The sequence below is a fragment of the Falco cherrug genome, chromosome 6 (genome assembly GCF_023634085.1).
Source record: "Falco cherrug isolate bFalChe1 chromosome 6, bFalChe1.pri, whole genome shotgun sequence".
Lineage (NCBI taxonomy): Eukaryota > Metazoa > Chordata > Aves > Falconiformes > Falconidae > Falco > Falco cherrug.
Window position 1 is genome coordinate 22029029 of NC_073702.1, and position 127713 is coordinate 22156741.

Sequence of the window (127713 nt, forward strand, 5' to 3'; positions counted from 1 at the left end):
GCCTGGTCAGGACCCCTGGGATTACAGCTGTGCTTGTAAAGTAAATGTTGCTGGGCAACTTCTTTGCTATTAAATCCTAGAATCTTAGAACAGCACAGGTTGGAAATGAAATTGAAAGATGATCTGTTTCAACCTTTTGTGGAAAGGAAGCCTAGGTGATGTTGTCTACCAACCTGTCCAATCACATCTTGAAAACCTACAGTGATGGGATCTCTACCACATCACTGGGGAGGTTGTTCCAGTGACTGATTGTTCTCATTGTAAAAAATTTCTTTCTTATATTGGGATAGAACCTTTCCCACTGCAATTTATACCCATTGCCCCTTTGCATTCTCCATGCAGTTCCCCATGAAGAGAGAGTCTCTGTCTTCTTTGTAGGCATCCTTTAAATACTGGAATACTCTGATGAGGTCCCCACCTGAGCTTTCTTTTCTTAAGTGAGAAGAGATCTAACTCCTTCAGTCTCTCTTCATTGGGAGTTTCTCTAGGCCTTTGATCATCTTCATGGCGCTCCTTTGGACCCTTGCCCATCTGTCCCAATCTTTCTTGAACTGTGGGGACCAGAACTTGACACAGTGTTCCAGATGTGGCCTGACAAGCACTGAGTAGAGTGAGGTGATCCCTTAGACTTAAAACAAAAAGGTCACATGCAGGTCACCTATTGAGGGTAGTCTCTGGCCTGTGCCAACTCTATGGCATGCCAAATTGACCAGGACAGTACTAGCTGGGCCAGGCCAAAAACTATGCCATGGAGCATTGCAACAATTTAGCAGTAAAAGCAAATCAGCTTAAGTGCCTTCTTGAACACTAATTTGCTAGTATAGACACAGCCTGCTATTCTAAGTGGTGGGATTGTACTATAGATTCTAATGGAAGTGTTCCTGGTTTACCAGCATTTAGGATAGTTGGGGAGAATCACCTCTCATTGAGAAGGCACCTGACATCCCCGCAAGTTGTGCTGCAAAACAGGTTCTTTGTCTTCAGCACTCACAATTACCACACCAGGTGATGCACGTGGAGGCTGCAGTAACTGGAGGCACAGGAAGGAAAGCACTAAGACTTAAAAATTCTTATGCAGCTGATTATCCCTGCCCTTCTTGCAACCTTCCTCTTTCTCAATACTTCTGTATTCGTTCTCAGCACCCTCTGTCCTGCAACTTCTCAGCCTTACCCTTGGGAAGATCAAACTGCTCACTCACATTCCTCTGACTGTACATTTAGGGTAAAGGAAAAAAACTCTGAGGACATGCCTCAGTTCTGACTATTTGTCGTTTCCCAGTTTTCTGTAGCTATACATATATATACACACACACACAAACTGTTTATGAGTTGTGATTTCTATTTTGATGTTCACTGCAACTCCAATGGCCTTTCTTTTGTTAGAAAGCCTGCACTTAGTAAACAGCACGTGTAAGAACAGTTGTTTGGGAAATTTCTACTCCTCATGGGTCTTGTCATCCTTCTTCACGGATGATGAACCCTGGTGATACTGGCTAAGCTAGATCACTGCAGCCTCTTTGGGGGCTGGAGGGAAAAATCCAAGGTATTTAACACTTCCAAGCAGTTGATGCTTGTGCTATTGCATTTAGAAGTCAGCTTGTCAGCTATGATGAAAGGGGTTCCTTTAAGAAAATACATGAAGGAAACAAAAGAAAATTCTTGTTACAGATTGGTTTTGTGTCATAGCTTACACATACTGACGGTCTGCAAGGAATATTTCCCCTGAACACTGAAGTTGCACCAGAGTAATAGTGTATAGGACTGGAAGACTTCTCCTGCATCAAATCTGTTCCTCATTTACCATATATAATTATAACTGTGATAAAATGATAAACTGCCCAAGATGCAGCTAACTCATATTCCTTTCACTATTCTATTAGAGCTCCCCAGAGCCACAGGCCTGTGGTGACAAGACTCCTTCTAATTCCAGCCTAAACATATTTATAGCTCCTTTACACCTCTTTGTTCCTATATCAATATTGTCTAAACACAAACACTTTTTCTCTTTTACCTTTCTCTCATAAAATATTTTTTCATCCCTTTTACCATCCCAGAATCCTTGAATCATTTTTATTAAAGTGCCTTATACTAATAATACTTATTTATCTCTCCTACAAAAAAGCATCACCCAATAATGCCCATGATCAAATTTATTTTTTTCTCAGCTACATCACAGTGATGGCTCCTAGTCATCCTGCTATTAATGAATGCACCTCCTTCCTATTCTGTTTTCAAGTGGCATGAAACAGATATGAGCCCCTATTGTTTAGGACTCATCTGGGCTAAGATTAGTTTAAAAGCTAGCAAAAGAAAATCTCTTTGATAAATTTACCTATTACTGAAACAGCATTATGTAGCAATTTCAGTAGCTATGGCTGCATGATTTCATGTTTGAAAATTATTTGTTTATACTTACACTCAAATTTACCAGATTTCAAACTTTCATAATGGCATTTTCTGCTTCTGCTTTCTGCCTGAGGCATTTTTGTGTGACATGGGTGAAAACAATTCAGCAATTTTTAAGTACAGTGAGCAAAATAAATACTCTGTTGCCATTATTTAAACATTTTAGAATAAATTTAATACATTTGGTTTACAATAAACCCTTGATATTTAACAGGAAAAGTCTTGAAACAATAAAGGATCAACAGCTCTCTGTAGAAATCCCACATCTATGTGTAAACTAAGACAAATTATTTTTAAATCCAGATATTCCCAAGTTTTCTTGGTACCAGATGTGTATCTATAACAAAGGAAAATAAAATAAGGAATAATCCATTAAAAATTCTCTGTGGTTATGTTTATAGGATAAAACAGGAACTTCATTTCATTCAGTTGAATTAAGTAACCAAAATACCAACAGAGAGGCAAAGAAGTGCTTTGAGTCTGTCCTAGAGGAAGGCAGTATAAAGACCAGCGGTCAGATTTACCTTCCTTAGGGCAGTCTACTGTTGTGTTCTGCACTGTTTGGAGCTTCCAAATACCCAGTAATCACCTATTTGTCTTCTCTTTCACTGAATCAGAATAAATCTTAGAAGAGGAATATTAGAGCCCATAAACTTTCCTGGCTATGCATGGGCTTTGGAGACAACAGTGACTGACCCACAGAGAACACTTCAGACCATGACTTTACTAGTACACAAGATATGTCAAGCAACAACTTTTGAGAGACACCTGTCTAGACAGAACAGCTTTCATCCACTTTACTATATCATCCTCCAGTATAAGACAGCTGACTGCAAGTTGTCTAGTGAGAGTGGTCCATGGCCCATGTTAACCCTGAACCATGCTAAGGAATCATTTGAGAAAGCAATAGCTGAAAAGCATGCCAGGAGCTGATTTGGCAACCCATATGAAGTTCCAGCATGGAGAAAAGTTCCTTGGCATTATCACGTTTACTAGTCAACATAGCAAAAGGATCACAGTGTGTCACAGTCTACAACTTTTACACCTTTCAGCAGGATTCAGCTTTGGTTAGATGGGCATGTTTTCTACATGATCTGAGAGAAGAATTTATTATCTCAGAAAGTATATAACTGTAAGTACCCATGGTCAATTCCCAGCGAGATATATGGCATAGAAGATTGCACCTAAGTCTGTCTCCAGAAAGAGCTAAGTTCAACTACAATGTCAGTAATGTGGGCCTGAACCTCCAATAGGTCCAAGTTCCTTGTTCTGTCTCTCATTTCTGAAGCTGTGTTTGATGTTACCTGGTCTTTGAATAAATACAGGAATAACCCTGTGAGCAGAGAAAAGAAGCCACATCATCCATCCAACAGAAATTCCCTGCCTTACAAAGTCATACTTTTGTATGTCCTTACTATCCAACAAATCTTGTTACCACCTTTGCACGGCAGTGCAGAAAGTGCAATTCCATGGAAAGACTGTAATGTAGTTTATCCAGAAAAGGCCATTATCCTCATGGTTCAAACGCTGTCATGGGGAACTGGGAAGGAACACACAAGCTGAGAAGGGAATGAGATTGGTTTGGAAGAACTTCAAAAGAAAGTGGTAACTACAGATATATTTCATGAGGTACCAGATACTACTGGTGTGAGTTGGGACACACTGAAAATTCAGCATGAACCATATTACTATAGACTCCCTCAGAAAAAAAACCACTTGTTTCTACATCTTCACTGGGTTTATAGGTAGGATAGGCTGCTCAGTCAACCTGGATGTCTCTGGGATATCATGTAGCATCAAATTCCAGTTCTTTTACACTTTCTTTTATACATTTTTTCATCACAGTTTGATACCATAACTTTTGGCTGGAGAAAGAAAGGAAACAAATGAAAATAAGTGATTCTTTTTTTCTTAAGTCCAATTACCAGCCTCACAAATAAATTCACATGCTTTAAAACTCCTTTCCCAAAACAGGTCTTCTATAAGCACAGAGAAGGATAGGAAACAAAATAATTTCCTCCACTTACTTATTCTGTTTTTCTGTGTAGTTTTTCTAATGTGCAAACCATTCAAGTGAAATAGTTACTTGGATTAAACTGAGCTGAAAAAGCATTAGTGACTGCCTAAAGCAACATAAATAAAAGAAGAAAGTAATGGTTTTTTATTCAGCATTTGACTTTTGTTCTTGTTTTCTTTTCTATTGTTGAACCACACTTCTCAACAAAAAAGACACTGAATGTTTGCATGTAACTTACATAATTTCACCTGGGGACTGTAAGCTTTAGTTCTCAAAAATCTACTCCAAACACAGTCAAAACCACAAACAAATAGATCAGCCACTTATAAGCACTAGGAACTTTTCAATTTTGAATTCTGTTGTAAAGGAAATACAAATTTCAGCATACAGACAAAAAGTCAGCACCCTTGTAAATAAGTCTTCAAGACACCCATATCCTCAAAGAATGTGCACAAGACTGCAGTAATAAGAGAGAAGCAACATAAGGAGATTCAGGTGCAAGAGCAATATGTGACGAGGCAGCAGTAGGCTTTTAAGAGGAGGGACTTCTCAGCTAATTTTTTACATTGCCTATACACATAGATCACCTGTAGTGCTCATGAAACAGAGAGATTTACAGCTATTTTACAGGTCACTCATCTGAAAATATGGTAGTGATTATCTGTCACCACTTGCAAAGCAACAAACAGACCACTTCATACAGTCTGAGTTTCATTTTCAACAGTGTAACCTTGAGCATGCCCTAGACCTGTGTAAACAGACATTCTGTTAAGTATTATAATTCTTATTTAAATGAAGTGAAAAAGTAATAATCCACATATTGCAAAGTTAGTGATCTCATTGCCCCATTGTATCACATGCATTTGTTTATCCACATGAAGCAGCTTCTTATCTTTTTTCCAAGCCCAAGGCAAACAAATTTAATGTTTAATTAGAAACCTCAATTTCTAAACTTATTGATGTTGTTGCCTTACAGTGATGTCTCTGCTCATTGACAAATACCCAAACAGCACAACTTTTAAACACTTGTATCTACTGATGTGGGAGAAGTTAGTATTAATATCACTGATTTCCTCTTCTCATGCAGACTTCTCTATTTCAATGTCATTTGAAGAACCATTCAGCAGCCATGGGTTAATGGTTTAACCCAATAAACCAGCCACTAGTGTTTTAGTCCTGTGAATACATATGCAAGTGGATGATGACAACTTTAATGGAAGTTTTGCCTACATAAACATTTCCTTCTAATGGGAGAGGGGGAACAAGAACTATTCAGAATTTATATTTGGATCCTGTGGTTCATAACCCTTTTAAAGGAATGGGCCTCATTGCGCTTTTATGTACTACTTTGATTAACCTTCTATCGCTTCATAGAATTTGAGGCTTCAGGGATCTTCAGATCATCTAGGCTGATTTCCTGGATATCACAGACCATTTATTTTCACCCAGCAACCCTTTTATTAGTACAAAAAACACCCCTCCTCAACTCCCTTATGTTAAAGCATTTCACTCTGCAGAAGCTGGGACTGTCACATAGCACAAGCAGAGAAGCGGAGCAGCTCAGGGTACAGCAGCACTTCTGGGCCGCAAAATAGCAGAGAACTAAATAGACAATATACACCTCAATAATCCTGCAGGTGCTTTCTGCTTCAGGTTGCCAAGGAGAAAAAAAGGAGGAACTCTGCAGCCCTGTGAATCTAAATGGCAAGAATATTTCTTTCCAACTCTGGCACTGACAGTTGCTCAGGCTGTGTTTTTCAAAACACAAACGATTATTTTATTCCCCAGACAGGTGATGCAGTCCACCTCAGGGCACTGCCTTATACTGTCTTGGTCACCTCAGAGGTGAGAGAGGAAGATAAAATAAAACGTATAAAAAAAAATACCTGCTTGATTGTGCCTAGAGAAGAACCTTCCCCCAAACCCTGGAAAAAATATTAGAAATGGTATTTTCTAATCCATTTTGTCCTAATTCTGAGCTGCACTTCTTTGGGCAATATGTTCTCAGAGGGTAAATTAAAGCTCTTTGCCTTTTTTTTTTAAAACTATCCACATTTGTTTATATTTCTCTGAACCATGGTGATTCCATCATCTCCCCAGTGTTCAATTACCTGCACTGCAGGTAAAATTTGTCCTATCTTAGGGCTGATTTTATCAAACATTTTCTTTGAGTCATTGAATCCTGTTTTGACTTTTTTTAGGAATGTTAGAAAGTTTCCACCCATCAGATTCACTTATGCGTGAAACAATCTTTCAGCCTGCTTTTCAATAAGCTCAATAGGTTGAGCACCTTAAACCTCACATGGTTTTGCAATTCATAGATCATTTTGAGTGTCTTCCTTCAAGCTGTCTTCATACATCTCCCTTAAATTACAGAAGCAGATGAAGTGGATTATTATTTCAACCTAACAGTGGTGCAGCCAGAGGCAAGCTCATGACCTTATTTCTACTCTTTACCTATACAAGGATCATATTAGCTCTTCTAGCCCCCAGCATTACACTGTGGAGGACATGAGGATCCGGTTATTCCTGGTATCTAGGAGCCCTGTTTTCCAAGACATACATTCTCCTTCAGACTGTTTGCATTTCTTACCTAAATTAACTTACTTTTCAGCATTAAAGTGCATTTTGTTGGCAGCTGACCACTTACCTTGGTAACTAATATCCCTGTATGAGAATATGCAGTCCTCATTGCTTATTCTTCAGTCAGTAGTCACATCATGGCTGGATTTGCCTGGTAAATTGCTTCAACATCATAAAGAAAAATAAATACTGAAATGTTAGTCCAAGGAGGGACTTATGTTACTTGCAACAAATAAAGAGTAAATTTATAGATTTGCAGTAATAAGCCTTTAATTCAGCTGATAGAGTTCCTGTTATTTCTCTAAGTCATTTTTTTTAATTAGCATGACATTGGATACCATATTATATCACACAGGTTTCCATATAAATAAACCTAATCCATCCAAAACCAGTTCTTACTATGGGGTTATATTTTTAGACATTAAAATTCTTCACTAAGTTCTAAATCCCAATATTTTTTCTGAGGAATTGTGTCCAAAAACTGGTCCACTTTAATTTCTTTAACTCTAAAAATCACAGTCACAGCCTTCCATTTTTTTCAAAGTTCCATTATTATTTAAATTAATGTTTTAATTAATTAGCTAAAGAAATCTCCTTAAATTGTTATTTTAATAATCTTACATACAATATCTATCCCCATTGTTGCTTTTATAAACTTTTAATATCTATTCTACTGATTATGAGATGCTTCTTTTTAACTCATTTTAATACAAAACATTTCAAATATTTTAAACTTCCCTACTTTTTTTGTATCACTACTAATTATTTTATTATCTGCCACCAGCTGAAGATACAGTTTTAAAAATATTTACTCCTAAGATGTATCTAAATCTAAATAGCTGGTATTCAAGGATCACCTTCTTCAAACTCAAGAATAGTCCATCCCAAAAAACAGGAAATCAAGCAAAGGCAGCAGGAGGTCTTCATGGGATATAGAGATGCTGTCTGATTATGCAGGGTTGGTGTTAGGAAAGCCAACATCCACCTGGACAAACAAACTGGAGAAACATAAGTCCATGGGGCCAAAAGTTGCATCCACAAGGTGATTGGGCATAGTTGACAAAGATCCAAGCATCAGCTTGTCCCCAAGTTGACAAAAGTGGAAATCATGTTTGCATAGGTTAATAGCCTTCTAAAACAAGGTGATTAGCTTGGTGGAGAAGGGGAGAGGAGTGGATGTTGTTTACCTTGATTTTAGCAAGGCTTTCGACAGTCTCCCATAATATCGTCACAGACAAGCTGACAGTATGGGTTAGATAAGTGAACAGTGAGGTGTATTGAAAACTGGCTGAACAGCTGGGCTGAATGAGTTGTGATCAGTGGCACAAAGTCCTGCTGGAGGCCGGTAACTAGTGGTGTACACCAGGGATCAGAAGTGACTGGATCCAATACTGCTTCACATCTAACCTGAATTCTGGGATAGAACATACCTTCAGTAAGTTAGCAGATGATACAAAACTGGAAGGACCAGCTGATACGCCCTACAGTTGTGCTGTCATTCAGAAGGACCTAGACAGGTTTAAGAACTGGCCAGAGCACTAAGTTCAACAAAGGGCGGTGAAAAGCCCTGCGCTTGGGGATAAACAACCCCATGCACCAGTACGTATCAGGGCCAACTGGCTGGAAAGCAGCTCTGCAGAAATGGACTTTGGGGTCTTGGCAGCAAGCAGACCATAAGCCAGCAATGCACCCTTGCAGTAAAGAAGGCCAAGAACATCCTAGGCTCCATCAAAAGTGTGCTGCTAGCACACAATTGAGATGATCCTTCCTCTCAACTCATCACTGGTGAAGCCGCATCTGCATTGTCCAGTGCTGGACTGCCCAGCACAAGAAAGGTATGGACATGCTGGACCAAGTCTAGCACAGAGTCATGAAGACAATTAAGTGATTGGAGGATATCTGATATATAAGGAGCCTCTGACATAAAAGGAGAAGCTGAGAGCTGGGACCGTCCAGAGAAAGCTCAGGGGGGACCTTATCATTGTGTTTAAATACCTGATCGGAGAGGAAGAAGACTCTTCTCAATAGTGTCCACTGGCAGAAGGAGAGGCAATGGGCACAAACTGAAACACCTGAGATTACATCTAAGCACAACAAAACACCCTTTTTTCTGTGAGGGTAGTAAAACACCAGAACAGGTTGCCCAAGGAGGTTGTAGAGTCTTGTTTCTTGCTTGTGTTCAAAACCCAGATAGGGATGGCCCTGGATAACCTGCTCTGGCCTTGCCTGAACAGGGGACTTGGTGTAGATGATCTCCAGAAGTCCCTTCCAGCCTCAGCCATTCTGTGCTTCTGTGGTTCCATAAACATGTTGTACTGTTTTAGTAGTCTTCAGTCTATCAGACTTCAATATTTCATTGAGTCTTTCAGCTTCTTTTTTTAGACAATGAGAATAATAATATATAACTTGCCTAAATTACTATCATCTGCTTTATTTTTTGCAGAAGCTGAGCCATTCATGCAGGCTGACTGAATACTGCCGGCAGCAGGGTGCAACATCCAAGCCTGAGGTAATGGGAAAAATATTTTCTTAGAAGTCCACAGGATACTGTTAGGGATTTTTTCAAGAAAGTTAGACTGATAAGAAGGCTGGAGGAAGAGATCTGACAAGAAAGAACAAAATGAGTAGGAGACAAGTTTTCAAGCTTTCTATTTAATCAGGGTTGCCCATCATATTTGAATTTCTCCATGTCTAAAATTTACCTCGTTCCAGTTTCATACTCTCTTAAGGCAGTGATTTCAAGCTTGGAATATACTGATGCCTTTTGATGCCTTCACTTTGAAGTTTGGCTCTGACCTCAGTGCATCCTGACGTACCTTCACCTGCAGTTGCATTACAGTGATTTTAAAATGACTGGCAAACACGGACGTATTTAACTTCTAGGCATTTCTATTTTCAAAGCTGGATTAGAGGTTAATTCATGCTGCACCCAGCATCTCAACACCCTCGACTGAAATGCAAAGAGGATACCCTCACACTAAGCTTTAGGATAAGCATGTATGGGGCGCAGGCACCCATACATGGTTACCAACCATGGTTGTGAGGAGTGGCCGGGGCTGCCCCAGGCCGGGCACAGCTGGTTCCCACTGGTTCCCGCCAGCTCCAGCCACCCCTGTAGGGCACGGCCGGTCCATGGCCTTGTGAGACCCCCTTGGTGGGGCCTCAGGGAGAGCCTGTGTAAGAAAGGGTAAAAACTGCTGCACAGGCATGGAGGAATGAGGCAAAAAAGTCAGAGAAACAACCCTGCAAGCTGGGCACAAGAGGAGAAGGAGGGGAGGAGGTGCTCCAGGAACCAGCACAGGTATTCCCAAAAGGACTGCAGCCATGGAGGACTCATGCAGGAACAGAGGAAATTGGTGAGAAGGATGGAAACCAAAACTCCAGACCACAACTCCCCCTGCACCACCCCATTCCATCATGGAGGGGCAGAGTGTACCCGCTGCAGTAACAAGGCAGAGGAGAGGTGTCTGTTGAGCCTGGGGAAGGTGGATGTGTGTGTTTTTCCCTAGCTATTTAGATGATTCTTTCTTGGTTTTGTTGTTATTTCCTAATATCTGATTTAGTAATTAAATATTTCTATTAATTGTCAAGCTGAGCTCGTCTTTCCCACAACAGTAGTCGGAAAATGATCTCCCTGTCGTTACCTCAACCCATGAATTTTCTCACTTTTGTTTTTCCCATTTCCAAGCTTGTCCCATTGAAGGGAGGGACAGCTTCTCCAAGTTACATACCTTAATTTATGTGTATATTTTATCTATAAACATTGGCTCCTTTTCTTTCCAAATACAGTTTTCTAAGGATCAGTTTTCTACTTTCAGCTAAGTAGATAATCATAGGCTATAAAGAAAGGGCAGGAAATCAGGAACAAGAAATTTTCTGCTTGTCACTTACTACTGTAGCGCTTAGGGTTTAAGGAGTGGGGCTGGATGACTTGGAGGCAAAGCCTTGCCTTCAGCCATGACCTTCCCATTATCTCTTTGAACTGCAGGCGTGGAGTGAGTTCGGAAGTTCTTACTGGAGACTGCCTGTGGGTCTGGGCTTAAAGCTGACCTTTAGTTTGAGTGCAAGAATTAGTGCATGTTGAAGGCTCAGTAATGCTCAAGAACTTTCTGAAGAGATTAATTTATTAAAGTACTGTCTATGTGAATGGAAAAGTTAGCCTCCTTTGTTTTGCAGTACATTTATAGGGAAGTCACAGTTGTTATAGTTCTTCGCTTGTGTTTTGTTGGCTTCTGGAAGAAGTATAATAATCTAGTCCCTAATTTTACACAGTGTTCCTAAGGGACAGAAATATTACTTCAAAACCAGGGAGGTCTCAAAGGTCCCAAGACTTATTGTCTTCAAAAATATTAAGACTCCTTGCACAGAAACACCTCTTTCAAGGCTTATTGACAGCTGCTGATTCAGAAACACATTCAATAAAACAGCTAGTCAACTCAAGAAAGTGGCAATAACAAATAATGAACACTCCATTAGGAATGAGAACATCTGGTCATCTTAAGATATAGAGTAAAAATTACAGCACTTAAGGCCAAGTTCCCATTGTCTTCTGAATATTTTATAATAAACATCCAAATTTACTCAGCTTTTTCTGTAATTAATGTCAAAGAAAGTATTTCACAGGGCTTTGTAACAAGACAAAAACACAAAAGCAGGAAAGTGCATTAGGAGTGTTAATATATAACTGAAATAATGACTATAAACTACAAGTGCTACAAGCTTAAATGAGAATAAATATTTGACAATCAGACCTGCCCAACTTTCTTAGGAAAGCTAAAAATCAGACATATGTTCTTTATCCAAAAGGTTCCTATAAAAACAGTACATTCTACCACAAAACTAACACTGTACCTAGGATGTTGCTAAGAGCAGACAAAATGAACTGTGAAATATCGTCATATATTTAAAAGCATTGTGAAAATACTATGCAGTTCTGTATTGGTTCTATGAGATATAATGACTTGGTTTACCTGTTTAATTTGATGGAGGGGAGGCGGGGTGTAATATAAGGAAATTTTTTGTCTTGATAGTTACTCCCTGTCGTGGCAAATAGCATGCACATGTTCTGTGCCTCATGCCATCATATCTGTTTAGGCTGAGCAGACTGTACGTACATTTTTTAATATGCCTACCTGTGTAAAACTAGCATATACAAGATAAGTAAAGTAAATTCTACTGTTCTTGTCTAAACTTGATCAAAAGATTAAAAGCAGATGATCTGTGGTGAAATTAAGCCCAGATATGATCCACAACACATATTACACCTGTGTACTAGCATACTGTATTTCTCATTTGAGTAAATTAGCCTTCATTTAGCTCTGTGTTATGCTGCCAGACTGCTTCCAAGCAGTTTGTTTTATGTCTACTTAGTCCGGCATACCATAGAAACTAAATATGAGTGCAGACTTTAAAACCACAGAATTGGGAAAGGAACTGTAAGAGCATGTTGTCATGGCAGAGAGAATTTGTTTCTATTACTTGATCAGCCACGAATGAACAAATGCAAGTGGACAACCAGAAAAAGGAGGAGCGGCATTCTGTGAGTTCATGACTGAAAGAGAAGGCACATTTAGGAAAAGACACTCTGAGAGGCTCCGACCATATGCCAGAGATTATTTCTAGGTGTTGGGTATAATAAGCAATTTGTACAGGCAGTTTATTTCCTGTGTCTGGACCTACACATCATTTGTGCCATCATCAAAATTAAAGAGTAGTTGTCCTATAAACCCTTTGGCAGTCCCATTTTGTGGCTGTACTACAGATTGACTGCCAAAAGATTTGTTTGATGACAAATACCCACACAGCAGGCAAGGTGAGCTTTGGCATCAGGCAGTCAGGTAGCTGCATCGCCAAACTGAAGTGCTGTGAAGATCAACCAGAGACTACAGAGTATGACAATGAGACCAAGGAAAGGGAAAGTTATGGAATCCACTTGGACCACCAGAGGCACAACAGTCCTCCATAGGGAGACTTAATCACAGCAGAGTTATATGCCAAAAACTTGGGGCTTGGAAATTTTAAACAAATATGCCTGATTCAGAAGCCATGGGGCAAGAATGTATACATTAGTGTATATAGATACAGGGATACATAGGAGCAAAAATATTTCTGAAATTAAAACCCCAGGAAAGTCAGTGCTCTGTGGATATGCCTGGCAATCACGTGATTTTGGTACAATGGCATGAGGAGCCAATGAAGTCCACACAGTCCACGCAAAGACAGTTACCGACCTGTGCCTCCACTTAGATGTGCACGTCTATGGGGCCAGATGGGATCCAGCTGGGGGTACTGAGGAAGCTGATGGACGAGCTCACCAAGCCACTCTCCATTATTTATCAACCATCCTGATGATCTGGGGAGGTCCCAAAAGACTGGAGGTTAGCCAACGTGACACCCTTCTACAAGGGCAGAAAGGAGCATCCGGGAAACTGCAGACCTGTCAGTCTGACCTTGGTGCCAGGAAAGGTTATGGAGGAGATCATCCTGAGTGCCATCATAAGGCACATGCAGGACAGCTGGGGGATCAGGCCCAGAGAGGATGGGTTCATGAAAGGCAGGTCCTGCTTGACTAACCTGATCTCATTCTACGACAAGACAACTCACCTAGTGGATGAGGGAAAGGCTGTGGATGTTACCTACCCAGGCTTCAGTAAAGCCTTTGACGCCACTTCCCACAGCATTCTCCTGGAGAAACTGGCTGCTCATGGCTTGTATGGGTGTGCTCTACCTTGGGTTAAAAGTTGGCTGCATGGCTGAGCCCAACGGGTGGTAGTAAATGGAGTTACATCCAGCCAGTGACCGGTCACAGCTGGTGTTCAACAGGGCTCTTTAGTGGGGCCAGTTCTGTTTAGTATCTTTATCAATGGTCTGGACAAGGGGATTGAGCGCACCCTCACTGAGTTTGCAGGTGACACCAAGCTGGGTGGGAGTGTTGATCTGCTTGAGGGTAGGAAGGCTGTGCAGAGGGACCTGGACAGGCTGGACTGATGGGCCAAGGCCAATTGCATGAGGTTCAACAAGGAGAAGAGCATCCAGGTCCTACACTGGGGTCACAACAACCCCAACACAATGCTACTGGTTTGGGGAAGAGTGGCTGTAAAGCTGCCTGGTGGGAAAGGACCTGAGGGTGCTCGCCGATGGCTGGCTGAACATGAGCCAGCAGTGTGCCCAGGTGTCCAATAATGTCAACAGCGTCCTGGCTTGTACCAGAAACAGCGTGGCCAGCAGGACAAGGAAAGAGATCGTTCCCCTGTACTAGGCACTGGTGAGGCTGCAGCTCACATCCTGTGTTCAGTTTTGGGGCCCTCACTGCAAGGTGGATGTTGAGGTTCTGGAGCATGTCCAGAGAAGGGCAACAAAGCGGGTAAAGGTTGTAGAGAACAAGTCTTATGAGGAGTAGCTGATGGAACTGGGGTTGTTTATCCCAGAGAAAAGGAGACTTGGGGGATCTTACTGCTCTTTACAACTACCTGGAAGGAGGATGTATGTTGCGGGGGGAGTAGGGGGTGGGGGTGGGGGGGTAGGTATTTTCTCCCAGATTACTATTGACAGGACAAGAGGAAATGGCTTCAAGTTGCACCAGAGAAGGTTTAGATTTGATACTAGGAAAATTGTCTCCACTGAAAGGGTGGTCAAGCATTGGAAGAGGTTGCCTGGTGAGGTGGTGTAATCACCATCCCTGGAAGAGTTTAAAAAATGCATTAGTGTGGTGCTTAGGGACATGGTTTAGTGGTGGACTTGATAGTCCTGGGTTAACAGTTGGACTGGATGATCTCAAAAGTCTTTTCCAACCTAAATGATTCTATGATTCTAAATACTGAGGAACACAGGCAGAATTTAGCTGTGATGAGAGATCACAGCCCTAAGAGAGAGGAAAGCACAGGACTGGGAGTTTAGCTTGACATGACTGATTAGAGTCAGTATAGAAAATGATGCAGAAGTCATACTCATTCCTCTATTATCTTCTCTCAAAAATTCTTTCAAGTTTTCCTTTGTCACAATGGCTACACGAACCTAGACCACACAGAACCTATTTGTGCGTAAAGCTAACCAGGATTCTCTCATTGTCTTCTGCTTATCCATCTTTTCCTGTCTCTTTGCTGACTCCAAATAGTCAATTCCACAGGGTAAGGTTAACTATGCTGTGTCAAATTTTCACATAGTGTCTGCTCCATGCATTTGGTTCTTCTATATTACAATCTAAATGTATTACAATACAAAACTATCCTTCCTTTTTATAGTTTAGCATGCAAAGATTTTCTTCTGTAAAGAGATTCACAGGAGGTAGAGATTGATAAGTTTTATTGCCAACATATGACCATATTTCTTATACCTCTACAAATTAAAAATTTGCATTTGATATTGTTATAATTAAACTCTGGTTTACCAACACCTAAGATTTGGTAGTGGTAGATTTATGCAGTAAATTTATGTGGTAGATTTTACTGTGGCTTTGTAGTTCAATCCAACCCCTGTGATAACAATTGAGATGGAACCAGGCTGCCTGTAGCTTTATTTTACCTGTTCTAATTAGCTCCAGGGCTATTCTCTTCTGAGCAATCAACAGAGATGCAGAATACCTACCAAATCAGTTTAAAAAAATAAAGTCCAGCAATTATTCCCTTAACCATATCAATACAACCAACAAAAATGTATAATCCAGGAAAGAACAGAGGAGTTAGCTTTTTTAAAAAAGCAGGTGTTCTGTCGCACTAAACAAGTATTTCCAAAGCGGTAATATTGTATTCATATCTGAACTGAGCCTTGGAAGAGTGTTCACATGCTTTCTTTAACTTCATTTTAGACATCTTTAATGAGAAGAAGAATTCAAATAATTATAATTATCCTTTAGGAGTAAAAAAGTCTGTGTGTAACTTACAGTAAATTCCATTAAACGTTTTAAATGTGTTATTACCTACATGATTCAAAGACTGAAAAGAAAAAAAGGGGAAAAGCCAGTTTTATTTTTACCACATTTATATACTATCACTAGCTGTAACCGAAGGCTTTTTTATAATATAGGATATTCTTTTAATTTGTCCTTCAGCCAGGACATTCAAGAAAATATACATAGTTTTATGTACTTATTTTTATAGCTGTGATAGCAATGCATGTCATGACTGTTGTCACTTCAGTGTTTCAAACATTCCTACATCCTTAGCAACAAGAAGATACTGAAATGGTGTTGTTTTGTCCAGTAGAATAGTGTCACACATTTGTTAATTCCTGATCACTGAATTTCTAATTAATGTACACAGAATGTTTGAGGTTGGAAGGGGCCTTAGGAGGTCACCTAATGTCTAAGCAGAATCACCCAGAGCCAATTGCCCAGGGCCATGTCCAGATGACTTTTGCATATTTGCAAGGTAGAAGACTCCACAACCTCTCCGGGCAACCTGTGCCAGTGCTCAGTCCAAACGTTAAGTACAGGTTTCTTCAATGATTTTTGATACATATGCGTGCCTAATGTATATGTAACAAATCTGTACTCAAAAGACCTATAGGAGATATTATTCAAGAGATCCAAAACTCTCAAAGGTAGTGGGGGACCTTCACATGGCGTTCCTCTCATCTAGCCTTAGACACTGACTTCTACACTACTGTCGAGGATGCAAATCACCTTCTTCCAGTCTTTCTCCAAAGAAGAAGTGATGATCAACTCAATCTGAAGCCTGAAGCTCAGACCTCTACACTTGAGGTGATAGTCCCCTGAAGTAACCACTATAGTCAAAGTAAAGAAATTAGCATTTTTAAATGTGCAAGCCATTTGGCAGCTTTAAAAGCAATGCAAAGAGTTTATGAAATAGCACATCACAACAAAATAATGTTTGTAATATGACTAGTTATTAATCAAAAACATCACTGTGTTGAGTCTGGCTGAGCCCCACAGCAGCCCTCACAGTGCTGTGCTTTGCATCGGTAGCTGGAAAGGGGGTGATAACACACCAGTGTTCTGGCTGCTGCCCAGCAGCGCTCGCACAGCACCAGGGCTGTCTCTCCGGCATTTCATCCCCCTCACCGGTGGGCTGGGGGTGGGCAAGATCTTGGGAGGGGACATAGCCAGGACAGCTGATCCCAACTGACCAACGAGATAGTCCATACCATAGGATGTCTTCTCAGATATAAAAGCTAAGAGAAAGGACGAGGAAGTGGGAGCATTTGTTATTTACTATGTTTGTCTTCTGAAGCAACCACTATGCGTACTGAAGCCCTGCTTCCCGGGAAGTGGCCAAGCATCAAGTGCTGATGGGAAGTAGAGAATAACACCTTTTGCTCTCCTTTGCTTCTGCATATGTGATCTTGCTATTGCTTCTTTAAACTGCCTTTATTTTGACCCACAAGGCTTTTTCATCTTATTTTCTTTGCTCCCCTCCCCTGACCCATTCTGCTGAGTAGGGGAGTGATAGAGCAGCTTGGTGAGCACCTGGCATCCAGCCAAGGTCAACCCACCACAGCCACTAGTAATTAAATGGAATACATACAGAAGATCTACAAATTTTTTCTTAAAATATGTTGATTTGCTCAATTAGAATTGTTGACATCACTGACCCTAAAAAAAAAAGCAGTGTTTTCTTTCCTACAGTTAGTGCCAAACAAATGTAAACACCTTTCTTCTATCCATCCTTTCCTCATCTTTCACTGTTTCTGATTGTCTTCTACTGTTTTTGTTTTTCTTAAAGAGATCCCTTGAAGCTTCTTTCGGTATCTTTCTGCTACATGTTATTCAATGACCTCTCTTTCTTCCCCCCACCCCCCTCCTTCCAACTCATTATGCCATGCTGTTTCTACTCCCCAGTCTCTAGATTCAACATTATGGAATTATTGCATAGTGTTACATATGGTACATGATGATGCCTGAACTTATTTGATGGGCACTAGGAAAATAAGTTATTTGTAATAGAAAACAATGTATGAAAAATGAAGCCTTGGTCAGATAATAAAAATATACTTTTAAAAACTAGGGCAGACCTTCCACCAGAGTAAATGACCATAACTCCATTGTCTTTAATTTACTGATGTACCCTTGAGCAACTGCTTATTGCCTTCTGCTTTGGAAGTAAATATGTTGTGGTGATTTGCTTAAGCCAATAGCCTGTAAACAGCTTTTCAGTGGTGGAGAGAATGAATTGGATAGAGAACCACTGCCCCTTTACCCTTACAGTGAGCAAAGCTTTTCTGCCTTGCAAATAGCATCTTGAATAACATCAGCCTTGCTAGGTTTATATGAGTGGGATGACACACATCACTCTAAGGTAATGAAAGGGAACATCAGCAGGCAGCTTAAATGGAAATGTATTTACTTCAGCACTATTCATATATTCACACCAGCTGAGGATCTGGCTCCTGAAGCTCACTTTCAGTCCAAGAAAGCAAGTGCCTCATCAAAGAGAAACAAACTGCTCACAGTTGGTGCCATTCAAGATGCAGTTTGCAAAAGCAGAGGTACTTTGGAAATACTAGAAAAAAAGGAAAGGACAGTGGTTTCATGTCCAGTTCACTGAAATATCTTCACAGATTCAAGTGAATCACCAAAGAACTGTAATATTTATTGTCAGTTCATAAACTACAGAGGAAGCAAATATCTGAATAGTTACTGATCATTATGTTTTAAAATCAGTAACTCTTCTATTAACATTTGAATAGTGTCATAAAAACTGTGGAGAGTGGTTTGTGGATGAGAGATATTCCTGTTTTCATAATTCAAGAAACTCCCACTTTCAGGCAGGCAGATCACCTACTCAAGTAAATGTATAAATCCAAAAGAGGCAGATCCTGTTAAGATGGATGTAGTTCAACAGAGCAGAAAATATGCTTTGTTACAGAAAAATAATTCTCTAGCAAGGTATATGAACAACTAATGTTGTAGGATTTCCATGTATTTCTTTATCAGAAATTTATTTAATTTACAAGCTAGGGCCAGAAAATGCTTACAGAAGTAATGTTGTTCAATTGCATCCTGTTCAAGTTATGCTGGTTTTTATTTTTCAGGATGAGTGGATTACTTTTGCCTCCTTTGCTGTGCACAGTTAAGCATCATAGGCCTAATTCATGCTACAAAGGAGACTTAGAGACAGGTTAGATTTTGAAAAGATGACACTGAACAGGGGGTGACTAGTCAGCAGTACTACCTAACAGCAGTTTTGCTGGCTCAAAAAGCAGCTATGTTTAAGAAACAGCCTACCTCTATACTACCTCTGCACACCATGTACATATGGAAGAGGGAAACAGGCAGAACAGGAAAGAAGTCCAGCTGTGGTAAGTCCACATTTCAGCAATCCTCTCCGTCTGCTTGTAGGCCAGCACTGTAGCAGTCAGTGAAGGGCTGCAATATGTGCTGCTGTGACCTGTGCCAGGAAACACTTCTGAACAGCAGAAATTGAGCAAACCACTGAGGCAGGTGGCCCAGTGCTTGTAGCAGTCTGCAGTGGACCTGTGTTTGGTGACACTAAGAAACTTACATTTGCTTGCATCTCTTCGCCTTCTATGGCATCTGTGTATAAGAATTTGACTTCTACCCAGTTCCTTGGAAAACAGCCCCATCTCTCCTTTTTTATTTAAGGGAAAGAAAAGTGAAATGAAGGATGCTAGATTAACACAGCAAAAGACAAAGGTAGAGAGCTCATAGAAAGCAACTGAAAATGTGAGAGGGCAGCATGCTAAGACCAGCATACGTTTACTTAGAGAACTTGGCTGTGCATCCCTCTTGTCAGAGATCTGCCCCTTATTTCTGGAAAAAGCTCCTCTGCCCCCCAGAGAATTTCTAACCCACAATAAAGATCACAGAGCTTAAAATATGCCCCTGTTCAAGGAAATAATATTTCACTTTTTCTAAGGTAAATTAACACTCAACTTGGCAATCTTTTTTTTCTAAATCACCATTTCTCAAATGAGGGGCTGGAGGGATTAAAAGGGGAGTAAATTTTTTCCCAAACTGGGGAGACTAATAATTGGTCTGTGTAAAAACAGCACAAGCTACAACTTTTCTGCACAACTGTGTTTCTGGCATCCTTCCAGCCATTGGTAAGCCCAGCTATAGGCATGAGCAATCCAAGAAATTGCTCAAAGGCCCATGTTTCTGGGCTCCTGAGCTTGACCTGTTGCCCTCCTCCTCCATCATACCACATGCTGTCTTCAGCAAACAATTTTGTTCAACCTGCTTCCCACTGGGTCTGCTTTCATACAACTCCAGGCAAACTTGTATTATGCTAGCCTGGAGGCAAGCAGTTTCTGCAGAGCACATGGAAGCAATTTCTATTTGAGGAAGCAGGTTGGAGTTCCAAAGTCTTCCCTAGTTTGAGCCTATGCCAGGGTCTGCTTGTGCATTGGAGTGGGGATTCAAACAGCAGACTTAAAAGAAGTGGAACAAGCAGGAGCTAGGGGAGTGAACAGTCTTATGGGACTGGTTGTAGGAAACTGAGATTGACTAGTAGTTTTTTTGGAAGCTCATCTTGGGCTCAGACTCTGCATCTTACCTTGAGCCTAAGTTTTATGTGTCACTTTTATCATTATGTTCTCTGCACTGAACTCACCAGTTTGGATACACTTCCAAAAGCCATCTGTAGACTGTATAGATGGTCAACATGCTTTCAGCATGGCCAGGATCTGTTCTTTATCAGCTGTAAAAAGTGGAAATAAAAGTGATTAAATAGCATGCACTTAGCTCTGCAGCCAAAATAATACACCACTGCCTGTCCGTAACCCATACATTCACACTTTAAGGTACCAACACAAACATAAAAAATGAAAACTTTCCATTTCCTTTTTGCCTTGCATTCAAAGGATAAAAATCTAGACAGAATCATTCATCTTCTGTATAACCTAAGCATTAATTGGAGTGAGACTAATTAGTTGCCTACCTTTGATGAGAAATGAGATATCCTCCTCCTCTCTTTTTTAAAGTGAAAGATTTACTGCTCAGTTTTAATGGTATTTTAAATGTTGCCTTCTCTTTTAATCTGCTTTACTAATTTAATACAGATACCTTTGCAGCAGAAAAGCTCTCTGCAAACTGGTTCTGATACATAAGGTAAAGCTAGATCATTTTTTAATAAATTGTAGGAGTCAACAGTAAGCTGAATATGATGCTCTGCTGCTGAGCCCAATTAATAAATCTTGACTAAAATGTCAACAGTTGATGGAAACCCTGATAAATTATATTATAATTAGTATCTCTAACTATAAAATCTCCATTCCAATCTCTCTTAAAAACAAACTAATACATATTGCAGTTTGGTGTGCTGACCCAGTAAAGCCATGCTGATCACCACACAGTAATGAATATATGTATAATTAATAGTTTCAGTGGCTTAAAACAGCTGTAGTATATGTAAACTCTGTATTAATGGCAAAAAGCTTTTCTAGAAAAAAAATATTAAGTTCTGCTGAATGTGAGAAAAAAATCTACTCTTTCCAGCATCTGAGATTTGATGAATGATACTCACTATTCTCACTGTCAGTGGTATTGGCAGGATTAGCATAGCCACCATGTGTTGAAAGTATAAAACACTCATTATGGAAGTATTCTTCTTTACTAGAAGCTGATTTAAATGAGAAAACTGAACCTTCAGGAAACTTCTGTGCCAAGGAAATAAGTATACAACTGTTCTCCCTCATATCTTGCTGGATTTGGGAGGTTCTAACATAACTAGAAGTCTGCTGGTACATCTATTTTATCAGTTAATAGCATGAAAAAATCATGAAAAAATGCCTAGTGAAAACTTCACAGACTACCTCAAGTCTCCTGAGGCTTATGCAGAATGATTCTAATCTTTCATAGCAAGATTCAGTAAACTGCAGCAGTTCCATGCATTTCTAGCGCACTATGATTTAACTTAGAAATCAAAATGGAGCATCATTATTTTGGGTAACAATGTGATAGACATAACTATATCAGCAAATGTTTACCACGATTCAAATACATCCCCAGGACCTTAGCCTGACTGCTGAATTTCTGTTGAGGAATTCTCTTTCTCTTAATAATACATGCAAAGGTCATCAGTCCTGTGGGGAAAAAGTTTCCTTGCATACCTTTATATTTACAAGCCACAAAAATAATAGCCTTTCTCAGTCTGTGTTATTATCTTGCTATTATAAGTTTAGGTTTTGTATAAAAATGAGATTTTCCTTACACATAATTTTATTTAATTGGAAACTTTCATAATGTTACATATGGGATGAAAATAGTGCACATTAAGAAAGACTTTTGAAATAAAAAATTCTTTATGATGTATAATTGGACCCTTGTGCATATAATACATTATTAAGGATTAACAATAATGATTCTTTGCGTGGCAGTTTTGTCTGTAATACCCACACTGTAATTTCTGAAATACACTGCCTAGTATATATTACTACTTAGGGAAATATTGCAATGCTAACTTGCTCAGGGAGTGTGATTGCAATGGAAATGTATGGGTCTGTGTTAGCTCCGGATCTGGGCCTAGACTGTTTTCACAATGTTGATGTATCAGCTAATTCATAATTAATGATCCAGATGCTCCTGAACCACCCTAAAATATTTGTGAAGGTTTTGCAATATAGTAATCCAGTAAAGGTCCAAGTTAGTATCCTAAGTTATTTCAGAAGCGAAATTAATTTTTAAGTCCCTGTATGCAGCAACATGACAAAACATAAATGGAGATAAAACTGGGCAGTAGGAGTGCTTTAATTCTGGTACTGTTACTAGCTTTGGCTGTGTTTGTTCCCACAAGTAAATCACTTAATTTTCTGTGTCCCATTTCCCCTTCTCCAAATCAAAGATGATAAAACATACCACGTACAATTTCCAGGAAACTTCCAATTTGCTCCTGCCTTACACACTCAGTAGCCAGGCCAGTATTTTGGCATATGGAGATCACATGACAGAGAGAATTCATAAATCTTCCATCTACCAGACTGGAAGTCTACAGTAAGAAGCACATATTGTTTTGCCCGGGTAGTATTTTGCAGCTAGAACATACCACCATGCTGAGACTGCAAGAAAAAACTCTCCTGCCAACCACTCTGACCATCTCCTGTCATAGGTTCCCTCCTCCCCCTTCCTCTGTGTAACTCAAATCCCCTGCCTGCATTCTTCATTAAATGCCTTTCCTAACGGGAAAAAGCTGGCACTGAGGGCAGGCAAAGGGAAGCCAGGGGCAGCGGTTCCCCTAACTGCAAAGACTGCTCATGCTAAGGGGAGCTGAACACGCTGGTACCCACATCCTGGTTCTCCTATCAGTCTTTCTTGCTTTTCCTCCTCGTTTTCTTTCTTCCTGACAACAATTCAGTAAAAGGCACATCCAACTTCAAACATTTGTTTCTAAAATACAAAAAAAAATTCAAATATTGAAAGAGGAAATGGAGGGAGGATAAGCTTTGTGTGTAGGTGGAAAACTGTATGGAAAACAGCTCATCGATTGCTGAGGAAAAAAGCTTTGCATGAGTAGCTATTTACTTGAAAAGAAAAAAAAATATATCCCTACAGTGTGAGCCTAACTCAAATTCATCACAAACCAAATACATTTAAAATGCAAGTTACACTAAGGTCCAAAAAAATCCCAGATCATGAGATGATTAGTCGAGATAATTACACTTAATAGTTTTGGTTGTTGCTTTGATATAGAAAAGATCCACTAATGTCAAGCACTTGCCATCTTGCTGAAATCAAAGATGTAAGTAAAACCCTCAAGTAATAAATTACATGCTTTTCCTAAAATCTAAAGCAGTGATTGTTACATCTGTATATTTCCACCCACATGCTCTCTTTTACAAAGTATTAATGCCAATGCAAGTGCATACAAACTTATGTTTACCCCTTCGTAACTCACTTCTTTTTCCCAAGAAAAAATGCACACACAGCTCTGCACGGCGGTCCAGTAAAGTAACTTGCTTAGAAGCTGTTGAAATATTACCCCTTTAAGTGACTACTGAATGACAGAGATCCAGATTGTGGTCCTCGCATCCACGCTGAATCCTGCCCTGCTCTTTTGGGAGTCCAGCTAAGGTGCAACTTGTGAGAGGTGAGTCAGAGCTAGATTTACGGCTTAACTGACATGCATTCATTTTAAGGACAAATAAATTCTCATAAGTATCAGACAGTCTCAGAGCTCATCAAGTGCTTTTTAAATGTTAGCTGGGAGACTGACTAAAGCAAACCAGAGGGCTGTGGTCAAGCAGACAGATTCAGAGAAAAAGTTACACCTGAGTGGGCCTGCTAATACAAGAGAAGCTTAAAGCATTAGACACAAGAAGAAACCTAGTTTGAAAAGACTGAGACTGGTAACAGAAATCAAGCAACTTCAATTAGACTTGCCCTCAAGGAGATGTCTGAAGCTGCAATATGGGTACAAATTGCATTGCATTGAGAAAATACAGAAGCTGTCTCTTTCAGAACCACAAAATCTACTTTGAACAGACAATAGGCCTACTAGCATATCAAGTGGAACAAATTAAAACTGTCAACATCACAGCAACTGTTTTAAATTGGTAACTTAGCATGACCCTAAAGCAGAATAGAAATTAGATATTCTGATAAAGTTCAGAAAAGTGAAGGCAGAGATCGGCAGCCTGCCCTAGCAAACGACAAAGTTGTAACATGCAGAGCCCTTCTACAAAGTGTTGGCTCATCCACACAAAATACAGCTTTAGAAACTTTTATAGGTTGTGCAATAATCTCCAACAGAATAATCACCCAAGGGAAAGAAGTCATCAGCAGTAAGTAATCATCAGATGAGTGATTTATCACTAGTCTTCTAAACAATTGGTCATGCTGATTATGAAAACTTCAGCTAATATTTTAAAAATGTTATGGAATAAATATATAATCTCTACTGTATTGTGACACATAACCAGTAAGAGTGTAAAGGGTCTAGCAGCATTCACCACTGCGGTCTTCCTAGTGCTGTCATTTGATTAAAAAAAAAATGTATGTGTGCATATATATGTAAATATGTTTGTAAGCACCTACCTGTTCCTTACATACTTTTTCAAATTCAACTGAAAAATTGACAAATCAGATAACTAGATTAGAAAATGCTTACTCCCAAAATATTCTCTATATGCACAGCAACCTGTCATAAACAACAAAATATAAGATACCACAAGAATTTAGGAAAGCAGCATGGTACCTAACCTTTAGGCACCCTGATACAGAACAGCTAGACCCACAAAAAATTGTATACCAAGCACAGAGCAGCCTCAAGGGAAGTCGTGAATAGGGTTTGCAATGAGTTAGTGCCCCAGCACTACCAGGTGGTACAGTCTTCCATTTGGGATTTGCAGTTTGGAAACTTCTTAAACCCTTTTCCCTCTACCCTCAAAATAAATCAACCAACCAACAAAACAACATGAGAAAAAGCCCCACAACCACCGCTCAACTGAAGAAAAAAAAAAGAGAGCAGGAATCACTGCTTTCTTTCAAGGTACTGTTTTTTGTAGTAGGAAGTATCTAAAACAAAGACTCATCTCTCTACAAATACTAGCTCAGGACACAGGAGGAAGAGGCGGGCTCAGGCAGACTGACCCTGTCCCAGGAACTCTCTGGCTCTATCACAGCTGAGGTGCTACCAGGTAACTTTAATGTTCTATACTAGTTATTTATCAAATGTATAATAATGAGGATTAGAAGCTGGGTGAGGTTTTGTGGATCACAGTTTTGGTGTTAGGTGTTTCCATTCAGCCTAAATCCCCCATCAGATGCTGTGGCCTTTTTCTAATCTTGGAATGAACAGCTTTAGGATGGCCTATGAAAGCTGCCTCATTCATTCAAAGTCAAGGAAAACAAAGCATGGGACTGCAGCTTGTTTAATGCAGGCCAGATAAATGTAATAATGTGGTATTATGCTGAACTGATGTGCTTGACTGGTTGCTTGCTGGCTGGCCCACAATGTGCTGGAACTGCAGTCTGTGACCTTTCAGGGGTGAAAGTTGCTCCACGGCAATGACATTTACCCAGGCTTAGGGAGTTTCTGTCTCCTAATACAGTGACTGCTTTATGAGAGCTCCTAGTATATTCCACAGGAAAAAAAAATATGAGAGGAGGACAGTGTAAAAAAAGACTTCAGCAGCCTAGGTTACCTGGATAAGGAAAGGAGAATGTAAGAAATCTAGACATGTAGGCTGACTATTATCCCCAGGGAGTGGCAGCTCACCAAAATCCCATTAATTTTACAGCTGTGGCTTAAACTGTGTGGTTTTATTGCAGAGATGAGCAGTGCTTTCCCCTGCTAGGTCTGTCCCAGTTTCACATGATTCAAGTGCTACCTCTGAACTTCTGTTTGTTGGTGTCCCCGGCTGCAGATGTTTCTTCCTGTTCTTTCACTAGATTAATTTCTGTTAGTTTGTCTGTAACAATCATCTGCAGATGATAAAACCTGAAGACCCTGAAATATAGTGAGAAGACTGCAAAATATGCAAGGCTTTGACCAAAAGCCCCTGCAATATAATAGATAATACTTATCACTAAAAAGCAGGCAGCAGAGCAGGCAGGCAGCTTTAACATGCACTAATATCATCACACTGTGAAAACTGTAGAGAGGATGCCATTGCACTGACAGATAATTTTGTCAATAACATTGCTTTTCAGTTACCATTTTTTTTACCCAGCTAAATAGTCTTTTGATACCATTAAAAGCATTTTCTTGGATCTAGGATTTACAATTAAAGCAAAATTAGTGTCCGTGCTATTATGATAAAATAGAATGTAAAACAGAAACAAATGCAAATCAAGGGGAAGCTTTCCTTAGCTTGTCCCTTGCATTCAAGATGACTTACAGTATTTTACTGAAATAAAAGGGCCAGCAGCAGCGGAAAGGTTATTCAGGATAGGGTAATTTTCTAGCAGGGCAGAAAAAAGGTAGCAGTTCCTATGTTGTCTTCAATCCTATGGCCGGAGTAGGGAAGAAAAGGAAAAAAAAGAAAATGAAAAAAAAAAAAAGCCTGGCAGGGACTCAGCATGCCACTGGCATTACATGGCTGCCACAACAGCCATTCAGGACCACTCACAGCAGCACTTAGAATATTGTAACTTATGTCACTGGTCTGGTCTGATACACAGCTGGCCCAGGGTCATGGTAATGGCATCCAAAGTAATTTACAGCATCTGTGCCACCTCCCCAAGTTACACTGTGTGCCTTGCAGCTGCAGCGAAGAATTCGGTTCATTAACTTTATAGTCATTTAACTTATGCTTGCATTAGGACTGCTGCCTGATGGCATCCTACTCCTCTATCTGCTCCTAGGTTGCCATGACAAACTAGAAATCTTGACGCAATGAGAAGTTAGTAAATCACATGATTTCCATGAGAATTTAGGGGATAGTAGCTCTGCTTCCAACATCTTACCAGATAATCATTTTCATGGCCACTTCACAGTGGCAACAGTTATGACTTCTGCGTACTACCTCATTAACATTTCTAGGATTCAGTGCTCAGCAAAGATGCTGCCTTTCTTTGATCCGTGAACACTGCAGCACTGCACAGAGGCTACACATAGCCAAATGTTCATTAACCTGTGTTTAGGCACCTACGTATATGACCTGTTTTTTGTCATTCTTGGGAAACTTTAACACATCTCTTTGGCATCATGAGTGTTTCTACTCATATTCTGATGAGAAATCAGTTCCTCTTTCATCTCTTTCTCTTTTTGCCCTTAAGCTAAAAGAACATTTCTTTCATGAAGTTGTAAATGATCATTTTAGATGTTGGTAAGTTGTTTTGTATTTTATTTTTTTTACCTGTGAATGTGAGTTAAACTGGTTGATTTATTCATCTTTTTAATGAGCACATACAGCACTAAGTATCTTCTAGACCTTAGTTCCCCCCACAAACAGTAAATACTGAAGATCTGCCTTAATCTGAGTTCAATTCAATTAATCTTCATTTTATGAAAGGATGTCTAGAATATTTTTTTGTTATTCAAAAAGTATGAAAAATAAGGGCTTGTGTTTCTCTTGTCAAAAGCAGAGATATTATGTGACAATTATGTTAATAAGCATACAAAATTTGCTTTAGAGTAGCACAAGCAAAAGCTGCAACAATGAAAAGGACAGCACTTTGTTGGATAAAGAAGCTTATTTATGAGTTTATGGCTAAAGATAACAGTTCTGTCATGAGACTTTTACATCGCGTTATGGTATGTAGCAGTAAGTAGGCTATTATATGAATACGATCAAGAAGGCTTCTTGCACAGATAAACACATTGCCTGGAAATCGGACTCCTGGATGAAGGAAAACTTTGGGTCTGGTTTAAGCAGGTTGTTTTCTGATAAATCTTGATCTTCACACCATTTTAATTAAAAAGCGAAGGTAAAATTCATCTCACTGTGTTCATACATAATTAACTCACACAAATGCCTTCAGGTTTATAATAAAATTATAACCTAGGGATGCTAACCTCACATCCAGTGGGGCTTCATGTGGCCCATCAGAAAAAACAATCTAACATACAGCTTTTTTCGGTATCCTCTTTTCAGGCAGTTCAACAGCAACCAAGGAGTAGGGGTTAAGTCTAATAAATTGATTTTCTTCTGTCATGTCATGAGGTAAGGATCACAAGGAAAATGGTGATTAGAAGCAGGTTGTATCCTTCCTTCAAGGCAAGAGGCTCCATAGCAGGTAGTTCTCTAACCTGCTGCTGCAGCAGCAGCCCACTCCTGGATCCTTTTCTTCAGGTGCACCTGGGGAGGCCACACTTGTAAATGATATGATTAGAGAGGACAAAACAAGCCCAGTTCTCCTGAGAAGTGTTAAATGCACTTGACCTTTGCTTTTTTCCCTGAAGGGTAAATTCTTCTATTTGCTGCTTCTCATTTTTCTAACCTCTTCTAGTTCTCAAGCTTTTCTGCACCACTGCCAGATTAGAAATGCATTCTAACATTTTAAATTAAAACTGAGATACTCACATCAGCCTAGGACATTGAATCTAAATTATGAGGTGGTGCAGTAGAAATTGCAGCCATAGGCAACATTACATCTTATGGATGGACCTGGGGCTTTTTGTACAACTGCTAGCACCAATCAGACATGATTTTTAGCAGAAATTTGAATGTTATTGTAATAAAAATAATGAACACATATTTCTACTGTGATTGTTGGACAGCTTTTTTTTATCTGTCCTGTATCAGAAACACCACTCGAAAGATAAACCATTCTACTACTGAAATGCAAAATGATTTAATGAGACACACTACTGTAAACTCCCTTTTATTCTCATCAGCCTTTTTCATTATCAAGGGAGTACAATATCAAATTAGTTTAACTTTTGACTTGCAAGAGAACACAAAGAGCTCACAAATTAAGATTCTCCTGCAAGAATATATTAGTGTCAGGATTAAATATGAAAGACCAGTTGATTGATAAGCAGAATTAGCATGGGTGAATAAAGTCCTTGGGGGCCAAACCTTCCCAGTGCCCAACAACATGTCACTTAGTATGACCCCATTTATTTCAATAATATGACAAGCCTGTAACTCAAAATTTCAGCCTGGTGACATGCAAGGAATTGCACTCAACTCAAGATCATTAATGATCCCCGTCTCTGAATGCAAACACAGCTGTATCTTGTCATATATCTTTTACACCAGGAAAAGCTTCATCTCTCCTCCCCAGTAAGGGAAGAGAGATCTCACAGAAACATCTAGCTGAACTTCCCCTTTTGGTTACTTCTCATTGATATTGAGTTGTACACCCTTCGTCATGACAATCATTTATTCTTTTGTTCAAGACCTTGTCCCTAAATCCATGAGCCAAAGAAAGAATTACAGTTTCACTTAATATCACAAGATTATATGGAATTGCTGCAATTGCTTTATAGATTTTTAAGGCAGGAAGAAAATAATTCACCAGCCTGAACAAAAATCCCACAAACCAAGTTAACCAGCAATTATTAAATAACTTCTGATTGAACTAATGTGTAACTATTCAGAAAGACCCTGTCTTAATTGCTATTGAAGGCTGTACCTCATATGTTAATTGATTTTCACTATTGAAAATTAGCTACTTGCTTCCAGTTTGATTTCTGTTAGCCTCTAGAAGCATTATTTCTGCCTTTTATTTTCACATACTGCTTTTTTCACATGCTTTCATGAATGCTGCATCATACAAGACACAGAATCATCTGTTTGTTTCTAGAGGTGTATGTGCTGTAGCCCCTGTGAAGAAGTTTCCCCTCTAGGGAAGGATACTCCAGAGATAAATTGAGATTTTATGGTGGATCTGTCACTGTGTAGATGTGATCAACTTCTTTCATTCTTTTTTTCTTTAATTTCTTCTTCAAATTTTAACAGGTAGGACAAAGTAGAAAACATCTATTTTTATCCAGTTGTGCTCTCAGTTTCCTACACTTCCACTTGCTAATTTCACTCCAGCTCACAACTTCACTTTTTTTCAAGTCTCACTTGCCCATGGTATTTCTGTCATGATGTCTCTTATGCCTGAAGTACACTACCTTTGCTCTGCTCTCCTGTCCTCATCATTTTTGCTTTCTGGGAAGAGTTTAAACAGTGGTCTGTTAAATCTTTTCCACTAAAAAAACAAGATAGCTAAAATGTTGCCATTCTGGTTTAAACAGGAAAATTGTAGCAGTTGTTATCAAGCTTCTCAAATGTGTTTCATACTGTATAATAGTTTATGCACTCAATCAAATCCTTATTAAAAAAGCAATCTGGGATTAGCCACCAAAATAAAATTTTAAAAAAGAAAATAAGAGCTACATGAAGTAGCTTCTATTTGTCTTCCAAATTAGGTGTAGGTTCATCATTGAAGCATTTATTATTATTCAGGAAAATAAAGAAATCTAACAAGGCAGGGCTTAAAAATCAGAAATAACAGTTAAAATGCATGGATTTGTTTTCTGCAAATGCAGTGCCACAGTTCTTCACACAATAGCTCATGGCCACAATGGCAAGGTAATGAAAACAAAATACTTGTACAGGTGAGAAAAATATATGCTAGATTCTTGGGGGTTGTTTTGCACCATGCCAGAAGAGCAAGAGAGTCATAAACATTACGATTATGGCTACAATGTGTCACTGGAGCTGGGAACAGAGAACCAGGGAAACATCAGTGAAACTGGCAGGCCGTGGTATCCCTTATTATTTTTTCTATTAAAGACTTTGGCTTTGTAAAACCAAAGCAGAAAGCTGTATGCAGCTTGATAGATGAAATCACTGCAGAGAGAATACTGATAGCTGTGCAGTTCCTGCTGTGGCCTATTTGAGATCCATCCTACTGCCAGTCAACCACAAAAGAGCATTTAATCAGGTTGTGTAGCCCAAACATAAACTTCCTTTTGTCAGTATTACTGTTATTAGTATTTGGACAGCTGGTAAGAAGAAGAAACTCCCCAAATGAAAGAATTCCCTACTAGCATCCCCTCAGAAGAGAGTGTCCCACTTTTCCTCATAAGTAACTAAATCAGATCACTCTATGTTAGGTCCAGTGCTGTACAGACATCCTGAGAAGAAGCCAGAAAGTTTCAAACCACGAATTTATCAAGTTTGTCTTGAGGATCTGGTCACACACTTTCATGTATTTATTTAGAATCACATAGCTGAGTTCCTTAGTTAGCTTGCTAGTTTCTACACATAGAAGATCAGAGCTTTGCAGGGATATATCTGCCATAACTAAAAGAACAACTGTTACATTCCTCTGACTAGCTTGAACCTTCTTGTGCAGCACAGTCACACATCTCTGCTTCTGATGCCATTGTCTTCTGCCACCTAACACTTTCAGCAAACAAATTCTGACACTCCCACTGCAAATATCCCCATATAGCCAACATACCCACTATCAATCTCAGCTTGCAAGCTTCATTGAATGTTTAATTTCTTTCTTTCTTCCCTGCATATTCTGGCTGGTGTTACTGCCAAGTCTTGCTTTAGGATCTTGGAGTTGGTACTTTTCCATATTGCTCTGGCTTGTGGTCTGACATGGTCTTCCCCGGTTACAACACCATCTTCCCCTCAGTTTTGCACCATTGTCTCTCTTCCCATCACTCTATCCTACTGCTTAGATCTTTTGATTTTCCTGAATTTCAGCCTTGTTCCCCCACTCACCTGCCATGCTTTTCTTCCTTAGAAGCTGCCACCAGTAATAATTTTGGCTAATCAACAACATTTCATAAAATGTACTAATCTAAGATACACGAAAATGTCCATGATCTCAGGCTCTGGAGAGAAATAAATGTTATCCCGTCCATGCTTTTGTTCTTACTGCTTTTGTGCCTTCCTAATCAGTTGTATTCTGTTTCACTGTTTCCTCTTCCATACCCGTATCTGGGTACTCATCTCAGCCTGACTGCCCATCCCCTTCACTGCAGTCTTCTTGCCCGCTAACTCGTGCTCCCCCTTGTAGTTCGAAAAACTCCTCTCTTCCTGCTATTGTTTGTTTTCACAGCCAGGCCAGTATCCCCACTATTAGATGCTCTCTGAAGCAGTGTTGTTCACTTGTGCTATCAGCTGTCCCCCAGCATCTCCATGGCCCTCCTTTCCCCCTCTGCCCCAGGCTCCCTGCAGTCTCAGGCTTGCCAAAACCATCTACCCTTACCTGCTCTGCACCAGCAGCAGCCAGATCCTTCTTCCTACCCTGCCGGAATCCTGCAAGGAAGCAGGAGGTAGAAAAGAGATGTGCTTTGCTACAGTATGTAGTTAGGAGGAAAGCAGGCGCTACCTCTGGCATCCCCAGAGGATGGGCCTCAGGAGGGTCCCAGAGAAAGGGCAAGTTGCTGTCAGCTGGCGCTTGACTTGTGCACACAGAATCATGAGAGACTTTTACCTCTAGGAAATCTCTAGTCACATTCAAACTACAATTTACCAACTTGGCCGAATTTAGACAGGTTTTTCAAGAAGACACCAAGAGTCAGTTTTCTTCTGCAGATCCGCTTTCCTGCTTCTCTCCATTAATCTGTTGTTAATAGCTGATTTATATCACTTAAAGAACCACTGTCAAAGGTATTAGCAAAAGTGGTTTTAATATGATGTTGTTAAAGTGTGACTTAACAAAGTTTGATAGCCCTATGTTACTGTACAGCACAATCTTTTGAACAATGATTCGAAACTATCAAGGCACAAAACAAAGTTACCAAGTCAAATCAAAGTTACCAAAATCAAAGTTACCAAGGTACAAGTCAAAATTACCATCCTACAAGGTTATGCAAAATATCAGTCACTTGCCAAAGATTTGCCGTTTTTAAAAGGTCTCTCTGTCTCAAGGAGTAATCTTGAGAGGCATCCCAGCTCAAGGGGAATCACCATCATGTAGCCATGCTGCCTAGCAGGGAGCTTAGGCTCTCATAATTATGGAATAAAGTTGTTGACTTGTACTCCAATTACATGCGATTAAAAAGATATGCAGGAGACTTCTTGTACCCACAACTTTCTTTGTTCCTTGATAAATGTCTTGGAAAAGCTGCCCATTATTCATGCATTAATTGCATGATCAGTCTTCCAAGCTCATATGTGTTTATGCTCCCGGTGTCACTCTGCTGCTTTGTGGGCCTTCAGAGAACAGATTGAAACTGAAGTATTTCTTGGGTTAGGTTAACGGGTTAGGCCTTTACCTGCTGTGGAGCCTGTACCAAACTACCACTAGTTTGTTTAAGGGGTCAAGTGCATCCATCATACTCCACCCCGTGATTACAGTCAATCCACTTCATCAACTCATGCAGTGGTAGTAGTTACCTCTTGCTTCTATGTCATAAATATGTGGTGTATTGCAGACCAGTGGTAAAAGTACAATTATTTGATAATTTTTTTAGTTTAAATGTCACAATTAATGCTGGTTATATTCTGTTTCAATTATAGAATCAGTTGATTGTATGCATTTTACATGGTGGATTGACATAATTTGTTTCATCTTTTGCCAAACTTCGATGTACAGAATGTTTATATGTAGTAAACATAATAAGGTTAGAACTAACACAGCTATAATTGGATGCAGCACCAAATTCAAAATTCCAGTTGCTGTTGGTGACCATCCAAAAACAGTTTCTGATCAGTGATGTGTCCATCATTCTTCACTCTTTTTAGGGCATGTTGTGTCTTCTCTGCATCATGATAGATGGTAATGAGGGTTCTTTGCTCAGTGTTCCAAATTCATTTTAGCAATTGACTCAGATCATCTTGTTGCAACAGTTTTCTTACCAAAGAAATTAATTCCAATAGGGGTATGCAATAAGTCTTGATACAGTGTATAGTTAGATTGTAGCAATTGGTGGGTTGTGACAGGAGCTGAATAGTTAAAGTTGCATCCTATAATCTCGCTAAAATTACTGATACTTGAGTGATTATGTCTCCACAGTGATGTTGTCTGTAAATACAGAATCACAAAGCATTCTTACACAAACACATCCATTTCCAATATATACAAGTACATTTTCAGGGGTTTCATCAGGATGTATTTCAAAATGACAAACATTTTGTTCAGTGTCAATACAAATATCATGGGCCTTAATGGTATTATTTTCATAAATAAATCCTTGCTGGTCCCATACAACACATGCATCAACATCAATAATTTGCCATGTGTTCCCATTTTTTTGGGGCCCATACTCTATGTTCTAATGGATAGAGGTCAGTTCCACTGTGATTTAATCCTGGTGTAATGGTTGGGTATATGGTGTATAATGAAGTCTTGCTTATTGTGTAAACAAAAGCTGCGGCTTTACTGTCGGTGGGGTCATAAGTGAAATTAATTAGATGCCACCAAGATTGGAGATCCTCTTCGAATTGAGTCACATTATCTCAAATTACCTTTTGAATCTCAGTGGGAAAGGTGCCCTCTTCTCTTTCCCTTATAACTGTTGTTACAGTAGATTGCAAACACAACCGAGAAACATGTATGGTACAGAATGTACTACAGTTACCATATTGATTAACGTACATAAGAGGTGAGGGTTTCCACACCTTGGATTGAGCTTTTTGGCATGTGAGCTGGATTTGATTTATGCTGGTGATGATTACTCCTGTGAGAAGGATAAGCAATCCTTTGATGGTTAACCTGATCTCCTGGGGAGGTGTGCTGGTATCATTCACAGTGTTGTTCCTGGAAAGGGAATACAGTACAAGTCTTGGCAGGGTTTTTTTGGACGTGTTACCCCTTAGTGGCTCAACTTGTTTAATTGCTGGGACTAAAGAGAAAAGTCCCTTTTGCCACTTGGAATATCTCTGTTCTGTCTCTTTAACGTCAATATACAAGATCATTGAAAGAATAAAGATGAATATAAGCAAGCTGCCAATCCTGAAATGCCTGTGAATTATCTGTAATTAAAGCCTGAGGCTTCAGTAGGGGACTTGGGAGCACAGTTACTGCAAAGTCATTGGCCCATGGCTTTTTTAATTAAAGCCTGTCAGGTCCAAAGAGACTGTACTCGGATGGAAGGGGAATTACTAGCTGTGTTCTTCAGAATGGAACAGTCATATCAGTTCACGTTTTGGCATGGGATGGACATGAGGCCTGACCAGAGCCCATCAGAAAAGACCATACAGAGCTCTCAAGGTGATGAAAATTATGTTTCTGAGTTTCTTCGGTACTATGAGATAAGGCTATGGTTCTTAAAAGGGAAATCATGATTAATTAAATGGACTACAACACAGGTGACTTGGTGATGCAGGAGACAGAGAAGTCTGCCAGAGATACTCTCTGATTTGCAGTGGGACACTTCAGGCAACCACAAAAAGATGGGATGTGGACTTGCCTCAGAGGAGTAATCCTGAAAAGAATAAGATCCATAGGAACATAGCTGTCTGAAACCAGTAAAAGGAGAGCTGTGACAGTAAAAGATGATTGTGTTTAAAGGGAACACAAAAGCAAGCTTAAGACCTCATGACAAAGTGAAACAGGTCCGCGTGTCACACTTGGAGAAAAAAATGTAGATCCACGGCAGCCTGGAAGCCCACTGACCAGCCATAAATACCAAACAGCCTGGAACAGCAGGCAGTATGCACTACGGAGAAAGGTCTCATGAAGGCCCAACCTGTTCCTGAAAGGTCAGAACATAACCTTTAACAGCAAAAGCTGCCACAGGTGTTTACTGTACATGACCTGGAGGTCTGTCCAAAAGCCAACAAGAGAATTGGGAAGTTTAAGCTCTAAGCCTGTAAAGTGCTGTCTACATTACAGAGGCGTTCAAGTACTAACGTGCCAGTTAATTACACACTATTTTTTCCCCCCAGTTACCCAGAAATTAGTGGGAAGACAGTCAGTGGTGGATTCTGATAAAAAGGCATCACGAATGTGAAAGGATCAACATCCAGAAGTGCTGGGTTCAGGCACCCACAGTACAGAGACACACAGGCTGCTGAACCAAACATTTCATTTTCATTGGGATAGGGTTGCTTGCTGAAAGTGCTTACAATAACAGCAGGACATGTAGGCTCAATTATTTACTTACTAACGGGGCACTAAATGTTGATGCTATCACATACACATTTCACATGGCTACTGGTGCTTGAACACTTTAGTTATATCCTCTGCTAGTAAATGAACCAGTGCTTAGGCATCAGCACTGAACGTAATTAGGTAGTACTTTTATTTGTTCAGACTGACCTTAGCAAAGTTTTGGTGCAGGCCAGCTCACCCACGCTTGAACACCTGATCTGAAGTTAGGGTGGGTAAGTACTGTGGCCAGTGGGTAATTCAGATGACATTACACTTTGTGGTGGATGCTAGAAGAGGTTGATGTAATGTGTACAGGGTGCTGGCCCAGGCACTAGGTACTCAAGCCTGGTACTTTATTATTTACTGGTACAGATTCTGCCATTAAAGCAGTATCAAAAGACAGCAGGCTGAATGACAGAGGAACACAGATCATCGCAAGAAACCACAAAGTCTAGAGTGTAACAGAGCTAAACATAAAGATAACTGGGAGCTGGTTAAAGACAACCAGATGGGTTCAAGCCCAGGAGCAGGAGGATTCAGAGCTTTGGCCATTTGCTGAGCTGCCTTAGGCACGCTGGAAGAAGTTTGGCATGTGAGAAGCACAGAATCATGCTTCTCCAGCCAGAGGGTATGCCTGGCCAGCACAGCAGAGAAATTGCACAAAGCATGTCTTGCAGACTTAGCAAAAGGGCACTGACGATGAATGGCTTACAGCATCTATTGATTGAGATGTTGCCACAGAACTATGGCACTGAGAAGAAAAGGCAGAAACAAGCCTCTCACTAACAGCAGCATCACAACTAATCAAAAGCTGGGATAAAGACTTAGGTATTTTAAAGATTAGAAGGCCCAACACAATGTAAAGGCCAATTATGAGAGGCAACCATGAATTAGGACCAAGTGGCTGCTGGAAGTCAGTAAATGCTTGCACAGAGATTTCAGAATAACATGGGTATCGAAGAAGGCAGCAAAGGCTTCAAAATGCAAGAGTTCAGTGGAGGAAGCCAGCCAGTAAAAATGCAGCAAAAATTCCAGCTATTATGAAGCATCTCTGTAAACAGCTTTTTCAGCTAAAGAGTTAATTAGAGAAACATGCAGAATTCATCACACCTAACTTCAAACACCAGCCATCCAGATATGTCCCACCCAACCTGGTTACACTAAGCTCCCTGTACAGTCAGTGGAAAGAATAGACATGATTCATCTCACTTATTTGAGACACCTGCTTTAGAATGACATAACTTGTACCCTACTAGTACTTGTTTCTCTCCATTTTCTAAGAAGGGAGTTTCAGTGATTAGCTCAGATGGAGACATCTGCATGTGGCCTCATAACTCCCAGCCAGGGAGCCATCTTATGTTTTACCTCCCATTAAGCACCACACAGGAGGTTGATTGCCATTTTCATATGTGGAAGGCATTTTTTCCCAGACAGCAAAAGTGGCACACGACTATGTGGGGTTCTTTTTCACAGACTATCTTGCAATCAGAAGGGCTGGCTTTGGGGCTGATTTACAATTGTTGGATTGGCTTTTAGTGCACTTCTTCATTCAAAATGGTCCAGTGAAGGTGTACTAAGTCAGCAGACTAAAATTTTGATCATCGTTTTTACCATGATTTAAAATGGTAAAGAGCCACGGCTGGCTCTGTCTGTAACAGGCGTTGTAGCTTTTTTCCATATGCCTCTTTTCTACATGCTGTGTGCACCAGCGTCATCAGATGGGTAACGGCTTCCCACAGAGGCCTTTGGCAGGGTGGAGGGCAGATTCTCTCTTGGGGACACTGGTGCCCGGCGAAATCTGTGTGGGACAGCTCTGCTGGATACTTTAGAATACCACAGGAAAGGCTTCAGCTGCAGCTATTAACCATATTAATTCTAACTGCTGTAGGGTGTCTAAGTCTATTTTTCCTATCAGACTCTCAGATGTACAATATTAATGTAACATAGGAGCAACAATAGCAGAAAATGAAGTTACATTAACTTAAAAAACGAGACAAGTTTTTTACAAGTTAACAGTCCTTTAATGCACCCACAAAAAGTTCAAATGCTCGTAAAGGAAATGATGTGAGGTCAAGTGTGCTATTTTTAAAATATAACAGTCTGATAAACCTTGAGCTAATACCCAAGGACAAAGCTGGTACTAAGATACTGCACATTCCAATGAGGAATTAAATATTAATATAGAAAGCTACCGATAGTTTCTTACAGGTCCTGACATCACTGAATCTTGCAGTGGCAGTGCTCACAGCCAGACCCTGCGCTCTTTGCTCTCAGACCTCCTGTTAATTTCAAATGGAATCATCCCCCTCTAAAGAGTGAACAAAAACTGTAGGGCACAAGCTTTGCAGTACTAGAAACAGTGTTTTGAAAACCTATGGAAGCTGGTGAGTCAGAGAGGTTTGCCTTTATAGCTCAAATTCATATCTACCTTCATAAATGTAGTTGGGCTGCTGGGGTTTTATATCCTAAGGAGAAACTTGACGTAACGTGAGTCTTGCAATATTTTACAAGGCATGCTTAACCTCTTAATGTGTGTCATGCAAAGATTAAGAGATACGTTATTGCTTGCAAAATCACCTGCTATTTCCGGGAAACAGTCATTTGCTGGACCTGTCCTTGTCACTGGCATAAGTATAATGCTTTTAATAATCTTCCATTCCCGAAGTGATGTGTTTGCATCAAAATGATGGATATGCTATAACTGGCAGAATTTTTAAAGATCTGCTCATTTCTATCTTGTTCTTCTGGTGCCATCTAGAGGTTTTATTCTTATTTCTCTAAAACAGGAAATAAAGTGCTTTATTATATTTCAAAAGTTTCCTTTAAAAACTGGCTGTGCGTTAACGTCACTTAGGGTGCTATTATCACTGAACCTCTGTCTTCATACAAGAGCAGATTAATGAAGTGTGCACAAGCTTTTGAGCTGTGGGATGCAAGTGAACCTTACGGGCTGGGGAAAGATTTACACTAGAGGCAAATACTATCATTAAAAAACCATAGCTTTTCCTAATAAAAAGCACCTGTAAATTGGCCTTAGGAGGAATTTTCATAGAACTTGCTTTCAAGAAAATAAACAGTAACATATCAAAGCTGATTCAAAGGAAGCAGGTGCTTGGTGAAAAGGAAACCTTGCTAGCCTTGTAGCAGAATGCCAGCATGGCAGACACAGTCACGCCTTTGGCACATCAGCGCAACTAGCTGACATCTTGTCTGCCTCCTGTGACAAGACAACAGTGCTCCATTTCATGCTAGCACTGCCTAGGAAAAGCACAACATGAAACTCAGACAACACAAAACTCATCAGCGTGGCAGAAAATCCTTCTAATAGAAACATTTCTGTTAAAGGTAACAAATAGCTAATTCACTGTAATGGGCCCCTGGATTTGTAAAAATAACAGGCTAGATTCACACCCTGTATAAATGAGTCCATCTCCCTTGACATTAGTGTGAGTAGGCTTGTTTGGCATCAGACCTTCTCCAGCAAATCTTACTTTCTTCTCTCCCTCCTTCAAAATGTTTATTAATTAAACTAATGCTGACACTAAGCCTCTGAAGGGTGTGTGGAAATGCTAATGTGCCTCATCATGTATTCCATCTGACTCAATTACCAGAGCATCCTATTTGTCCCTCTAATATCCATCCAATGGTATTGCCCCTCTGGGCAACTAGATGCACGTTCACTCTGAAAAGATAGTCCCTTCTAAACAGAATTGACCCAATTAATTTTCTAGCACTGATAACAATATTTTTAAATGTGTACAGAAGAATCAAAGGTACATTGAATATTGAAAAATGTGGAACAGTTTATAGGAAGTCCTTTAGCCTTTTGAATACCATGTTCTTGTGAATGATAATTTCTGTACTTTAGCATAGGATTAACTGTCATAATAAATTATTTCTGTTTGCCCGGAAGGAAGGAAGTGGAGCTTGCTTAAATAAGAAGGTCAGCTAAAGGTACAATCAAGATGAGACTAACCTTGTCTCCTGTGCCCAAGGATACCTCTGAAAAGCTGCCATAACATGCAATAATTTGATAGCGTCAGCTAAAATTAACCTGTGTACTGTAGAAGGAGATAAGAATAATATTAAATTCTCGCTGATGCTCACTTTGTATGCTACGGAGACTGGCTCTGACGTTTTGTGAGCTTGCCATAGTAAGATTTTGAAAACCTTAAAGGCCTTTAATAAGAAATTAGAATAGAAAAGAAGAATGTGAGTTATTTTATTGAGAGATTTGCTGAAGTTCTTGTGATGACAGGTTTATATAAAAATATTTTTTTTCTTATTTTGATAGCTATTTGGAGGATAAATCCTTTCTTTGCTTTGTTTTCTAAAATTTCCTACTTAAACTTTCTCACAGCAATATCATGTTCCTGAGTCTTTAACCCTCTTGGACACTTGCACTCAAAGACCAGACACAGAATGTGGTTCCACAGCCACAATAGTTTTTCACACAAAAGAAGCATTTTTCATCACTGTCCAATGTAATTCCTGGCTGTTTATATTGTACTTAGATATAAACCCACTGTTTGTTGGCTCTAAGTACACAAATCTTTCAACAAGCTGTTTATTTAAAATCCAAGCATCTTTTAATGAAGTGTGATTAAAGACCATTTCCTTTCCAGAGCTAGCTTGTTCGGTTTTTATCGTGACTACTCACAGATATCAATGACTTGCAAGTCTTGCAGTCTTTCTTACTTGAGGAATTTGAAACTACAATAAATCCATCCTCACCATTATCTGTTCAAAAGATCATGTTCTTAGCCTACAGTAGCACAACTTCAATCCCTCCTTCAATACTGAAAACTGAGGTAAGGTACAAGAAAAGGAGGAAAACCTCTCAAATCTGGCATTTAACTTGCTCATCTGAGAGGTAGGATGCCTAGGTCTAGTCTCTTTTTCAGTCTGTTTGCCTAGTTAGACAAGGTTTAAAAGGATAAATAGAAGCAGCACTTCCAAATACAGGGAAGACTGGGGGTTAGTGCACTACCCTTGGTGGTCAGAGATACAGGTTCAGAACCCCATGAACAGAGAGAAGGAGAAGGAGAATGCCACTCTCCCATCTCCCAGATGAGTGCTCCAACCTACGGTATCTGACAGCTTCTAAACTAATTCCTCTGCTTTTCATCTGTCTCAAGAATAAAACATTTTTTGAATCAAGTGGAGTATTAACAAATACATTTGCCAGACAAAACAATGGAAGGTCTATGTCACTTAGATGAGGGGGAAAAAAAGTGGAAAAAAGCTCTGAGATAAAATTTATTTTGGTACTGCTCATTTTCCTGTTTTTTTCAGTTTGTCTTGGGGGTGTGGGTGATGGAGAGAGAGAGAGAGAGACTTAAGCTCAAAGGGTGACAGAAAGACTCAGAACTGCCTTTCAGCCATGACCCCAAACACAAGTTACAGTCCTAATACTCGTGCCAAACACTTCCATCCTTCTCCAGTGAACGTTTTGCAGAGTGACATTCCTCCAGGCCACCCCTCATCCAAGTTCCCCTGTCTCCCACAATGCTCCCTTTTTCTCGCATTTGTCCTAGAGACTGGGAGAAGTCACAGGACAGGAGGGCTGCATCTGGGACATCTGTATCAGCAGTATTAGTTACCATTAGAAAAACTCTTTGCTAGAAGCTGCTTAGAAAATTGCAAAGGTTCATCAAGGTACATAAATGAACTTTTATTGAACAGGGAACGTGATCTGAAAAAGCCAGTGCTGCAAACGCTCAATCATGTATTGTATGACATAAGTGAGTAATCTCACTGAAGTCCAATCTATTTGAACGTTTCATGATAAGCATATATTGAAACCTTTGCCTAGCAGAACATCACCCATGGATGAGTCCTGTTATTCATTTTGAATAGAGGAGAATCAAAGACAATTGTCTTAACTGAATTGTATACATGTCTTTTGATACCAGTTTAAGCTTGCATCTTGACCTGTATTTTGAAGAGTAAAGTTAACGTCACAAGTGCCACCCAGTGACTGTGATTAACCATAATTTGCATTTTGTATTGAAAGTCGATAGTCTGCATGCTACCAGCTGTGAAATTGTACAATAAGCAATAATTAAACAATTTAAAGAGTAAACAGAACTAGTTAGGTGTGATTTGGAGCAGTGAGTAGCAAAGGTGACTTTTAAAGTTTTATTAGCACAAAGCAAGAAAAACAAAATACAACCATGTGACCTACGCTTCTATAAGTAAACAGTGAACATTTGCAAAGATAAAGTCAAACTATAAAACAACAGTATCACTACTAAATATAGACTATCCACTAGACCTACAGCATCAGAGGCTTCAAAGTCAAAGGGACTGTGTGTGGAACAAAGGAGGAACCATCTCTGAATATGTATCTAACTGCAGTTCAATATTTTTGCTGGTGGGACATTTGTTCTCAGAGGGTTTTGGGGTTGTGGGTTTTTTTGGTTTGTTTGTTGGTTGGTTTTTGTTAGTGGTTGGGGTTTTTTTTGCAGAGGGTTGGAGAGGGTAGAAATAGAAGTTTGATGTGCAACTTGCCATTGCATATGAGAACTTCTGGCAGGCATTTGGCTTTTTGCTATCTGCAAGTCCCACCCCATTACATGTATTCAAAATGAGATTGTTGCAGACATGTAATGGGGTGGGACTTGCAGATAGCAAAAAGCCAAAAGCACCATAGCACAGCTACGTCCCTAAAGCAAACTCCTAAAAGCTCAGTTTTATTTTGGACATGCCATATAGTTATGTGTGGGAGTACCCCAACTACATCTCACGTGTTCTATTTTGTTTGTCAAATGTAGTGTCAAGCTTTATTTTGCTGTGCCCTCAGGTTTGAGGACGTCCTCCGATGGTGGTATTGGCCTGGGTTTAGCAAGCTGGCCAGGCTTAATTTCAGGCATTTTTTCACCATGTCTGTACACACTTACAGTGACATCCACTGTTTCCCCACCATACTTGTTCTTGACATGGATGCTGTATTTGCCTGAGTCTTCTGAGGACACTCCCTTGATTGTTAAACTGGCATATTTCCCTTGTTCCAGTGAAAACGCATAGTGCTCGTTATATTCAAAGGCCTTGTCATTCTTGAACCAAACCACTTCGGGGTCAGGATTTCCGAATACAGTACAGGTCAGATTCAATGTCTGAGGGAGGAAAAAAAAGTAATTTTGAGGATCAGTCAGATTTGTTTAACCAGCGTATACTCAACATTGCTTTCAGGCACTTCTTATTCCTAGTTAATTAAAGTAAGACAGGCATCATATTATTGAGGACTGAAAAATAGGGTTCCTAGGTTTTTTCCTTTGATTCAGTCTTTCCACCATCTTACTAGTGACTTCAATGCAGTAATAGCCTCAGGGTAACAGTGTATGAAGATCGTAAGTTGGACTGTCATTACAGTCCTGCCTGCAGGAGATTCCTGACAACCCATTAGTCTGACATGAGGTTCAGGCAATGATAGATTTAAAAACAACCTTGAAGTTTCCCTGTACACAGCAGGGAGTAGAAGTGAGCAAATCTTTTCTGACCAAGGCCTCCTGAGGTTATTGCTTGAGATGATAACAAAAAAAAAAAAAATACCCCAACAAAAATCACTTAAAAATAGAGTACATAACATGAATCATTGGACACTGATTCCAGGTGCTGCTGACTAGTAAAATGGAAATATTTCACAAAGAATAAATAATACATAAATGTTGTAAAAGTGTTACATGCATGTATAGTATATTCAGAGAATAGCTGAAATGACCTCAGTAAGCCATCCTGGCAGTTCAAGTGTTTTCCAAGGACTGAAATGAGATTGAAGAAGACCATAAAATTTTCATGGTTGTTCTTCCTAATTTTTTATATAGTTACTGCTGAACTCCATTTTGACCACTCTATGTATATGTATGTTAACTTTATGTATTTAGGTACAGTGATGACAGGATAAATGAAATAATCATGTGAGAAGTTACATTGATTAGTGTCTACTTTGTCCACCTTTGCTAGAAACTCATTCTGCCAAATAATCTGCCGTAGTAAATTAAAAGTCACCTTAAGAATTTCACATATGCACCATTGTGTTAGGGAAAAAAAAAGAAAGAAAATAAACCAATGAACAACCCAAAAGTGATAGTTTCTACCAGAATGCTTCCTTGTACTCCCTCCCTTCCATATTTCCCTTCTGGTTTTACCAAATCCTGACCCCAGAGGGAGCAGAGAAAGTCCACTTGTGTGCACATGTATGTGTTTTTATATAATATTTTTCTTGAATGATGATGACTGAATAGGTGTGATATAACTCAGACAAAAAAAAAAAAAAAAAGCAGGAAGAAATTTTAAGTGATTGAAAGTGCCATATGTTCACAAATATAAGCAGTCTTGCATACCGCATACTCCAAAGTCAGAGGGGAATACTGAAGAAAGATTTACATGCCCAGTGTACAAGCTAGTGACAACCTAAGTGTGTGAGTACTCTTAAAGATGTGGTATCATGTAGGCTGTAAAGTTAACTAATAACCTATAGGAACCAGGCTTACTACAAAATAGTTAAAGGAGTAATGATACAAATATGAAAATAAAATTTGGGGAAATGTCTAATAACATGGCTTTAAATCTTACTGTCCTTTCTGTAACTCAGGCAACATTTCATGACTATTGCCCTCAAAAGTTACCTCATTCAAGAGCAATTAATAATTAATTCACAATAATTAATCAAGTCTTAATAAGTTAATATTAAAAACTTACCAGAGAACAGATATATTCCACAGTCATTTTAGATCATTTTGACCTGTTCTAATTTCTTAAATTATAGATGTGACCTAAAATCATTTATACTCTTTTAAGAAGCTCTAGTAAACTTTGTCCTGTGTCCATGTATTTGTGTAGTTATACCATTCCACAGCATGAGAAAAACTCTCTGCTCTTTTTTATTTTTTAATAGTTACTTCTGACACCTGTACTTACATAACCCTTGTGTGGTACCCGTTTATATTTATTTTAAAGGTGATTTTGAAGTTTCACCTTTTTGTGATCCATTTTGTTTTGCCTGATTTCAGGAACCAGAGAGTTTCTCTTCACATGTTCAGTTATGTAATCCTCACATGATTAGGTCTCCTTTGAAACGTTTTACTTCTGGAAATGCACTACACAGCATTTCCTTAATTTAAGGTTGTCATTTTTAGGGTATGATTGCATGAGGAAACTGCAGCTTTCTGTTCATGCAGTCAGGTGACTTAATCGAGCTGTTTCCTTACAGTTAGACTGATTTAAGGTGTTGGTCATAGAGTGGCTTACACCTAACCTCCTAAAAGACTAGCTTTCCTGCTGTCAGGTGCCTCTGTCTATCACAATAAGAAGCACCTCATGTGAACACCCATTAGAGACAAAGGAAAGAATGGACCAAGAGGAAAATCATCTCTGTCTGGTCCAGAGTTGAGAAGCTTTCAGCATCCACTGCAAGGAACATATGCTCCCCCATCTTTTTAAAGAAATTACTGCTCCTAGCTATCCAGAAAATACCCAAGTACATAGAAAGTTGGAAGAGTTGTGTGCAACGTCTTACTCTGGTGATAAGAAAATCAGTTTCCACACAGAGCCATACAGCTGTAGTCTCTGAAGATGCACTTCATACAAGAGATGTAAACAGCCTGATCAACATGCTCTTGATAGCCAGAAGATGGTAAGTCACATTGGCTCATGAGCTGATCTGCTATAGTCAGGCAAAATGGAAGTCCGTCTAGCTCTTTTAGAGGTCAAAAGCAACTGCTTAAGAAAGTATACAAAAATACAGAGGATGAATCTTATGTGTGTATCTTATTCCCAGTATACCTTCTGGCTTTCCACAATTTGGTGGCTTTTAAACTGGTTATGAGCACAAGTTGTATCAAGAACGTTGTATTTAATGGTCCCTGCTGGGCTTCCTTTCATGATATTGCCTATTTTATTTTTTGGACACAAATCTATTTTTGCCTGAGTTAGTAAGGCACAAATTAATTATGAACCACTTGAAGAAATACTTCCTTTTGATACTTTAAGGCCTGTAATGACCATGTAATTAGGCATTCCCTAGTTCTTGTGCTGTAAAGTACTGGATAATAATTTCCAACTATTGCACCTCTGAACGGTGCACAATACTGCAGATTTCTTTTTTATTTTACCCTGTTCTCTTTCAGTAATTTTTCTTCCCAGACTGAAGACCTAGTTTCTCCCCATAGAGAAGGGCAGGGCACTCAATAGAAGATTTACTCCAGGAGAAACAGACGAGAACTTTGTGTCTTTGTAGGAAGAATTAAAAGTTTGCCTTTCCTGGACTGAAGATTTGGGTGTCCGTAGTCTGGAACTCGCCCTCAGGATGGAAAGACTGATTTACACTACTTCCTTGCACCATTAAGGATTAACAGCAGCTCAGACTAAAAGTCTTCTCCCTCTGTCTTAGTATCCAGAGAGTCTGGCCTGAGTTTGCATGAGATCCTACTCCATCATGACAAAAATCCCAGTGAAGAACAAGCAGTCAGTCAGAATCATGAAATTTCATCTCCCCTAGTCAAGTTGACCTAGGAAGGGACTTTAAAAAGATTTGCCAATTTTGATTTTGTACCTGGGTGTTTAGTTATTACTGATCTAAATTTTTTTAAAAAAGTGTATTCACTGGCCTTCCGTCTCCCGTAATTATATACTGTAATGGGGCCATCTGCCAATATATAGAAGAAGGGGGAGTTCAGCCCCTTGGCACAGACAGGTTCTTTACGCTCCTTTACTCTTACCAGCCATAACAGTCTATGTCTGACATGCTGGAGAATGGGACCTAACTTTTCCTTCTGTTATGCTGGCACTCAGAGGGTCACTACTTTCTTCTGCCTCTTCCATTTATTTCTTCTAGAGGGCAGAAGTGGACTCTCCCCTTGAACTGCTCTGCTCAGTACACAGAGCTGAAATCCATCCCAGATTTGAGTATGCAGTAGACTAAGAGCCTCTACACAGCCAGCACAAGACCAATGCCTTGAGGTTGGCCTTGCTTGCCAAAGATCTGAATCGGGTAACTGTGCCTCCTTTGACTGTATAATCAGGTTATGGTACCTGTGTTTACTGAGAATTTGCATGTGTCTCAATTAAGTTACTACAATTAGGTGGTTTAAATTAACCTCCTTCTGCTCTTAGCTTCTACGAAATCATCTGCATTCCTTCCCCGTTTGCCATCAAAGCAAACCTCCCACCAGTCAGCATGACTTGTTGACAAAAACTGTCCTTACCTTCCCATCCATTATAGTAACGACATCAGGCAAACCACCAATGACTTTGCCACGATCTAGGAGTTAAAGAAAAATATGTGGACCATGTTAAGTTTAGACCTCAAAATTACTCATTTCTTAATGTTTTTATAACTTGGTACCATGTTAGTCACAACTTTTATTTGGATTTATCCTTTAAAAAGCCTGCAGTCCCTGGTTAATTAAATGTAAAATAATACAATTTTTGTGATATTTTGTGTTATTTCTTTTTAATGTATTGTATGGTCCCCTCAGACTTTTTAGCAGAGATTGTGCTGTTATAGCATTCTAAACCGATACACTAAGCTACTACTGAGCTTGACAGTTTGTGCTTTAGGCACAAAGCAAAGCAAGGATGATGCTTTTAGCATCTTGGTGGTATCTAAAATCTAAGAAAAATTTGTTCTGCCACTCTTTGTGGGCAGAAGCATTTTGTCATTACCAGGGTATTGATACCAAAGTACCAGTATTCCTACAGCCCCTAACAGTAACAAGCTTCCCCACTGTCTGTGTCTCAGCAGGCACTACCTAACAGACATTAGCAGGTAATTTTTTACTTATAGGTAGATCCCAATATTCAATATAATCAGTAGCTTTCAGAGTCAGCACCTCCTTGTACGACACCCAGAAACTCACATCTTGCAAAACCTCTACAGACACAAGAAGATACAGTGGAGGCTTACAAAATGTGTAAAACTTTTAGTGAGTTTCCATTGGAATTAAAAATAAATAAATCCACAAATTACTATTATTATTGCTGTATTATGTGCTGACAGGGGATTTGTGCAGCCACAGAACTCTGAAAGCTATGAGAGCATATCATGATGGATGCCTTAAAAAGAACAAAAGACTACATTGTAGAACACCTTTGATAAAATGTAAAATAAACTTACTCTTCTCAGCAAAAGCAGCTGCCCTAAAATTGTTGAGGAAGAGAGGAAAAGAAATATATAATGTTATTAATTAAATTATTAATAAAATATTTGTTTCTGTAAGTAAAATCACTGTTATTACAGCATTAAAATGCAAAAGATGTAGCACTTACTTGAGTCGCTGGAATTCTGCATATGCATCATCAAAAGCTGTAATAAAACAATTGAAAGAGTTATTGTCCATGAACATAACTTGCACTTGGGACTTAGTATAAATATTTAAAAATATACCCATGTTAAAGTGCTCTTAAAACCCAGGGTTACACAGTAGCAAAATGGGAAACCAAACCCCTGAAAGCCAATGCTACTGGTGGTGAAAACAGATATAATACTAAAAAAATTATAACAGTTATGCAACTGAACTACAACTGGTTCTGACCAAAGGCTTTCTTTTTTTACTACCATTCCTCTGATAATTTCCAGTAAATTCTGTTTAATCCATGAAAATTCCCCATGTACGTATGGTCTTAGAAATATACCTTGTCCTGACAGATCAAGTGTGCGTTTGTAGGATTCCTTGTCACCAAAGATTTCAAAGGTGTAATTTCCCTTATCCTTTTCAGTGGGTTCACGTATCTGCAGCCAGGCAACATCCTCTCCACCTCCAATCTTCATCTTTTCACCAGAAGAAATCTTAGAATCCCTAGAAAAAAATGAACAGAAATGAGTTTGAACATTCTTTTGATGTATATTCTCCATAGGAGATCACCTATAAAAAATTACAAAGGGTAACAAGGTATTTCTAAACTACAGATAAATTGCAACTAATGGGAGCAATTTCCCAGAAGATTCTTGTCTTCCTAGTAGGGGTATGAAACACTTTGGAAACATTAGCTTGAGCTTTCATTCCAAAGATTAATTTCTTCACCCTCTTCTCATTCTTCTCTCCACATACACAATTTGTATTTATATCTGTATGCACATAGATGTCTGTACTGAAAATGGTGCATGACTTGATAGAGTTCTGTACACTTCATACACACTAGCATAGAATATATTAGAATAGTAAACTAGAAGCAAATAACCTTTCCTGATGAGGAAAAAATATCTTTACCTTTCATTAACTTCAAAAGCCAATCTAGAAAACAATAAAAGATTTGAAAAGGATTTATTACTCTTGTATCAAGTCACAATACACCTTTTTTTAAAAAAAAAGAACAAGACAAGAAGTCTTTACAAGACGTAAATTTACGAGAAGTAAATTTCCTAACTGCAGATAATCTATAAACAGATCTTTAAAAAACAGAGTATTATATCATCTTATCATCACTTCCTAAGCTAAGAGTATGAGAAATGCCCTACTGATTCAGATCAGGAGTTCTTCTGGTCCATATTAGGTCATGAAGAGTGGAAATAGAAGAAGCTATTTAGTGAGAGTATGCAATCTAGAACACTTTCAGTGATTTGAAGAAAAGTTTCTTTTTTCATTCATTAACTAAAGAAATATTTCTTTTCATCCTTCCTCCCCAAGAATTTTTAGCTGGAATTTTTCATAGATTAAGTCAGCATTAGCTTCTTTTTGATCAGTTATTTTATTTGCCCAGATAAGGCTGATTTGGCATCGCACCTAGAGAATTATTTGATGGGGAAAAGGAATTTTTAATATTTCCCTTTCTGTAAGACAACTACATTGAGTTCAGCGTACCACATTAGATACCTGGAAACTACTATATATGAGAAAATACTACATATAATATTCCCAGCTGTGCCATGAGTGGATGATGCATGCTGCTTTAGGGCTGGTGTTATGTTCCCTGCTATGCAGTATAGTCGATAATTCAAAGCTAGCTAGAAATTTACATGGTATATTTCATGATGTGCAGACAGTGGTAAAAAAAATATGGGTTGTCTAGCCTTTCATTTTTTCCAAGAAAAAAATTGCTAGAACCCCATTTAAAAGAGCAGGAAGGTTTGAGGAGGTTGAGGAAGGTTGGTTGCTTTGTTAGTTTGTTTTAGTCTTTGTTTTAGCTTTTAACTCTGGCTTATAGTCATTGAATTCATGGAAGAATTGAAATTTTATTTGTTCAAAATTTGTGTTCAATGATCCTCAAGACAATCAATGTATAAGACATTACAAAATCTGAAATATTAGGAGGGTGCAAGGTGTCCATATGTAAATATAAATATGCACACATTATATTAGCCATGTAGCATTCTCTACTTTTGTATTTTTATGAACTGGGTGGTGAAATGGACTAAGTCACTTCTAAAACTCAAGTAGATATGGTGAAAGGCAGAAGCAAAACCTATTTTTCTTTTCTTTTCCATCATATTAGTATCACATTTACTGAAAGAAAGAATAGAACTCACTGAATACAAAGCCTGACTTACAAGTGCAGCTGCACACCCTTGCAGAAGTATTCTCCACCTCTCTGAATCTGATAATCACAGAGATTTTTGTTCCTGTCTTCACAGAAATCAAAGGCTGGACAGCATTGCAAAACTAAGACAATATGCCGACAAACCAGCCTCTTCCTGTCCAAGTCAAACCAGTTCACTGGGTGTCATCTTTGTAGTCCATCAAGGAACATGCAAGTTGAAACCACTTGAAGAGTTTTAAAATCCTTCCAAACCTTACCTGTGGTTTCAAACCTGAGGGCCTGACACAGCAAAGCATTTGAACACATATTTAACTGTAAATACACAGATGAATAAAGCGTCTCCAAAGTCAAAGATTAATATAACACTGAGGGTGGAAAACTATTGGGAACTTTAAAGTTAATTTCTGGTCATATTCTTAGCTCTGAGGGCTAAGTATTCTCAAAGTATTCTGTGCCTCTTCAAATATCTTTTCAAAGATGAGGAACCAGATTAAAATAATCTGGGTTACTTACGACTGTAACAGTTTGGAAAAAAAATCCTTTCTTAATACTGGCTTTTATTAAACTGTGAGAGCAGATCCTTGGTATTCACATAGTATTGGCATTTAAGGAAAATGGCAGCCCTGAACAGAAAACTATTTTGCTGTCTCTGAACCAACCAGAAAATATACTGGAAGAGAAACAGTCTTGTTATGAATAAGAGGCCGGAATACTGTAGGTTCTTTTTTCCTGGCTGTTACAGCTCTCCTGATAGGTGTTGGACAAGTTCTTTAGTATTTCCTTTCCTGTATGTACTATCTATGTGAAAAGATAGATGTGCTGGAAAAAGAAATTCATTAAAGTGGTCCAGTTACTAAATGAATACCACAGAATAGTAAATCATAAAGGTGGCCTTTCTTCTGAAATAAAATGGAAAAAATATTCTTAGCTACCTGTGAGACCAGTTGACTTTCATTTCTTCATTGTAGTACTTCAAGAAACACTGGAGCCTTATTCCTTCCTCAGTGCAAAGGATCTTCAGTGGAGAGGCTGACTTACCTATGTAAAATAAAACATATGTCGGTCAAACAGGGTAGTGGGATGAACAGTAAACTGTCAAATGGACTACTTGTACTGTCAGGACAAAAAAAAACCCTTAAGATTTAGGTCATGACTCTCAACTACTATGAAAAGACAATTGTTCATGCCTCTCAAAGGAGACCTGCTGATTTATATCAGGTGAAAGTTCAGTGTGAGTTTATGGGTTTATTGTCATATGCAAGCATCATGGCTAGCAAGATCCATTGTGAAATAATAAGCTAGTCATGTAACTGCCATGAAATAGCAGTGTCATGATTCTAATTGCACAAAAATTTTATTCTTGTGCAACACCTCTTCTTTCAGTTGAAATGACTCCCAGCTTCTCACTGGGAGCAGGATCAGAATTTTGTTTTCTCTGTACCAAGGTTCACTTACTAAAAGGAAGTAGGAAGAAAATTATTGCTACCACACTGCCACAGTATCTAAACCAAACAAGCCAGGTGAAATAATGTTTTTTCCCCTTTTAATAGTGTCAATTAGCAAGGTCAACTGCCTATTCAGAAACTTAATAACATGTCCATAATAATATAAGCATCATGAGCCTCAGAGATTTCGCACTTACAATAAAAATTGTCTGCCTCAGGCTCAGATTACTTTAACATAAAAAACCTACATGAAAATTAAAGACAGCATTTACTTACCACTGATTCTGCTCAATGCCAGAATTATATCATCATACACTGAAGAGAAAAAAAATAAAATTGCACCATCAAAATTCAGTCAGAATATAGCTTTGTTATGTTCAGTTTAATTAAAGCAATATGGGAAATCTTCACATCCTTAGGCAAAGAAAACCATTAAAATTGCAACAGGTGTATGGGACAAATTGGAGACTGTGTACAGCATATGAATTTTGTGCTGTGTCACTCATTATCTCCACTGTGTGTGGAGTCAGATGCCTGCTGTTAAATCTTTGTCTATATCCCTCAGGCCAGAAAAAATAAAAGGTCTTTAAAACTGGACAGTTCACATTCAAAGGAGAGTGCAGGGGAAAGAGAAATTATCACATTCTAGGTGAAAACAGTTTTCACCTGCTCCCTGTAGGACAGCCTTTGAGAAACGTAAACCCCTTCAACAGCAAGTGAAAGAAACCAGGTATCATATCAAGCTTTTGAAATATCACAGAGCTGATGGGTTTGCAGAAGGGAAGAACCCTGGAGACCAGGGCAGGAGAGCAGGGAACTCCCATAGCAGAAGAATCCTATTCAGTATCATTGTGTAAGACAAAAAGAGAGAGAAAAAAAAGAAGCACCATAACCTGAAGAATGCATAGTTAAGACTAAAGAATGTGTATTCAAGGCTGAAGAAATTTTATGGATAGGGAAGGCAATGAAATGCATGAAGTTCAGAAAATACTACTCATATATTTTGGTCTGTATTGATCTGTATCTGCACATTTTTTTTGTCTCTGTTAAAATAAATTGTGATTCAATTCTGTAACCTGCAAACTGTAATGTGCTTCTACTGGCATGTTGACATAAGAACATGAATTGCATACTATATATAAATTACATTACAGGTATCTGGGAAAGTAGAGTTATTTTACCTATACTGCCTAAATGAGATAATTTTCTGAAAGAATAACGGGCAGAAATTATGCAGAGGAGAAATGCCTAAGAGGCTATCAAGTGATGATACAGCTTTCTGAGGTAAACCACAGTTTAAGAGCTCAGTCCGATATTCATCTTTTTCTCTTTATTTCAGGTACTTCCCCATACTGCTGGAAGAAAAAAAATTCAGATCTTTGGCAAAACTGAGTTAATTTTTGACATGTCTTCATCCCCCTATTATGACCCAGCAAAAAATATTCTTTATTGGAGTCAAATGTCTACATACAGGTAGGATGAATCCAGATTTACTTTGGCCTACTTGGTGGGACCCAAGCAAGGACACCCAGGGAAGCTCTTTATAGAAAGTTGAGTAAAGGTCATTTATGTTGGCAAGAGATCAGTTTTTGCTATAGACTCAGAAGTTAACATTTTTTTAACTGAACAAATTTAAATACATGTATGATTACGGTAGCTCATTGTGATATCTGATAACATATGAAACCTTATTTAAATGCCTAGCGTTGGTGAATTTTAGACTAGGTTCTTTTACCCTTATTTGCATTTATTTTCATTTGAATGCAAATACACACTGAGCTTGAACTGACCTGCCCCATACAATACGCAATCTTCCCTGTTCATGCTAAACTTCTTTGTTTATCCTTCATGTTTCAAGGCTAACTCCAGCACTTAGGAGACCCATTGTCTGGTTTAACACCACAGTTCTTGTGGCTTTGTTAGCTGCCATTTTCAAAGCCTCCTGGACCCACAGATACTGTGAATTCTCTAAATAGACATTTCACTGTACATTGCCAGCACAGCACACTCTCGCCATACCTGAAGTATAGTCTCTGGAAGCTTGAAAGGACCCCTGATCATAAGATGAAAAGCTACTGCACCTGTTGTTTATTGCAGTGGTCAGGATATCCCTTACCTGAAAATCCATACACTAAGGGAATTATATCTGTGTATATATCAAAGGGCAGGAAGTGAGGAGGATGTGTTAGTGTGGGACCCGAGCATGACATAAATGGTGTGGAATAAGGAGCAGAGATTGTGCTGGTTTTGGCTGGGATAGAGTTAATTTTCTTCATAGCAGCTTGTATGGTGCTATGTTTTAGATTTGTGACTAAAACTGTGTTGATAACACAGGGATGTTTTAGCTGTTGTTGACCAGTACCTGCACAGAGTCAAGGCCTTTTATTTCTGTTCTTCAGAGACTGCCCCACCAGCGAGCAGCCTGGGGGTACGCAAGAAGCTGGGAGATGACACAGCTGGGACAGATGACCCCAACTGACCAAAAGGATATCCCATACCATATCATGTCATGCTCGGCAATAAAAAGCTGGGGAAGAAGGAGGAAGGGGGGATGTTCAGAGTTATGACACATATAACAGTGACTCAGGTCTTCCTGAGTCACTGTTATATGTGATGGAGCCCTGTCTCCTGGAGATGGCTGAACACCTGCCTGATGGTGGGAAACAGTGAATTAATTCCTTATTTTGCTTTGCCTGCATGCACAGCTTTTGTTTTATCCGCTAAACTGTCTATCTCAACCAAGGATTTTTCTCACTTTTCCCCTTCCAGTTCTCTCCCCCATCCCACCGAGGAGAGGTGAGCTAGTGGCTGTGTGGGCTGAGCTTCCTAATGCAAGTTAACCCACAAAACAGCTTTATGATTTTACCATCAAAAAAACTCTCAGTCCCCATTGGCAGTTCCACACCAACATATTCAGCACCTTGGTGCTTTAGAGGCTTTTGTAGATACTAAAGCTTGACAAATTTGAGAGAGAGCAAGCACTCTACAAATGATCTCACATAAAAGAGGATGTCTGATTAGCAACTGACTTCAATTCTTGCCTGTCAGAGTGCTAGAGATTAATCATTACAATGCCCAGTATCAAGCTTTCTAACCTGGTGATCTGCAGTTCAGGCCTCTATAACATAAGCAGAGAACTGAAATGCAAAGAACCCAAAAAATGTTTGCTAACATGCCATTTGCAAGGATAGATCTTTGACACCTCTTAGGAACATGTGGACATCATTACTTCAAAATAGTAAACTGAATGTTACCTTTTCCTGATAATTCAAGAGTTGATACATCATGACCTCTATCATCTGATAGTGTTGCCTTATAAACTCCTTCATCGTTGCGAGACAGCTACAAGGAAAACACAAGGTGTTTACTGACATACTTGATACTAGTACAACTTTTGCTCTGCATGATTCCCTAAATCAAACAACATATGTTGTACTGCATTCTGGTTAAATAATCTTAGAATCACAAAATCGTAGAATCATTTAGGTTGGAAAAGACCTTTGAGATCAAGTTCAGCCATTAACACAGGACTGCAAAGGCCAGCATTAAACCATGTAACTAGGCACTGTATCTATGCATTTTTTTAAACTCTTCTAGGGATGGTGATTCCACCACCTCCCTGGGCAGCATCTTCCAATGCTTGACTGCCCTTTCAGTGAAATTTTTGTCCTAATATAAAAACTAAACCTCCCCTGGCTTAACTTGTGGAGCCATTTCTTCCTGTCCTGTCACTAGTTATCTGGGAAAAAAAGACCTACACCAACCTGCCTACATCCTCCTTTCAGGCAGCTGTAGACAGCAAATATTCCACCGTGAGCATCCTCCTCTCCAGACTAAACAACCCCAGTTCCCTCAACTGCTCCTTATAAGACTTGTTCTCCAGACCTTTCACCAGCTTCATTGCCCTCATCTGGACACGCTTCAGCACATCAACATCCCTCCCGAAGTGAGGAGCCCAAAACTGAACACAGGATGTGAGGTGCAGCCTCACCAGTGCCTAGTACAGGGGGACAACCAACTTCCCTAGTCTTGCAGACCACACTGTTTCTGGTACAAGCCATGATGCTGTTGGCCTTCTTGGCCACCTGGGCACACTGCTGGCCCACATTCAGTCATCTGTCGACCAGCGCCCCCAGGTCCTTTAACACCAGCAGCTTTCCAGCCACTGTTGCCCAAACCAGTAGCGTTGCCTGAGGTTGTTGTGACCCAAGTGCAGGACCTGACACTTCTCCCTTGACCCATCAGTCCAGCCTGTCCAGATCCCTCTGTACAGCCTTCCTACCCTCAAGCAGATCAACGCTCCCACCCAGCTTGGTGTCACCTGCAAACTCAGTGAGGGTGCGCTCGATCCCCTTGTCCAGACCATTGATAAAGATATTAAACAGAACTGGCCCCAATACAGAGTCCAGGGGAACACCAGCTGTGTCCGGCCACCAACTGGATTTAACTCCAGTCAACACCACTCGTAGGCTCAGCCATGCAGCCAGTTTTTTACCCAGTGAACAATACAACTGTCCAGCCATGAACAGCCAGTTTCTCCAGGAGAATGCTGTGGGAAGTGGTATCAAAGGCTTTACTGAAGCCTGGGTAGGTAACATCCACAGCCTTTCCCTCATCCACTAGGTGAGTCGTCTTGTCGTAGAATGAGATCAGGTTAGTCAAGCAGGACCTGCCTTTTATGAACCCATGCTGGCTGGGCATGATCCCCCAGCTGTCCTGCATGTGCTTTACGATGGCACTCAGGATGATCTCCTCCATAACCCTTCCCCGCACCAAGGTCAGGCTGACAGGTCTGCAGTTCCCTGGATGCTCCTTCCTGCCCTTGTAGATGGGCGTTCACGCTGGCTGACCTCCAGTCTTCTGGGGCCTCCCCAGTTTGACAGGGCTGTTGATAAATGATAGAGCGTGGCTTGGCAAGTTCCTCTGCCAGCTTCCTCAGTGCCCCCAGCTGGATCCCATCTGGCCCCATAGGCTTGTGCACATCTAAGTGGAGCAGCAGGTCAGTATATATTTCTGCCTGGACTGTGGGGACTGCATTCTGCTCCTCATCCCTGTCTTCCAGCTCAGGAGGCTGAGTACCCAGGGGGAAGCTGGTCTTGTTATTAAAGACTGAGGCAAAGAAAGCATTGAGTACCTCAGCCTTTTCTTCATCCTTTGTGGCAATGTTCCCAGCTGCATCCAGTAAAGGATGCAGATTACCCTTGGCTCTATTTTTGTTTCTAATGTATTTTTAAAAACATTTTTTGTTCTCTTTCATGGCAGAGGCCAGTCTGAGTTCTAGCTGGGCTTTTGCCTTTCCAATCTTTGCCCTGCATAAACTAGCAACATCCTCATAGCCCTCCAGAGTTGCCTGCCCCTTCTTCCAAAGGTGCTAAACTCTACTTTTTCCCCTGAGTTCCAGCCAAAGCTCTCCGTTCGGTCAGGCCAGCCTGCTTGCCCCCCACTGGCTCATCTTTCAGCACATGGGGACAGCCTGCTCTGTGCTTTTAATACTTTCCCGAAGAATGCCCAGCCTTCCTGGCCCCCTTGGTCCTTCTGAACTATTCCTCAAAGGACTCTGCCAACCAGGCTTTTAAACAGACCAAAGTCAGCCCTCTGGAAGTCCAAGATAGCAGTTCTGCTGACCCCTCTCCTTCCTTCTTCGAGAATTGAACGCTGTCATCTCATGATCGCTATGCCCAAGGCATCCTCTGACCACCACATCGCCCCCCAGTCCTTCCCTGTTTGTAAACAGCAGGTCCAGCGGGGCATCTCCCCTGGCTGGCTCACTGACCAGCTGTGTCAGCAAGCTGTCTTCCACACACTGCAGGAACCTCCTAGATTGTTTCCTCTCTTGTGTTATATTTCCAGCAGACATCTGGTGGGTTGAAGTCCCCCATGAGAACAAGGTCTAATGATCATGAGACTTCTCCCAGCTTCTTGTAGAATATTTCGTCTGCCTCTTCATCTTGGTTGGGTGGTCTAGTAACAGACCCCCACCACGATATCTGCCTCGTTGGCCCTCCCCCTGATTCTTACCCAGGGAAGGACCTCATTTTACCAGAGATGAGATGGAAACTATGAATGGCTTGTGCATGCTTTTTTGTGGAGCTGTGGTTAGTTCTTAAGCCTAATACATGTTCTGATTTCAGTTCAATTGCCTTGAGAAACCATGGGTTTTTTCTTGTTCCAAAAAGACAAACAGGATTGATCCTGGTCAATAGGAATTAGAAGTAATACAGTAAGATGTAACAGACAGTAACTTCAACCCACACAAACTTTAAAAATGCAATTTTTCTTCAATAAAAACAAGTACTTTTTTGAAGCAACCTATGTAAAGCATAACAACAGATCTGTATCCTTTAACTGTCCGAATATCAATTCAGTAGCTTTCATTCAAGCAGCAACTGTAATCAAATTATATCTATGCTAAGTAAATAGTTAATTCATTACCCTTGGAGAGCTTTCATTCTAAAATCTAACATAGTAACACTGCATTAAAGGCAGTAGGGGTTTTTGGTTTGGGTGGTATTATTTTAATTTACTTTAAAACCTGAAGGAAATATATAAATAATTATATACAGATTGGAGGTTATTTAATTGAGTCTTAGACTTATACAAGTCCAGAAGCAAGAAAATCATAGCTGAAGCATCATATAATTGAATGACAAGTAACAAGAACAATTCAAGAAAAGCAGAAACAACCCTCCATGAAAGTCTACTCAAGAAAAATGAAGCCACTAGAAAATCAGTATGCTCTTGCAAGTGAAATGAAAGATAGACATCAGAAGAATATAAAACCAATAAATAAAATAAATAAATAAATAAAATGAAATGTGCATTATGCTGAAAGCAGAAAAACTCAATCCAGGGAGGTTTTGGCACTTGACGAAGGCAGCTGCTATGCAAGCTAAGGCTTCAGACACAAGTTAGGTTATCCTGTTTGCATAAATATAAATCTTAGGAAGCCATATACCTCAAGCCTATTTATTTTAGGCAATAAAACTGAAACACTGTCAGAAACGAGGTGCTTGAACAAATTGAAAAATTAAGGAGCAATAAGAAAGAACGAGATAGAGTTCACCTAAGGACGCTGAAGCAACTTAGGCATAAACTGTCTGAGCTGATAACAAAAATAGGTACTCTTTTGCTAGCATTAGTTACTCACCAGCTAATAGAAGGGTAGAAAATATGGTCTTTTAAAAAATGTTTCACAGAAATCATGATAGCTGGTTTAGTGCTCGGCCTGGCCAATCTAGCATGTCAAGCAGAATCTGTCATTTTTTATCAGTAAGTGATACCGTACCCTGGGAATACTGAGGTGACATTCTCCCTTCTGCAGATCAGGCATCTCATCAACGTCAATCCCAGAACCATCCTTATACCACTTGAAAACAGTCTCCTTCTTTGTGTTCGCAACCTGTGCAACAGAAAAGGCACATAAGCCTGGTTACATCCTGAAGAAAGGTATAGTACAGTAGGTAGTCACTCAGGTACTTCCAACATAAGAAGTCATTCTTTTTATAACACATGTCAAATAAAGCTAAGTAAAAAACCAATTTCAACCAAGTGCTACTAAGCAAATCTTAGTCCTACAGTATTTATTAGCAGCACAGAACTGGTCAGAAGTAAGCAGCTTCAGGGCCTTGGCAAATCTTAAAGGTGGTCCTGTTAATCTCTTCCCCTAAAGGTTTTGCACCCCTGCTATGTGGTTGTAGTTTGTCTAGAGATATCTGTGAGAAGTATCTTTGAAATTAGAGCTGCTGAAGTCCCCTTTATCTTTTTGCTTGCCATGTCACTCCAGAGAGCTGTAACACAGAACTTAGGCCCTATCTTAGAGTCTTCAGCCAATTTGCAGATTTATCCCAGCTACCTAAGCAATGTATTTCAGGGCTGAACTGCAAAGAGCAACTGAAATTACTATTCTGACTTCAAAATTGCAAGCTGCACTAGAAATCTTTTTTTTCTACTAGGTTGCATCCTATGGGAAATACAGACTTGAGGAATCTTACAAATTGCAGTGTCTCCCAATACAAAGGGGCTTAACAACAGCATGCAAATGCAGAGAAGTTGCTTGAAAGCCAGAATTCGACTGTAGTAGCAGCAGCTCATCTAAGTAATGTGTATATAGACTACAGCTATGCCATAAGCAGTGCTCTAATTTTGAAATATAAATTGTGTATTGGTGACACTTAAAATATCGCTGGATGAATGACCTCAAACTGAATTCAAAGAAGCTAAAAGCCCAGCTCTTTTTATAAATCCTGTTTTATTTTTCTCATTTTCAGAAACATGATGGTTTATTGACATCACTATCCCCATACCTTTCTGAAAATCACAAAAATGCAATGGTATTTCTGTGCATAGGCTGAATTCCCGGTCAGCATGGCTTTGGTAGAAAGACAGAGCTAGCAAGACATTTCTCATTCCCCAGGCAGTTCCTTTTAAAAGCCTCCTTAAAAAAAGAACTGAACAAATGGATAGAGGGCAGCCCAGAAGTTAATACAGATCGGCAGCAGTTTTCAAGTGACTTGCTTGGAGGAAAACATGCACCAGTTTCTGCCCCTTTCACATTACAGAAGTCATTCCATAAATGAACAGCTCTAGGAAAGCTCTCTATAGGGGTGACTAGACAAATAGGTGGGCCTCCTATACTGATTCCTGGACATCTCTATAAAACCTGCTCAAATTAATCACATATATGGCTGCTTAATAACCATTGTGGTTGCTATGGATCTCTGACGGAGTATTTAAGACCAGAACCTCGCTCAAAGCAATGCCTTGCTTGACAAAAGTGAGCAGCATTTTACATTTACCAGTAACTATAAAGTGACTGTTCCTGTAGTCATATGACATGAGTAGCAATTTTATTTGAACAAAGACTGAAGGAACAAGCCTTTAATGCTTTTCCACAATTTTTCATCGGACTGTTAGCACTCAATCTGACAATAAATAGGCTGAGTTTCAGACACATGCTATTTGCAGTGCTGAAGTTATTTCATGTTGAAATTTACTGTAAAAAGTTATCTTTTTTGCTATTTAGCCACACACACCAAAAACTTGCTTTTAACAGACGTGGTACAAATAAGGGTCAAAGTTATGCAAGAGCAGATAACTTCTGAATGTTCTGAAATTTAGAAGTACTTGAAGAAAAATTATAGTAGATGCTGGCATATGAAGAAAAATAAAAACACAATAAAAAGCAAACACCATCAATTTATCATTCAGACGGACAAACGTCCCACTGGCAGGCAGCGTCTACAGTACCAAGAGCAAGATCATCAGTCCCAGGTATTTCAGAAGTAAATAGTGAGTCAATCAAGTCAGTCAGGTCCAATCACATAGGAAATAAGTACATGAGGTAACATGTATTACTTTAATATACTGTTTTATAACACTATCCATATTTATTCATTATTACTGTTATGGATCTGGATCATAGAGTCAGTCATCTGCCTTACACAGGTTTTGAGTTGGCCTGGTTTCCTAACTCCCCTATTTCATGCCATGTCCTTTGAGAAACTCAAGACAAAAAGCCCTCACTTACAGGTACTTCCTTTACATTATCCCAGGCTCTTTCAAAAGGGAAAAACACTCATGACAATTCTTTTTTCACAGGACCACTAAACAGAGCCTAGAAGAGACCTGGGCCAAGTGCTGTGATATGGCCTGGAGAGATTGTTCCTCAGATGTTTTTATTAGCAGAGAAATAGCCCAGGGCAGCCACATTACTAACTTGAATGTCAGGTATCTGAAGTTTGTAGGACAAATCCAGGCTTTATGGTGCAAGCTCTTCCTATGAACAAATATCAGTTAAACAGGCATAAACAGTACCATGTGAACTTAATGGCCAGTCACATACTAACAGTAACAAACATTATAAAGTCAATAGCATAGTTAAAATGATGAGTGTGCAAACAGCCCACATCCTAGATTTCATTTACATAAAATGTTCTGACCTTATGAACAAAAAGTACACTGGTGAAAAGCATCTAATCAGACACTCAGCCTTCCATAGTTTCACTGGTATAAACAGGCTTGACAGTCAATGGAAAGAAGGATAATTTCAGATTAATTTGTAGAGAATTAACACTAGTATAACTGGTTCAGCAACATTTAATTCCCCATGTGAATGAAAGGATAAGCAGGGTTCATGCCTGAGGCCAATACATGTGGAGATTATAAAGTACTCCAGCTATGCAGCTCAGCACTAGCAAAGGTACCGTGTTAGCTAATGCGTGTTGAGCCCAAAAATGGGGGCACACAGAATGGCAGCTTCACCACCCAGGTCAGTTCTGCTGGGAATAAGTTGAGGTTAAAGGTCTTCTAATTAGTGAGTAGAAAAAAAAGAAGGAAAAAAATCCCACAGACGTGCGTGGAAATTGTTCATAATGAATGATTCAAGTTAGTCTAATTAAAAGCCAAAAACTTATTCAAAAGAAGTGGAGAAATGTAATACAAAAGAGTCCATGTTACAGGAAAAGCAACAAAGAGCTTGATGCTTGTTGAATTCAATTGACTTAGTTATTCAGACCTCTAATTAGTCACTCTAAAAGAGCAATAAAAATGAAAATATATCAGTTTAGAATGGCATATAAAGATGTTATTAGCAGAAGTTACTCTCAATTCCAGGCACATTAGCATTAGTTAAGATTCAAAAGTCATTACCCAAATATAATAAAAATCATGTTTTATACCTTTAATTCTAGAAGCTTTTGTTGCATGTTTAGTTACAGCTGATTAAATAGCAGATGATTTGGTAGAGGAACCTCCAAATCAGAAAACAGTGAGGAAAGAGTTTGAACTCTGGTTTTGTGGCTATTTTTTGAGAAAGGAAGAAGGACCATTTTGTTTAAACGATTTGTATGGCTTGCAATTATTGTAAAAAATTAGATCACCTACACATTTAGAAATATGCTGCATTTTTTTTGTTTTGTCTTGTTTTAATGAATACAGCTGGAGGAGTAGTAAGTCAGAAATTTTAATTTAAAATATTTCTAAATATTAAGAAAAGTTTTAATATGAAGCTTTTAATTTTTAAAATATCAAAATCTTTCCTCATGTTTTCCTACGTCAATTTTTAATCAACATATTCTAACAAATTATTTCAAGTATATATCCTCACCTTACAAGCAAGTAAAACTTCACATTCCTCTGTAACTTCCCAATACAAAAACTCTGAGAAGTGAGGACCTGAGAAACAAAGTTGTCTTGAAGCATATGTTTAAAGCAATTAAGAGTATCAGAGAGATCCAGTGAAAGAAAGAAAAAGGATGACAATTATAACATCCTCTGACATACATAGCAAGTTACTGTGGTTACTCATGTCAGTAAATTTATATATTTTAGTGTCTGCAGGATTAGGGCCCATAATTGCAATATCCAGACCCAGGAGGTGGCAAAGTCCCAAACTTTCACTGAAAATATTGAGAACTGAAAGATCTGGAAAGTTTGTGCTCAAAGTGATAAAATTTCTTTCCTAAAGCTATGGGGGAAAAAAATAACCCACCCTCCCAAATAGAAATAATACATTGCTTATGTAAAGAATGTTATTTAGTTCTAAGCTATTTAGAATAAACCTAAAAACCATGTGCTAACCAAGTGAAAATTACAAACTAGACCTCAAATGCATTTTTTGAAGGATTTCAGAGTGATAGAATTCTGAATTAGGTATCCATTAGTAATTCTTACTTTCAACTGCAAACAATATTGATAACAAGTGTACTTGTTACACAGACTGTAATTGTATAGCAACTATGCAAGAAATATACATCTAGTTCCTGGAATTTTGCCTTGACAAAAACCCCAGGATCGGGTTTTTAATCTTCCTTGTCTGACACTATGCTGTCTACTCTTCTGTCAATTACATTCAAGGGACAACTTATATGCTTAAAATTTACTGTGCTGAAATGTTTTGTTGGATCAGAGCCTACAACAGGCATACTTCTCATGAACATTGAGCAAGGACAATCACTCATAAGGACTCCCACTTTATTTTTCTACTTAGCAAAAATTCTGTCACAACTTGCATGTATCACATGGCAATACTGGAAAATAAGATCCACCAAGGGTTTAGTGTATTCTCACACTGTGCAATATACTCATCTTCTAAAGAAATCAGTGGAAGTTACAAGCACTTAGTATTCACTAGCGATGCATTATTAGCTGCAAACCGGGCCTAAAGTCACCAATCAACTCTGTCTTACCTTGCTTTCTGAGAAATTCCTTTCGCTGGAGCTCAGACTCAGCCAATACTGCCTTGAATGCTAAATTTTAGGAGAGGTGAATGAAAAATGAGTTAGTCAGAAAATTACTCAAAAGAATAATTGGAGTTCATTTCTTCATCCAAATCAAAGTTTCAATGTTTCAGTGAACCTACCATCTCCAATGAGAACTAACGAAGACTGGTTCTTGGCCTTTCCATCTTGAATCTGTACTGTATAGGTACCTTCATTGTCAATTGTAAATCTGTCCATCACCATTTCTATAATGCCATTTGAACGGTCACAATTCATTTTATGCCTCTGAAATAAACAAATGATAACTTTACTGTAGTATAGGGTAAATTACTTATGATTCTTTATCAAATTAATAATTTTTATATCCTTGCCTCCACACAATCTTTTTCACGTCTTTTAAATTGTAAACTATGGAAAAGGGCTGTGCTTGTATTTACTGTTGTATAAGAAGATCCCAGTGGTGACAGAAACCTCTGTGTGCAGCTGCACTTGGAATCCACAAGTCATCATAATACAGGTGGTTTGGATTTAAAAATAATAGTTTATGGCACTATGCATGTTTGAAGAAAAGCCTACAGAGCCAGCCTTTAGCTGCATTGCAGCTTCCAGCTCAACAAGGGGTTTTTCTGGGCTGAAGCACTACTCCTAGCAGAGTCCAGAAACAGCTGGAGGTATTATGTTTGTAGACACAAACGTGGATCTCCAAATAAACCTATCAAGACAAATCCAAAAAGTCATGACTACTAAATACCTCTGAGACATATGTGGTAGCTCAATACCGGATATTATTTTCTCACTAAAAAAAATTTATTTAGGAAGGGTATAATGATTTGCTTATCTAATGCTAGCTATTTTCAAAGAACGCTAACGTGGAAGACTGTGACAACAGTAATTTATGCAAAACCAACAGAGATTCTAGGAACTAAAAGATCAACCAAATCCAGCAAAAAAGAATTAGAATTCTGTCAAAACATCTGGTTACCTATTAAAGTGCTTGCAGAATACTCAAAATACCAAATATTGGCTTGAATTCAAAGTTAAATGTTTTTCACTTTGTGTCATTTTTATGTTTGCTTTCTATTAAATATTCCTGAAATATAAATTATTGTCAGGCATCATCAAGGGAATAGAAAATTGCAAGCAAATATTGGACAACACTTGCAAAATGTGTTTTGAATTTGCAGGTACTACTTTAGATACAACCACTTTTTACTAAGTAATATCCTCTTTCTTTCAGTGAGTAACAACCATGAGGTTGATGTGGCCCACTAACATTGATGCTGTTTGAATCTCAACTAACACGTTCCCAAAGCAAAGTACAAATAATCCACAGAAGTTATTGGTCGATACTTTTAAGTAACCAATGGGGCCAAGGATATTATATGTAAAATGTTCTGTTAATGGTGGGACAGAAAAGTAAATGTCACCATCTAGAAGGAGTTCTATGCAGTAAATTTTTATAGAATCCATTAATGTTAAAAGGAGACATGATGCCTTATAGACAAAATGTTTTGATTAACCTTTTTACTGGACTCCAAAAGTAGAAAAAGGTACCTAAAGCCACACATAAAATTTAGGAAAACAAGAAAGAAGGAAGAGGGGGGGAAAGCTAGTAAAAATGCTACTTATTAAATTCTCCGGGACCACTTTCTTACATGGAAGAACTTTCAGAACTGAACCAAAATTAATAGGATTAACCCCACAGGTATATCTGCTTCAGCTTTGAGGGACACCCCCTGGCCAGCCTCAAGAACAGATTCACTGTTCTATGGACAGCAAGCCCGAAGAACAGTGTAGACACAGTCAAGATTGTTAGCATTCATTACTGGCACTTTCAAATGTACAAACAGTGCTAGTTCAAATTTTAATGGGGTAACTGAACGATGAAGAAAGAGAAAAGACAATATAATTAACAAAGCAGTAGCCAACAGATTAGGATAACAATTTAGTAAATAAATGACTTAGAAGAGACTGAGGTATAATATTTATATAAAATAACAGGGGGAAATGCTCATATAATCTGGATGTGCACTTTCCCATATATGGTTCACAGAAAGACAGAATGTCAAGGAATAGATCAAGATTTAATTAGTCAGGAAATTAAGTAGAAAAACTACTTATGTAAGAGTTCATCTGTAAAGGTGGAGGAGATAGGCAAGGTAGGTTAAAAAGACAAGTTATAAACCTCACCAGACTATCAAAAGGTGCAAATTCAAATTGCTGCTTACAGTCTTTTGCCCACAGAGGTCAAGGACAACACTTACATTCATTTCATGAGTTCTCAGGGAGAATGTTATATTGAGATTTGCCAGAAGCAGAAAACGAAGAGCAAGATGTATGTTTTAATCTGATCCTTTATCACACTTCTAGAATTTTATTTCTTGCTTTTGGGTAAATGAAAAAAATATCAGAATATTAAAATGAAAGCTGCTTAAATAGGGTCCAGTTCATTCCATTCTCAGATTTTTTTGAAATCTTACCAAAACTGTTCCCTGTTAGGACCTAGAAGGAAAGATTTATCACTTCAGCCAATGTCAAGAATCAGACTACAATTCACCAGTATAATGGTCTATTGAACATGTTCAGTGACTGTAGCCTAGTCTCCAGGCGGGTTTTAGAGTGTAATTAGGCTTCTAACTATTGCCATTATGCAGCAAGATGAAGTTCAATGATTTTATGGGCACCATAAATACTAGGCTTTTATGTGACTTTCCACAAAAATATCATCAGTCTCCAAATGTAAATGTCACCTGTGGGTTACTAATTAAAGAGGTGAAATAATGCAGCTCCACTTCAAGACTGTCTCTGATGTCAATGATTCCCAAACATATGCGAACTAAAAATAGCTTGTTCTGTTACACTTACATTACCAAGACAGAATATTGTCATTTCAGTAGACCTTAGTCACTAACATTCAGGTGCTATAGCTTACTACTTCTTAATGTAAGAAAAACAGAGAAGTATTTCACTCAGAAACACTTTTTCTTCCACCTATCAATATGTAATTAAAGTAAATGCTCTTTGCTTTTCTCTGGTATAAAAATGCTGATAAGTTTCTCTGGCCAAACCAGGCTTTGCATCCTCAGGAATAAACTGAACTTTTCAAACAGCTGCACTGGAAATGGTTTCCTCACAGGAAAAGGTATTTCCAGTTCTGTGCTTTGTGGCCAGTAAATGAACCATACCCCAGCCCTGCAAGGGCATGACCTGGCTTTCTTCTTAGCCCAGTCTGACCACTTCTCTATATCCCTTTCTATAGAAGATCTTCCTAGAGCTATGAAAATGCAGGAAGCTGGTGTCCTGACCTTTCATCTCCATGTAGCCATTCAACGCACATTTAGTATCAATGCCAAATTAAAAAAAAAAAAAAAAAAAAAGAAAGAAAGAAAATGACACCATCTAAAAGTTTATACCTATGACCATTGTTGCATTCTCACATGCCTCCCACATTATATGCAGAATTAGTAGCAGTAGCCTCAGAGGTTCTCCGAGAACAACATGTCTTGCTGGTTTGGAGTCCAAAATTGTACTTGAGGCAGCTTTTTTATCTTGAGCTATTTTCTTAAAATATTTGTGCACTACTTTTAATCAGATGTGTTTAATAATGATCTGTGTCTCACTTCTCCTTCTCTTTGGCTGTTGGTCATCTAGCTACCCCAAATTAATACAGACTTCTGAGGGTTAAACTTTGCTCTCTTTTTTTGGTATGAATAGGCTCACTCTGCAGCAGAAAATCTATACTGTAAGAAAGATTAGAGATTGGCATTCCTTTCAGGTGTTATCATACCTTAATGACATGGTTTTAAGAAGCTATACGATCCAGGGAACTACAGGCCTGTCAGCCTGACCTCACTGTCAGAAGAGGTTATGGAGGAGATCATCCTGAGTGCCATCGTAAGGCACATGCAGGACAGCTGGGGGATCATGCCCAGCCAGCATGGGTACATGAAGGCAGGTCCTGCTTGACTAACCTGATCTCATTCTACGACAAGACGACTCACCTAGTGGATGAGGGAAAGGCTGTGGATGTTACCTACCCAGGCTTCAGTAAAGCCTTTGATACCACTTCCCACAGCATTCTCCTGGAGAAACTGGCTGCTCATGGCTGGACAGTTGTATTGTTCACTGGGTAAAAAACTGGCTGCATGGCTGAGCCTACGAGTGGTGTTGACTGGAGTTAAATCCAGTTGGTGGCCGGACACAGCTGGTGTTCCCCTGGACTCTGTATTGGGGCCAGTTCTGTTTAATATCTTTATCAATGGTCTGGACAAGGGGATCGAGCGCACCCTCACTGAGTTTGCAGGTGACACCAAGCTGGGTGGGAGCGTTGATCTGCTTGAGGGTAGGAAGGCTGTACAGAGGGATCTGGACAGGCTGGACTGATGGGTCAAGGGAGAAGTGTCAGGTCCTGCACTTGGGTCACAACAACCTCAGGCAACGCTACTGGTTTGGGCAACAGTGGCTGGAAAGCTGCTGGTGTTAAAGGACCTGGGGGCGCTGGTCGACAGATGACTGAATGTGGGCCAGCAGTGTGCCCAGGTGGCCAAGAAGGCCAACAGCATCATGGCTTGTACCAGAAACAGTGTGGTCAGCAAGACTAAGGAAGTGATTGTCCCCCTGTACTAGGCACTGGTGAGGCTGCAACTTGAATCCTGTGTTCAGTTTTGGGCCTCTCACTACAAGAAAGACATTGAGATGCTGGGGCATGTCCAAAGAAGAGCAACAACGCTGATGAAGGTTTTAGAGAACAAGTCTTAGAGGAGTGAACTGTAGTTGTTCAGCCTGGAGAAAAGGGAGGCCTGGGGGAGAATTTATCTATCTCTACAACTGAAAGGAGGTTGTAGCAAGATAGGTGTCAGTCTCTTCTCCCAAGTAACAAGTGATAGGACAATAGGAAATGGCTCCACATGTGTCAGGGGAGATTTAGGCTGGATTTTAGGAAAAATTTCTTCACTGGAAGGGTTGTCAAGCATTGGAACAGGCTGCTTAGGAAAGCAGTTGAGTCACTACCTCTAGAAGTATTTAGAAGACATATAGATGTAGTGCTTAGGGACATGGTTTAATGGTGGACTAGGCAGTGCTAGGTTAATAATTAGACTTGATGATCTTAAAGGTCTTCTCCAACCTAAAAGATTCTATGGTTCTATGATAGAAATAGGATACTTATTAATGCATAAGGTTTATTAAGTAAAATCCCATATATATATATATAGTACTCAATATGTACTTACATCACTGTTTTCAACTTCTTTATCATTAATAACAAATCTGTAGGTAGAATTTGGTGATAAGCTTTCAGCCTGAATCCAGAAACGAACTTCTCCTTTCTCAAGAATCTCGTAAGCTAATTCTGATTTCAGAGGTATTGCTGCAGAGAGAAAAGCAATCAGAAGCCAATAATGCATGAATCATTCTGAGGAAAAAGACTATTGTAGTAAAATATTACTATCTCCCTATTATTTACGGGATGCTAGATATAGAATAAATTTTATGCAGGGAAAAGATGTCTAATGCAGTCTTTGGCTGATGTAAAAATTAATTTCTCAAAAGGGGAAAATAATTTACAGCTTAGAGTTTGCATATTTTATAAGGAATTGGCTAGTAGCAACCCATAATCTGTTGTCAAAGTTAAATTCAAAAGACTTGTAGGCAATGAGGATTTCATTCAATGCAAACTAATGGTCTTTGAAAGAGTAATGGAAATGGAAATATAAGGACCAAGTTCTTTGAAAAAAGAAGCTCCCGTTGCCTGAGGAAGAACCTTTTTGGAACTCCAGTCATTAGTATGCAATTATATTTCTTCTAGAAGTGTCAAATAGACTCATATATTTAACTTACTTGGATTCTTTATTTCATTGCTTAATGCCATCAAACGTTCAAGCTCTGAAATTAAGAAATATATTCACGTTTTAATTTATTCTGAAAAATACAGTCAGAAAATGAGCATCAAAGAAGGTACATATCAGCATCAACAGATAATCTCCTTAAGTCTTTCATGTGAAATACCCAATTCTTCAGAAAATTATGACTAAAATATGAGATTTAAGAAACTTAAAATTCTGATATATGGGTTTAACAAGTGTTCCTATTTCACGCATTTTCATGCACGCTCTCTTGTGCAAAAGAACCTAAACAAGGGATGAAACCTATTTGAAATTCTCTATGGGATTTAAATGAAAGGTGGGAGACAATAACTTCTAAGTCGTGTATGAGGTTCCTTTATCTGCTGACTTCCTTTCTGATACTGTACCTGAAAAGCTTGGTTTACTGTGGCAGGAAACAAGATTGAGTGCAGGTTAGTTTAGAAAAGGTACAGAAAGTTTATTTAATGCACTAAATCCTCATGAAGGCTGCGTGAGTGTCTAGAAATCACTTTCTTAGATTTTCATACTAACCCTATTTATCATATTCATTACCAATAAAGATTTGTAAGATGAACATTACTGCCAATTTCAAACTTACAGGTAATGTAAAGACCAAAGGAAATTAGCAAGGATTTATGACATGGTCAAGGATTTAGCAAAATTACAGGAGAATTTATAGCATTTGAGGAAGTAAATGGGTAGTGAAATAATGGTTTCCAGTGCAAAGATGGACAAGTTGATACTTGTGCAGGGATCCAGTACAAAGTATAACTCCGAGTGACAGATAATATAGCCAGGGAAGACATGAGCTAAGTGTGGGCTGGGAACCCACACCTTAACCTTCAGTGCACTTTTACAAATGAAACCTCAAAGGCAGGGCTGACGGTGACAAGACTTACAGACAGGTTTCAGAATGATGCTTCAAAACTAAGTCAAAGAGAAGTTGTTATGATAAACGCATATCTGTCTTTTCCTACAGTATTCACTGAAAAACTTACAATATTAAAAGTTTAGCTTCCCTAGAAGAAGCAGATATTGGTAATGGCTAAGTGTCCACATAAATGTTATATGTCATATTTTTTGTCACTGCACACGGATTTCTTCTCAACACCTACTTTGAATGAAAGGTTTGACATGGTTCACACTGTGACAAAAGTCCTGCCTACTATCACACACACTTAGTTTCACCTTCTCCCCTTAAATCACTTTGAAAGAAGGTAACTAGAGGGATTCTCATGCTTAAGGAACTGGACATAGCAATTAAAGCCTGTAGACTGGGAAAGCACCAAAATAATTTTTGTGTTATTGAAAAATAGAAATGTCCCCCCACTTTGCCTTTCACCTCACCACCTCGCGATGGTAAACCGAAGTCAGACTGCAGCAAATTCATTGCAACTGCAACTCCAATAAAACAAAATACTTACAATGAAATAAAGCAAAACTAATCTAAATTTAAACCAAAGGATAATTTAAGCCAATGTATTCAGATATTGTTAAAACAACATTCTTTTTCTCACATACTTCTCAATAATTCTCTGTATCTCAGCTATATGAAACTGTATCTAGAACCTCAAGGTCTGTCTCTATATTAGGCTCCTTGGTAAGCAGAGATCCGATGGTAACTTTGCAGTTAATAGAGAACCAATTATTCTAAGATGTGAAAAGCTATAAAGTCAAATCACAGCAAAAGTGACATACTAGAGAAAGAGTTTCACAAAACAGTGAAACAAGCAACATTTTCAGAGGTTTAACTGAAAGTGTAACAGATATTTACAAACAGCATTATAGTCTCAGCATAAAGAAAACAATTCTAATTGGGCATATTATTTATCTTTTTTAAAAAAATAAAACACTGCCTTAAGTTATCCCAATTTTCATTATTGTGATAATCAGAAAAACTAATAATCAATCAAAGCCTGTTGTGTGGTCTTTTTTATTTTTCCTTAATGCATAGGAAAAAAATGTTCTTTTTTATTTCTTGGACAATTTTAGTGCAGTTGAGGTGATAAAATGAAGAAAGACTTGAGACACTAAGAACCTTACCTTCCTCGTCCATAACAAAGCTGGATGAAACCCCATCTGTGTCACTAACTGAGATAGAGTAAGTTCCCAAGTCGGATTTATCAGGATTTTTGAAGTACAGCTTAGAACTAAAATCACCAATAAAGAAGGATATAATTAAAGGGGGTTCTCATGTTATTGAGATTTTTAAACACAACTTCTAATAATATTATAGACTGGTATGACTTACTGATTTCCTTCTGTTTCAATCTTAAATTTATCAGAATCATCAATCTCCTCATATGATTTACCCCATGCAAAATGAGATGCGTCTGTAGCTTCTTTGCACTCAAAAGCCAGGTAAATATTACCCTCATCATCTACACCCGAAAAGATTTCTTTTGTTCCTGCAAAACAGGAATCAACTCAAATGTCAAGGCTGCATTTTTCTTTTGAGCTGCAATTCAGAGATTACTAAACCCATGCAAATTATGTCCATCTTCACTAACAGATACCGATTTTACTTGCAGATCTTGAAGCGTATGTCACATGCTGACTCAGCATTGCATACTAGCAAGATTCTTACTCTACACAAAAAAAAGGAATACTGAAAAAGATAAATACTTATTGAGAAACACATCCATAAAATTAAACTGAATATGAGAAAATGTGAAATTTAAGGAAATTAATTTTTATCACTCTTGAACTTTTAACATATGTGTTGTCATGCTTCTCACTTACAGCAAGTAACACCTTTGTTCATGAGAATAAAAATTTAAAAACAAGATTTTTTTCTTTAAGTTTTAAGGCTGAGAGCTTCTTAACTCTTGAAAGCACACTTAACTGCACTGCAATATCAAATCAGATTGATTAAATTCCCTTCTAAGTATTCCAGTATTTTACAAGCAGAGGAGACAAAACAGTTCATTACCTGGCCGTGCCTCAACAAGCACTGGTTCAGATATCTCAGATGACTTGCCTACCCCAGCATCATTCACTGCACGAACTTTGAAAACATAGGTATGACCCTCATGTAAATCAGTGACCTTGAAAAAGATAAAGACCAAAGCCAATTTAAACAACAATCTAAACTCTTTTGTTTACCATGAAGATGTTAGCATAAGCCCATGTTCAAATACACATCTTTGTTATACTCAACCAGCTGTTTCTAGAACTCAGTTTTGAATTAACACTTACTAATGAAAATGTTACCTTATAATAACGCGTGGAAGTAGGTTTCTCATTTGCAGTGATCCAGTCTTCTGTATCTACTTCCTTATAGTCCACTAAATACCCAGTAATAGGGCTTTTGCCTTCATACACAGGAGCTTTCCACAGAAGAACCAGTGATGAGTTTCTAACTTCACAAATTGTGAGACCATAGGCAGGACCTAAAATATTTCAAATATTGTAAGTTCATTTCAATATAATAAAATTTTGCAAACTGGCCCTTTAGAGGCCAAAATAATTTTGATTTGCCTGTGTTTGCTTTCAAAAGTCTTGTAATTTTCAAAAAACCTGGTATATGTGGTGTTTAGGTTGTTTTTCCTTCATGGCTCTATACAGCAATGCCTGCTTTACGCAGTGAGTGACATTAGTATTCTGAAGCACACATTCTTAGCTAGATCTTAGTAACTCCATTTTAAGGGAAAGCTATTCATGTGCAAAATCCATGCAGTTTAAAATTTTCCAACAAGTAACAGAGGTTATTATTACTTAATTCGCCAGCCCCACATCAAAGTTGATTTGCTGAGCCTGACTCAGGTTTATAATTTAGGATCAGGATTTTTATTTTTTGTTGGTATACATCAACCCTGATCCTTCAGACTAATCCAAAACCCACTGGTACCAGTGGACTTTGGATAGGGCTTCTCATTCCCTGACAGAAGAATTTTTCATTGTGAGGTGGATGATGATAACCAAGAAGAACTTCTTATAATGATGTGTGTTAGGAGGACTATTTACACCAAAAACATCCTGATATTCTATGAATAAGTGAGAGTACATACCTTTGGAGCTATCAGATTATGTTGTCCTGACTATACTTTCCTTCTCTCCTTCACTTAACTGTTCTAGTGCTATTCAGTTTAACTTGTAGCATTTGTTTTTTGCTATACTTCTGATATTTATTTATACCAGTAGACTATAAAGGCATAATCATATCTGTTTCCTACCATGGTGAAAACACCCGTGACAGAATACTGATATTCAGACAGATTATGTAACTGGAAGCTTACCTGTGTTTTAAATTTAGAGTAAGGAAACTTGAATGTACGTGAGACTTAGGGATTCTCTCAGTGTTGTCAGTTTGGTCTAATTCAAGATATTACTTTTCCCTGCAACACATCTCCTCATTTAAAAAAAAGAAGAGTAGCAAAACCTTACAAACCTGATTGTCATTCCAGCCTACATGATCTTAACCAGTGATGAATTAACATGAAATTTTTAATGTATGCCATTCAGCAAACACACAACAAAAAACAGTAGAAAAGTGTTTCCCCACAGTGGATAAGCACATTTCAGAAAAGAAACCTGTATGTACCGGTTGCAGACCTTATGAGGATAAACACTAGATTTTCTTATGGGAAGACTGCCATTTTCAAGGAGCCTAAAGCTTTCTCTGAGGGCTCTTTAAAAATCCCAATCTAAATGTCTATATATCCACAGTTAATTAAAATTCTACTGGCAGATGCAGCTGCTAGAAATCTAGACAGTAGAAGAAAATGTGTAATGAAATATGTTCTATTCTGAGGATTCTGAGACCACAGATGTTTCACTTTTTTTTTTAAAGTCATGTAAAATAATTCATTAGCTATCATTGTTAACTCACAGAGGCTCAGAGATACCTAAGACTAGAGTTCTGCAGAAGGATGAAATAATTATGGGCTCTGGGCAAGGAATCCATCACTCATGCTGGAAATCCTGCAAGGGGTTTTGGCCTTTCTAACAAAACCTCCCTTCCATATCAAAAGGTGGAAGAATATTTCATTGACATTGGGAGTATATTGCAGTCACATTACATTAGTCTTCAGTATCTTTAGTAAGTCAAGGAAGAGGGTCAGCCTCTTTCTCCCAGAGTTAAATCTCAATTATTTCTTTTCATTATTGCTAAACCATAGTTTAAAAACTTATTCTACAAAAGACTTGTGAAATATTTCAACAGGTTTGGCAATTTGTGGGAGTGGGGGTGGGTATGAGGGTGTTGTTTGTGGTTTTGTTTTTTAAACACAACGAATGCAATGCTCTTCGTTCAATTGGTTTCATAATGAGAACAATGTAATCGGCCAAGGAGTAGAAAGGTCAGATTGTTCATTATGAAAATGGAAATTTCACTCTCTTCATTTCCTGAAAGTGCCTTTTATTTTATTTCTTTATATATAATTTAAAATGAAGGATAATCTTCACTTGTTTACACACTAGGCAATTTCACTGACGTTTTAGAAACACTGTAGAGAGAATAAATCACAGATCCTTTCTTTAAGGAAAATAATTATTCCACTGATAATGCATTTATATTAAATATTACTAGATCATAAGAAAATGTAATTAACGGAAAGGTAGTTAAGGTCATATTAAATATTTTATTGACAGCTTTGTCATGTCATTAAATCCAGAAAGGAAGATTTATAAACTCAGAAGAATTTAGCTAGAAAACATGGAGAACAACTCTCTGACAAGCGGTTTTGCAAAAAGGAATCTGGACATTGAAAAGAAGTAAACTTGGAACTTAGCATAACAGTATAATGTTTCTTTAAAAAGACAAATAGAAAGGGATTTCTAAGCAGGCAAATAATTGTAGGTGTGGAGTTACCATTTCTCTGCTCAGCACTGAAAAATCTTTATTTGAAACAATGTCTCCAGTTTGTGTGCTGCTAATCAAGAAAGACATGAATCAAGTGGAAAAAGTTCAAAGAATAGCAAAAAAATTGTTTATGTAGAGATAAAGAATACTTGATCTATGGGGAAGATTGCATGAACTGGATTTTGTCAGTTGAAGGGGAAATCTAGGATGTGAGAGGAAAGGAATAATCTCTTCTTCAAGTTTTTGGTGGACAGGACAAAAAGCAAACAGGTTTAAATTGCAGGAAGAAAGATTCAGGAACATCAGAAAAAGCTTTTAAACTGTAAGCATAGTAAGATTAGGAACAGATCCTGTCGAAAGAGACTAGACTTCTTCATGGGTAGAAGCCTTTAACGATGGATTAGACAAGCCTCTGTCAAGGAGATAGGTATAGCTGATAGTACATGTGGGCAAGCAGTTGAGTTAGGTGACATTTGAGAGTCTTTCTTAGTAAATGATCCCGCAATCTTACTGAATTGTTTCTTGTTCCAGGCCAGAATTACTTTTTACATATAGCATAGAAAAGGAAACTGACATTTTCCTGTCGCTTTATGCTAATTATGTCCTTTTGAAATCACTAAAATTTCTAGTAGGTTTACAAAACCAGATTTAGAGGTTGGATTTTTTTTCTTTACGGACATAATATTTGCATGAACATTTAGGCATGAAACAGATGTGTGTAGGTGTCAGACAGCTCCTGATGACATAAATAAGTATTAGAATAGATCCTTAAATGCATGCCAAAGCTCAGTGTCATAAACAGAATTTGATTTAACAATACAGCAGTATTTTACAGCATTTTGGGGAAAAGGTAGAAATATATTAAAGTGGTAGGTGCCTGTGTTTTCATTATGGGCTGTACTGTGACATGCTTTGTTTAGGCAAATGGTAGCAGACATCAGAAATAGCTTCAGCAAAAGTCTTGCCTGGTATGAGCAAGGGTGTTATCATGTTATAAAATAAGCAGAATGGGCCTTCAAAAACCCTTTCATAGTTTATTTACAGAACTCGAGCATTACTGAGGGGAACAAATTCCCTAGATGTCTAACGCTTAGGGTTTTGTGCTCATGAGGTAGACTAAAGTTTAACTTTCTTTTACTGGTGGTCCTGAATTCAAAATACTTATTTAACATTTTCTACAGAGTTAGCATTGCAGTTGACAGTCTTCAGATACACCTACATTGCAAAACTGCAGACAACCTAAGCACAGATTTGAGTATTAGCAGTCACTTCTGCTGTGTGTTTGTTAGAACATTTGTTCTAACACCTGGCTAATAATTCTTAGGTAACACCTAGGTACAATCTAGGGGAAATACATGAATAAGGGCACGCTAGTTGAGACTGGAAGCCTTCAGATGTTAAGCATGAGCTACACAGTGCTACTTGCCTCTATGTCAAGAAACAGGCCCCTGTTGTGTCTTACTTATGACCAAAAACTATAGTTTTGGAATCTGAAACTCCAGGAGTATTCTTAATAGACTGCAATTATGGTGCAGAAATGGCTATATACTGTACAGGTGGCGAGTGTGAAGCAGAGCTTGGAAGGCTGGGGGTGAACAGCTGATAGAGATAAAAACATAGACTAAAGGCTGAAGACTTTCTTCTCCAAGCTGATGCAGGCAGTGAAAGGAGACACTCAGCAAGCTAAGTAAAGGTCACCCACTTCCCAGGACATCCAATGGGAATGTGGCGGTAGCTTTTAACAGGAGATCTCAGAAGCAATGGCAAACTCAATAGGTAATACAGCAGAAATTAACCAAAAGACTTCCGGTAGAATTTGGCTGAAACATTACACTGACGGTGTTTTAAGGAGTTTATACTGAATTAAAATTCATGAGGAACTAATAGACTTACCAGGTTCTGGCATAGTCCAGGCTTTACACTTAAAATGCTCACTGGGATCTGAAGGTTGACCTATTCCAACCAGATTTGCAGCAGCAACTTTGAATTCATAGAAGGCATCTTCTGTCAAATCCTCTACCTTTTTTGAGAAAACAATTCAATATATCAAAAGCCACGATTTATATTATTTTAATAAATTAAACATTTTAAAATAAGCATTGGTTAATTATCAGGCCTTACTCTTACTGTTCTGCTGGAGTATGGAAGGATCTAATTAGAAGATTTTACTCTGAAACCAATCACTGCAGAGATCTACATTGTGCTTCCATGTTTCAGCCAAATCATCCTACGAATAACAGCACTCAATATATTGGCATGAGAGGCTGTAAAAGCTTAGAATAAAGGTCCAAGGAGCCCATTCAATGAATGACCACTAGCAGATCCTTATGGGTGAGTGTTTTAACATGAAATAACCTTCTTGCATTGCTTATGAATGGCTATTCGTAAGTCATTCACTTAAGCAAGAGTTCAAATGGTGTTTTGGTCTAAAGAGGTCATAGTGAACTGATCAGGGAAGAAAGGAAACCAGGAAACTAAAGGAAAAGCCAATCCAATTAGTTCCACAGTGTGCTGATATAACTCTGGGAAAGACTGTCTTAGTAATTTTTTTCTGGCTTGTATGCATCTTTCTCTTAATATTACCTACCATTACTAAGTGAGGAAGTAAGCACTGGAAATGGGATGACCTGAATCCATGCTATACCTCCGCAAACATCCCTGGTAAATGAATCCTAACTTTTCTAATGAGTTCATCACCACATCACCATCTCATTTTGAGGTCAAGATAGACAAGCTATAATGCATATGCTTCTTGACACCCTGAGCACCTCATGGGAGCAGCACTCTTTCACCCTTCCTCTTCCAGATCACCTAAATATAATAAAGTCTTCTACACTTCCAACCTCTGCATAATTTTCCCGAAGTTATATTTAGTCATATGTCTCAAAAGAAAGGCACAGGTGAGGGTAGTACTTCTAGTGGACATACTAAACAGTTTTAGATTTTCATGAATAAATAAATAATAATGATATCCTTTGGGAAAATGTGAAATAAAAAAGGATTTTGGTGTGCTTTTTTTAATGGTAATAAACATATGATGGTATGGTAACAAACACGTCATGAGATAGCATCAAATACAAGACCAAAGCAAACAACATAAGCTAGGAAAAGTCATGCACTGATACAATTCAAACAGAATTTCCTGAAGATAGAGAGCCATGTAGTGTGATTCACAAGATAGAATAACAGCTCCGCCTGTAAAAATGGTTTTGAAATCCCAGGTTATTAAGGGAAAGACTATCTAGGGGTTCCCATAGAATTATTTATTCAGTGGGGTTTAAACCTTTAGTGATTTCTCATTTCTGTACTGTATATCTTAAGGCCTTCTCACCTTGCAATATGCCATAAAATTTTCTGTGCTACTAAAAACTTCTTGCTTTTATTTCCCATCATTATTTCAGATTTCAGTCATTCAAACTAATGTATGAAGATGCATCTTCAGGCACAAAGAGAGTTACTGGCAGGGCTGAGACTTAAATATCCAATTACTTAAACTATGAATGGTTTCCCTTGATTTAAATGACTCATTTGTTTACAAATGCATTAAAAATAAAAATATCTTAAAAGCATTGTTTAGTATTGCCCTTCCATGCCTATCCTACCTGCCCTTTTTTATTTCTCACCAACCATGCTCCATCTGCTATGTCAGAGATGTCAGGTATAAACTCACTCACAAGCATACATACCCCTGAGTGTTGCTGGCTGCCTTCTCTGTATGAAATAATCTTCCTGAGCTCATCTGCAGCATTATTTTCTACTTTATTGTCAAATAGCTGCTAAAGACTTATTTCTGCTGTGAGGTTTATAGGAAACTTTCTGACTTTCAGAAATAATTTTAAGAAATATTTGGGAATAAAATCTCGTTGTTCAACTTAAATTATCAAGCATCAGATTGATAATTAATTCCTACATCCTATCTTCCTAACCTTTCCTCATGGAAGTTCACATCAAAATTTTCCTGTTTTAAGAAACTGAATTCATTGTAAGTGCAACCAGAAAAAAATTATTTCAAAATTAAAATCATGGCTCTGGTACTCTGGAAAGGAGGCAATGAGGCATAATGCTAGGTTTATTAATATACTTCCTTTCCAGCTGAAGGCAGATTTAGAGAGTATGAACAGGTGCAGTTAGATTTGTTCTCAGCCTATCTCCATTTGATTTACAAGTCTCCAGTTCTATTGACAGCACGATCATATGACATCTGTTATCTGCTGGAAAGGCAACACAGCTAGGTGCACACACAGTCTAGGAGGTTCCTACAGAGCACTGATGATAACTTTTTGACACAGGTGGTAGAGAAGCCAAGGGGTCGAGGAGGCTCCTGGACCTTGTACTCACAAACAAAGGACTGGTTGGAGATGGGAAGTTTGGGGGCAGCCTTGGCTGCAGTGGCCATGAGATGATGGAGTTCAGGATCCTGCATGGAAGAAGCAGGACAATAAGTAGGATTACAACCCTGGACTTCAGGAGAGCTGATTGTGGCCTCTTCAAGGACCTGTTTGGAGGAATCCCATGGCTTGGGGCTCTACAAGGTAGCAGGGTCCAAGAGAGCTGGCTAATATTCAAGCATCACTTCCTCCAAGCTTAAGGTCAGTGCATCCCTATGAGTAAGAAATCAAGCAAAGGGGACAGCGGGACTGCATGGATGAGTAAGTAGCTTCTGGCCGAACTCAAACAGAAGAAGGAAGTTTATGGGATGTGGGAAAAGGGACAGGCCACTTGGGAGGAATATAGAGACGTTATCAGAGTATGCAGGAATGCATCAAGGAAGGCTAAGGTCTGTTTGGAATTAAATCTGGCAAGGGATGTCAAGGACAACAAGAAGGGCTTTTCCAAGTACAACAGTAGCACAAAGAAGATAGGGAAAATGTGGGCCCGCTGCTGAATGAGGTGAGTGCCCTGGTGGCAAACAACACAGAGAAGGCAGAGTTACTGAGTGCCGTCTTCACTTCAGTCTTTATTGCTAAGACCAGCCCTCAGGAATCCCAGACCCTGGAGGCAAGAAAGTCCAGATAAAGTAAGACTTTCCCTTGGTCAAGGAGGATCAGATTAGATGTCATTTAGGCAAATCTGACACCCACAAATCCATGAACCCCAATGGGCTGCACATCTGAGAGCTGAGGGAGCTGGCAGATGTAATTGCCAGAGCCACTCTCCATCATCTTTGAAAGGCCATGGAGAACAGGAATGGTGCCTGAGGACTGGAGGAAAGGCAATGTCACTGCAGTCTTCAATAAGGTCAGGAAGGATGACCCAGGAAACTACAGGCCAGTCAGCCTCACCTCCATCCCTGGAAAGGTGATGGAACAGCTCATCCTGGAGGACATCTCTGAGCATGTGGAAGAAGGTTATCAGGAGTAGTCAACATGGGTTCACCAAGGGGAAATCATTCTTGACCAACCTGATAGCCTTCTATGGTGGAAGGACTGGCTGGGTAGATGAGGGGACAATAGTGGGTCTTGTCTGCCTTGACTTCAGCAAGGCTTTTGACACTGTCTCCCATAACACCCTCATAGGTAAGCTCAGGACGTGTGGGTTAGGTAGGTGGACAGTGAAATGGACTGAGAACTGGCTGAATAGCAGAGCTCAGAGGGTTGTGATCAGCAACACAGTCTAGTTAGAGGTCTGTAGCTCATGGTGTTCCCCAGGGGTTAGTACAGGGGTCCAGTCTTCAACTTCATCAATGCCCTGGATGAAGGGACAGAGTGTCCCCTCAGCACATTTGCTGGTGACACAGCACTGGGAGCAGTGGCTGAGACCCCAGCAGGCTGCGCTGCCATTCAGCAAGACCTGGGCAGGCTGGGGAGCTGGGCGCAGAGGGACCTCATGGAGTTCAGCAAAGGCAAGTGTAGGGTCCTGCCCCTGGGCAGGAATAACCCCCCGCACCAGTACAGGCTGGGGCTGGCCTGCTGGGAGGCAGCTCTGCGGGGAAGGGCCTGGGAGCTCTGGTGGGCAGCAAGGTGCCCATGGGCCAGCAGTGTGCCCTGGTGGCCAAGGCCAGTGGGACCCTGGGGTGCATCAGGAGGATCATGGCCAGCAGGTGGAGGGAGGTGATCCTGCCCCTCTGCTCTGCCCTGGTGAGGCCGCATCTGGGGTGCTGTGTCCAGTGCTGGGCTCCCCAGTTCAAGAGAGACTGGGAACTACTGGAGAGGGCCCAGTGGAGGGATACACAGATGATGAGGGGGCGCTAGCCTCTCCCTTACGAGGGAAGGCTGAGAGAGCTGGGCCTGGGGAAGAGAAGACTAAGAGGGAAGCTTACCCAATGTCTAGAAATATCTTAAGGGTGAGTGCCAAGAGGATGGGGCCGGGCTCTTTTCAGTGGTGCCCAGCTACAGGACAAGGGGCAATGGGCACAAACTGCAACACAGGGAGTTCCACCTGAATATGAGGAAAAACATCTTTCCTTTGAGGATGGCAGAGCCCTGGCACAGGCTGCCCAGAGAGGCTTTGGAGTCTCCTTCTCTGGAGACATTCAAAACCTGCCTGGACACAATTCTGTGCAATCTGCTCTAGAAGAACCTGCTTTAGCAGGGGGTTAGAAAAGATGATCTCCAGAGGTCCCTTCCAACCCCAACCATTCTGTGATTCTGTGATCTGTCCTGCTAAATGCTTCCATCCTTTCTCTGCATGTTATTATACTGGCGATATATATAGTGCTCATTAATTAATTTACTTTATGAAGCATTTTATAGCTCATCCTGTTCTATGTAAAAAATGTGCTTTACACCTTTCACCTCAAAAATTTCCTCATCTGAATGGCCTTATTGGAATATCATAGCACAGGATGGCACTGATTCTCTAATCCAGTTTTTAGGCCTGTTGCACTCCAAAATACAAAATGGAAGGACTTGGTTTTGTTACAGTAATTTTTCTGCAAGAAAGTAGAACTCCGCCAAAAGCAAAGAAATGGTGCACATCAATGCCAGAAAGATAAGGATTAAAAAGTACCAACCGTATAAATCGTCTGGGTAATAAGGGAGGAATTGACTTCATGCCAGTTTTGATGGTTAGCTTCCCGCTTATCCATATAATAACCAAGGATTGGTGAACCTCCACTGTACTTCGGTGCTTTCCAGCCAAGGGTCATTGAATGACCATCACAGTTCAGAAGTGTGATACCATGAGGATATGATGGACAAGCTATAAGGAAATAAGCAACCTGAGAGTTAGGACAGAGTCTAAAACACTGCAGTGTAGAAGTTGTTTAGCATTTTTTGTACAGCTTTTTTTTTTTCCCCCTGCAGCATACTGCTATCAGTAACATATAAGTAACAAAGCAGTTGTAAAGCTGTTAATAAACATTAATTTTATCTTCAGACATAAATGTGGAAGTTTTTGAAACATCTGCCTAATGTGCTGCCCTCTCACGAGATAGCAAGAAGGAATAGATTATCTTTGGTATGGAAATGATAATGCCAGCAAAAATGTCTCCAGACCAAATATTGTTAGAAGATTGAAATTAACCAGATCTTTTCCTGTTAAGAAACAAATAAGCTGCTCAAGTGCTTTTGCAATACAGTAAGAATCACCCAATAAGAAAAAAAATAAGAAGGCGGCTTGAACTTGAATGAAATTAAGTCATGATTGTCTGATCTATGGACTTCATGGTTTCCCTCTCCTATCCCCCTACTAGATGCCTATTTCAGACTGGGAGTGCTTTCTGCCCTGTAAGGTATAGAAAAAATCTAGACTTTCAGTAACTTAACCTATGCTGAGGCAGAAAAGACACTTCCTTCATGAGTTGACCTGCATGAGTTTACTCCCATCTGTAGCAGAAGCAGAAGTGTCACCCAGACATCCTCCTAGAGATGAAGAAAACTGTTTTCCTGAGTTTTTTATGCCCCTACCACTAACAAACACCTTTCTAGCAGACACTGTTTTGTATTTGCCATCCATGCATGAAATTTTGCCCAAAGATACCCTTTCTTGACCCTGTTGTGCTGCAGTCAGCACAGGCTAAGCTCCTGCCTGTAAAGCTCATATGATATTTTCAGTTGAATTACGAGTATAACTTGAGAGAATGTAGCTTACCTCATTCAGAAGAGAATATTTTGGCAGAGGCCTTTAATACAGTCCCTGATCTTGTAGCTGTACTAATGATTAGCATGAAAATGGATAATAATCAGCAGAACTGATTTGTTCTTTTTTTCAAAGGTGGTGGTATACTCAGCAGCCATAAAATATGGCCTTTGCAATTATTACTGCTTCTTGGTAAATGACCATAGCAAACTCCTATACATACCTTTAAAATAATACTACAGGAAGATTCTATCCATGCTAATGTAAGTCACCTATAAATAGTCCTGCTAAATTTCTGTTAAGGCTATCAAAATAGATAAAAAACATCCACATCCCATAAGTGTGTGTGTAAGATCCGCGTGCTTTGAGCTTGGTGACATACCCCATGCAACCCTCATCCTCAAAACACACAGTGACAAAATAAAAGGTGCAAGTGCATTTACAACACAGGGGTGATAGATGTGCCATGTACCACCTACCCATATGAGACACACTTTTTCCTGAAAAAATCAAATAGAGTAAGTTTGTCAGTAACACCTCATCCAAATGTATCTTCTAATAGGCATTATGAAATATAAATCTTTTAGACGGTTATTTCTGACAAGTATGCCTATTGGTCTTCTTCTCCAAGAGATGGAGGACATTCAGATAGGGCAAAGGTGTTCTATTTTTAATTTTTCAGTATGAAAATGAAACTGTGCAGAAATGAAAATTTGATCATAGTAGCCCAGATCTGTGTACTTTTTGTTCTAAATAATTATCCAACCTTTCACCCGGCATGTATCATTCCCACTGAAGGCTGCACAATGATAGTTCTTACACTGAAATTTTGTTTGCAGGGTGCCACAGGAGGTAGACTGTGCTCCAACCTGAAGCAGCCAAAGGGAATTTTGTCTTTGCATCAGCCACACAGTAATAAAGTTTCCTAAAACTCTTTTTAATGAGCAGATTTTGTGCTAAACTGATTTGCACTACTCCAAATCACCCAGAAGCTACTTGTTTAACAATCCAGTTTCACGTTTTCTTTGTTACAGCTGAGGAACAGACAGCAACCTGATCATTATAGTGAATCTGACCCAATATTTCTAACAGGCATTATGAATAACTTAAAAAAAAAATAAAAAACCAAACCAAAAAACACGACAACGTCTTTTCTCTAGAACAGCCACATGCCAGAGCATAAACATCACTAAGAGGATGTGCTAAATGCTGCAAAATGTACTGTTATAACATATGAGACCAAAGGAGTGGATTGCTGGAAATACATAATTCATTCAAGAAACAAGAAGTCAAGTTGCACAAAATTATACTTACTAAGGGCTGCCTGTACTGTTATAGCCTCTGACTCCTGTGAGTTTTCACTGAATCCTACAGCATTCACAGCTTTCACACGGAAGACATACTGCTCTCCAGTTTCCAAACCATGAACAACAAACCTGGGTTAAAACAGTAGGATCACATATTAGTTTATATTTTATAGGAACCATTCCGTGCTGTAACATGAAATCCTGGCAACAAACAGAAAACTCAACTGCATGAGTGCTTCACAAAGGACTATATTTCTAAGAGGGAAACTGTGATGCAATGACTTACAATATAATACAACAACATACAATGTAATTGGATGGGACACTGGAATAAAAGTCACAGTACTCATTAAATTGCTATTGCTGATGTACCGGGTAGAGTCAGATAAACTAGCGATACAATCCCTCTGAACTCTGGCTTGCTCAACTCTAATCTATTCTGGGAAGGGAGTATATTTTTCACTGTGTTTTCATAGTCATTATCAAAACCAGCTTTCAGTTTTGAGCTCAGGTTCTAGATAATTACCGTAGCACAATAGTCAGAACTGTCTTACTGTAGGATATGTTCATATATGAACAAATGAAGTGTTTTTTCTTATTTTTGTGCTGTCCCAATCCCTTTGACGAAGAATTAGCCTCTACATTTTCTTTGATCAAATTCCTTGACTACTTGGTCAAAGGATTTGGCAGAATACTCACTCAAAATTAATTAATAACTGACAAAATACACTAAAAAACATGATGTATTTGTTACATGCCCATAAGAAAATACAAATTACGCATCTAAACTTTGCATTTGGTGAATGATTACAATAAAATTAAACATGATTATCACACAGGAAATTACTTGAAGAATCACATAATGAAGTATAATATTTTCAGGAGTGAGTACAAAAATCATCAGAAATACAGACAGAGCTAGCATGATGACAAGGGAACTAGAAAAAGGGGCTACTGTCCTTTACCCATAGATTTAGCAGGTCAGGGAGCCCTGATGTTTCTGGGACAGGACACTTGGATTTCCTGCACAGTAGTGCCAGCAGCCAAAGCACTTTCCCTACCATATTTATAGCAGACATGGCCTGCCCTTTTGCCCTGATGTCCATGGACTACGGGAAAGCTTCCGAGTTCCCTCTTCTTCTCATAGTCTTCCTCATGTGCATCAGCTCTGTTTATCCCACAACACAATTCAGACTTTTAGAAAGTCATTCATCTTATGCATACTCAAAGAATCATGTCTCTGGAACCTGCTTTTATAACTCAAAAGTCATGGAATACACAAAAGATGCTTCCCTTTGGAGATTTTTTTTTTAAAAAAGGAGGGAGGTGGGGGGCATGACACACGACAAGTCTGCCCTGCAATCTGAAAAGCTTAGCTCTGAGAATTTGTACACTGTTTTTCTTCACATTCATTCAACATTCTCCTTCCATGATAACACCAAAATTAGCTTAAAACTATCCTACAGTTTTCAAATCTCCCCAAAATACAGAAGTACTGTCAATACCTGTTATATTTAATAGGTTTATGATTACTAGGTTCCCAGTGATTTGATCCCACCACAGAATAGTCAATATAGTAGCCATACAAATCCTCTTCATGTTTTGGTTTATCCCATTGAACTACCACTGATGTTTTTGTATTTCTTGTTGCCACTACTCGACCAGGTGCAGAGGGGACAACTAAGAAAAAGAGAGAAAACATATACTACTATGAAATACATAAAAATAAAAGTGAGCTGAGGTAGATGCAACACTGTATACTTTTATCATATTTAATCACTACAGCTATGACTTGTTAATATTGCTATATGAGATACATTTTAGTATATTTGTTTCACTGTAAGTCTGGATACTTCTATACATTGTATAAAGATATTTATTTTTCTATTTTATATAGAAATTTTTAAATAGAATATTTTCTATATTAAACTTACTCTAAGTGATGAGGCTCCCTACCTGTCTGATTTTATATAGATTTTCTGATCAGTGAGTTGTAGGAGAACATATTTTCAAATATCAGTGTGAATAAAGACGTACAGATATGAAAATGTTCTCTCTCAAAAGTTCTCTTTCAAATAAAGAGGCTTATGTATAGGTTATGTCCGTGTAACACTACTGCATCAGTAAGAAATGCATGTAAACTGTAGAGCTGTGATAGCATGAGTATTAGGAAATACTGCTTTCCAGTCAACTAATGACAACCCCAATTCAGAAAAAGCCAGCTTTTCAGGACAACTTTAAACATATGTTTGACTGCTAAGTGTTTAGCTAAACTTAGCTAGATGGATTTCACAGAAGCATAGGAGCATTGATTAGAAGAGGTCTTTGAGGATTGTCTAGTCCAACCTATCACTAAGAATGGGATTATCTCCAACACTAAACTGAATTGTCAGTCACAGGTCTGTCCAAGTCTTGAAAACTTCTGACAATGAAAATTTCACAGCTCCCCTGCACAACCTCTTCCAGCATTGCACCACTCTTGCACCTTTTTCACTGAGAAAATATGTCCAACCCAATTTACTAAGCTACAATTTGTGACTGTTGCCTCTTTTTTTTCTTTTTTCTTTTTTTTTTTTGTCATCTGGTATTGCTGAGAGCAGTTCCGCACCACCATCTTTGTAAATCACCGAACTAAACAAGCACAGCTATCTCCATCTCTCTTCACAGGTCACAACCTCTAGGTCCCTGGCTATCTTGGTTGCCATCCCTTGGCCCTCTCCAGTCCCTCTGTTCCTCTACATCCATGCCTCTAGTCTAAGGAAGCCAGAACTGGAACCAATACTTCAGGATCAACCTCAGCAGCACCAAGCAGAAGCGGATAAAGCTTCCTTCAATCAGTTGACTACAGTTCTCCCAATGTAGCATAGTACACAGTTCACTTTACATGCAGTGAAAGGTCACTGTTGGTTTATATAGATCTAAACACCTTGAATGTGCATAAATAGAACCAGAAACGTCAAGATCTAAATGGAAAAAAAAAAAAAAATCTTAGTAAGGGCCAACACACAGTCTGTGCCTGAGCTTTCATAATATAAGGAATGAATGCAGTGTCTCAGCCTTTCATGGTACATTAAGAGAGGCATCCAGCACTCATCTATTGAAGGCATTTTAAATTCCTCAGATTGATACACTGTAGAGAACTACAAGCAGCATGAAAGAAAAGAAAGGCAGCATTTTTTCATTAAGTCTTTCAATCTCACAATAAAAAAATAATACTTACCCACTGTTGTACTTTATGCAATAAATCTGTAAGATCAATTGAGTTCATTTTGAGATAGATACCTACATTTAGGACTTTATCTGGGTCTACAATCATATGTTCTTAAGCTGCCATTATAATCAAAGAGCTGGGGCTTAATTCAGTTACCCAAACAAATTCATTTAGGGCCATTTTAGAGCATCTGAGACTTCTTCATGGAGCTGCCATATATGACACAGGAGATACTGAACATCTACATCCCTTTGAAAAGGGTGAAAGCATTTCAAAATGTACTAGATTCTGTTTAGTCAATTAAACTGAGCCTCTGATCAGTGGTTGATCTGATCAGAGTCCTGAAAATTATTCATCTCACCCCAATGTAGATGCTTCGTAGCTGTGTGCCATGGGGCAACTTTCGGCAACATCAGCCATTTGAGCTCCATCAGCATGGAGCTCCATCCTGCAGTTGCCACAGTGAGAGCAGAGGCATCTACAGCACCTGTAGATGCCTACAGGGAAACATCAAAATTTAGCTGTTCATTTCAAACTGCATATTATTTAACCACTCAATTCAATTGCATAATATTAAGTGTAATTTTGGATGGCCTAGGATACCCCATCCATCCTCCAGTTTGTGCCCAAGAAAGAAAGCTACCCATAATTCCTGCAAAATGATTGCCAACCCCATGAAGTTGTTTCAGCTACTCTCAGGAATGTCAAATGGTGCTATGTGCAGGCAACCAAAACAGGCCATATGCGTCTGATATATTTTAGTTCAGGTGATAAACTCCACCTCTGAAAATACTCCTGCAGTTTCTCTTTAAAATACCATATTCTGCTTTCTACTTTCAGCTATAGCTATGATTTATTCAGAACATCTTGCTTTAACCCCTAAGGGATAGTCCATTTTCTGTACTAAGTGAAATAAATACAGAGTTTTTCTTCCCTACTTTGGGGCATGTGGAATGGTTTAAATAATTTATATGCATTAATGAGACATCAAATCAAGAATACATAAAAGCAAAAGATGTTTTTATCTCATTATGTATAGCTATAGACAAAGCTAAAAGTGATGGATTACATTTCTTAAAATAATGGTAAACATTAAGAAGGCTATGGCTATCAACATTTAGTGAACTATGGTATATCAGATACTGTAAATATTTCTTATATTTCCAGCAAGTGTGCTAGTAAAATATGTGCTCTTAAGGTGACAGCTGTCAATACATGGGGCTTTTATATGTGACCCCTGCAAAACTGCAAGAGCAAACCAAATATTTGAGCAACATGATGAGTAACCACTCCTTAAATTTTCACTTGTGTTTGTGAAAGTGGCCCCAAGATAAACACTTTTCATTTGTAAGTTACCACTGAATATGTAGATGTATCTTTCCCCTACCCCTGAAATCCAGTCATTTGCATGACACAGGAATTCTGCATCAGCAGTAATTTGCAATTTAGAATACTAAGAAAGAAATGAAAGGCTACCTTATCTAGCTGAAACTGTAGGGAATTAGGTAGTATATAATTACCTGAGCCAGACAATACAATCATTAAGTTAGCAATTAACCTGTATTATCCTATTTTTTTACAAGTCACATTAATAGAGCACTCTGAAGAATAAAAACCTAAAATTAATTTAACTTTTTAACAATTATTAGTCTCAGCAAGGAGACGTGATTATTAAGAAAGTTTTGGAATGTTTCTAAAAGTTAGCATCTTGGTCTTTTTGAAATTATTTACAGTATTGAACACAAATTGATTTGATTACTATTCTTGTAATTATACTAATCTAACTATAATGAGAGTTCTCTATTTCCATTTTGTAATATATGAATTGTATTTAATATTAATACCTTACAATTAATGCCTTACCAACAGTATCTTGTGGTTGAATAGGTTCTGTGATTTCAGATGGATCGCTGATGCCATGCTTGTTTGCTGACAAGACTCGGAAAACATACGATTTTCCTTCTGCAAGGTCAAACACTGCATAGCGAGGAGATTTTACTGCGACCTGTGCATTGACTCTTTGCCAGCTTCCACTGCCAACCATAGACTACAAAAAAAAAAAAAAAAAAAAAGCTGTGAATCACTTCTGTGAACTGTCAAAAATGAACATTGCATCTTGTCATGAATTTATTTCATAGCTATGAGAGAAGGGTCACTCTCAAATACCTCACTTTAACATATGCAAATTTTCATAGCTCATGCATTTCATTACTCTGCGAAAGGGTCTGAATACCTCACTGAATGTCTCCCTGCCTGTCTAGACTTCAATATATGCACACTTGTACATACAGCTAGCCTTCACTTAGGGCCACAACTGTCAACTGTGACTGGTCCCAAAAGAATTACTCTCATGTCCTGCAAAACTCACTTGAACACCCAAAGGTTCAGTATAAAAAAAGCAAGTCCTAATCCAAATTCTGAAGAAAGGTAGGGAAGGGGATGCTATTTTACTCACTGCTTTATCTTTATTTATTATATTAAGTAAGTTCATGTCCCTAAAAACATTCATCAAATGAAATAATTACTTTTGAATATTCTCAATGCAGCAGCTGAGCTAACCATCACCGCAACTGCACGTGGAAGAAAGCCAGAAAACCAGCACTCTGAGAGAAGTCTGCCGTCCATTAGGTTCCCTAGATAAACTGTTGGTCCAAAACAGAAATTAGTCATGGATTCTTTCAACAACTTTAGTAAAACCCAAGTGCCCAGTAAATAGCTTAAATAAAATTTTGTTCAAGCACAGGAAGGTGCATACAAATTAAAAGTTTATAAAATTCTGGAACAGAGAGTCTGGGAACAAAACCTGATAGACCATGAACTTCTTAGAGGAGGAAGTGTTTCATGGGTGCTTGGAAACTACCTTGTGTATAATGAGGCCTACTATAGATAAATAATAAAAATGTAAACAGCTGGGGCCCATATATCAAAATATTTTCATAGATACTGAATCCACCTAGTGTTCTTAACAGAAAAAAAGAAATATAACATCCGTTTTTTCATCATAAAAATATGGAAATATTAAATAAGCATTATTTTTACATATATTTTACTTTCTGGCATGAAAAACATTAATTGTTTTACTTCATTTTCACAAAGGAAAGAATCAACATCACATTTTATTCTGTAGTTTGATTTGGTTTATCTGTTAAATAATGATTTCAAGGGAACATTGCTATACAGCATAGAGAACTCATTTCCATTTTGTGTTTCCTGAAGCCTTTAAAAATACATTTTTATTCTTCAGCACTGAGTCTTCTTTATTTTAAATAAATTAACAAGAAATTGTGCTTTTCAAAATTAACAGATGACTGTTGAAAGCAAAAAACAAACATTCACCTATGAACTGACTGAGCTATTCATATGTAGAAGTTATTTATATGCAAAAAGATTTTAGATTCAGGTATTAATTAGTATAATGAACCTTTTCTTTCTAATAATGGTCTTTTAGTTCTCATTCTCACTTTCCCTCAGTAAGTTTGGCATTTAATTAAGACTTGTTCATCATTGTCATTGCTCTATACTGTGTCTGGGGTTATATAAAGCCATTTCTGCAAAACAAGCAGACACATATATATTTTCTAATTCATACTTAGAATGAAATTCAACTAATCAAATGTAGGTGTCCACTCAATGTAAATCTACATCTGAGATTTTTATCTGAGCTATTTCTTCATATTCTGGAAACAAGATATTTTCATGCCAAGAGTGATTCAAAATCCTTAAGTCAGTATGCTTGACATTTATCGATAACAGAGGATGTATACAAGTGGGAATAAGCACAAATAAGTACAAAGACATGCTATTTTATTGCACAGAAAGAAAACTAGATATTTATTTCTATGGAAATTTTCATTACTTCTTTTGAACGTGAAAGACAGAGTGGGAGAAATCATGGACGTGCTTGCTGGGAAATTTATCTAGTGACTGGACTTCACTTGACACATATTGGTTCAACACCCAGATGGTAATGGATGATGAAGAATGTAGACATGGGCTGTGAAGGCCTTTTGAAGTGGTAGTTTTGACTGTAATGAAGGAAAAGACAAGATGGGGGGTGTAAAAAGAGGAGTGATGTGAGCAGAATGATTGTCTGGGAAATTAACTTTGGAGGAATATTCTTGACAGATGTGAGAAGAAAAAAATGACATGGTAAAGCCCTGAGAAAAGGCTGTCACAATATGAAAGATGCAAATTGAATGTGTCCAGTTTTACGGACAGTTTTAATGTTTGTGGATCATTAAGATGGGGTATATGCTAAAGGCATAATTCATAAAAACTAAGTATAGTTTGGCATGTAAGGGTTTTAGAGGTCAGGTACCATGCCCAATTTACCTACTGGGGAAACTTTGTAGCAAGGAAGAAAGATTATGACTTCTGGCTATAATCCAAAATACTTAATTTAAAAACCTGGCTCAGGGAACAGATGTATCTAAATCTTAGTAGCTTAGATGGGAGAAGAACAGATCTCTCCCACTGTAATCACTGCAATCCCCTGTCAAGTCAAAGGGAAGAAGAAGGTAGCTATGAAGGCTACCAGGGAGCAGCGAACTTGAGAAAGGCATCTGCCTCTCCACTGAGCTTACAGGGAATAAATTGGAAATGTCAGGGTATAGCAGAGAGTGTCATAAGCCTGCAAAAAGGAAAGTGAGGATCAAATTATGAGTTGCTGTTTATTCCTTGCTCTACCACAGGACTATCAGAAACTTCCCTTTAATACAAGCAGACTGCAAACTTCCCAGTCTTGCCTGTTAGGATTGTAAAATCTTAAGATTTTTCTATTAAACCTCTACCTTACACATGTAGTTTCTTTTCATTTTAGACAATAGTAAGCAAATAGCACAGGAGCATTCTTTTTCCCGGACCTTGAATTTCAATGCTCATTAAATCATGTAATAAGAGATTTGATTGTCCATGCTTCTCTAACATCCTATTGCCAAATCCTGTGAGACCACAGAAATTGTTAGGTTTATTGTTCATTCTGTAGTTCTAAAAATTAGTTGAATGTAATTGCACACAGCAATGGAACACCTTACAGCTGAATGCCACCACTGTACAGTACAGTACCTTCTCAATGAAATACGTCAGTGGCTCCCTGCCACGGGGAACAGGTGGATCCCAGCTGAGTACAACATATGTTTTGCTGATTTCTGAAGCATGTACATTGGTGGGAGGGCCTGGAATCTGAATGTCGCCTGGAAGAGCAATAAATGTAGTGAGTGTTAAACAGCAGATTAACCCTTGGGTCAGCACTCATGCCACAGCTCATCTTTCTGAAGTCCCACCCTGCAGTGCAATGCTCAGCTATTAGGGGCTACGGTATCATCTGTGCAGCTCACTTGCCCACTTCAACAAAATTCTAAGAAATAAAGCATCAGTTTTAAAAGCTAGTTATTTACTTTTTCAGTAAAAATTAAATCTGCCCCCTGAAAACCTGTGCATTTGTCACATTTTGTTTCTTTGATCACATTTGATCTGCTGGACAGAATTCCTTAGAAAAAAAAACCTACTCACTATATGCAAACAAGAAATTTTTTTGATCAAAGGCAGAAGTCTAAAGGGTTATTACAAGAAGTGAGACTAGAAGAAGATATCTGGAAGGGATGAACAGTAAGCAGAAAAGCAGCTTAAAACAAAGTGGAAAGCAGAACCTATCAGCAATGTGTGCTGTAACATGATAGTATTGGCAACCATATAGACGTGGATCAAACACATAAAAGTATGTCACCAGCCCTCTGGTGACTCGACCAGTTGGTGTGGCCTAATCAAACCCTCTCCTCACTCACTCTGCAGGGTTACGAGGCAGGAGCTGAGTACCCTGGGCCAGGCTGGAGGAATTTAGTGTGGCTCTTTGCGATCATGCTCACCCATTGCAGTCTGAGAAGCCACCAGTTTTGCTGTCCAAGCAATTACAATGGTGTAAACCCGTATTAGATAGGAGAGGCTAGGATCTATGATGGACTGCTTCAGGCATAGCTACACAGCCCTGAAGAAGCTTCTTCTTGGTAACAGGTCAGAAATGGCAACTCAGCAGATAGCTACAAATATTTTATTTTATGGTTTGCAATAGAGAAAGCAAAAAGTTTTGTTCTTTTAAGGTACCTTTTGCCACTTCTCAGGCTAGCAAGGAGCATATATCCTCTAAATGCTCAGGATTTTATATTTAAAAAAATGTTTCAATAATAATATCTAAATCATGGAAGTGATTTTTTAACAGTTTATAAACATCTGTAGAACCAACCAGGCTCAAAAGGTGCACTGAAGTTATTTCATCACACACATTTCCCAAACAAAACCAGACTTTTTTTAAAAACAAACTGACATATCCAAAGAAAATTTATTTTCTGTCAATGCTTTCTATATTGACTTCTTGCAAATACACTTTTTCTTTAAGAAAGGCACATACAGTCAAGAAAATTACAATAAACCTTCACAGCATAATGCATAAAGTCAAAAGGTTTCAAATTGGTTTCTACATAACTGAACATTTTAACTTACATCCCTGAAAACCCAAAGATGACATGATTTGTAATGATCTAACATGATGGTACAGTCTGCTCTTCCAGAATGGAAGGTGATCCAGCACTAAAAAGGAAATCCATTTGTGATCTATGAGATCACTTTTTCAGAAATGGTCTCCAATCTTGCAGGTGAAAGTAGTGATCTATTTAAACAATGGTATATGGATATTCATACTCATTTAATAAATGGCAACCATATAGACGTGGAGACCATATAGTTAATAACTGCGCACATTCACGTAACAGAAATCCAAATGCCAACATTAATGCTTATGCCAGAGTGGCCATTTAATGCCTCTGATCATTCTCAGGGAGCCCTGAGCGCAGAAGTATGTTCCGTGAAGCCAAAGAAGTAAGACAAATGTATTCTGATCCTATAACGTGATTCTGTTCCTATAGTACCCCTATCAATTCATTTTAGACCACTGTAAAAATAGAGAAACTTCATCTGTCCTGCCCTTGCGCTGGGGAAACCATTTAATGTCTGATTCTCCTTCAAACTATACCTGTTCTCAGGTGATTTCTGTTTTTCTATGTTATTCAATAATCACATACCGTTAAAGCTTTATGAACTTTGTGGAAGAGAGTACACAGACTTTTTTACTGCTGAGCCATTACCATTAACATTTTTGACAGTTTAAGTGAAAAAAAAAGATCATTAACCAAGCCTAAAAAATAATCACCACGTATAGAAACAGGCAAAGACAGGAGAAATTCAGGCTGTATCTCAAAAGTTGGCAGTGACCTCTCCCATTCTCCTGAGGAAAAACAATATTTAGTACATAACCTTAACCTTAAGAACAACCTCCCTATTCAGATAGATATATCTATATAATATAGAGAGATATATATTAAAGAATTGGGATGGATAGTGTAGGTTTTTATGAAAATGGAAATAACTTGTTCAGATCATCAAATTCACTCCAAAAAAGCTGTATTTGGCTCACAGAAGGGTAGGAGGAAGGGAGATATGAGCAATCAAATGCAATATTCAGCTGGTTAAGCTCAGCTTAGCACTAGCCGAAGCAAAAAAGGTGAGGAGATGCTGTCAGCACATAATGAAAGTAGTGCTGTTGAGAGTGTGTTCTCTGTCCTTTTAGACCTCACTTTTTGCTTGTGTTCTTTCAGACTTGCAAGCCAGGATATCTATTTTTATTCATTATTATAAAGAGTTTACTCACTAGATGGATTTCTTTTCAAGCTATGTTTCTAATTATGATGCTACATTCCTGAAATATAAGCAGATGGACTAAAATCATAGGAAAGATACTTACCTTCAAGGTCATCCTTACTGATCACAATCCTTCGCCCTTCATCCACAGAAATAGCTGTTAATTAAAATAGCCAATTAATTTCTTGAATCAGTTTAATATATTCACAAATTCTGCAAATTATTGTTCATCACCTGTTTAAAAGCCTGTATACCTCTATTTCTATAACATTGTTAGTAAATCTTTCCCCAGATGGAGTCAACTCAAAGTCGTACACTGGTTCATTCACTTTCATAGGAAAACAGAGCATGGTAAGACAGTACTTTTTAAAGATGTGCTAAAAAGCAAGAATTATAGTCACAGTACAGGCATTCGGTTCTGTGGAAAATTAGTAAACAATTGTACCATGAACTGGACTTCTGTTATAGGAATTAATCATAAAGGTAATGGAAACATAGCATATTCAAGTCAGATTTTACAAACAACATTGGGGCAGTGCTCTGCAGTCTTCATAATGAGTTTAATTCCCCTCTGAGTAAAAGGGGCACACAAAACAGAAAGTGTGCAAATACACAATATACAGAGTCCGTACAGGAGTTTAGGACAAGGCTAAACCAATCAAACTACTCCCCATGGCCAGCCAGCTTACTCTGTTCATGAAGAACCTCTCATAAGGCTCCTTTGCAACCTGCAGTGACCATGAGCACAACAGCTTTCAGAAAGAGCTTGTTCATCAGATAGATTGACTTTTGCCATCTGCCAGAAAATTCACAGTATCAGAGACCCCACAACCTGTACCATGGGGGCTTTGTGCCAGCACTGGCACTGCACTGAGAAAAAAAGATGTGGATAAATGCAACAGGGCATATTAGCTCTCTCTAAAACATTGCCCCTTGTGATAATGTGTGTATATATTTAAAGCTGAGAAAAACCACCCATAACAGAGATGGATTCGCCAGGTTCTGCCAAATTGTATGAACCTTGCCATTCCAGCTACATCCCCCACCTTGAAATTAGTGAGATATTCAACCAAAAGAAGAAATAAATCCTGCTCCTTAAGTTAACTAAGTAAACAGGATCTTAAAAACAAACAAACAGGAAAAAAAAAAAAAAAAACCAAGATCAAATATTCAACGTATGTTTCACCATTGCATAACCTACTTTGTGTTCTCTCCAGGTCAACAGGGTCAAGAGCTGCAACTGGTTCAGAGACTCGAGAAGGCCTGCTAATGCCAGCACTGTTCACTGCTCTCACACGGAATATGTAAGACCGTCCCTCATAAAGACCAGTCACAGGATACTTGCAGATTTTTACAGGAGTATCATTGCACTGGACCCAGTTTTCCAAACCTACTTCGCATCTTGGAGTAGCAAAAGACAGCATTTATCAGTATCATCCCACAATAAATACACACACCAAGTCAGAATCTCAGAAGTCATCCTCACTAAGTTGAGGAACTAAACCATACACCTCATTAATGAAAGTCACACATTTTATATGCTCTTTCCTCTGATCAGACAACCAGTTCCCACCTTGCTCATATTTATTCATAATACAATCTCAAAGGTAATTTTTCCTGCATGGTTTTTGGCCTTTTCAACTTCTTGCTTCCCTTCCATTTGGTTCTCTTCTTTGTCATATAAAGAACAAGTTATTCACTTTTATTTTTAACACGCATCTGCAAAGAACATGATGAAATTGTAACATTCACCTAACCTTTTCCATCTCTTTCTTGTCAATTTTTTAAGCAAACATCTTTGTGCTTTTTCATCCAACAATGCTCAGGCCATGGAGTGTAAGAGCCATTAGGAAGCAGAATGATGCCCTTATACTGACTCCTTTGTGTGTACATATCTGTTTTCTGTCCTACTACTATAAACTTCTGTGGAGAAGACTGCCTTTTGCCCTGACAGTGACAGGAAAAATAGGGTCATAATCCAGGGCTCCCTGGCACTGCAGTAATCCAAGCAAAATGTCAAAAGGCACAGCTGACTAGATTATACAGAAAACAGGAGAAATACTCCCATGACCTATGCACTGCACAAATTGGATATAAGTGGTAGAGTCCCCAGGGCTTAAGTTAATTTCCTCATACTGGCTGCCATTCATAAGTCAACATTTTCCAGCAGTTCTCAGGCAGTTGTCACATAACTAGACCAAATTACAGGGTAGCAAGTAGCAATGAGCTACAAACGTGGCTTGTAAGTCTAGAGTAGCATACATTATGAAATCATTTCAGTAATGTTTTTGCTGACTGGCAGTTTCAGACACTAAGCATCAGATGTTCTGCTCTGGCTACAAGGGGGAAGCATCTGCTTCATGGAAAGAGGCTTGCAAAACAAAGCTTGGATCCCCTGTTCTCTGGCTGCCTGCACTGAGCTGAAACCCCAGCAAAGTGCAAAGCATGCTGAAGGAGGGAGGACTGCCATTCTGATTTAAACTACCAGCTCCCGGGAGCCCATGCCTTGAGCTCCTGGTGTACCACAGTTAAGGCAGAAATAAAAAGATAGTGTAATAAATCCTAGATTTCAGCTTTTGCAGTATACAGATTAAAGAGGCTAAATCTAATTCAGGATGCCCATGGATTCTGGCTTCTGTAAATTAAATATTGCCAGGGCTTATTCTCTTATTTGGCCACTTCCATATTATTGAATGTTTTTAGTGTCTGATGAAATGTAGCTGCCTGCAAATGATTACTGGGAATGGCCCCCAGCCCTTGCTAACTCCAAGACTGTGCCCAGAATTGCCTGGGAAGGTACTAGATCATCTGGGCTAAAAGTTTGCCAGGGAACAATCTAGCAATTTAACACAGCAGGCAACTGATTACCAGTGCCAAGGGTCTGTAAATATGTCTAAAGAACCCTATTGAAGGACATAATGGTATTATTTTTCCTTCATTATATACATGTTTTTGGCAATGAACGAAATAAATCCCAGTGTTTACATACTTATCAACAAAATATCCAATGACTGGGCTCTCGCTGGTTGTGTTTGGTGGTTTCCAGGTAACAATAACATAGTCTCTGTTAGCATCATGGCATTTAACGTCCATCGGTGCCCCTGGTGCTCCCGCAATCAATGCATCAGCATCTGGACCACAAATAAAAATAAATCAGTTTTGACCCTGATTCTTCTGAAATCTATCACAAAGACAAAAAGGAAGATTTCCAGTTCACTGTGCTATTTGTTTATATGAATGGGAGCCCAAAGATTTCATTACACACTAATTCACTGTGTTAATGAATCAGGCCCAAAATGCCTATATGTCCACATAGTTAAAAATGATCAGGAATATTTTTGAGGACAGAAAAACAATTTAAGCATCAAACACCTATTACTTCCCATGAGAATTAAAAGATGAACTACCCTATCTGTTTTTGATGCTCTTTCCCACTGAAAACAGTGGCTCAATGATCAGACCAAGGTACTCAGTAAAGAACATGTAGCTGAGGAAAATAAATCTCTTAAGGAATAAAAGATTTGCAAACTCCTAGTACATTTCTAAGGCTACTTTTCATTTAAAGTCTTACAGTACCAACAGGCATAAGCAAGCAATGTTTTACCATTAAGATACTCTTTTATGGCTTCATTTTGAGAGATGTTGACTGATGTGGACCCACAACTCCTAACGAAGTCTCCTGACAGGTAAAGTTCTCTTATTTCAAAGAAACATTTCTATAACAGAAAAACACCCTGTACAGAGTCTAAATTTATAGAATCTAATTAGTTGTGAAATGGCTGGCGCTTAGTGTCATATCACAGCCTACATGAAAAAAGGCAAGAGGAAGGCCAATAGAAGACACTAGAAACTCCAGAGGACATAGCTCAAGTCCAGGGCCCTGTGCATGCAAAGGGACCAGATATAGTATAAAATGGACAATAGAGGTACCTAAAATTGGCCCACCAACACAACAAAAACTTTTAGGAAAATTATTATATATTAATGGGTACTTTCTTTCTTACAAGTTAATTGTCAAATAGAAAGCTTTAGTAAATTGTTTCCAATGAGATCAGGGTGGGAGAGTGGCCTGTTCAAGACATATTGCAAAGCTGATTAAGCCCTTGCACCAGTCCTGTGAGGAAGATGGAGCTCAACCCTCTGTAAAAACATTAATGTTTCTCCACCCCACACAAACTGTCTGGATGACACTTCTGCAAGACACATAGGTTTCAATACGTTTCCAAGCACAAGGTTTAAAATTAATATAGCTCCAATGGCTTCAGTGGGGCTGCTCCAGTTTGCCATCATCAAGGATGTTGTCCAGTGTATTAAGAGAGTGAAAGAACTGCTCAGCCAGAAATATTTTCACCTTCTAACGAAAAAAACAAAAAAGTAAAAACTAAGTTCTGCTCAGAAGTGCATGTGGAAGCTCATTCTCACATCACTGGGAGTTTTGCATGCAAATGTGAGGGAAAATTCTGACCTTTATTCTATTTTAATACATTTACCTCCTTTTACCTATGTCCCTTGTGAACACTTTATTTCTTCAGTGAGCCAATTTCTTACATTGCTTCTTTTCTCTAATTAATGAGGTGACTGTGACTGGTACAGTGGTGGGGATATTTCTTTTGCTTTCTCCTGTGTCTATTCCTAAGGCCAGGCACAGGACACGAAAATGTGCAGCAAGGCTTATTCCCAGCTGGCAATCTCTAGAACTAAAACCATCACAGTGAGGACTAGTAGTATGCAAAGATGTGTATTTCCTACCAGGAAAGGAGATGGCAAAGAAAGGAACAAGCTGTTTCTTCACAAGAATGATTTCTCTGCTTCTTCAGGAAAGAAAATGTCCTCAGGAGCATGTCTCTCTTGAAGTTCCCCATTCATGTAGGGTGACTATTTTTTCTAGCACAGACTACTATATAAATCAAATTACTATGAAATGATGCTGGACTCATTTTGTACTTCAATCATTACATGGGATTGTTTAATAAAACTAATCTTTCTACTACTCTTTTAAAATCCTCCTCAAGAAACAGATGAAAAGTTTACCTCTGACAAACAGGTATGCACTGTATTCACTCACTCCACCTTTTGTAACCATGCGCAGGGTGTATAAACCTTCATCATCTTTGTTCAGATGTGTAAAGGAAAGAGCTGCCTGGCCTTCTCCAAAATACAGCTTTGTCCACTTGGAGTCCTTTATCAGCACATCTGGAAGAGAAGACCCATCAGACACATTACTGAGCTGGCCAGAACAGCCTATGTCCTGGTGCAGCTCTGTGCTAATGAGAAGCACAAACTAACCTTTACACTAGCTTTATTCAGAGCGATGGTGCTTTGATGCTCTGAAAACTCTACAGAAAGTAAGCTGCATCTCTCTAAACTTACTTGATCAGTGAATTCTGTAGAATATGAGGTCTCAGGCTACCCTATGCAGTGCCAACAGAATTTTCATTACTATAACTTTTAATACACTGACAGAGAAAAATATTATCCACACTTTGAAACAGTGACATGAAAACTAGCCATACTCTGTAATGAATACAAGGTAGAGCTTTGTTTCATTTTTAAAGAGTTTTGGTACCTGTTCAAGTCAAATGTCAGATTACTCAATTTCTTCCTTCAAGTTTAAAGACCAGATTTCAGTTTAATCTGAAGACTGCTATAAATATACACCAAATTTAAATCTTCAAGGCATGCCTGTTGAGCAGTGAACAAAATTAAATTTGAATCTCTCACAGGTGAGAGGTGGTGGCCCATGATTAATGCAAATTAATCTGATTGCTTAGTGAAACCAGAGCAAAAGAATGAGCAGGATATTTTATGCTAGCCAAGGGACTTTCTCATATCACCCTTTTTAATAATGGATTGTATTATTTTTTATTTTTAACTCCCTAAGACCTATTGCATACTAATTTATTGTAATCAATGCAGCAGAACTGTATTTAAAGGAGCTGGATATCTATAAACGTTTATTATTCTGTTGTTTAAATACACTTTAGTGCAGACACTCAATCGCAAAGCAGTTTTCCCACCTACCAGTTGAATTGCATAAGAAGGTATAAAAACATATCCAGATAATAAAGCATCTTGAAGATATACACTATTAAAACTTACAGCAGTAAATTACATAATCACGTAAGCATACAGTTGTTTTCTGAGATAAGTACAAAGTAAATTCAGTCACATTCCTTCCCATGAGATCCTTACCTAGAAAATCTGCATGTCCCCTTTCTGTCCTGCATGTCACAATGGTACTGAGACTTTGTGTAGAGAGACATGAAGTATTTTAAATGAAACAGAAAATGTCTACACCTAGAAACTTTAACCAAAGCATGAGTTCTGTGGAAAATCCTGAAGAGAAAATGAAGTTGAATGAACAGCAGCTCTGAAAAGCAGATAACTTATTTAGACTCCAAGCTTGAGTGGAATTGTAGACTCTCTAGTTCTAATATATAGAAACAATAGGCAAGTCTGTTGTCCAGTAAGGCCAAAATCACCCATTTCCACCCTTTATATGTACCTGAGACCAGAAACTATGGAGGCAGTCATGTATTGTAAAAGCAGAAAACTTCTCTCTTTCACACAAAGTCAAAGACCCACCAGATCCCCTAAGAAAGTAGGAGCTCTCTTTTTTAATGCAGTCTGGATGGATGACTTTCTAGACAAGCCAAGAAAAAGAGTAAATTTTGCAGGCCGCAAACATATTCAGAAGTTCTGATAGAGCAGGTGTTCATGCACTTGCCATCACAACAATATTACAATTACAGGGTCTCACTACTGCACTCAAATTCCCAGTGTATTCACATGTTGTGCTCTGTCACTTCTCCCAGAACTTACCAAAGAATGAACCTGCAGGACACTAACCCTTGGAGGCAGTGTGACTGAAGCCTTGCATGCTGTTCTCAGTACATGACATCATTTTCCTAAAACATTACTCTGCTGAAAATTTATATAAAGAGTGGGGAACTGCTAAATCCTGAAGCTTCTTTTCATCATGTATTCTGGTCTGCTGAAGTTTCAGCTAAATTCTGCATTCCATGATTTTTCCCTCTGAATTCAATTATTTTATTCTAGATTACAGTATAAATGTCTGCAGAATGCTGGAGCATACAGCTTTATAATGTATATATTCTATTAGAGATCAATAACAGAAAGCTCCTGTTACCAGCTGAACTCATATCCAGATTAGTTATACATTCCTGAAGGATTATTTTGATTTAGTTCTTTCAGCATCTTAAATTGTTCTGAGTGGGCCATGAACTAAAGACTCTTATTCATGTTTGTCAAATCCCAAACCACTGTAGAGGATTTGATTCAGTTGACTATATACCCCTAGGAGTCTCATAGACATCATCCCCAGTAAGGTTCACTCGTGTGAGGCTTATTAATGCTGGAAAAACACATATTTCTCTTGTGAATAACTATTAGAAGTAAATCATACATATCCCTCTCAGGGATTTAGTTATTATTTGATTTACACAAACTGAAAAAAATTAGGAAAACCCCAGTTTGTCTTAGTGCAAGAGTAGAATTAAATATTACCTCTCAAAAAAACCCCAGAATGTCTAAAAAGCATTATGTTGAAAAAAATATTAACCTTCTCATTGTTTACATTTATGCATTGCCTCCAGTTCTCAAGACCTCAACACAGAGAACTGTAGTACATAGCAGAGGTTCATAGTGCATAAATTCCTGCTGAGTCTGGGAACAAGTTCTGCCAGTTGATGCATCTGTACATCTCTTGGAAATATTGTATGTGCAATGAAGGACAAATCTAAGCTTGTTTGTATCATATTATTTTCCTGTAACGTAAGTAGAATAATGGGATGAAAGCCTATGTGACTCAATAGCAAAAACCGACTGGTTTCAAAGAGACCAAGTTCTCATCTCAGGTTTTCACAGCGAAGGTAAACTTGAGTCAAATAAAAGGGAAAACAGAGAGCATATTATTGTTACATACAAGAGGGAATTATCTTGGCATTATAAAGGGTTAAACTGAAAGGGCCTTAACTGTTTGTTCACCTATGTGCAAAAAAATTCATGTTGGAGGAAAAGTGGAAAAATACAGGGCATCCCTTGAAAATTAGCAGCTTGTCATAGCTGCAGCTCCAAACCCCAAATTCCAGAGGTTTAGCACCTTGAGAAACTGGGCCTAGCAGGAGACAAAGTAAAGGTTCCATTGAAACTGATGGGTAAACTCAATGGTGAGGTGAGCAATTATTTATAGTGGTTACAAATCCCTGTACACTTCAGTGGAAACAGTAACTGGGTTCATGGATGAGCCTTAGATTTTAGATAATTCACCAAACACAAAACCCATTTCTATTATTTCATATTTTTTTGGTTTAGTAACATATAGTAGTTCCATTACAATGAAGTATCCACAGTGATAGAGCAATAGGAATGAAACAGTAAGTAGTAGTCTGTTCCCTGAAGGATTGGATGCAAATCTGACTAAAACAATAATGTACATGAAACAAAAGGCATAACAAGCAGCAATAAAAGCATTCTTTTTCTGATTTTCCTAGTCCTAAATTTTCTTGACCATCTTATTAAGCTTACTGCCACTTCTTAGTTTATGCACCACGTTTTGTCAGCTATGGAAATTTCTGCCAGCTTGCCTGGGACCAGTCTGATCAGTCTTGGGAGCCCTCCATTCTCAAATGCGGTCCCTTTGGGGAAAGGTCTCACCATTCACAAATAACCAAGGCTTTCCTTAAATCCTCAGGCAGAATATTTACTTCAGAAACCCACACAGAGACTGTGGCTGGTAAAAAGTGGTGAGATAGATATCTACAATAGCCTGCTATCTGTTAAACTTTAAGTAGTTATTTTTATGTTTCAAGACTTTTTTTTGGTGTGGTGAACAAACATTACTCATGCAGGGTTTGTGTACCATCCACCACAGCGTATAATATACTTCAGTGATGTTATTTTTAGTACTTTCTGTTAAGACTGCTTCACTTGGCATAGCATAGTTTTTCACTGACAGAAGAGGCAAGGAAAGCAACTACTAACATGGCACTAACAACAGAGTAAAAGCATGTCTTTCAGGCCTGGTTCTTGTAAGTATTTTTGAACTATACCTTAAATTGATTTTAATATAAAATTTGCAATAAATACTGTAGCAAGATGGAAGTGGAGGCCTATGCCCACACCTCAGTGCTTCAGACTTTAATTTACTGCTCTGTGAATACCCTTCCACATAGTGGTAACAGCATTCACTTATAAACGTGGTCAAATTTAGGAAGTGAGTTTGGATCTCCACCTAGTCAGTACATGTTCTGACTACTGTGTTATTAGATAGCATGAGATTACCTCCTGTTGCTGTAAATGGGTGCCCAAGGAAAGGATGACCACATCACTTAATTGAAAGGGAATGCAGGCTTATAAATTCTAACTAGAGATATTTGTTTTCTCTATTTCAAATTTAATTCTGAGAATCTCATGTTCTAAGCCTGATCTGTGTCCTCAGTGTTTCCTCCAGCATTTTCCAGATAGCTTCTATTCAATGCACTAACTTACCATCTCTATACCACTCAGCACGAGGTCGTAGTCTTTTCAGGTCTGGGGTGATCAGCATAGAACACTTCAGGGTCAGTGTTTCACCTTCAGTTCCAAAGGTGACTCCAAACTTTTCCAGAAACTGGACATCAATGTGAGTAAAGCAGACATCATATGACAAGGGCACTATGCATGAGAAGATGAAAATATTCTTGAGTATAAGTAAATTGTACTTGACACAAACAAATTACTGTCCAATCTGAACAGGAGTTGTAGCTCTCTGTATACTGTATGCTGATCTAGAAATGCAACTGGGAAAGCAAAAGCATCTGGACAGCTCCTATTGTAACTGAATGCTTAGAAGGCAAAGCCAGAAGTAGCAAGCTGTATCAAATTTTCTCATCTGTAAAGCATTACTCTGGTAAGAGTACATAAACTATCTAAGCAAAAAGAAAAAAATGCTTACAGTGGAAGGGCATTATCCCAGCTGGGTGAGGCTGTTCATTGTCTCTGAACCCTATAAATAAACAAAAAATAAACATTCAATGACATGTGTATTATATTTGTTCTGTGGTTTAATCATGAAATAGGACTTACTTCGCACAATCACAGCACAATTAGTTGATGCCTGCCCATGGACATTTGTTGCAACTGCTGAATAGGTAGCAGAATCATCAAAATCAGCTCTGAAAAGGGGAAGGAGGAAAACAGATGTCTCTTTATGCAAATACAAATTCTCTTAATGATTGATATTACAAACCAAAATATGTCAACCCCAAGAACGTGTATAAAGATTTTTGCTGCTGTCACACAGTGCAAGATGTTGAAAGACAATTAGAAAGCTGGTACTGTTTTTTACTGCAGTTTTGTCACGGTTTAGTGTATAGGCTGCTTTAATTTGAAACAAACTGGAAACGACCTTTAGAGAATGATCAAAGGAGATAGCTGGAGGATGCCAATCTGGCTATTCCATTTCTGAATGTAACCTTCTTCCTTGATCCATCTTGCCCTGCTGCCACATATTTTAAGAAAGAGACATGGAAGAAAAGTACATGTGATGCTTGCATAAATTCCTTCTTCTATAGGTATTCCCAGCAGGCAGATACAGGCATTTTTTGCCTCTCTTATCTCCTTAGGCAGTCCAGAGGAAATGATACAAAAACAGGGGAAATAACCAGAATTTTTCATGGGCGTAGATGGTTTTGCTTGATACATAATTTTAGTGAGAAAACATATTTATTATGCTAGGAAGATATAATGAAAAATAAAGCAAAAAATAGTTACTTCATGTAAAATAGGACCCAGCTTGTCTCACTTACTACATCCTTCCTTGAAGAGGAATTTCTATCAGTAGACGTAAGGCCAGATGTTAAGACATAGGTACAAACTTTGATGTCCCAATATTTTCTTATTTAAAATGGAGTAGGTAAGGAGAAGAACTCTTGACATATAATTAAAGGAAACTAAACTATGTGCAAATATATATTTTTGGTGCAATTACTCAAATTTACAATTGAAATAAACTTATTTGCTAAGTTATAAACATAAATGTAACTGACTACTGACTAGTAGAAGTTAAAAATATTTTGGACTAGTTTTTTTTAAATGCAGATTTGGGTAGAATGAGATTTCCTCAATTTTGCTGAAAGAACTTAGTCCAGATAAAGAAATAATTTGGAAAAAAAGGGTAGAATATTTCATTTTTACATTTCAGGATGAATATTCTAATTTAAAAAAAAGTATTACAGATTTTACTTCTGTTTTGTTTTCAGAGACATACTAAATAATATGTAATAAAGCGTTTTAGTTTTGAATGAACAAAACTTTTTATTTTGTCCAATTCAATATTTTTTCCTGAACTTTTCCATTAGTCAAGTATTCTACAATATGTCTGTCAAATGAAATTGTTGATTTTTTTATTTCTTGGAACTTCTATTAGGTTGAGCCATCAGCTAACCAGAGTGCTGTCTGAAACACACACAATTAAATCCTGCTTCTGTGCAATTTATTTAGTAGTGCATTTAATGGAGGCCGCTCAGAAATTTCCAGTGATGAGATACAATGTTCTGCATACATGCACTTACTTTCCTCTGAGAAGAGCAAATTTGTAACTTCTTGGCAACTGCCAAATGAAAGGGATGAAATTCTGGTTGCACCTGTTTTCTAAGAGATCATATATCCCAGGTGTGGGAGAAGAAAGAATATGTAAAAGTGTTTGATGTAAATTGCATAAAAGGATGCCAATTTGGGGGTATATAGCACCTGTGACAGGCACATCAGACACCTATTTTTCAGCTCTTGCATATAGTCTGGACAGTGTCATATCACAAAAATGATACTATCTGTACTGTGATGTCTAAAACACCGCTTGATGAAAGCCCTACTAAATTGAGATTTATCTCTCTAAACATACAGGACCAACAGCTCCTCCTGAAGGCAACTCTTCAGCCACACATTTCACAAAGCAGTAAAATACAAAGTTTATCATACAATTAATTATCAAATACAGAGAGGTAAGTCCTAAGTTTAGGTCACTTAAAAAGCCTGCAGTTAGGTATGAAGCCCTTGAGTGCCCTACTACAGTCTGGGCAAGCAAAGTAAGTCTGAAAAACAATTTAAAATAATCAGAATAGTAGCCTCAATATTATTTAATATTTGGGTTATAAAGCGTAACTGATTTTGGACTTGCTTGAAAGCTGTCAGACTTGACATCTTTGCACTAACTTCTTAAAAGAAGATTTTTTTTTACTATCCCAGCTTCACACTATTTAACACTTGGGTGGTAAAATGGCAAAAGCAAGGTAAAACTGCAGTACAGGCCTTTTTCCTAAGTCATGTTATAATGCCTCTATACTGAGATGTACATAGTTCATACATTTACCACAGCCCAGTACAGTGTCTTGCTGTAATGAAAAAGGCTAACAACAAATGAAGCATCTCAAAAATTTCTTACAAGAAGGGGCATCGCAGAATTAACTGTACTGGAACTGTGAGGTGTTCTCATCACTCTGTACTACATCCCTACTTTAAGGAGATATAGAGAGAGTATACAGTAAATAGTACATAGTGTATTTAATAACATATATTAAATATTAGTAAATTAAACAGTGTTAGATTATTTGTCCCCAGAAACTGGATCTTGATCAGGTAGTGCTGATATGTTAGAGCAGCCCTTGGTATGCCTTGGTGCGTGCCAGCTCGCCAAAAGGATTCCTGGACACAGCCGAGGAGATAGTAAGGGACCATTTCCAGAAAACAGTCTGGATGTCCTGGCAACTCTGTCCTGAAGGACAAGAAGATTAGTCTAACCCATGCCAGAAGGTCACATCTTCAGTTTATTATGTCAGGCAGAGTTAATGAGTGCGATTCCTAGGCACTGGTAGCATGTATATGCTATAGCATACCCTGCAGGCCTTGCCTCTAGATACTTGCCCTATAAAGTCTTCCTGCTCTCCAGCCCACAGTCCATGCCACTCACCATCCTGCTCAAAGACCTACAGAGGTGCACAGTGTCTTCCTACCACCTACATGTGCAGGTTTCTCCTGGGTGAGCTAGACCCTCCAGGAGAACAGTGCACACTTACATTTGTCAGGGCAGGGGCTGAGGACACCATGTTGTGTTTGCTGATGAGGTGCTGATCTGTCCCTGGGCTGGACATGATTTAGACAGCATAGAGCACCCATATCACAACTGAGTCATGAACAGTACCTCATCAATGCTGTATTAGGTCATTCCCTCGCATAAACAAAGCATCACTTCAGGCTGCTTTGCATCTGTCAAATCCAACTTAACTGTTCTTCAACAACTCATTGTTACAGAGTGTTGACAACAAGGACAAAATATCAGTATATCTTAACTGAGGTTAACTCTGATTAAGTATCACTTTAAAGTAGTCATCATCTGCTGTCAGTTTTGGCTTCATTTTCCAGCAAAACAACAGATAAAATAGTCAATAGGAACAAATTTCTGTAAGAATTACATAGGATTTAGGCTCTAAAGAGTGATTTATCATTAACCACAAGGTGGCGTAAAAATAATCCAGAAACTATAAAATGTGTAATTTGAACAAACACGTGGCCCCAGTCTGTGCTAGACCACTCAAAGCATCAGAAATGTAGAGGTGCAAGAACAGCAAAATTGTCTCCCTAAAATGAAGAAGCCGAATGGCAGATACCTGATTAACTTTTCAAATGGGTATATATCTGTGCTTATCCTTCCCCATATTTTTGGTCTCATAAGGAACAGCAAAAAACATTATTTGATGAGATTTTCCTGTTTGTGATGGTCTCCAAGGTAGAGAAAACAGAGTATGATCCTAAAAGTCTTAGAACAGACAGGAGATTCACAAAAGTGTTGTTTCTTTAGCTCAAGAAGTTCAGTGTCTGAAAGCAACTATTTGACAAAAGTTATTCTTTTCAGGAAGAATAAAAGAACAAGTTACGGACAAAATAACTGACCACACTCTTACAATATCCTTTGGTTTTATGAAGAGAAACAAGATACTTACGGTTATTACGAACATACATGTAACAATCCTGCAGGCCAAGCACTTTCTGCTATTTAAGAAGCTGTAACAACTCTATCCATTTTCTGGAGGTCGCTGCTTTGGAAGCATTTTATAATTCCTTGCTATGATCTCTAACCTGACTTTCCAGGAGAGAAATCAAACCATCTTAGATAGCCTAGTACTCAGTAGAATGCCATCAAATCTGATATTGGAAGTGTATGGGGTTAATATGTAAGAGCTACACAGCACATTTGTTTAAGACCCACTCTGAAGAAAGTTGGATAGCGCGGCAAGTCACATAAGGTCCTGACCCTCCTTTCATGCCAAGATAACTCTCAGACTGAGGATTATCTAGGAAACTATCTACTTCCCTGTATGCTAAAAATCCTAGATTCCCTGAATTGCACTGCAAAGTGCATTGAGTCAAAACCAGTTAGAAATGATATTTGAAGTACCCAGGAGGCAAGGTGTGGTCTCTCCAACAGTTAGTCTGGCATCATGATGGAGAATGTGTTTTCCAGCCTTTACAAAGGTCAGATGAAATATGCATGGAGTACATTTAGATAGCATGAAGTGTGAGTGCAGAGCTGTATCTGTCCCAAGATACTAATACTTTCTGTGAAAATTAAATTGCCCTGAATCCACATGAGGTTCTGAAGCACTAATGTTTGCGCGGGGAATATTCCCCAGGTAGATACATCTGTTTAAAATGCATATTTTCATCTGTCTGCCTGGTGTAGATTTAAACACAGGAGCTAAGGCTGAAACAACATTTTTGCCTGAATTGGAACACAATTCAGTGCATGACAAGAACAGGAGGCAGTATGTAGTAAATTACAGAGTTAAAATTGCCTCCTTTGAATCCAAATGACACAATTTTCAGTGTTATGGCTATATGACATCACAATGTAAAAATACTTTACAGTATTACCATCTCATGTTCTGGTTCTTCAGTCAGACTGAACCAGAGTGATTCTTTTCGTTTGGCTGGGGTTTGTTTTTACTGACGAGGGGACCTCTGTTATGAGGTGACCACTTCCTCAAGCTCGCAACTATTGCGGCTTATAGGGGACAGTGACTGATGGGTCAGAAGATCACAGACCATTTCATTTGGGTGCTGTTGTTTATATTTCAGCAAGGAAAAAAGAGCACAACACCATGCCTGCTGCCTATATACTCACTGGTACTGCATACCTGCAAAACCCTGGGAGCTGCAGTTTATCACCCAAGCAACCCTGTACAGCTCAAAGGCTCTGCCTTCTATGCCAGAGGACTGCCTCTGCCGCAGTGACTCTGCTCCGCTCTGCTTCCACCTATGTCAGGAGAAAGGACAGGCCTCACTATCTCTCCAGATTAAATCATCTCAAGCTTTTTGTGCCTAATCAAACTAAAATAGCGCTGTAGTGACTGCACAGTGTCATTTGTTAAATGAAAATAGTTAGAAGAGGAGGCTTATTCAAGTTTTAAGCTTTTTTTTTTAAAGCAATGCTGGTGGTGCTGAGGAGTGCAGCGCCTGATGAGAGAGCTAGCTCTGCCTGCTGGCAGCAGGTATTACACTGCACTCTGCTGGCTCTGCCGCACATTTTTGTTGATGCAACCACAAACCTTTTCTGCTGCAATTACTAGCACTTAAGGGATGACTTAATGAAACAAGCAAGGGAGAGGGCCTTAACAAAAGACAAAATACTGTCAAACTTTGAGCCTTGTACAGGTGAGACTGTGCAGCCACATCTGCACACACTGACAGTGCTCTGGAAAATCAAACTTGCTTCCCTGATCCTTCTACCATCCAGCCCCTATCAGAGCTCACCTGCCTGCTCACTGGGGGGGGGGGGGTGGGGGGGGTGGGGAGGAATGTCCCCAGCCAGAGGCACACTGCTGTTCCCTCTGTGCCTCAGCCGACATATGAGAAAATGTAATATAGCCATTCACAGTTGCATAAAGCTAAGTGATTCATTTAAGGAGGCATCACAGTAAAAACACAAACAAAAAACCAAAGCCTGTTGTTAAACAAGTAGCAGCTGCAACTAAGAAATCGAGAATACTAAGATATACACTAAGACAAAAAATATTTTGCAGATATGCTATAAAGCGACAGGGCATCCTCATCTTGACTACATCTGATATAGAAATCTTGTATTATATGCCTACCCATAGTTAAATTAGGTGGGATAAAAAAATACATTTTGAACAAACCCTCACATTCTCAGACATGTCTCAATCCCTTCAACTACTGGTAGCTTTCCCTCAGAGGATTCCTCACAGTCTACTCTGAATCACCTATTAAAAGTGAGATGAAAGATGGAATGAATCACTACCCCAGTGCAGGCTGGCCGTATCTATTCTCCTCCAATTACGTGCAAAAAATATAATGACACTCCAATCCCCTTTTCCTTACTGCTCAAGGGAGACCTTGAGCTGAAGCTCCCAATTGAAGAAGCCTAAAAGAAGCAAGAAAGAAGCACTATATGATAATGATAGCACTGAATGCATGCAGAAAATGTGGTAAATTGAGCACAGAACATCATAAAAATATGAGACAGAGAAAAGAAAATGATCCAGTCACTGTATAGGCTTATGGGCCCTAGAAGACAGCAAACAGGGGGATGAAATTGTGTCCAGTTACTACTTTAAGATGACACGGTTACATTCTGGTCACCTCAAGAATTTTTCCACTGGGATCAAGGAATACTCATAGGAATAAATATCACACTTGCATCAGAAGGAAAAGTTCACTCCCCGAGCTTCACTGAAGCGTTAGAAAGGTAGCCAAGAAATTCCAGGGCCGTTCTGAGTGGCTGCGGATCAGATGGCATGTAGCTCAGCACTTTGGTATGAACAGCTGAGAAGAGCACAGAAGTGGATAGGTAGAAAATCCCAACAGCTCTACTTCCCCACACCCCCCCATCCACCCACCCTCCGTGCAAAAAAATACTCCAAATATATGTGCACAAAGAACAAAGGTAGGTATGGAAGATCCAGAGTTAATTGATACATGTTTGTATAAAAGCATTAATAATACTTTTTTTTTTTAACCACTAGCTATACATCCATTGTTTTCAATATGAGAAACACCTAATATTAGTAATGCACTATCAAAATGTTCTTTCACTTTCTGTATGTTGATTTTCTGTCATTTGGGACAGAAAATACAGCTGATGGTTAAGTTTTGAAATAAAATAGAATAGTAATAAAGAAATAAATCTAAGATTAGAAATTTTGATTGAATAAACTGTATAACTCTATGGTAAATAAATCATAACAATTCCCCACTATTCTTTTAAATGGAGAAGAGAAACCTGTAGGAGAGCAGCCAGGCATCTTTAGGTGGCAAAAAGACCACACGGCCAGACAGAATGAAAGAGACACAGAGCAACAGTCTCTGAAGATGGCAGCTTGGTTGAACATGAGGGAGCCTGCATGAAAACGTACGGGTCTGGGAATAGTAAACAGTGGGTGATGATGGGTGGTTGCGGGAACCTGAGTGGGTACCAATAGATTACTCTGTGGTATGTCTGAATAAATACGGCTGGGTATGAACACCCCCAAAGCTGATTGTGTATGGTGTCTACATGACAGATAACCAGCACAGGAAAAAGAAAAAAAAGCACCAAGGGGATATCCATAAGCCATTAGTACCCTTCAGCCTGATGGTTACAGATGCTCAGAAAGCAGCATCGACACTGATTTTCATTTCTTCAAAAAGCCACTTATTCCCAAAATGTCACAAAAGGAACCTATGTACTACATATCCGGCATGTGGACTCACCAAGCAGTCACTCATGGACACTAACCAAGGGAAACAAACACAGTCACAGTCACTCACTGGCAGGAAGTCACTGAAGTTTCATCTCCTGACTGTCACAGACATACCCAGAAAAACGAGAGCATTTTCCATTTACTCTGCTGCAAGGGCAAGGATTGCAAGAAGACCACCTGTTTTTATCTTTTCACCTGCTGCTCTTAACTCCAGAGGTAATGATGGTGGGAAGAATCAGCAGTGTTGAGACATCTCAAGGATAGAGAGAGCAGTCAGCAAGTTATCCATGATGTGGGGGTAGAAGACTACAAGTACCTTAGAAGTACTCCAGAGTACTGCTACTCCTTAAAAAGCACCAACATCATGATTTTTGCTGCCATATTCTGTAGATGTTTCTCCCACCCTGAGCTATGAAAAGGTAAACAGTTGTGCTGGACATTGCTGCATAATGGCAAAGGCAAATAGTCCTTCCCAAAAGCAGAAGGAATGATGCACTTATTTTCTGTACTAATGTCACAAGGCTGTGCTCAGGGCTGCTTCCACTGCTGACAGATGGAGACAGGGTAGAAGATGAAATGTTTGGCCAGCTAAGCGTTAGCCACAAATATTCCAGCTGTTTGAGCACAGCTGATGCTCACGTTCTGGAGAAATGAAAATGGGGGGTTTGTGTCTCTGCTCTAGATATTAATTTTCTTTTTAAATACCACAGTCATGCCCTCATTTTTCTTTGGGTTTTTATTTTTTTTAAAAAAAGCTTGTATTGAGTCACATGTAGCATGCAATATTTCAATTGATTAGGACAGCATGGGATTACTTTGGGAAACTGTTCTACCCAGGCATTTTTTGTACCACAAGGTTAACATAATTTTGAAAAATAGAATTAATTAAATTAAAATTAATTCCATTAGAACCTTTTTTAAAAAAAAAAAAATTACACTTCCCTACCTTTTGCAGAACAAAGAAAAGGAGATCAAAAAGTAAACAGAACCTAACATAAAATAAAACAAATACTGAAGACTAAGCAGCCTTGCCCTGACCAGCCTAATTTTTGCTTACCTTAAAGAGCTTCATCATGGCAAGACCATAAAATACACAGACAATTTTCCACTTTGAATGCTGAGAAGATATAATTCTAATTAAAAAGAAACTTCCTTTTGGTTATTCTTTCAGCTTTTACCTATTCTTCCAGCTGCTTACCTCTTCTTTTCTATTTTCTTGTAGACTGCTGTAGTTAAATAATAGAAATATCTGATTTTTCTTTTCATTTTCAGGATTTAATATTCAGCAACTTAGTGACCATTCTCTGGCTTAAATGTAACTACCAACAGAGAAGTGTGCTGAATTTAACAACTCTCTTGCAGTTTTTGTGTGAATTTTTAATTGTATTTGACATAAAAAACTGTTGTATTCCCCAGAATAATCTACCTGTTTATATGCAACACATGTACTCCGTATTTGCTTTCAATCCTGTACTTCACTGGATCACTTGCAGGGGTAATCAATTCCTCATTTTTGTACCTGACAATCAAGAAAAAAATGAACTCATTAGTATCAGGTACTATTCAGTGCATTCATTTAGTAGATTTTTACATCCAGGTATCATTTACTATCATCTGAGCTCTCTATATAAATCTTCTCTACCTGCTTAGAGCATTTTCCAGCAGATATGGATAGATACACATTGGACCATTAAGGCAAAGGGGGACCATCATTGCAGTAAGAAAGTGGGAAGAGAAGACGTGCACTCAAACCAGAAGAGCAGGCAGTGAAGTAGAGAGAAGATGGCATGTGACTTGAACTTTCCAGTCCACTAGCCCTGACACACAGGAAGCAAACTTTGTCTTGGATCACAGTAAAGCACTTTGGCACAAACAAGGGAAATAACACAAGATTGTGCCTCAGGTTAGACCTTCACAATCCAGCCTGGGGCTCTCACATATATAGGACAGCGCTTGTCTGGAAAGGAGAGCCGGTTTAGGTATGTTACATTCATATCCACCTCAATAGAGCCTGACACAAACCGAAAACGGATACAGCCCGTAGCAACAATGATGCTGTGCAACTTCACCCAGGCTTAGCAAAAGCCTGTGAGCTGTTTTGCCATTTGCCACTTCAACAGAGAACTCAATTTCCAGAAAGACTGGAATGCCTTCCGCAGTCTGCTTTCTGAAATACTCAGGTTTGCTTCTTTTACTGCACAGGGCCATTCAGTAAGTTGTCCTCCCACTCCTTCCACTGCAGTATCAACTGCTACAATCCAGCACATCTATGAGGATTATAAAGGGGTTTAACATAGCCATTATGTATGTGACACTTATCAGTTATGCCATAACTTCCAAATGAAAAAAGCTTAACAACATTTTTAGAGGGCTAGGAAACGCCGGTCTCTTACCATTGTACAACAGGGGTGGGAAATCCCTGGACAGTGAAGCAAAGGCTCACAGACATCTTTTCCCAGACAGTGTGAGACCTCAGGCGCACTAGAATTTCAGGAGCTCGACTTATACTTTCCTCAAGAGCGTGTCTTTCCAGAGCCATATTTTCTTCTACCTATTAAATATAGGAAAAGAAAAGGAGCATCTAGCACCACACTCAAATAGGGTAGAAGATCTAATCTTAAATTCACACAATTAAAAGATGCTAAACCTCTATTAGTATTTGAAACATGGGCCTAAATTTCAGTATATCTTACAATCCTGCTTGGATAAACACAAAAAAGTTCAGCACTGTACCATCCTTTGTATAGCAAGTCTATCCAGATGTTCCCTAGCATGGTGTCTGGCTGTGTGAATCTCTTTTTCCAAAGCAGACAACTCACTGGCAAACCGGATCCTTTTCTCTTCACTTGCATCAGACTTTTGTTCATGAGTCCTGTACAACAAGAAAAAATATCAGGTAAAAGCAACGAATATGAAGCTTTAAGATTGTCACTCATACACGTTAGGCAACTGAGGGCTCTGTAAACATATCAGCAAGATCTAAAATCAAGTTTAGAAATTATTCTTAGAGCCTATCTGCCTATTCTAATGAGCATGTGCAATGAATATGAATTTTCCTTCATTTTCTTTCCCCTTGTATATATGGTACCATAGCTTCAGGTCTTGAAAGCTGGGCATGCTCGCATAGATGTGGTACCCCACGATCTTAATCCTCTGGTAATCAAGATCAAGAACCTGCCTGGCTTCCTACTGGTCCCTAATTTTCCTTCCCATGGACACAAGAAGGAAGAGGAATGAAGGCACGTTCTGTGACTGCTCACACCCTGGTAACAGTTGGGCCTTGCTTACAGTGTTCCTTTGGCTCTAGCACCCAGCTGTGATAGCTCCATGGGCTGTATCAGCTGACCTCACCTCAAAGATACAGACCAAGGTGTCCACAAGGATCTGATGAATGACTGCATGCCAAAAAGCTGTCCTTGGAGAAGGGTGAGCGGGAAGTATTGTAGAAATTACCAGGAAAAGACAACATTTTGAGAAATGTATGGGTTGTTCCCTGACAATCTAACTCCATAGATTTTTTAGAATACCTAAAAAAAACCTACTCATAAACATTTTCAGAAGGAGCTAGCTCGTGCTTCTGCATTCATGCTGATTCAGTAATCAACCTACACTAGTCTTTGCCTTGCCACCAGAACAAAGGGAGGGAGCTGAACATCAGGCATTTCTAACATGACTGTCATTGTAGAATACAGTAAGACTCTTAAAGCATAACCCAGCATGCTGTGAAGCAAATGAGAAGACTTGCATAAGCTTCAGTGAGCAGTAGATCAAGACATTATTTGTATAGTATTTTAAAAATATTTCTTTGTACCATTTCAATGTACTTTATATACCAGCCTTTTTCTGTCATGTATTTTTTTATATTGATAAAAATTAAGACAGTTTTTAAAAAAATAAATCAGAGTATACAAATTATTTTGATATTCCTAGAACATTCTGTTTCTAGGACATACATTTAAAAACAATCAAAGTACCAGAACCATAGGAATGTATATGATTTTCGCAACACATTTTCTACAAACAATGCAGAATTCATTCTTGTAGTAAAAATTCTCTGTGTCTTTGGTGCAGTCATTGTAGAGCATGGCAGAGAAGAAACAGTCAAAATCACTAACAGGAATATTGCTGTCAGCACATTTACTATAGGACTTCATATCAAGGCTGTAACTGAGATGTGACAGTGAGTCCTCTTGATATTAAGGAAAGAACTCAAAATGTTTAAATTGATCCAAGTCAGAAATTTAGGAATAGTGAAGTGAATCAGTTAAAAATTGACTTTTGGATCCCAGGCAGATTCTAATTTATTTTGGTTTTAAAGCTGTTTTCGAGGGTCAGAGTGGGGATTAGGGGAACAACGCTGGGTTGAAATGTGAGATTGAAAGTGACACTCAGTCATTTAGTATTCCAGCCAAAATAGATTACTGAAGAACAGTGACAGAGAAGCCTCCAGTCTTTTCAACTCTGAAAAGAGACCGGGCAAAAGAGTGATACTAAATGGTACCAGAGCCACTACACAGGTCAGATGGGACAAACAGAGCTTTACCTTTTCCTCGATTCTTGTATTGCTTCGTGAGCCAAGGTGCGTGCCCTCCTGGCACAGAGTCTACATGTTGTTTTTCCCAAGCCAGTTGATTCATAATAAGCAGCCTGTCTTGAAGCTGCCCTTCAAATATAAAAGACATTGTTATAACCCGGCAATTCTGGTAAAACATGAACTCAAAAGTATAAGAAACAACTTTAAATGAGCTGAATACCATGACCAAGCACTGTTCAGTGAGAAACCTGCTTTGCATCCCTCCCTGACTGCACTAGGGTGCTGCTTCTCACTTGCCCTTCAAGGGCTTAATGCCCATCATCTGTCACTGGAGATTATTAGGCATTTTATTTCGTTCAGTTCTATTAAATTTATACTTATCTCAGTCTTCAGTCATTCAAGTGCTGTGATAGCACTTCAGTGAACCATGAGGGTACCAACCTGTGTAATAGACAAATCACCCAAAATCCCTACAACATTTTCTATTTCTAAATATTCCTGCCTTTCTGTACTTCACAAAACCTTCTGCATAAACTCTTGTCTTTCATAAGGGAAGCTGGACAAGCTAGACAGCTAGCTAGGCATCTTACTTACTGAGGAGGGAGGACAGGGATTCTTAATCAGCCAAGATTCAAAGCTCCAGGCTTCGAAATAAAAAGATCATGTATCTTGCGGCTAAAACTCTGAGATTTCACATGAGAGGAGTTAAAGCTTTATTTAATTTTTAAAAAGGAAACTGAATGACAAAAACTATAATTAAGAATAGCCAGCTTCAGGAGACAGGATATCCTCATGTCACATGGAAGAATGGGTAAAAAATTGTTTCTGTGATTTACAAGTTTAATGACAAATTTTTTTAAGTCAGAGTTTCAATTGAAGCCTAAAAGAATTTCCAATTTGGAAATAGTAAACAGGACAGATCTTGAGGTAAAATGTCTGTGTGGTTGTATTGCAATGTAGCTAGAAAGCCTAGCTATGCTGGTGGCACTCTATAGACGAGCATCCCAATGGAAGGAATTGATAAAACTACCATTTTGAATAAATCACAGTTTTGGGGAACAGAGGAGGAAGCTAAATATCTTGGTTCTAAGAACTGATTACCCAAAATAGAAACTTCTCTATGCTCCATATGTAAAATACAAGGCGCTTACTTTCTTGCTGCATATTCCTCAAGTACATATCTTGTCTGGATGTTGCGATAGGACTGATCAAAGTGCTTGTGCCTCCTCTGGTAAAATGGCACTGCTACTGAAGACATATTTCAGTTTGTTACAATCAGCAGTTCCTGCAGAGAGTGAAATCACATTTAGCCATATATTTCAGACAATTAGGTTTGATATTTTTTGATACTTAGATGTCCATGTACATATACAAATGTATAAAATTCCATCAGTTTATGACAAATAGAGTCATCAATGATATAAATGGGTACCTCAGGCTGTATCTTATCAGCCACACAGTGTAAGCTATGGAATCATAGATGATAAAGCTAGAAGAGAATTTGTTGGATCATTTTTCCCCTTCTTTGCAGATGTCATTTAACATCTCTGTAGAAATTTCCAGGGATGGAAATTTGACAGCTTTTGGGGCATTTTCAGGTGTTCCAGTCTTTGCTCTTCAAACCTTTTACTTTGCCCCTTGCTGCAAATTTTTATGCTCACTGTTTCTTGTCCAATTCACCATGACAACAAGAAATAGTCTGTATTCACCCATTTTTGCAGCACCCTGTTGAAGATTTTTTTTCACATCTCCTTTCAGCTCTCTTGTTTAAACTAAACAAAGCTTTTCTCATGGGTTACTTTTCTATACTGTCAATCATTCTGGTTGTCCTCCAGTGGACTTTCTCCAAAGCATGGCATAGTTTGATCAGTAATTGGGTAGAAGGTTCTCAGAAACATTCAGGCAGCTCCAAGAAGCAGTGTGGGTGGGAAGAGCATGTTTCCCACTGAATTGGAGTTAAGCAAATTCCCAACCATGCCATTAAAAGAACCTAGAGGTGCCTACCTCTTTGTGCTCATTAGAAATATGATGACAACTTATTGTGAAAGTAGGGAATGTTACCAGCCATGCCCTGAGTAGGTGCCAGCTTGTGTAACTACTGTCTGCTGAATAAGTCCCATTTACAGTCTCAGCTGGATATGGGGCTCTCTAGTCCTGGGCCACCTGGCCTAAACAGCGGTGAGGGATTCCAGGGGGCAACTGAACAGCCAACACCTTCCCCAGCTGCACTTCAGTGACAACAGGAGCAATTTCCCAATATAAAGTCTATAAAGCAGCTTGGGCCAAATCCTGAAGATTTTAGTCAAGTAAATTCCTGCAATAACATCTAATTTCCTTCTGGCAGGCAAGGGGAGCACCCCCGTTGTTCTCCCATGGGGGATGCAGCTTGTTAGCTTTGCCCCAGCAGCTGGGGCACAGGCAGAGCCATGGCCAGGGACCCACCTCAGGGCTACCCATGGGAAGTGAAGCAACACTAGCTCATCCAGGGGCCACACCAAGAGGGTGTCAGCGTCCTGGGGGCTGACTGTTCCTGCCTAGCCTCCCCCAGGGCTCCCCCCACCCTGCCCATGGCCCAGGATGCCACATCCAGACCCCAGGGCCCTCAGCCCTGCCTCCAGCTGGTCTCCGGCTCCTCACAGCCTGACCCTGCCCAGCCACGGACCTGCCAAGGAGAACCTGCCTGTGAGGGAACTCCTCAGACCCACACCGAAAGTCTGCATTTGTAACAAGAAGACCCATAAGTAGGCAGCTTCATAACAAACCTCAAATGAAAGCTTAAAGGGATTTGAATAGAAGTCTTATAAACTCATTAAGCTGTAACACGAGCCCCTTTTACTTAATTTCAAAGGTACTGGTACTTAATTTCAACTGGTACTGACCAGTTTTAGGCTGTGTTATGTTCCCTATCAAACACCTGGAGATACATGCTCTGGGGACAAAAATGAGCAATATCCACATTAAAATTCAATTTAAAACTGTTTCAGGGAAAAGCAATTTCTGATAAAATAAATCTAGTTCAAAATTGAAGAAATAACTGCATTGTAACCTTTCAAATTCCAGGTAATTTTTTTGGTTTCATTAATCTTTTTACTGTGTGAAAAGTACATGCAATCAATGTACCTTAATGAAATATTGTTGAAAATAAGTTTCTAAATGTTTATTACATAATTTGAAAGCAATGATGTTTTCTGTCACATAACGGAATTTTTATTAGTATCTCATATTTTGAAAAATCGTTTTGCAAAATCCCCATCTGAAAATGGGAAGCAATAATAAAACTGTTGAAAAATTACAGATATTACCAAGACTTTTACATTAGTTTTTAAAGTGTGGCTTGTTAACATTTTTTCTAATTATATTCCTAGCCAGATTGTATGTGTAAAAAAAAATTATTTTCTACATTTCATTGCAGCAATTTATTCTTGAAAAATGAGAGCTAGATTTCTTATACAACACGTCATATTTTCAGAAAGAATGTATAACGATTCATTGCAAGACTGCAATTCTTCTAGCAAGTCATTTCATTTTGTGTGTTCATTTGGCAGGGTTTTTTTGCCTGAACTGTATAAAATTAAACCCAAATAATTTAAAAAAAAAAAAAAAAAAAAAAAAACAAACCACAAACTGTGGTTTATAGGCTAAGAAACTGAACCTTTAAACACAGTAAAATACCTGTAAATACCATATTTCCAGTACATAGTATTTACCAACAAAAGGAAATGCTAGTTATTGATTAAGTTGTGTAATAAATTCCATCTGTGGCTGACTTAGTTTCAGGTATTTGAAAGCAGAGTCAGATGTCCCCAAGTCATGACATTCTTAAATCAGCTAGTTTTAATTTTCCAGGAAAAAGGTCTCTGCCAGAGAACAGTAAATATACTCAATATTACATCGTATTAAAAAAAAGTCATGAGACCTAAAGAGATGAGTTTCTACAATTTATCACCTGATAGCTGCATCTTCTGCATAGTCTATAGTTACCTTTTCAGTCCTTTTTCAAGAGATATGAGAATGACAAGTCACACGTTGAAGAACGAGAGCTTTAGGCAAAACACCAGACACTGCAAGACAAAAATAGAACAGGTTTACAATGTTGCTATGGAACATTAAAGAAATATATTACCACCTTTCTAAAGAAATAAGAAAGTTAACATGACCCAAGCTAGTACAGCACAGTGCAGCACCTTGCAGAGATGCTAGTTTAGTTAGGTGCCCTAGTGCAATGCTGAGCTGACATGGACTTACTAACTCACCATATGACATACTGTCTGTTACATGAACACAGTTACACAGATCCGTGAGCATCCTTGGCTTCTCCTAGTTTTGATACTGGTACATGACATCATGCTATACCTGCAGACACCAAATACTGGGGGTTTTCCTGCTTTCTAACTGTGTGACTGTTGTGTATATGACATTTGACTTCCCCCATAGTTCATATGTTAACTGGACAGTTAATTGTATAATGTTCCCTCTTTTCTAATTTTAATTAGCCTTTTTACCTGAATGAAGGTGCAAAGGGCAAACCTGTAGATTAAGCTGACTCATCTGTCAAGTGCTACTCATGTTTACGTGTGGCCCAGTTAAGTAATTCTGTGAATTTGTCAACATGTGATTTACATGTTGCTATGTATGTAACTTCCACTGCAATCTGACATAGAAAGGTTGCAGAGTAATGTCAACTGTCTAGATGGATCACAGTGCAGGTTATTTTCATTTTTTGGGAAAGGAGAAAACATCTTTGTCATTTACAGTTCAGCCTTTTCCACTAAATGTAAAACTTACACTGTAATTAATGTATCTTCTCATATTAATCAGCACCCAAAGTTTCTCAAAATTTGGGTTCAAATCTTTTTTACATTTACCCAAACACCCTTAGAACAGAAACAAGCATAGCCATCCACTCCCAGCCTCCATGCAAGCAATTAACTGAGCTCGTTAACAGCCAGACTCATTTTGCCTTCTGTTAACACAAAGGGGAGCAGCCTGTCAACAATTCCAAATGTAATAATCATCATCAGTTCATTTCAATGATGCTTGCAGAGTATGTATTTAATACTTAATAGTGCTGCAAAGACAAGTACCTGAAGAGCAAAATCAGAGCCCTGCTCTAAAACCACCTTCAGCAGAGTCCACAGAGCATGTAGGGTATGTTGAGTTCATAATAAGAGACATTTCTACTGTCTTCCTAGGAACAATGTGTTGACTTTTCCCAGTTTTCCACTGATACTCATTTATGTGAGATGTTTGAAATATATACCAATATTTAGTCAACCCACCACTAACAGAGTAAATAACACCATACGCGGATGACAACTTAGCCGTGCTGAAGTTGTTGATTTAGGTGAACTAAGATTTTATTACTGGTAGGGGCTGGAGACCTAATTATACTGAAGAGTCAATTGGTGGAACTGACACAAAATCAAGATGCAGGTAGAAGTTTGGCAGAGGCATTGGGTGAAAAAAAAAACAAACCAAAACACTTCCCAGTGGGCAACTGAAAATTCAACAACAACAAAAAAGCATAAATAGGCCAAGAGACAGACAAATTTATTTTCTGGTTAATTGTAGCAATTTAAAATGCAAATCTCAAGTTCTATTCACCAAGTTCTAGTGGTATGTGACTGCAAGAGTTACAGAGAACTTGCTGAAATATATGGCCTGTGTGACACAAACAACCCTTGAACTTCATCCATGCAGATCCTCTTAACGTCCCTAGTTTTCAAAAAAAAGACCTAAAGTTACAGGACAAGATGATCCTAAAATATTTAGTCTTTCATCCTCTACTTTTTTGGTGGAACACAGCGACATTGTACTCCTACCTTCTTTGTTTATTATTCCTATTTATTTCTATGACTGAAAATGCTAGGGACATCAGAAGGACCTAAATAGCACTCATATAATGTGCTGTATAAACCACTCAGAAGACTATTAAACCCAAACAAAAATATTCAGTCAGTCAAAATGTTCTTAAAGATTAATGATATAAAACACAGATGAATTAAACTGTTCACATATACATTTCCACATGCTTAGTAGCATGTATACAACAATTTATACTTGATCATGAGTAAAGGCAGAGTTCCCAGGCCAGGATATGCATAGTTTTATGCCATAGTAATGCTGATCTGAATAGAAAGCAATAATCTAGGACCACATGACAAGCGGCCACATACTTCAGCAGAGAAGCCAGGGGTCTGATATAGACATTGTTAGTTTGATAAGCAAGTTAATTTAAGATTTAAAGGACAGGCAGTAAATTCTAGCATGATCATTCGCATAGCCTCATAGAGCAGGCACACAACCAAATAAATTGACGGATGGGATTGATAAATGCCATGGGAAGAAGAGCATGGTTGTGCTCACCATAGATAGACAACTTGAATTCCCAGACTCAGGAGGCTCCTGTCATGAGCAATGCACTATACAGCATGTACTTTGCCTGACCTGTCAACGCTATACTATGGAACATGCACTTTCTCTGCTCATCTCTGTCCTTGTCCATCTGCAGAAGTGCCAGAAATGATTTGCGGGTTCTTGCCTGCCCTCATGTAGCCTGTCCTCCTCATTCTGGCTGAAAGATCAGTACATCCTGCTCCTAAGTGCATATCCTCATTCTTGCTTCCTTGGTATCTCATATTTCTTAAGTATTTTTAACTATTTGTATTGACTTGAAGGTTTGTCCTGTTTTTCCCATGATGTAAGCATTGTTTCCTCTACCTGTCTGTAGTTCTGCTTGCTGTTCTCCACATTGTTCAAAGGTAAGTATTGTTAGGAAGCCCTGTTTTGTCAACCTTTGTAGAGGGCCTGGTAATACCTTCTCCATTTTGGTAATGAAATTCTAAAATGCTAATATGTCTCTCTGGTCTTTTATCTCTATATGCATGTGTGTATTTAGAACTTGCACAGAAAATTATGTTCTGTGTGTGAAAAAGGATGAACTTAAAAAACCACACAATCTACTGTCATTTTAGGATGCTTCTTTCTTTCCCATTAAAGAGTTTTTTCCTTCTGCATAATACGAATTCAGTTTTAACTTTTCTGATAACAGAATACAAATGCTTCTGGAATTAAAAAAAAAGCATATGGAATTCTTATTTCCTAAAACCCTGTAGAATTCCAGATATTACTCAGCAAGCTTTGAGATTCCTTGTCTTTTCTTTTCTGATGTCTTTAGCTACATCCTAGCTGGTCTTGTGTTTTACTGATAACACTTCCTTTGTTTGGGAATAGTATTATCCTAGTTTCACAAAGTTTTAAACAGAAATATTTTTCAATCTGGTTCATGTCATCCACAGAAATGCACGCATTACTTTTCTCATTAATTCTGAAAATGGAGTACTCTCCCAGGTAGGGAGATGCTTTCTCATGAATTCATGATCTTAGATGACTGGGAATTAAATAAGGCTGAATTTGTCCACATTGACTTGAAACCCTGTTATCCTAAAATTCCAAATGCACAAAAAGTTGCAACATGTTCTGAAAAAGTTTTAAGATTTCCCTTCACTTGGCAAGTGTATTACATCAACTGGACAGCAAGGAATGTGAGACAGTGAGATAGTGGAAGTCACTTCCCATCATCTCAGCCTTCGTTATCCTTCATTATGATACATTCATTGACTCACAGCTATTATCAATACACGGGCATAGTTTCAAGAACATGAACATGATTTCCCAAGACTCTATCAGTGGTATTTTGCTGGAATTTTCATATGGGGAAGAGCACATCACATAGCCTAGAACAATATAGACAACTGAAATGTGTCTCCTGAAGACATGTACTTGAAAGTATGGTAGACAAAAGATAAAAGTAGAATTTTTGGTTCTAGCTACACCCTATTCTTAGAATGCCAAGTAGTTTTGCCAGCTACTATAGAATTTTATGCTTAATTATTTACACACTTCAGAGAAATCACATTTTGTCTCTATATAGTATAAGCACACAAGAAAGTGGCACTGCCAATATATATGCAATTGGAGAAGCACATATACCAATAGAGCTATCGAGTGGTATAAAGTAGTTCTTTGTATGCAGAAAGAAACAAAGGAAATGTAATACACAATGAAATCAATCTGACTATGCACAGAATAAAACGATTCAACTTTTTTGTTTGTCTTTTCATAAATCAGTCTGTGTCCTGCTTATTGCTTGTTTTCCCCAAGGAAGGCAATTTATTTTTTACAGAAAAACACTCAACACCCTCCCACAATCACTCTCATTTGTTCTGAACAAGGAAAACCTAGATGAAAAATGGACTTACCAAGGGATTTAGAAAAATTGTGAAGCAAAGAGGAAGACCAGCCTTTCCCAGCTTAGTAAACTCTGGCTGAGGAAAACAAAAATAATTCTCCTCTCTAAAGGCTACTGACCCTTCACGCCCATTTAAGGGCAGATCAGTGCTATATTTAGAACTACCCAAGTGATTCTCCCAAAACTGAGGTCAGCGTAATAGGCAATAAGGGTCTGATATAAAGGCAGAAGAAAAGCCCTACCCCATATGCAGTTTTACACTGTATTTTAATAAAAGATAGACCTTATTCCTAAAAAAAAGCTATTGTTTATGTTGAAAGTTGAAAGTTCTTTTCCCAGCAACACCAAGCACATGGGAAAGAGTTTAATATCAGAAAACAGTTTAAACTTTTTATTTAGAAAATATTGACATTTTGAAATAATCACTAACTCAGAAGACCAGTGAGGAGACGCAAACTCCAGAATCTTATTAGTAGAGACATGAGATCCCCTTGGTGCCTCAGGCTGTAAAATGAGCCTCCCTATTGCCTCCTTAAGAGCTCCCTGTATTTGAGAACATGGCTGCAACATGTAAAGGCATAGCAACAGTATAAAAAGCCTATTAATATGCATTTAAAGAAAGCCCAATTCCTCCTCACTGTTTCCATCTCCATAATATCACCAGTGAACCTGAGAGAGATTTCTCTGTGTCTTGTAGGTAAAGTAGGAAGAATACACATAGAGGCATGTACACACAAAGAAAAAAACACAGCCAAAGCACTCAGTTCTGTGAGACCCTG

At 38.8% G+C, this 127713-nt stretch overlaps 1 protein-coding gene across 1 annotated transcript; it reads right to left on the minus strand.

The window, feature by feature from the left end:
* Positions 1-43010: 43010 nt before the first annotated feature.
* MYOM2 (myomesin 2) lies at positions 43011-119941 on the minus strand. The gene is made up of 36 exons (XM_055714941.1): positions 119835-119941; positions 118693-118812; positions 116883-117021; positions 116543-116700; positions 115576-115668; positions 106480-106568; positions 106349-106399; positions 105904-106068; positions 101425-101586; positions 99383-99524; positions 97595-97794; positions 96497-96550; positions 93769-93896; positions 90568-90751; positions 86999-87173; positions 85501-85622; positions 83120-83307; positions 78061-78187; positions 73578-73756; positions 73297-73411; positions 72616-72772; positions 72408-72514; positions 70339-70383; positions 69732-69868; positions 64641-64785; positions 64468-64527; positions 63387-63454; positions 59568-59681; positions 55537-55624; positions 52559-52597; positions 51770-51875; positions 48996-49159; positions 48630-48666; positions 48478-48500; positions 47567-47622; positions 43011-43477 (listed from the first exon to the last, which is right to left on the minus strand). The coding sequence occupies exons 1-36, from the start codon at positions 119939-119941 to the stop codon at positions 43145-43147; spliced, it is 4377 nt and encodes a 1458-aa protein (XP_055570916.1). The 3' UTR covers positions 43011-43144.
* Between the last annotated feature and the right edge of the window lie 7772 nt (positions 119942-127713).

What these genes read in the sequence shown, in the direction of transcription:
- MYOM2 (XM_055714941.1), bottom strand. Translation starts at nt 119,941, where the DNA reads ATGTCTTCAGTAGCAGTGCCATTTTACCAGAGGAGGCACAAGCACTTT. An exon ending in CATGTGTTGCATATAAACAG is followed by an intron (nt 106,569 to 115,575) that starts GTAGATTATTCT and finishes TCCCCTTTTCAG; the next exon opens with AGCTGATTTTGATGATTCTG. An exon ending in TCAACCACAAGATACTGTTG is followed by an intron (nt 87,174 to 90,567) that starts GTAAGGCATTAA and finishes TCTTTTTCTTAG; the next exon opens with TTGTCCCCTCTGCACCTGGT.